Genomic DNA, 144,179 nt, shown 5'->3' on the forward strand with positions numbered 1-144,179 from the left:
TCTGTCGTAAATTGAAAGTATCTCAACTCAAGGGGGCATCTCTATCAGAATTGCACGCCCTATCATAAACTATAATTGACGGCGGAAGTTTTTGGATTACCGCCCTTAAGGTTACTGTTCTAAGTCCACCCCTGCTACTTACATAATACTGCTGAAGAGAGAATTCGATCTTATTTCTTGGTGTTAAAGTCCAAAAGTGCAAACCAAATCTGTCTTCGAACGTACGTATCTTGTTATTGATTTGATAAGGATTGTATTTTGGGCACTGATTTTTTTAAGCACCTTATCAAAAATGATCTTTTCGCGTTGTTTAATTTAGGCATTTCCGCTGATGATAATTTCAAACTTATCGCTAACAACACTGTGTTTGGTTCATATTCGCTTTAAAAAATTACTACAGGTGTACCAGAATCTGATAGCAAAAAGTGAGAAAAGAAATTGACTCTAGCAATACCGAGGTAATTAGAATAAAACATGCAAATACAAAAATTTATCCAATGATCAAGGATATTTTTTGAAATCTGCCATCAAAATTTGCCACCAGATCCTGACTAGTATAGTATTTTTGCTTCCAACAAGTCTTTTAAATTTTTGTGTTCGTCTGTTGGACAGAAATTTAAAAAATACTGAAAATACCTAAGTCCCAATGATTTCGAATCGCCGGGTTCAGAAAAAAATCGTCTGTGACAATTTTAACAGGTAGATAATATGAGATCAATGCGACAGTGGTTTTTTTTTAACCTGTCTATCAAAGTTCATTACAAGAGGCGTACCTTGGAGGTCGATAAAAAATTTAATAAGACATACCGATTCTCTAAGGAGCATATCCCACGCAACGGGCACAATACCAAAAAATAATTGATAGGAAAAAATTATAATCCATATCCCCCGAGGATTACACGACAAACGCATTTCGTCCTGGCCACACCGAGGAGTCCGTTAAAAAAATAAAATATTGACTGATCAAAATTCAAAAAAGGTATTCGACAAATTCAAAAAGCGTTCCATTTGACAAATTCAAAAGGTGTGATTCGATCGTTGCAAGTGCCGTCACCTGTAGTGATCTAGCGTGTGAATGCCATATTTATCGTCGATCGATGATTTGGCGTAATTTTCAATGAATATTTCGCTTTTGTTATATGGGCAACGCAAGATGTTATCGAAGTGGAACATTAAACATTTTATGATTTGTTTTCAAAAAGGCACCATTAAAAATGTTATTAGGAAAAAATAATAATTCCCGCGTAAAATGTATTCAATGAACATTACGCGTTGATCGTTGTCCAAATTGGACTCAATAAAATATTATGATGTCTGACTAATCAATCATCTACAAACGCTTAACGTAGCTTTAAATTTGCACCTGTCGATACATTCTGATAAATCTGGGCTAGATCTACTTATAGCTGATATAAAACCATTAACTAGCATATAAAGTGTATTACTTATTGGTTTCATATTACCAATGCGAGCGGTCCAGAGATATTTTAAAAGGATTATTCTTAGCGCTCGAAAAAAGTTGTATGTGGGATTAGCTGCCAGTGTCAAAGTGTTAAATATCGAACACGGCGTCTAATTTGACAAGCTGGGTCGAAAATATGGACATTAAAAAAATAAACATTTGACACGAGTGTCGTATTCCTATTTCAAAATTGACATTTCGAAACGAAGTTTCGCTTTGGTTGACAGGCTTAGCGTGTAGTTTTTCAACGAATATCTTGATCGAAATTTCATTATTATGAACTCGTTCAAACATTAGTGTCGTTGGAGTAAATGTAGAGTTATTTACATGTATTCTACAATGTTCAATTGTAGAATACATGTAAAAAATTATATATTATAATATATATATTTTTTTATATAAAACCGTTAGGTACTCAATAGTTCAATTCTTCGTAAAAGAACGAATCCAATACAATATTTTCAGACATATTAATAAACGAAGAGTTGACAAAGTCTTTCCAATTAAAACAATGTAAAAGATATTTTGATGTTGCTCTACAAAATAACTCCTAGAAGCTTGACACTCATATATAAATTATAATAAACGTGACGTCCAAAATATAATTGATCGTAAACTCTTTGTTACAGTTTAATCTTGCTGTGACTAATAACATCAAATAAGCACTACTGTATAGAAACCCATAGCACAGCCCTAAAATGCTACGTCACGCAAAAAAGCGTGCTCCCAAATTCCATAACATCTTGACATAGATTAAATCATAGACAATCTTGTCCACAAACAATGCCATTATTCCTGTAAAAATAAACAACGTTCGATATTCGAATTAAAAAAATAAAGTCCTCATAGACATGGCGGCGCGTTCGAAATTTGAATGTAGAGCATAGTAGGGCTGGCGAACATATTCTATTTTACTAGCTAAAAGCTGAGCTTTGTGAGGGCTCGCGTCGTTACACCTTGAGTCTTGACTGACTGGTGATAATATATAATCTACATATAAAATACCTTGACTGACTAATGATAACACATCTACATAATATAAATATAAATTATTATGTTAGAGCACAAATCAATAGGCATGATAGTTTTTCCGTAAAGTGTATTACAAAATGTAAACATTGTGGGATTATTATTCTGCTTAATTTATTATTATGATACCTTTATACTATACTATAAAAATAAAAGACTAGATCACAATTTGTTTAAGAGGTACGCTACGCTATTTCACAGACCTGGATGCGCAGGAGAACCCGTTTTATATACATTAGACACGTACGAAAATTTTGCTAAAGATGTTTTATTTCAGTGATGATTTGTGTGGTTTAAAGCACACAAATTTTTTGTCGGAGTTTAAAAAACAAAACAGACTTATGTAATCTTCAGATTGCGCGAGCAAAACAAAGGTAATGTATTGGTAAACTCTCATCATCGAATATTAAGAGCTATTTCTTCTTTATTTTCACATGCTGTAAATAAAATTATTAAAATCTCGTCTTGTGCCAGCCCTGACCATAGACAACACACAAAGAGCGCGCGTATTTTGATGTTTGACAACTGTCACGGCGGTATCCGATCTGTATCATTTTCCGAAACTGCTCTGCGTCATCAAAACGGACGGAGGTATGACGTCATCAATTTCCATTCCATTTTTAAGTCATGATGGACAATGATAACCAGTAGGGCGTAGGCAGTAACCGTAAATCGTAATCACCATAATTGCGAAGCTGTAACAATAATAATTTATATTTAACTCCAAGTTTCGGTGAAGGTAGCCGGTTTTATTGGACTCAGGAGTAATTTTATAGTGCCCAAGTGTGTGCGCAGTGCACAAGAACATTTATTCCTTTTACTCGTATAACCCAGTGGGACGGAAGATCGACACGACTGGCGACTGGCGAGTGGCGAGAGGTCAAGCTGCGAAGCTGTATAGGATACACAAACGACGTCGATTACAGACACTTAGCTTGCGTTAGAGCTGTTTTTCCATACAAACGTTGTCCCCTGTTTCCTCCCTAGTCCCTGGATAATGCCGGTATTAGAGTTATAATTTTTTTCCTGAATATTATCTATGGCCACTATTAGCATATCCCTATGTTTTCTTTTTTTTCATAATTTAATTAATATTAAAAAAGATATGAACGTTCAAGAACCCAAAAAATGGCCAGATTTTCCGCTGTGTTCAAACATCCTTTTAACAAATTTGGCTAGATTATTATATGAAAAAAATAAAAAATAGGAACATAGCTCAAGACGTATTGCTTTAATTTTTAAATGAAAAAAGTACTTAAATCGGTTAAGTTTTGGAGAAGAAATCAGGGGACAACGAATCGTTGATTTTCTGCAGTTGTCTCTATCACGCTCTGCGGGGGGAGGCTGGAGGTAAGGGAGACAGCAATAGATAGCTATTATAAGTACTTTTTTTTCATTTCTCTAGCCCTTGATGTATCCTCTTATGCTTGAATTTATTATGTTCATTTTTAATAATTCGCTTCGATGCGCTTCGACTCTGCACTAGTATAAATTGACCCTAAAGCCGGTCGCATACGCACGTTTTCCGTATTCGATATCCGAATATTTATACGTGGGATAGCCATGCTTCGGCACGAATGGGCCGGCTCGACCGGAGAAATACCACGTTCTCACAGAAAACCGGCGTGAAACAGTGCTTGCGCTGTGTTTCGCCGAGTGAGTGAGTTTACCGGAGGCCCAATCCCCTACCGTAATCCCTTCCCTTCCCTCCCCTATGCCCTTCCCTTCCCTAAACTCCCCTATTACCCTATTCCCTCTTAAAAGGACGGCAACGCACCTGCGGCTCTTCTGATGCTGCGAGTGTCCATGGGCGACGGAAGTTGCTTTCTATCAGGTGACCCGTTTGCTCGTTTGCCCCCTTATTTCATAAAAAAAAAAACTGATGGCAAATTTTGATGGCAGATTTTCAAAAAATATTTAGAGGAAGGTTATAGGAGGATATAAAATTGATCATTGTATAAATTTTTATATTTGCATGTTTCACACACAGAATAAGCCGCTATAAGGAAAAAAATATATATATATCCACAGCCGAATATATAACCTCCTCGTTTTTTGGAAGTCGGTTAAAAAGGATCAAAATGTTTATTCCAATCACCCCGGTGCGCGGTGTAGTCAATTTATTTTCTCACTTTTTGCCATCAGATTCTGGTAGACCTATACCTTATAGTTCTGTTATTTCGCATCGCTGTTGTGTCAGTTTTACACGAACGAAGACCAATTCGCGCCGAAGCATGCGTAATTAAGATACAAATTGAATTATGTCCATATCATACGGCTTCGGCGCGGCTTCAACCGGCGAGGTCACGATCGGCCTGGCGGTAATTCGATTATACGAGACGAAATACAGATTAAAAAATATAAAATAACTAGCTGACCCGCCAATTTTGCCATAATATAAATTATTTCTATTAACAAACAAAGTAGATAAAACCTGTTCTCAGGCCTAACGAATGTACATACAAACTGAAGTCTAGTTATAGCGGTTCTTGAGATACAGCCTGGCGACAGACAGACGGACAGACAGACAACGAAGTCTTAGTGATAGGGTCTCGTTTTTACCCTTTGGGTACCCAAAGGGTAAAAACTAGATTCAAATGATTTGAATCCAGTTTTTTAAGTTCCGTACCCAATCATTTGAATCAAATCGGCCCACCCGTTTGGATGCTACAGCCTACGATGCCATGGGCAGACACACAGATAGAGATTAAGGATAGTTTTCACAGAGCCAGTACTGGCTGCCAATAAGACTGGCAGCCAGTATTGGCTTAATATATTATGCCGCTTGTGAACAGTTTGGCCTGGCTTGAAGAACTGTTCACACGCGGCATATACCAAGCCAATACTGGCTGCCCGTCTTATTGGCAGCCAGTACTGGCTCTGTGAAAACTATACTATGGAGACACGTCAAACTTATAAGGGTCTTTCGCTGGTTCACACCAGATTTTCGAACCGCGGTCCGAAACAGCGAAGAATTGTTTTTGAATTGCCCGATGCTGGCGAAAAGGTGATGGTGTGTGTGTGGTGGGAATGGAAGGGCATTATTCATTATGAGCTGTTACCGCCAGGCAGGATCATCGATTCTGAACTGTTCTGCGAACAACTGATGAGATTAAAGCAAGAAGTTGAGAGAAAGCGGCCGGAATTAATCAACAGAAGGGCTGTGGTTTTTCACCATGATATTACGCTAGACCACACACATCTTTAGCCACTCATCAAAAGTTACGGGAGTTTGGCTGGGAGGTGTTAATGCATCCGCTGTATAGTCCTGTATGAGTCCCGACCTTGCACCTTCAGATTTCCACCTGTTTCGGTCGCTGCAGAATTCCTTAGGCAGTGTCAGGTTGACATTACAAGAGGACTGCCAAAACCACTTGTCGCAGTTTTTTCATCAGAAGACCCAACATTTTTATAGCAATGCAATGGGATCATGTCCCTACTATCATGTCCCTCATGTATTACCAACAAGATGGCAAAAAGTTATCGAACAAAATTGCACCTACTGTAGTCAATAATTGTACCTAAATAAACTCTAGGTAGATATACTTAGATACGTGGGAGAGCGATGCTTCGGCACGAATGGGCCGGCTCGACCGGAGAAATACCACGTTCTCACAGAAAACCGGCGTGAAACAGCGCTTGCGCTGTGTTTCGCCGAGTGAGTGAGTTTACCGGAGGCCCGATCCCCTATTCCCTTCCCTACCCTCCCCTATTCCCTTCCCTGCCCTACCCTCCCCTATTACCCTATTCCCTCTTAAAAGGCCGGCAACGCACCTGTAGCTCTTCTGATGCTGTGAGTGTCCATGGGCGACGGAAGTTGCTTTCCATCAGGTGACCCGTTTGCTCGTTTGCCCCCTTATTTCATTAAAAAAAAAAAAAAAGATACTTGAAAAAAACCTTTTGAATTTTTATATAAAATGCGAAGAAACTTTTTCCGAACTAGGTAAATAGACAAAATAGACACTATATTTAGTTTTATTATCGTTTGCCCGATCAAACGAGCAAATGAATCGTTTAATGCAGCGGTTGGCAACCTTTTGGCAGGCAAGGGCCACAAGGCCAGGTGGCAAAATAAACTAAAGGCGGGCCGCGGGCCCTAGAAGCTCAGTATACTTACCTACAAAATATAATGAAGGGAAATAAGTGTTTGTTATAAAATGACAAAACAGCTACATTCTTAAGAGGCAATTACTACTGGCAATATTAGAAAACATTGTTTTTGATATTATCTCATATACATTAGGTTGAGTTGCACCCCACCAACTAACTTTAACTATAACTTTAACTACAGTGCAAAATGTCAAATCTTTGGTTAAAGCATGTTAAAGTTAAATATCGCGTCCAAGGACGCCATATTTAACCTCGTATATCTGTAAAACATAGTAAATTTTCAGATATACGTATATCTGAAAATTTACTATGTTTTACAGTGTTATATTTTTCCTGACGATTTTTACGGATAATTCAATTTTTTATACCCTCAATCCCGTTACCTGTAGCTTCAATAAAAAAAATAAACGCAACAGACATCTGTGAATTTCTCAGGCCAAAAGTTAAGGTTAAAGTAAAGCTAAAGGACGCCATATTTAACTATAACCATAACTTTAACTTTAACCGCGCCTCTGGTGCAACCCAACCTTATTCATAAAACATTCACGGGCTGCAAGTAAGACGTTCGCGGGCCGATGCGGCCGCGCGCTGCCGACCGCTGAAAGCATTGCTGTCGCTAATGCGCATCCGCCACGCCGAAGGAGCCATACGTGCGTTGTTGTCAAGGTTTGCTGTTTGCAGTTTATAGCGGTCCAGAAAATTCTTTTTTTTTTTAATGAAATAAGGGTGCAAACGAGCAAATGGGTCACCTGATGGAAAGCAACTTCCGTCGCTCATGGACACTCGCTGCATCAGAAGAGCTGCAGGTGCGTTGCTGGCCTTTTAAGAGGGAATAGGGTAATAGGGGAGGGCAGAGATGGGAAGGGAAGGGAATAGGGGAGGGTAGGGGATTGGACCTCCGGTAGGTAAACTCACTCACTCGGCGAAACACAGCGCAAGGGCTGTTTCACGCCGGTTTTCTATGAGAACGAGGTATTTCTCCGGTCGAGCCAGCCCATTCGTGCCGAAGTATGGCTCTCCCACGTATTTCTTAAAAGGTACGGTTCCATGAGAATCTTTTGAGCGCACGTCAAGTAGTTTTAGTTTATGAGAACGAAATAGTATTTAGGTACTTAAATGTAATCTTTAGTTTTATTGACGGAAGCATCAATTTCTTATTTGCACTGATGTGGGTACGGAACCATATTTTTTTTAACAAAAGTATGTCTCTATTTCTGTTTTTTTTTTTTAACTTCATTGATCCAAAACCATTTATACAGCTAGCGACATCTAGACTCTAGTCAGTAGAAACAGAATCTATTCTGTTTTGGTGAGCAGAGCCATCTAGTTTATGCTTATGTTAACATGTTGTTTGTAGCGACATCTAGTGTGAAAATTATAAAATGTTTTTAATAGTTATAAATAATTTTTAATAGTTAGGTATAAAATTTCGATGCTTATTTTTATTTCACAATTAAAATTATTAATTTTAGCAATTAATTAAAAATAATCAAAACAACATTCATTACTTATTTAATATTTTGTTTACAGTTTATTACATTTGGCAACATAACTTTTAACTTCAAGAGCACAGATAGTTCAAGAGTCAAGACTTTACTTGCTGGTAACACAGTAAACAAAAATCAAACATGGCGCGCGTTACCAAGATTCCGCAAGTGTTCAATTTCTTATTTTTTACATTAATTTTTATTAGTTGTTCTACGAAATTAGCTAGTGCGAACATCGAATTAGATGAAGACAACTGGACCAAAATCCTCGATGGCGAATGGATGGTTGAATTGTAAGTATGAGACCGGTGTTTCGGCATCCACGGAAAACGTGCTAAAATTGCCAACCAAAACTATAATTTTCTTACTAATTGCTTATTCATCACTAATTTGATCTTGTTATCTTGTATTTTCGTGTATGACTCGTAAGATCGTGAATGTTTTGTTTATGCTTTTCCTAGAAAAGGTCATTAAACTCTAGAAGGTCGCCTAGGGTCCATAGAAGAACCGTTTTGGTATGACGCATACTTGCCATTGTTAAGGTCTTAATTTAATTAGTATTTACTTATCCCTTACAGTTCTTACAAGTTCTTACGTAGGTACTTAGCATAATATTATTCTAGTAAGATGTCATCAACCAAGGAACTTAGGACAATAGTAATATTTTAATTAGGTACCTACCATACTATCAATACAAGGATTTGGCAATCGCCCAAAAAGTATTGATTGGGTAATAAATTATTACAGACAACCTAATAAGTTCTTTAAAGATATTACTGATAGTTCAGTCTATACCATATTGTCTGTAGAAAATTCTATATTCATTATCTTGTCATTTTAGGGACTTCTACAGCAAAACTATTATTTTTCTTTAATTTAATATCCGTTATATGTATATTGTATTATATTATTATTGCATTTAATAACAAAATTGAGTACAAATATGCAAGTAATTTTGCTTATCTGTAAAACAATAGTGTTTACAGTTCTTCTTCTTCTTTAATGGCAGTTTTGTGGGTGTTTACAGTTTCTTTGGAATTTAAAAACAAATGGTATCTGATGTATTGTTTAAACAAGTATTGAAAACAAATTGCATTATGTTATTTACTAAACATTCCGCGCGGCTTCGTCCGATATTTCACAGAAAATCAGTCCACAAAAAAAAGCCTACGATCCTTCACGTGGTCTACTTCTTATCTGATCCAAGTAACAGAAAAAATGCTCTAGTAGTTCGTGAGATAAGCCCTCTCAAATTATTTCCCCCGTTTATTCTACATCTTCCTCTATTTCTTCGCTCTTATTAGTCTTAGGCCTTAGCGTGATAAAATATAGCCTTACTCGATAACTGGGCTACCGAACCCTGAAAGATTTTTTAAAATTGGACCAGTAGCTCCTGAGATAAGCGTGTTCAAACAAACTCTTCTGCCTTATAATATTAGTATAGATGTGCAACTAGGTGACTCCCCCAACTCTGCTTTGTGCTTTACATTTTAAAGAGATAAAAAGTATCCTATGTCCCTTCCCATACAAAGTATCTCCATACCCACCAAAATTGGTTCAGAGGTTTGGGCGTTAAGAAGTAACAGGCGGACACACTTTCGCATTTATAATATTAGTATGGATTGGGAAAAACCTAATTATTACTTGATGATTCAACATACTTTTCAAACTGAACTCTTCGCCCACATTTGAACGTTAGCTTCATATTATGTGCACTTGTTTAGGTTGTATTTTGTAAGGCGTAGTCTATAGAGGAAGTCGGCCCACATTATGCAAAATACTAACAGATTTGTGAGTTGACCTTGCACATATGACTAATGAAGACTACATGGCTATTAATAACATTTACTTATGTTAGCGGCTCTCAAACTTTTAATTAAAACCAGTCTACATGTGGTTGTATACCAAACACATAAAAATTGGTACAATTTCCTCTGTACGAATATGATTGGGCACCTCAAAGGAACATCTTTGCTCGGTTAGGCCTAAGCCCCACTGACATAATTTTATATGTTTTGTATATGTCTCAAAAATTCAATAGCCCTGCGCTGGATTATGAGCTATATGGTCTGCTACACTACACAACTGTCATATTAGTTGTTTCACAGATACACAACTGGCAAGTGGCAATAGCAATATTTAGCAGTGTTTTTCTTAAGGGGGCGACTAACCCATAATTTGCGATTTTATAATTCATTTTTATACTTGAGAATAAGCCCCGAATTGTTTAATTTTCTAAAATTAGATAATACATTATATTTCCAAGAATTTGATCTGAGCAAAAACATGATACCTTAAAATTTTCTCTTTAGAAAAAATCACAAAGATGCATCTAATTTTTACGAATTTTTCATATATTGCCATAACCGTGCATTGAACTAAGTTAATATTTTAACACATTGTATAAAATTATATCATTGAGAAACCGACCTAGCGGATTTTTAAAATATTGTATATTTATCGAGTTATTGAGAAACAACTAATTCAGCGATGAATCCGCGTCGTCCTTTTTCACCTGGCATATGAAACTTGAAAGACGGGAGTGAGTGTGAAGAGAGTTTCCTCATTTCAAATTCCAGCTACGCACCATGGTGTCCGGCCTGCAACGCGCTCTCACCGGCCTGGAGGGAGCTCTCCCAGCGGTCGAAAGCCCGCAGGATGCCCCTCAAGACGGCAGCGGTGGATGTCACTAAGTCACCGGGGCTGAGCGGACGGTTCATGGTCACGGCTCTGCCTACTATATTCCAGTGAGTATATTTTAGTAGCTGGTTTCACCCTAAGTTAAAACCTAGTAACTAGATAAGCTGCATGGTATTCCACGGAAACACTACTTTTTAGGGTTCCGTACCCAAATGGTAAAAAATGGACCATATTACTAAGACTTCTTTGTCTGTCCATCTATCTGTTTTTTTCCTTTGTAATGGTATGAAACACTTTGTGTGCGAGTCCAACTCAAACTTGGCCGATTATTATTTTTGGAGGCAATAGTAGACTATGCATATATCAAGATCCTACACTGTTATCATGCCAAATTATTTGATTAAAATTTGTTCAGTAGGTTGTGATGAAACAAACATTGTCTATTTGTTTGCTTACTACAGATTTTTATAAAAGTCTGTCTATAGTTATAATTAAACTTTTTAATTTTACGTCATACAAATTAGTCAACTGCTTCACTGCTTTTGTCTTGTCACATCCTCATCACACACCTTCCTTATAACATTTCAATCTATTTCCAGCGTCAAAGACAGCGAGTTCCGTCAATACAAGGGTCCTCGCGACGTTGACTCCATGCTGGAGTATGTTGAACGGTCTCGGTGGAAGCAGACGGAGGCCGTACCATCGTGGAAGGCCCCGCACTCTATCCAGATGGGACTGGTCGCTCAGTTCTTCAAACTCAGCCAGGCTTTACGAGTAAGTGCATGTTGATATCTAATTATATACTTCCTGTCACTTATAAACCTTCCCTGGACTTCTATGAATATTTTGAGACTAAAATTAGCCCAATCCATTCAGCCGTTTTCGAGTTTTAGCGCGACTAACACTATAGATTACTAGCTGTTGCCTGTGACTCTGTTCGCGTGGACTTCAGTTCATAGCGCGTGGTGTAAAATGTAGCCTATATTACTGCAAAGTTTCCACAAAATCCATGTAATAAACAAAATTGGTGTCAACTTTCAAAGTGATCTTAAAGCATTCCGCGACTATAAAAAAAAACTAATATTATAATTGACAACTAGGTGACTCCCGTAACTCCGTTGCGCCAAAATTCATTTATCGCGCGGGAACCGTACATTCTTCCGAGATGAAAAGTATCCTATGTCCTAGCCCCGGACTCAAAGTATATCTATAACATTACATCAAAATAGCTTCAGCAGTTTGGCGTGAACAGGTAACAGACAGAAAGACAGACATACTTTCGCAATAATAATAATCAGTGCGAGCTAAGCGAGCCCTAGTATATCCCACAACCTGTACATTTTGTGGTACACTTTACGGATAAACTTTTTAACGAACAACAGTGACTGTCTATTTACGTCAACAGAATACATATAGTGCCGAAACATTACGAACTATCTTTGTACGGCATGGTTATAGGGTTACAGGCGGCTTTTTATTTCAATAATTCCTGTTGATCCCGAGATTCCCAAGGGGTGCAAGTACACCACCTGGCATCCCCCTGCCGGCGCCCATGATCACGCCTATTGATTTGTGCTTTGACACAGTAATTTTTTATTGATATGTAGATGTGTTATCATCGTTCGGTCAAGGTTTGGTTACTATTAAAATATAAAAATACTGCCTTAAAGATTAAGCTCGTCTTTTAGCTGGTATTAGTATGAATCTAACCTAAGAATTCTCTCTTTACAGAGCGTACACAACATGCTAATGGAGACATACGGGCTGCCCACCTGGGGTTCCTACCTGCTGTTCGCTCTAGCGACCATCTTCATGGGAGCACTGCTCGGCTTGATGCTAGTCTGTGCGATCGACATGCTGTACCCACCGAGAAAAGTCCAAGTGAGCAAGGAGGAAGCTAAACTACGCGGCAAGGATGATGAGGTATGCTTGTAGCCATGTTTTTGACATGCTTTTATAAGCTTGGGCTGTACGTATGTAATGGAATCTTTGAGCATATTTTTTACCTATCTCCAGTAGTCTTTGCATATGTATTAGGAGCCAATGACAATCCAATAATTTGTTAAAATTTAAGAAAACAATGGTGTTTTTTTAGTTTTTTTTTAAACTACATATATTTATATACATATATTATTATAAATATTACCCTGACGGAAAAAGAGGGATGATAAAAGTTTGACGTGTCTGTCGATGACCTTATAGCATCTAAACGGCTGGTTTAAAAAATTTACTTTTCAGGAATTAATAAACGACGATATCGTTGACGACGCGGCCAGCAGCGATGCTGAGAAGCACTCTCCAAGTGATGTAAGCATTGACTATATACCTAACAGTTATTTAGTTCAAGAAAATTTAATTCAAGGGTTTTTTTATGAAATAAGGGGGCAAACGAGCAAACGGGTCACCTGATGGAAAGCAACTTCCGTCGTCCATGGACACTCGCAACATCAGAGGAGCTGCAGGTGCGTTGCCGGCCTTTTAAGAGGGTAATAGGGTAGGGAAGGGAATAGAGTAGGGTAGGGAAGGGAATAGGGGAGGGTAGGGGATTGGGCTTCCGGTAAACTCACACACTCGGCGAAACACAGCGCAAGCGCTGTTTCACGCCGGTTTTCTGTGAGAACGTGGTATTTCTCCGGTCGAGCCGGCCCATTCGTACCGAAGCATGGCTCTCCCACGTATAAAATACAAAATTACTTAGACTAGACGTATGCGAATTATAATTGCATAAGTTGATAAAAATGCTATGTAATTGCTTTATCGCGGCAGTCGCCGAGTGCCAGACGTGTTTTATTTGAAGTTTAAACACTAAAATGTGTATTTCTATTTTCAGACATCAGAAGATGATAAGGAGAAGGAATCCGGAGACAAGCCGAAAGCCGAGAAGACAGAAGTACGCAAGAGGCGGCCCCGGAAGGATGATTAAATACCTCTCTCTTGTGTGTCGGTTAAAATGTTTGACCAAACATAACTTCTCAATACTAAAACGTTTCTTAAATTAAGTATTACTAAACTCGCTGAGTGTCCCTGCATGTCATAATAGTATTACTGAACCGATTTTGATGAAACTTGCAGTATTCCCTAAGTTGAACAATACCTAGTAACAAAAAAGAATTACCAAAATCAGAATTGTAGTTCCGGAGATATGCGAACGCAAACCTAAAAACATACATACACTTTTGTTCAGACGCTGATAGACTAACAAATACGAAAACTGGGCAGTTCTGAAAACATTACATACATACGTGTTCGATTGATAACCTTTTTTTGAAGTCGGTTTATAAAAAAAACGAGGCGTATAAAACATAAGCGACCGTTGCTTCGTTGTGTTGCCGCAGCGGCGACACAATTTGCGTTGTCTTGTCGCAAAGCGTTTTTTTGAAACGAACGAAGGGTAAACGCTCTGCGTTGTTACAGTCTTGTATTTACGCGTCGCCGCAACGCAGATGTAGCAACGCGTTGTTACGACGCAACGTCGTTACAACTATCTAACATGATAATAATAATCTGTTTAACATTATACACGGGTAAACGCTTCGCCATTTTGAGCGTTTCCCTATCTATTTGGTATTTTTGGTCATTATGCATTTCGTTCATCTCTAAAAAGTAGGCCTAAGCTAGACATGGAAGAGATTTGAGTACGACTTAATTTAAGTTGCCTTTGAGTGTACCGTTAGTTTTCATAGTAATTTCACGTAACATTTAATTTAAAATTTATTTCTTCAATTTTCTAATTTTCTGTTTCTAAAACCATTTGCTTAAGGCATCCATTACACGGTAGGTTTTGCTGTCAGTTTTACCACAGTCATGGCTGTAACTGATGGATAACCTACCGTGTAAGAGCGTGACAGACGGTTGCATGAAGTTGAATGACGAAAATCTGGATATCTTGATGTTTGATTCATGCAACCATCAGTCACGAATTTTGAATGAGTTGACATCTGACAAAATAGGAAAAAAATTAGAACGTTGAAAATTTTGGCTTTGACTGACATAAAACTGAAGAGAATTGAGTGACCGTCTAATACCATTCGTCAGTCCATCAGTCACCATCAGTCAAACATAATGCATGATTGACGGAATGACTGTCGCTTGCATGAGCGTGTAATGGATGCCTAAGGTTTCTGACTATCTCAGATGAAGTATGTAATGTCATATTTAGTCAGTATAAAATTGAGTAAAATGTATTTTGAGTTTACATACTATGTAAGCTAGTTTAAGAAATTACAGAATACTTAATAATACTCAAAAATTTGAGATGTTATTTCAATGTACGTAAACAAAAAAAATATGAGATCTTGATAAATCAGTGGTACTCAATCTTTTTTATACGGCCCATAAACACGTTTTGGTCTTGGTGTCGCGGGCCGCAACCCATAAACCAACATTTTTTGCGGTTGAAAATATAACGTTCTTCTATACTTTATACTTTTACAACGACTTCGCTCTATTTTGCCGGTGGGTGTGAATCTCAAAATGATTTAACTTGGGTCACTGAAAAGTCCCGACGGGTCGCTGGTTGAGTATAGCTGATTTAAATGTACCATCGAGGAAATTGATTCCTAGACAGTTGACAGACCAACGTCATTTGGTCGGATCATGTTACAATGATATTCTATGTTACTAACGTAACTAGATTGGAAGTTTACGGTAGCAACGCGTTGCCACTTCGAAGATGCCTGCAGGCATATCTCACATACATAATGACATATCGAATATATGACTTGACATTGTCTTTTGAACAAAAAAGTGGTTACGCATTTCTGAGAATCTTTTGTAAGACATTGCTACTCTAGTATTTTAGAAACTCATTGTCATGTTAGCTGTGATCGGTCGGATGGGTTTGACTTAACGCGACCAAATTACTTAGGTCCTAGGAATCAACTTCTCTGATAGTATTATGACAAAACTTTATGCATACCATACAATAACACAGCTCAAAACATGCATTTATACTAAATACGTATTTCTCGTAAGTACCAATTTCACCCTGTTCTTTGGCATCTCTTTTTAAGAGTGAGACCAGACGCTACCATATGTGCAATGTGTGCAATGCACACGGACGCCATCCTCTAGGGGCGCCAAATTGCCATCTTTAAGGGCGCCAACACCAAGGTCCCAAAAAATTTGCCTAAAGGGGCGCCGAGACAGTAGTTAAAGATTAACTCCAACGTTGGTGAATTAGCACTTATTCTATTTCTATCTTTTATTATATTGTAAATCGTTATTTATACTACATCTTTACTCAATGTTAGAAGTTTCTACAATGGTAAGGGCCGGGACACAAAAACACAATACGACGTCGTGTCGTTCCACGACGCGGCGTCGTGTCATGATGCGACGTCGTGTCGTGGGAATCCACGACGAGCATCGTAAAAAACTACGACGCGACATCGTGACGTGCCACGATACGCGGCACGACGCGGACGTCGTGTCGTAGAAACTCACGATGCGTCATTTTGGAATTTCTACGTGAGTATCTACGACGCGACGTCGTGCCGTGTATCGTGGCACGTTACGACGTCGTATCGTGTTTTTGTGTCCCGGCCCTAAGACTTCTTCAATTTTCATTGAAGCTTCTTTTACGACCGCACTCAGATTCTTAAACGACTACTTAACTTTAATTTAATGTCATCATTAAATTATGACATTTATCAGAAAATATCATCGTTGCGCCTGCCAAATCCTGTATGTGTTTTTAGTCTTTCAGGGGTAGACAATAAACTATTTTATTGAATGATTGATGGATTTATCAATAAGTTAAAAGTCTAGAATAGAATAAGAATCATTTATCAAACTCAATCGTAACAAAAACACCACCATTATAAAATACAGACAAGAATAACAAAAAAAAAAAACTTAGAAATAAAAAATAAAATATTCTAAAGAAACAAAACATGTGTTGTGAAAAAAAAAGAATAATTTATATGTACAAAAATAGCCGTGCATTGCTACGAAAAAAAGAAAATGTGATCACTTTTTTTGACAGCCTAATCGTCATTCAATAGTATATTGTTTACCCCTGAAAATTTGACTTGAAACATACAGGATTTGGCAGGCGCAACGACGATATATGAAGTTTATGTACCTACTATTGCAAAAATTGATTTATAGGCAGTGGCGGACCTACTCAATTTGACCGTGTTATATCAAACTCAGTTGACATTTGACATTGAATTGACATAATCTGACCAAATGTGAGTCTTTCATCTGCCTATAAATTAATTTCTTCGACGGTACAAATCTTCCATTAAAGTTAAGTCATATTTAAACCCTTCTATCTTTTATTATTGAATATTTTACGCACCAAAACGTCCTAGGTTTAGTTCACACGAGTATTATTTTGTTCACATTCCTTGTGACTTATTGTAAATGAATGTTTCTTGCAATATTTTGTGCAAATATAATTATTGCGTCTACAATCTCCAATTTTCATATCCGTATCTTCTGTTCAGATATATTTTAAATCTAAATGTAAATTTGAGAATGGTAAAAATGATACCCAATGTCTCTATTTATATATATACTTAATTATTCATCGTGGAAATACAAATTACAATCATGGCATCTCAATTTGGTCGCCTTTCAATTTTAATTTATATTTCGATCAAAATTAATCTGGACGGAACGAAGGACGAATAGAAGGCTGGGGAATATATTATTTAACTTAACGAACCTCTAAATCATTGTTTTATTTATATTCATAATTTTAATATCAATATTCAATATTATGTCTATGATGTTGGAATCAACAAAAACAATTTTTGAAATATTAATAAATAGGTTTAACCTAAAGTCTTAAGAAATTCAATGTTAAACAATTTTAATTGTTCGAAAATGTAATTTTAATAAATGTTGTTTGTGTTTTTATAATATTATAATGTTTTTGCATGATATCGCCAATGGTATAAGTTTTAGTACAAAACTAAATGAGTTTTATTTGAAGTAAATTATAACTTTTATTTTCAAATTCAAAAACAGTAAGTTTCGATTTTTTTATGGTTTGTAAAGTAGTTTACAAAACTGCCTTGTAAAAAGACTTTCAATACTGTAACTAACTAGTGATATGCTTAATAAAATTATTTATAAAATGTGTTTTTCTTTTGAAACGCTTTTTTTAATGTAAGGTAAAAAACATTGAGGTATACTATTGGCCTTATATTTTGAGTTAATAATTTGTCAATTCACAAGAATTGACACAAAATATTGGGGGTAGTCACAAGAAAAATCTTAGAATGAGTAGGTCAAAAAAGTTATGCGCTCCTGGTACTTCATAGTTTAAAACAAATGGGCAATCCTATTAATTTTCCAGAATTGAAACAAAATATTGGGGTAGTCACAAGAAAAATCTTAGAATTAGTGGGTAGGCCGAAAAAATTGAACGCAAACACCTCTTCATACGTTATGCGCTCCTGGTACTTCAGCTTTAAAAAAAAAAAGTCGTGCGATTATTCAAATTTGTATTTATTTACATGAAACTTTAAGATAAATTGTAATATAAGTCAATAATTTAGATTTTACACAGTATAGGGAATATAAGGTTTAGTCTAATAGTAGTCAGTTAAAAACTGAAACGCCTCATACAAGCCTTGGGTATAAAGATGATCAAATAATATAAGAATAATTAAAATAATATAAATATAATATCTTAATTTTAAGAATATTAGAGATTTTTTATTATGCTATAAATAAAATTCAGGGTAAATTCCGGAACAGGGTAAGTCCAAAATAATCCAAATTAACGTTAAATTAAATTACCCAATTCCAAACACTAAGGGCCGGCCGCCCTTAGTGTTTGGAATTGCTCTACGGCCGCGATAATAGGTATTACAATAATGAAGATAAAGTTTAAAATCATATGAGTGCTCGCCTCACCGCTGCCATTCGGGTGTGTCGTGGCCCTAATGATAACTTTAATGAAGTGTCTGACAAAACGGTAATATGGAGTTTGTCAAAATTTTCATTGAATAAAAATTAAGTTAACATCAAATCTTTCTGAACGCGTCCGTTACCCTATACAGGGTAACTCTGGATAATAAAAGCTAACTTGAAACATCCGTACATCCCCTGTAAATGAATTTACCCTGAACACTTCATATACAAAGCAAAGAAATTCTAAAATTAGAATAAAACATACTGTATAATATTATCGAAGGATTACCAATAGTTTTAAAATTGCTCATTTATTTACAAAGTATTCATTTTTTTTGAGATCTAATTAATTCTAGATTTCTTTAAACCCGAGGCCAAAAATCAAATCCATCAAGCTGTTAACAATCTACAAATATAGGACTTGTGTTTTCTAAACTTTTTGATTACATTATGTCACAAAAAAATAGTGTTTGAAAAAAATCAACTTTGTTTTAAAGATTTTTTACATAAAAGGTTAGTTACAAGGACTTCATGTTTATAATATTACAAACACTTTAAAATACTTTTAATTGACTTTTAAAGTTTAGAAAAACAAAGTAACCTATATTTAAAAATCTATAGTACATAGATACGATTTAGCTTATGTCATTCGTTTATACTCCAACTTATAACATCTTATAGTAAACCTATAATAATTAAGTCCACCAAATCAAAAATTATAATTAACAGAGGCCGGCTAAACTACGCCTTACAAAGGAAGGTTTGTTCTTGTGTATGTATGGCCAGGTAATATGGCATAGCTACATACTTAAAAACCGGCCTAAGTTTTTGTTTGACAAAGTTCTGTCTACATATTTTGATTTCATCTAAAAATATAATTTTGTTTTGGTTAAACATACCTGCGTACAGTTTTTTAGTATTATAGGTTTACAAAGTGTTATAAAGATGGTATACTTGCATTTTGTTAAAATATTCATATTTATATTGTGCACTTTCGTTAAAAAACATAATTATTAGGGTGAACATGACTAGTGATTGAACAGTACTAGTCATTGGACAGAGCACAAAAACACTATATTTATTGAGGTTGTTTTAAAAACTACCAGTTTTTCTTAAAAATCAGGCGTTCTATTACTTAAAAAAACAGGCAGTTTTTAAAGCAACCTTAATAAATATTGTGTTTTTATGCTCTGTCCAATGACTAGTGCTGTCCAATGTACTAGTCATTTACCCTACGTACTGAAAATAAATTTAATATTATTACAAAAATTTTCGCATAGAAGAAGCTACAAAATATATTAAACTACGATGTTATTAATTTACGCCAAAATATTTTAAAGATAGTTTGCCCAAGAGAACAAAATACTTTCACATTGAAATGTACACAGTATAAATATAAAAGACTACACATTTCTAGATGGAACTTTGTAACAATATAACTTCTCAGAGCCGACTAAATAAATGCCATTTACATACATTTTAAAGTATACTGCAAGCATATGAGCGGAGAATCCAAATATTTTAATGATAACTAGCTGTCCCGGTGAACTTCGTGTCACTTTAAAACCTTCCCTGGACTTCTACGAATATTTTAAGACTAAAATTAGCCCAATCCGTTCAGCCGTTTTCGAGTTTTAGCGCGACTAACACATTTGAAAATCCATTGTTATATATAGGTATAGATAATTAACAACCTTTGTGTAAATAAGTTTTACATAAAGGAGTTACATTCTGTCAAAGAGCTCATATTTTTTTTACATTGACCATACTCAGAACAGAGTAGACAGAATGATAGAGTATGCCGACTTAGAGCTGATGTTGAAATTTTTAAATTTGACGTATTATGACGAAAATCGTCGCTAAGGTTGTTAACTTGTTACCTACGAATTTAAAACTATGACACATTCGCTGGACGTGTTCCTCTTTGGTCGTATTGTTTGTGTTTGCATGCGATTAAAATTGTCAGAATCCAATTTTGAAATCTTTATTTTATTTCAAAATAAATTACCTATATCAGCAAGCGCGAGGCAGATTCCGTTCATAATCCTAGTGAAACCCGACGAATTTGACAGATATTGAAACCTGTCCGTTTCTTTGCAGTCGAACTACTGGTAGTTATGTCTATTGTGCTCAGAAGAATTCAATAATTACCTAACTTTAATAAAATGTTTGTCAGAAAATGTATCCAGTTTGTGTCAAAATCCTCAATCGAAGTTAAGTATTAAAATCTCTCTCCGTGCGGCCGTAAGTTTACCATTAAAATATTTGAAACTTTTACTCGACTACAGAGCAATAATTTAGCATACATTTCATATAACTTTATATTATAATAAAACATAATATTATAGTTTATTCGCGTCATGAGCATATGTTGTCATTGTTACTTTACTAAAAAACTGTTAGTGACGAAATAGTAATTACAGTCAAAGCAAAAAATACGTTTTAAAATTGATATATTTTTACAATAATATTTTCAGAGGATTTGTAGACTTATTATTCCCCCTTTTGCGAAATAATATTTATTTATTGCTCTATTTCTAAACGTATATGGCGTAAAAGTACAAATAATTAAAAAAGGGGGAGCCAAGTCTCAAAAATCCCCCTTTACGATTTTCATATTTTTAACCCCCTTGCTAAAAATATTTTTCTCTTTTGTTTTTTAAAACAGATTTGTAAATCGAATTCTATTTTTTTAAGCAAGAGAGTACTTGAAGAAAATAACACCCCTTTTTTATGGGGGTTAAAAATACCAATAAGAAGTCAGTTCGATTCTTAAGCTAATCGTTCAGATCTTTGGATGTTAAAAAGCGGAAGGTACAAAATAATTATACGCTAAAATCTCAATTTGCTAAATTATACTTAAATTAATTACAAAAAAAAAACACAAAATCAAACAAGACTAGATTTTTAAAATTAACTTAAATTACAATAAAATTTTCACAATATCGTGAATTAATACTTACATCCCGAATATTTGGGATAATATCATTTTGGGGTTAAGGTTTTGAATTGTATGTTTAACCTAATAAAAAATCCATAAGACACTCAAATATTATGCCAATAAAATAAAGATACATTTCAGCTATGAATCGCTTTTACAAGCCCCTAAATACACAAAATTCAAGACTTTAACCCTCTTTTATCATATCGAAGCGAAAATTTCTTCATGGGAAGACGCTATACAATATCTACGTACGAATATTATATAAAATTACATCGTCGTAAACATACCAAATGTACGTAAAAAATTGGTCGAAATCTCTCGTAACTGGGCTCTTAGTCAAGTTGCATTCAATAATTTGGAAGTTTGATATCAATTATGCCTAACAAAACGCATCATGAGTAGATAACTTCTCTTTCAAAATTATTGCATGCAACTTGACTACATGCCCTGGATCAAAATGGCTACTAACCGAAAATCTAACGATGGCAGTGTAATTATATTTTATATACACGCTTTATGTGGGTTTAAGTTTATAAATTTTAACGTTCATGACTCTAGCTCTTTGTTATTAAAATCCCCCTTTGTGTTAACGAAATCCCCCTTTATTTTTATGAAATCCCCCTTTATGTTAACAAAATCCTCCTTTACGTTTACCAAAATCCCCCTTTACGTTATCAAACACCCCCATAAAAACCCCTAAAAATGGACTCCCAAGCCTCCATTGCTTTAGCGTAAGCATTTATACAGTATTTGCGTTAGCGATTCAAACTTTACAAAATATATGGGTGTAGTTCGTATCTTTTTTAAATATCAAAATAAGAGATTTTTGTACTAAAACGACTAATGAGATACAGTCAATAGAATACTTCATTCAGAGACAACTTATTCTAAATGTAAACAAAGATTATACCTATTGTTCTACCAATACAAATGTCACTTATTTACAAAATGACATTTTATTGGAGTTTCATCTTATTGTTTATATTCAGATTAAATTGTTTCAGAACAAAGTACTAAAAAAGATTAAATAGAAAGTTAACAATTCAAAAATAGTTACAAATTGAGATTAGAATGAGATTACAATACAAAGCTTGCAACATAAGCCGTTCTTACGCGAGCAATTCTTAGCAACAAACCAGAATCGAGCAACCAACGAGCGGAATAATCGCCTGATGAAAAGAAGTTAAACTTTCATATGGAACTTCAATACCTATACAGGGTTCGACCACATGTATGACGTCACAGTTGTGTACAATCGCTCGCGTAAGAGATAGTGTCTAAGCACACCATGCCGAATTTCCGCGGCGGAAGTTCGGCTTGATTCCGCCTGTAACGTATTTTAAATTACCGATGACGCCCCATGCCGAAATTACGCCGCGTTATATTGTATGCGTTTGACATTGCTGACGTAATCGTGCGGAATTTCCGCCGCGGAACTTCGGCATAGTGTGCTTAGACACGTAGGAAAAATACGAAAAACCCGCCCGTAATTGACCTAGAAGCCACATCGTGTTATTATCTCAAATGGAAGGTATTTTGGACTGAGAGATGACCGTGTTACTCCTGACTTTAATGAAGATTTGTTTGAAAGTAGTTTCAACAATTTTTGGAAGTCGGTTAAAAGTTGACTATACCTAGAATGACTCCGAGACTATATAGTTGTCGCCTGACTTGGATGAAAATTTGTTGAAAATAACTTCAACCATTTTTGGAAGTCAGTTAAAAGTTGATAATGACTTTTTTTTGTGATAAAAGTAACCTATGTGCGTCTAAGTTACTGTTGTAACAAACTTCATTAAAATCTGTTCAGTAGTTTTTTAAAGTGAAAGAAACTAAATTTTGACTTTCACATTTATAACATTAGCAAGGAATCATATTTTATATCTACCTGATATTTTAGTCATCTCTCATAGGACTCAAATATACATACATAATTATAATATTCATAAAGAGATTATAAATTTTCAAACGTGTGTAATACAAAGTTGAAATTAAGACCTCCATATTAATAAAAATACTTCAAAAGCGAACAACCATGTAAAATCTACATGTCTTTATCTGCCACGTTGGAAAAATGACATGACTGACAGAGAGACAACCTTGTAAAGTTATATGCTGTATCATAAAGTTAATATACCTAGCGGAATAGAGAAACAAAGGCCTGAGCAAGCGAGATGTCACTGCGTGGTAAAAAGAGACGTGTGATACATGACAGCAGCACTCTTTTTTTGACGTCCAGTCGGCACGTGCCGCACGTTGACAATTTAATCTCATAGAATTCATGTTCAATCATGCTTGTGTAAGTGTATACGTACACATATTTTTACACACAGATGTAAACCAATTTCGGTTTCGTTTGACAGCTCGAGATTGTTGCTCTATTCCGCTAGGTATATTAACTTTATGTGCTGTATACAGTATACCTTTATTAGTACGGAGTATAGTAAAAAAGTGATATAACCTCTTCATATCATAAATTTGTTACTCTATCTATTCAAACATTAAATGCGAAGTTTAATTCTAGTTAAAATCTCATACTTTCTCACTCGCACAATTGAAGATATGAGTGGAAGAAGCCGGTAACTAACATTTTACAACATAAGAACAGTTACTAATTTTTTCCATTCATAAATTGATCAAATCTTGTAACTTACCCACTCAATTAGCTAATATATCTAGCTATACTTACATATAATCCACATTTTTTATTTCAAATCATTTTCCCCGTCCTAAAGCTTCAATTTATGCAAAAAAAAAAAACTGAAGTTTTCAAATTTTTAGTTATCCGGTTCATGCACTCATGTATTCAATTGTATGCTGGGAGATTTTAACGAAAATCCCATTATTTCTCTCTAAACGTTAAGTTATTTCGTATTGTCAAACCTAGTCTAATAATTTCGAATATAAATTATTATACAAATGCGATATACGCAAGGTATACTTTATTTTATTCTTCTTACTAGATATTATACTAATGATCTCATTAAACGCGACTGTATAACCCAATGAAATGCCATGCTGTCATTTACACATGTATACAGGGTGTAACAAAACTAAGTAAAAGTAGCAGCACTAAAAGAGCAAATTTTTTTGTGTTCATACACATAGAATTAGAACGTAGTATTTTGATATCGTTGTTCATACAAAGTGTCCATGCAAGAGCGCTCCTGCGACGGAAATTTTCTCATACAAAAGAAAAAAAAAGTGACTCTTCCAGCGCTGCTAATTTCACAATGGACTCGATACGGGGGTTTCATACACACCCTAAAGTATTGTCACTTACTTTTGTTACACCTTGTATTTGTTAGAGCGTAAGAGTTTGGTTTCTATAAACCTGTAGTATGCCCTTAGATGTGGGCCACAGCCCACACTATTTATTGTGGTCATAGCGGTGGGCCACTCATGTTGACGATCTCCTAAATGTTCTAACAGAAGCACGCGTAGAACCGAGACAGATCCAGGTTCCAGTTCGCGCTTGACATTGTTCTGAAACAGTTAAACATATTATTAACACTATAAACGAAAACGTGGTTACCGTGGAGTCCATGTATCCAAATGGATGCATTGGCACTGGCACTGAATTCTATAGAAAAAATAATGAAAAAAGCATATAAAAATATCAATAATCTTTATAATCCATTATAAATAAATAATTGGAGTGGACTTGAGGGACTAGATTTTGCTTTTCTATGGTGGACTATGAAAGTATTAAGTTGGTTATTGGTACATATATCATAATTATGCCAACATTGTTCTAGGTTCCAAAGGGCCAGGCCACAACAATGCGTTGCGGCGTCGCATCGTAAAAATCTGCGTCGTCGCAGCACGCATCGTGAAAATTAACGATGCGTCAGCGACATTTCCGATGAAATTTTTGCGTTGTAACAACGCATCGCATTTCTGTGCGATTTTGTTTTTGCGATGCGACGCCGCAACGCAGTGTTGTGGCCTAGCCCGAACCGTGTCATTTCGATATAATCGAAATGACACAGTTTGGATTCGCCACCTACATTTTTTCACTTGTATATTGTATCTTCTCGAAAAAACTGTCACTCGCTATAATCGGAATCGTCATTTAAGTGATACTTTACAATATGGTTGTTTCAATTTTGACCATACTCAACGGCCTTTTAAATCTGAAATTCAAACTCCATCATTTTTGTCAGTCAATCAGAGTCACAAACTCATCATTTTACTCTTTCAAGCCTCTGGAACGAACTGTCACCAGCAGTATTTCCGGACTTATACGACCTAGAAACCTTCAAGAGGGCGTATTCCCTCTTAAAAGGCCGGCAACGCGCCTGCAGCTCTTCTGATGTTGCGAGTGTCCATGGGCGACGGTAGTTGCTTTCCATCACCCGTCTGCTCATTTGCCCCCTTATTTTATAAAAAAAATACCAAAAAAGGTCGCTAGTCGCGCTTAACCTCCAAAATGAATCATAGGCACAAAACCATCATCCTACTTCACCCAGGCTGGTCCATTCGCGCCGAAGCGTGTACTCACCTTCACGGATGCGGGTGTGGGGGCGAAGCGCCGGGGCTGCTGTCCCCCGACTGCTCGGGCTCCGCGCCGACCTGCGGACAGAGCTGCGCCACTTATTAATAGGCAAGAGACATAGAAATCATCTTCAAATTCATCTCAAAATCATCTCAATCATCTCAAAATTCAAATCAAATTCGAAAGTATGTCTGTTTGTTACCTCTTCATTACCTAATTTACATTCAAGGTTTGTAAATTACTTTAAGGTGAGGCCACGTTAAAAAACCGTGTTGGATATGTTTTAGATTGCTTGTTTTCTATGAGAGGCCGGCCCGGGCTCTCGTAGAAAACAAGCAATGGAACAGCAAAAAATGGAAAGGGCGTAAGCGACAAAATGCAATGCAATGCAAAACCTCCATTTATGCAGTACTGCATAAATGGAGGTTTTGTAGAAAAACGAACAAGACGGGGTAAATGATTGGATATAAAAAAAATGTGGATTTTAAGTATAGCCAGGCCTGTCCCACTCGCGAGAATAGGTATCGAACTGTAAGTACCACCCGCGGGTGGCCAATCAGTAGGGACTCACAAGCGAGCGGTGAGTGGTGACGCACGCGCAAGATTTTTCGTCGCGTATCTACTGTTTACTGATCATAGAGGAATTTTATTCATCATACTGATTTTTTTTTAAATTAAATAAGGGGGCAAACGAGCAAACGGGTCACCTGATGGTAAGCAACTACCGTCGCCCATGGACACTCGCAACATCAGAAGAGCTGCAGGTGCGTTGCCGGCCTTTTAAGAGGGAATACGCTCTTTTCTTGAAGGTTTGCAGGTCGTATCGGTCTGAAAATACTGCTGGTGACAGTTCATTCCAGAGTTTTACAGTGCGCGGCAGAAAGTTACGCGAAAAACGCACTGTGGAAGACTGCCACTCATCAAGGTGATGAGGATGGTATGTTTTTCGCGTGGGACGATAGCGAAAAGTTGCAGGTGGTATGATTCCGAACAATTACTTATACGTGGGAGAGCCATGCTTCGGCACGAATGGGCCGGCTCGACCGGAGAAATACCACGTTCTCACAGAAAACCGGCGTGAAACAGCGCTTCCGCTGTGTTTCGCCGAGTGAGTGAGTTTACCGGAGGCCCGATTCCCTTCCCTATCCTCCCCTATTACCCTATTCCCTCTAAAAGGCCGGCAACGCACCTGCAGCTCTTCTGATGCTGCGAGTGTCCATGGGCGACCGAAGTTGCTTTCCATCAGGTGACCCGTTTGCTCGTTTGCCCCCTTATTTCATAAAAAAAAAAAAAAAAAAAAAAAAACAATTCCTCAGAGCACTCCCCGTGATACAACCGATAGAGGATGCAGAGTGAAGCTACATCTCGGCGTAATTCCAGGGGGTCCAAGCTGTTTGAAACACTATGGCAGTCAACAATTCGAGCAGCCCTTCGTTGGATACGATCCAGAGGGAGCAGTTGGTATTTTGGCGCCCCTGCCCAGAGATGAGAACAATATTCCATATGAGGCCGAACCTGCGCCTTGTAGAGATTTAACCGCTGTGACAAAATCGTTTGTAAATCTTATAAAATGAACAATTAAGAAAGGCCAATGAAATATGTATTTGAATAAGGTATTTAAATACAAAAACTATACAATTTACAAACATAGCAAATAAACCAATTTCATACAAAGAAACGCTCAAACTACACAGAAATAAACACAAGTTACTATGTTTAAATTGTAAAAGTTTCCTGCACTATAATCGAATATATAAAACTACAATAAAATATAGGTTGGGTTACTAAAATTTTATATTACTATAAAAAGGTTTGCTATTCATACCAATAATAATTAAAAAAGAATATTTTGTTTTCTAAAAGGCGAAAACCTTGATTTCGTCAGAAAAGGTACGAGCTACGCGATAGACAGAGAGCGGACATGTAGGTGAATATAATTGTAGGCACCTAGCACTGCGCGGTCGGAATTTGAACTTAATATTATCGTAACATGAGTCGTTATTTCTTTAAACGGGTTTCGCTAGTGAGACTTCTGTTGGTACTACTAATATATATTATGTGGTATACCGTATAGCCAGATATATTTTCCATATGAGAAAGAGGTTTGTTCAAATTATAAGGGTAAAAATGAGTATGTTATATTGTGGCGGTACCCGCAATTAGCAACACATTCCTGCATCGCGCTATCGAAGTTTTCTGAGCGCGTCGGTATATACAGGATGTTACAAAAATTAGTGATAGTACTTTAGGGTGTGTACGTGTTGCTTGTAGAGAGTTCACAGTGAAAGTGGCAGCGCTGAAAGACGAATTTTTTTTTCACTTTTGTATGGGGAAACTCGTGACGCTCGGACTCTTGCCCATACAAAAGTGAAGAAAAATATTCGTCTTTCAGCGCTGCCACTTTCACAGTGAACTCTCTACAAGGTACTTGTACACACCCTAAAGTATTATCACTTATTTTTGTTACACACTGTATACGACAGCTGAGATGTATCACGTGGGCTCCGGCTTGATCGAGCATCACACCTCGCTCGGTCGGAAGATCTTCCTTTGTGGCAGCCACACATATCCCACAATATTATAAAACGTCTACATCACCAACTTATATCTTCATTAATGTAAACATAACCTTCAATATAACTCAAAATTATTTTTAAAAAATCTAACAAATAAACACCTCCACAAGCCGCCAGTACACATGTGAACTCACCTTAAGTACGTCGTGTAGGCTGCTCATGCTGCCCAGAGAGAGCGGGGTCATCGACCGCTCCAGTAGGGAACCACTGCCGGCCGATCCGCCGCCGATCGATCTAGACAAACAATCAATATCAATCAATCAATTGATACGTGGGCCGGCTCGACCGGAGAAATACCACGGGCTCACAGAAAACCGGCGTGAAACTGCGCTTGCGCTGTGTTTCGCCGTGTGAGTTTACCGGAGGCCCAATCCCCTACCCTCCCTTACCCTATTCCCTCTTAAAAGGCCGGCAACGCACCTGAAGCTCTTCTGATGCTGCGAGTGTCCATGGGCGACGGAAGTTGCTTTCCATCAGGTGACCCGTTTTCCCCCTTATTAAAAATACAGATAAACTGAGAAAGAATTGTAAATATGTCCCCTAACTCTTGATAAACTAAATTTTCTTTCTATAAGTACTTTTTGTTTCTCGTATTTGTTGTTAAAACGACATCAGAAAAACATTATTTTTAACGCGTCGTGTGGTCTGGCTCTTAGTAGCCATCGGTTATGGTACGAATTTGCAGGTGTTCTGCGACCGCACTTTAGTTTTCAATTACCTCTCTAGGGCGCGGTGGGGCGGCGAGGGCGCCTCCGGAAGCCCCTCCCGACCTCGGCCTCGCCACGACCCTGAAAAATATTTTTAAGATTAATTAAGCCTGAGCCCTACGAATAATAAAAACTAAGAAAGAGTAACTGTGTCAAAAAATTTGTTCACGAGTCTACAAAATGTGACCCGAATACATGCATACTTTATGCATGTATTCGGTACACAATTTTGTGTAAATATAGAAGTGACAATTCATGTCAACGGCTTTATTTTGTAAAGAGTGTTAGTGTTTCGTTGCTATTGTCATAGTCATATTTTAGTGTGCGAAAAGGAACCTAATTCAAAACGGTTGAAGTATGAGATTTACGTTTCCTTAGTTGCAAACACAAAATTTTGATGTCAATACGGATAAAGTGAGTAAGCTTAAAAAAATATATATTTCAAAATAAGGAGAACTGATATCCTTTCTTTATTAATTTAGTTTCTAAGTTAACAATTTTTGTTTGCAATTTTATTTTTATTACTTACTTACTATTATTTTTGTTACCAGATTTTTGTTTTCATTGTAAGGACTTAGCTAAGGATACGAAATAGTTTAGCTTATTTTTATTTTTAACTTGTGTCACTTTATATTATGTTCAAAAACGATGTTTCACATCTATTATTAGTAAGTAGGACAGAATGTGATATTTTATTGTAATTAGTTTAAGTATAAATGAATGTTCCTATAAACTGTTGATGTGCCAATAAATAAATAAATAAATAAATAAATTAGTTTTCATTATTCGTAGCTGTACTCACACTCTTTTTGTATTTCAATATAGACAAACCCTTTATACGTGGGAGAGCCATGCTTCGGCACGAATGGGCCGGCCCGACCAGAGAAATACCACGTTCTCACAGAAAACCGGCGTGAAACAGCGCTTACGCTGTGTTTCGCCGAGTGAGTGAGTTTACCGGAGGCCCGATCCCCTACCCTATTCCCTTCCCTACCCTCCCCTATTCCCTTCCCTTTCCTTTCCTTCCCATCCCTACCCTCCCCTATTACCCTATTCCCTCTTAAAAGGCCGGCAACGCACCTGCAGCTCTTACGATGCTGCGAGTGTCCATGGCCAACGGAAGTTGCTTTAAATCAGGTGACCCGTTTGCTCGTTTGCCCCCTTATTTCATTTAAAAAAAAAATCCTTACCGTTATAAGAGCCCGTCGGATGGTTGATAGTGAGCGGCGACGTCCGCTTACTGCTGTTCTGACTGCCGCTGTACTGCTGAAAATTATATGTGTATTATAGCACAATAGAAAAACTCTGTCGTTTTCTTTAAATCACAGAATATAACATGGCTTATTATTATTGGTAAAAAATGTATTATTATTGGAGGAAAATTGTACAGTAGAACTGGAGATTGCATTCTCAGTAACCAAATGATATGATATTATTTCGAGCGCAGATCATGAATGAATGTGATGGCCTACGACCAAAGCCACATTCAAGGCACGAGAATCGTGCACCTGGTCGTTCCCACCTGGACGTGGTCAGCACCTGTTCGCTCACACCTGGACGGGGTCAGCACCTGGATGGGGTCAACGTCTGGACGCGGTCAATACCTGGACAGGGTCAACACCTAGACGCAGTCAATAAATACCTGGACGGGGTCAGCACCTGGAGATGTTTAGCACCTGGACGGGGTCAACACCTGGTCGCTCACATCTGGACGTGGTTAGCACCTGGTCGCTTACACCTGGACGTAGTCAGCACCTGGTAGCTAAAACCTGGACGTGGTCAGCACCTGGTCGCTTACACCTGGACGTGGTTAGCACCTGGTCGTTCATACCTGGACGTGGTCAGCACATGGTTGTTAACATCTGGACGTAGTCAGCACCTGATCGCTCATACCTGGACGCGGTCACCACCTGGTCGCTCACACCTGGACGTGGTCAGCACCTGGGCGGGGTCAGTACCTGGTCGTCAGCGGTCTCGAGCGTGGTGGGCAGGTCGAGCAGGCGCTGCGAGCGGATGCCGTCGCCGGGGCCCATGTGCGACACGTGGGCGAAGTTCGTCGGCGCCGATATGAGACGCGAGCGACGTTCGGACCTGAAAATGAGAGATAAAAAATTAAGTTTTTCTTATAAAACTTAGAGCACCAATCTACTAGGTGGAACAAAATAAATTGACAATTCTCACTCACGTTCTCAATCACTTTGATTTTTTTAAATGAAATATGGGGGCAAACGAGCAAACGGGTCACCTGATGGAAAGCAACTTCCGTCGCCCATGGACACTCGCAGCATCAGAAGAGCTGCAGGTGCGTTGCCGGCCTTTTAAGAGGGAATAGGCTAGGGATGGGGAGGGAAGGGAATATTGGAGGGTAGGGAAGTCATTAGGGTAGGGGATTGGGCCTGCGGTAAACTCATTCACTCGGATTTCTGTGAGAACGTGGTATTTCTCCGGTCGAGCCGGCCCATTCGTGCCGAAGCATGGCTCTCCCACGTATAGATTAGAATTCTGTGGTACTATCCCTCAATATAGCTCGGTATACACTTACAGTCTATTATGCGCTTCTATCGCCTGGTGTTCTCTTACGGAGAAACGTCGTTTGTTCGTCCCGTACGTTGCCGGTTCGACGCTTAATGGTCCCTCTGAAATTGGTAAATAATAGATGATTGTATTACTCACATACGGTTTTGCTCGATCGAGCAATAGCGTCGAGCAAAACCCGCGGCTCGGACTTTCATCCACACATTCAGCATTGCCCGATAGTTTTACTCTAAGTCGATACATTTAATTCCATCAAGCTGGCTCGATGAGAGCCTTCGAGCTGTCAGTTTTGTCCAAACAGTAATTATTACTCGATTTGGAGTAAAACTATCGAGCAAAACCGTATGTGAGTACTTGGCATATCGCGTCTTCACTTCAACGCTTCCGTTGTCCAGTGGTTTAGAGCTGTTGGATCGTGAGTTCGAATTCCACGCTGGATAAATGTGTTTTCCAAGTTTGGTTAGGACAATGCAGGTCGATCACCTGATTGTCTGACAAGTAAGATGATCCATGCGTCGGACGGACACACAGAAATAGATCAAGATAGATACCGCATGTCGCTTCATTTGTGTAGTGTGTGTCATAATTCTCGGTAATTGCATATTGTAAAATCAGCTATGTACGTGGCGTGGCAAGTTAACTCCTGCGAGAGTCAGCCGTCTGCCCATCGCCTACATAACTTGTTGTGTAATAAAGTGATCCAGCGCATCCAGTATTTAATTTGAAGACCCCAGCCTTCGTACACTAAATTGGTGACCCCGACGTGAAAACGAGCGTGCCACTTTTCGACTACCTACTGTGACGTACCGGTGATAAGAAACGTCCATTATCAAGGCCAACGTTTCTATTTGAATTTCTACAGCTCAATACGGGACTCTAAGGTATTTAGGCATTTTTAAAATTCCGATTGACGTCCGATTCCGATAGCAGACTAAAGAAAAGACTTTCGATAGACGAGCATTGCTCGTCGTTTGGGAACGCGATATGGCACGCGAAGTACATACACATGCGGTATCTATCTTGCTCTATGCCTGTGGATGGGCATGTAAAAAGTCGGTCCTGCGCCGGATCTCTCGTCAGCCGTGTCGGTCGTCCGTCCCACTGGGTTATGAGAATAAAAGGAGAGGAGAGTGCTCTTATCAGTTGTGTACTGCGCACACACTTGGGCACTATAAAATTACTCCTGCCACTGTCACCGAAACCGGTGTGGGGGTATTATTATTATTATATAGCACATATAATAAGGGTCAGACTGACATGGTGCGAAGAGGAAATAGAAATAAATAAATAAATATGAACTTACGTGCACGCAGAGGCCGTAGATACACTAGCGCGGGGGCGGAGTCGCCGAACGGGAAGGCCCCGCCCCCTCCGCCCACGCTGACTAGCCACCCGCATTCGTCGAGAGGCCGGGCGTTCGCTGTAATGATTTATTTATTTATTATGTAACTAGCGACCCGCCTCGGCGTCGCACGGGTATAAAATATATAGCCACTGAAAAAATTATTAAAATCGATAGCCTATGACCCTTCACGTGGTCTACTACACTGACCGGCATATACATCCTTGAATTATGTCTATTTGTTAAAAATAATATAGAATACTTTAGCTTCAAATCGGAAACAAACAGAATCTTACGCAATAAATATAAAAACAACATATCACTTCCAAAAATTAATAATATGATTTTCTACAAAAGTGCTTATATTTCTGCTATACGAGTTTACAATCATTTACCTACAGAAATAAAAGAATTAAATGGACTTAAATTCAAAAATAAACTAAAAAAATGGTTAATTGCAAAAGTATTCTATAATTTGGACGAATTTTTTAACGAAAAATGACCTATATAGTGATAAATAATTATAAGACATATAATTTTAAAAAGAGGTAAATGACAAATATTATAATGTTTGATTTTTTAAAATACTATATAATTTATTGTAAATTTATGTTTATGAAATGACTTTTAACAATTATGTATTAGAGAAATTAATATTATGTATTTTAATAATTATAAATTTAAATGTAATATTATTGTAAAATGAAATTAATTGAATGTGTGCTCTATGTTTTCCATCTCATAGTAAATATTGCATGCCCGAACGGGTAAACTGTTGAAACCAACAAATCTATAATTCACCTTTGTAACACAGTTTTAAGCAATAAATATTTCTTTGTCTTTGTCTTTGTCTACTTCTTATCTGTGCCAAATAACATGAAAATTGCTCCAGTAGTTCGCGAGATAACCCTTTCAAATAATTTCCCCCATTTTTTTCACATTCTCCTATTAGTTTTAGCGTGATAAAATATAGCCCAAAGCCTTCCCCAATAAATGGGCTATCTAACACTGAAAGAATTTTTTTAAATCGGACCAGTACCTGTTCCTGAGATTAGCGCGTTCAAGTTAGCCCTTTCAAATAATTTTCCCAGTTTTTTCCACATTTTCCTCTATTTCTTCGCTCCTATTAGTCTTAGCGTGATAAAAAATAGCCTATAGCCTTCCTGACTTCCTAACACTGAAAGAATCATCAAAATCCGTTGCGTAGTTTTAAAGATTAAAGGGAACAAAGGGACATGAGTGAAAAAAGCGGATTTGTTTTATAATATGTATAGATACTCACGTAAATTGATAGTCTGCACCCAGTCTCCCGTCTCTATGTCGTACACGTCGATGTGCGACGACGTGAATATCAGCAGGTGAGTGTCGTTGACCGCTAAAATAAAAAGACGTGCTGGTTTAGATTAAACACTAATAAAACAGAATTTTTCGTGCACTTTTTCCACTATTTTTAACAGGTTTAGATTAAGCTCTATCTCCCTCTGCCTCCCCATGTCTCTTTCCCCCTCTCCTCCCGAGAAGGAGGACCTCCTTAAAATCTCGTTAGAGGAAGGGAGCCTCCCTCTCGACTTCTCTCCCTCTCTACCCCTCTCAACCTTCCCTTCCTCCCTCCCTGTCTTTTTCAATCTCCTTCTCTTCTTTACGGAAGGGGGAAGGAAGGGTGAAAGGGGAGGGTGATTACTCACCCTTCCTTCCCCCTTCCTCCCCACTCTCTCCCTCTACCATCCCCTCTCTCCCTTCCTCTATTTCTTACGAACTCACTCTCTGTCACCGTGATGCACCGGCTGCGCAGTAATACATGATCTTGTGGTCTCTAGCCCGCAGCCCGTTGCGGTTGACAATCGACATGCAGAGCGCGCGAGCTCTTTCCCCTTCATAATCTTTCCCTACCTATCTTTGCCCTACTCCTCTCTCTCCTTCATTCCCTCTTTCTTCTCTCTCTCTCTCTCTCACACTCACCGTGGTGCGCTAGCTGCGCCGTATACATGATCTCGTGGTCTCTCACCCGTAGTCCGTTGCGGTCGACGTACAGGGCGAGAGCGGAGAACACTAGTATCCACTCCCGCTTCTTTCACACACTCTGTCTCTCTCACACATCACGTTGTCTCACTCACCGTGATACGCCGGCTGCGCCGTATACATGATCTCGTGGTCTCTCGCCCGTAGCCCATTGCGGTCGACGTACAGGGCGAGAGCGGAGAACACTAGTATCCACTCGGCGCCCGCCTCCCGCGCGCAGAGCGGCCGCGCGCCGGAGTGCGTGAGGAACACGGACACTTGGTTGTCTGGATGGACGAGAGCTGGGGACAAAAATAGCAAAATATTATAACAAGTCAGTAGCCAAAGTATATTAATCAAGATGGCCGCGGTAACCTAGCAACAGCCGGCCTCGCTTCAATTGCACGCTGAGTACGGGTGCGTCCGCAAATCACGCATTGCGTCACTTTTCAGTGTCTATATAACAATATATCTATTTCTTTTACTCACAGACTGCGGGCCTCTCGACGTCGGTCCGGAGCGAGTGCGCGACAAGATGGCCGCGGTAACCTAGCAACAGCCGCCCGCGCGTCAGTTGCACGCTCAGTACGGGCGCGGCCGCACGCAGCTCGGCCACTCGACACCGCCGCGCCGCGGTCCGAGTTATCTCGTACACCAGTACCACCCATGTGTTCTGACAATAGATAGAGTATAAATATATACAAACAAGGTATGTTGCTTTTGTCTGTTGCTTTGGAAGTCATAACTCACAACAGATGTCACCTTGATAGCTTTCCAAATTAGCAGACAACAGCCACGTTACACGCTGTGTAAATATTTTTATGATAATATTTTAATAGATAACGCTCTCTCTCTCTCTCTTTCTTCCTCTCTTACTAACCTGTCGTTTGAACACCACAGCGAAACCATGCGCGGACGCGTGCAGCTCTCCCACCACGATGTCAACCGCGCCTTTTGCCTCCGCGAGCTTCACGCACTCTGCCTAATCCAACATTCCCTTTTTCACTCACACTAATAGCCTCTTTCTCTCACTCACCTGTCGCTTGCACACGACAGCGAAACCGTGCGCGGACGCGTGCAGCTCTCCCACCGCGATGTCAACCGCGCCTTTTGCCTCCGCGAGCTTCACGCACTCCGCCTCGGGACATTCCAACGCTCGGATCGGCACCAGTCGCACGTGGCGACCCCGCCCAGCTATCACCACTGGAAATAAATAATGTTAAATCAATAAATTTAAAAACAACTCACAATTCGAAACTCAGGATACTAAGTGTCAGGATCAGAATATTGAACTGATGCAATCACTGGAATCTGCTTAATACTTTTCATGAAATACATGAACCTAATTTTTCCAACACTGGACTGGCTGAAGATGAAGAAATATTACTAACTTTCGAACATGTCAGCTTTCAAACAAAAGAAAATAGATCAAAATCGGTTCATCCGTTCGGATGTTACAATGCCACGGATACAAACAGACACTTCAAACTTATAACAACCCCCTTTCTTTTCTCTCCCTCTCTTTTAGCCGAGGCCGAACTCGCCGCCCAGCACGGCTCGTGTACACGAGACAGGGACGGCAGATATTCATCTCTCTGTCACTCACCTAGCAGCTGCTCGTGCGGCACGTACAGCAGCCTGTGTACGGGCGCGAGCGCGCGGCGCGGCACTAGCTCCGCCCTCTCTAAGTCTACGAGCGCGAGGCCGAACTCCCCGCCCAGTACGGCGCGTGTACGCTCGACGACGCATGCGCACGTCGCGCCGCGCAGCGCCGCCCCGCCCGCCTCGGCCACGCCCACCGCGCTGTATACCTGAAATAACGAATGAGATTTACGTGTGACGTAGTTTTTATTGTGTATTGTCAATTTTATATTCGTAAGACAAAGGCATTATGTATTTACTCCAGTAGTATCGCCATTATATTTAAAACACCTAAACAAATGGACTGGATGACCTCTGTGGCTCAGTGGTGAGCGCGTCGGTAGCTCAAGCCGGGGGTCGCGGGTTCGAATCCCGCCGACGGAACAAAAAGTTTTCGATGTTCCCGGGTCTGGATGTGTATTAAATATGTGTATGATATAATAAAAATCTTAAATATATGTATAGTATAAAAGTATTAAATATATTTCCGTTGTCTGGTACCTGTAACACAAGTTCTTCAGGTACTTAGCACGGGGCCAGACTGACGTGGTGTGAAGCGTCCATAGATATTATATTATATTATTAAAAAAAATCCACATTACAAGTACTCTATTTCTACCTGTTTATCGGGTAGATTATTCCTCTTCAGTATCCTATGTAGTTCGCTGAGCGCGACCACCCATTTGGTCTTCTCCGATTCGGATTCAGCCAACATGAGCGTGTGGTACCGCTTACCACCTTCTAATTGTGACGTTGATATCTGAAAATTATAAAACGTTAATCATGATTGACTATGTAGTTTCATGTGTCTTAAATATTTGGAGAAGGGGGAGCGTTGCTGACAATGTAACGCGCCCCCCCCCCTTATATACTCACTCGGAATATACACGGTATGTCGCGTTTGCCGGCGTGTATGACATCGGAGTCTTGCACCTGAGTCAGACAGAGGGCAATATAACGTCTCCCCCCTCATATACTCACTCGGAATATGCACGGTATGTCGCGTTTACCGGCGTGTATGACGTCAGAACGCCGCTCACCTCGCACGCCTGACTGAACACAGACAGAGAGGCTCCCCCCTTGTCAATAGTGGACAATATAACGCCCCCCCCCCCAACCCCCCCTCATATATACTCACTCGGAATATACACGGTATGTCTCGTTTTCCGGCGTGTATGACGTCGGAGTCGCGGACGCCGCTCACACCGAACTCGGCGTCGCGCATGTCGAGGACTTGACTCACGCAGACGGAGGGGAGTGCGTTTCTGGAAGCATTAATAAGCATAATTGTAAATTTCAATGGTGGGATGATTCCTAAGCCTACAGATTAAAATACTTGGTCAATGACGTACCTGTCTTGTGATATATCGTAGAGGAACAGTTTGAAGTCGCACACGACGACGAATTGCCGCATCCAACCTTTCTTCACGCCGCCTGGTTTTGGAACCTGTGCGAAAATAATATTCAGTAAATGGCTTCGCAGTCACGATTGACAGTTTTGTGTTCGTAACCTTTAGCAATTTTATGCCGTATGTCAAACCAGTCCGCTAGAAATTTTTGGCAAACCTTGACACATTCTTATGACGCTTATATGCGTAAATATATCTGACAGTATTTTACATGGCATAACTTGACAGATCCCTCGTTAAAAAGTAGCCTGTTGCCGGATCAATGCCAACCTCTTTGTTATCACATAAAATGTCAAAATCAGTAGACGGTCATAATATTCTCTGTCATACCTTTCGTATGCCGAGCACTATGCTTTCACCGAGTCTAATATTTTGAACTTTACACTATATGACATGATTTTACGTAGCATATTGCCTAACATACCATGAGCCGTAAGCCGTACCCAGTACCCTCACCAGATTTATACCGACTATACAGCAAAACACATATCTATATTCCATTTTGATATGACACACATATTATGTTACGTGCCGTATGGCTAGACATGCGCGCGAAGCATCGCGTGTTAACCGATGTTGGCATATTTTTGACTCACCTTGACATATCCCTCGTAAGCCGTACCCCGTCCTCTCGCCGGGTCTATACCGAGCGGTTGTCGTGAACGTTCGGGCGGCAGCGGGCAGCCGGGCGGGACGCGCGCGCAGCATCGCGTATGCACCGATGTTGGCATATTTTTGACTCACCTTGACGTATCCCTCGTACGCCGTACCTAATCCTCTCTTATCACATCTACGATAAATTTGACATGCCACATTATACTTTAAATGGCATATCATCTGACATACCTTGACATATCCCTCGTAAGCCGTGCCCTGTCCTCTCGCCGGGTCTATGCCGAGCGGTCGTCGCGAACGCTCAGGCGGTAGCGGGCAGCGGGGCGGGACGCGTGCGCAGCACCGCGTATGCACCGCCAGACCGCACGTCTCGCAGACCACGCCCTGGCGGGTGAGACCGATCTGCGGGAAAGAGATGGATGATTAGATTTGTTATTGAAGTCAGATGACTAGAGTTCGAAATTAGATAAGTTGTGTGTGACTGTACTATACATCTGTATGAGGTAAATTAATGATTAGAGAGATAGAGATGTGCCAACGCTTTCAGACGGCGTGAGCCATATCTTTGGGAGAAAGATAAATGGTTAGAAGCAGAGCTTAGTTAGAGAACAACTTTTATCTCATTATGCCGGACGGGTTGATGTGAGGCAAACACACAGTTGGAGCAGACACACAAGTGGGACTGCTGAACGTCCTCACTAGAAACTGGTGCACTACCTGTTTGCCGGGGCCGGGGCTGTGAGGAGCGAGAGAGACACACAGTCGGAGCGAGACAGAGCTACACGACTCACCATGAGCGAGGTGCAGTGGTTACACTTGGTGGGGTTGCTGAACGTCCTCACTAGGAACTGGTGCACCACCTGTTTGCCGGGGCCGGGGGGAGCGAGACAGACACACAGTCGGAGCGAGACAGAGCTACACGACTCACCATGAGCGAGGTGCAGTGGTTACACTTGGTGGGGCTGCTGAACGTCCTCACTAGGAACTGGTGCACCTTCTGCTTGCCTGGCACCGCTGGTCCCAGGGTCGGATCTTGCATGGAATACTGGAAATTAAATAAATAAGTTATGTGCATGTTTGCAAGGGACTGTCTGGATCTTTAAGTCAATCTATACATTTATTTCTAGATTCTAGAAGTTTTATTAGCTGCAACAGAGACCAAATTTCGCAGCCATTGGTTCACGAGTTTGAATCGCTTATACCTTCGTTATTGTTTAAGATATAAACAAATGGGTTTTAGATTATTCCTTGTCACGATATCTAGCAACTGTAGGATGAAAATTTAGTATAATTTTTTGTAGCATGTATGTGTAGCATGCATGTATTTATTGTAGCATGTAGCATGCATGTAGCATGCATACAACATATTTTGAATTTGGTCCAGTTTACATAAACTGGACCAAATTCAAAATATGTTGTATGTTGCATTACAATTCATATTCACATGCAAACCATGGTGGTACCATTGTTTCTTATTAGCGTGATCACGTGACCTTACTCTGTATCAGTGAAGCTACCGTAGACATCTTATTAGCGTGATCACGTGACCTTATTCTATATCAGTGAACCTACCGTAGACATCTCGCTCGGTGAGCTCTTGCAGGAGACGGGCGACGCGGCGCGTTGGTCCATCTCATCCTGAGACTCGGCCGAACCGCTCAACACGGTGGATTGTTGAGAGCCGTACATTAGCTGGACAGATAGAGGAAGATAATTTATTGTATGGTGTAGACTGTATTGGACTATCAGAGAAGTTAATTCTTAGGCACCCATTACACGCTCATGCAAGCGACAGTCAATTCCGTCAATTATGAATTATGTTTGACTGATGGACTGACGAATGGTATTAGACGGTCACTCAATTCTCTTCAGTTTATGTCAGTCAAATTCAAAATTTTCAAAGGTATACGTTTATATTTTTTTTTCCTATTTGGTCAGATGTGACAACACTCACTCAAAATTCCTGACAACCTGAAAAGATATCCAGATTTTCATCAATCAACTTCATGCAACCGCCTGTCACACTCTTACACGGTAGGTTACCCATCAGTTACAGCCATGACTGTGGTAAAACTGACAGCAAAACCTAACGTGTAATGGATGCCATAGGCATCTGCCTATGGCATCCATTACACGTTAGGTTTCGCTTGCATGACGACTGACCCGCGTCACTTGGTCGAGTTATGCCAATTCAATGTAAGTCGTGACCTGTCGACTGGGTTTAACATAAAAGCGACCAAATTACGTAGGTCCACCAGCCTATGATTCGACTTCTCTGATAGTACTTACTATCAGAGAAGTCAATTCACAGGATGTGGACCTACGTAATTTGGTTGCGTTATGTCAAACCCAGCCCACAGATCGCTATCATTGAATTGACATAACCCGAACGACGCTGCAACTACATATGAATCCATTTCCTTGATAGTATGCGAAGATAAAAAATCTATAGTTGTTGGGCAAAGTTGTATGGGATAAGACAAGTGAAATTTTGGATAAAATCTAATAAGAATCTTAAAATAATGCAGTAAATGAAAACAAGTGTAGTTTATTAACTTTACAAACAAAATATTAGGAGCACATTAAATTAGTACATACAAGCTTAAGTTATGCGATGCTAGGAACAAAATAATATGTTAATATAATATTAATTGGTTGCATATTATGGTACTTTTTCACATATAATTTTATGAAGCAAGATCAATAATAACAATTGATTGAAGATAGGAAAGGTTAGATTTATATACACGAGCATAAAAAATATTCATACAAAAAAAAAAGAAAAGGGAGAAATATAATATATTGTAAATTCTAATAATTGGAAACACTTGGACTGAATTTTACATGCCAGATATTCACGTAAACAATAAAATATATCAATAATAATAAATGGCATATCGTGCGAAAATGTATCATAATATTTAAAAAAATATATTATTAAAAAAAAAAAACATTTAAAATACCTTTGCATTGCAACAATGCTGATTTCTGTAACGGTAATACGGCGACATCTGTGCGAGAAGCGATATATAAATACAACAAAAAAATTAATTGCAACTAAAGAAAAAAAGCGTTAAACACATTTTTTTATTATTATGCTACTAGTGAAAGAATATTTTCGTTATTTAGCACACAAAATATAATCATAGATACAACTAGCAAAATTATTTACTTTTTTGAGTTTTTTTAAAAGGGGATTTGATGAACAGTAAAAGGGGGAGTGGAGAAATATTTTAATAATGGGTCATAAGAAAGCTAAATTACAGCATTAGTAAACATTAGAATAACGTTTTAGTAACAGTCGTATTTATGATTAAGGCGACATTTAAACTAAACGAGAAAAATACATAGCATTGAATTATCCAACTGGATAATATTCTAATTTTATCAAAAGCTGTCTGCAAATAAGACAACTTTTTCGACAGAATTCAGCTCATTTTAAATTGATGATTATTTAAAAACATCTAATCTCTCAGACTCTAGTCTAAGAGAATGTTATCTCTATGAGAGAACCATAACTGCAAATTCCAAAAATATTAGAGTTACCAATACATAAAAAAAATTGCAAATGTAGCCTTTGTCTGGCAAGTATTATCAGATAAAGACAGCCACTTTAATACGTATTCTATATCATGTATAAAGCTAAATAGATCTGTGTAGATAGCAAGTATTTTTCTCGTTGAGTTAAATGTATTGATATTAGTCACAATGTGCGATGTAACCACAGACATAGATCAAGATAGATACCGCATGTGTATGTACTTCGCGTGCCAAATAGCGTTCCTAAACGACGAGCAATGCTCGTCTTTCGAAAGTCTGTTCTTTAGTCTGCTATCGGAATCGGACGTCAATCGGAATTATAAAAATGCCTAAATGCCTAAAAGTGCCGCATTGAGCTGTAGAAATTCAAATAGAAACGTTGGCTAGATAATGGACACGTTCCTTATCCTCGGTACGTCACAGTAGGTAGGAAAAACGTGGCACGCTCGTTTTCATACATGCGGTATCTATCTAGATCTGTGTCTGTGGATGTAACATATTTCATGTAAAAAAAAACGAAACATACCTTCTGTTCGTTATTTATCGTTGCAACATTATCGTAATGCCGCTCCGACGGTGCGTCTTTTAAGAACTGGTCCAGATAACTCATCTGTGACGGCGGGCGATCTAAAACTGAAAAAAAAGTTTTTTTTTTAAATAAATAATTTACAAAAAATTTACAACACATAAACCAAATCCCAACCAAAACCAACATTAACATGTATATAATATAACACGGTTACCGACAAATCAATATAAATATGTCATACATAAATATAATGTTGATAAAAGCAAAGCAACATTTGACAAATAAATAACTAGATATCACTTTAGTCCAGTCGCAGGACAAAGTTAAATGTTTATTGACCTATCAAATAGAATTTTCACTGGAATATAAATATTTTTTGCCATAAAAAGGAGCCTGCTTTCCCATCATGTCGTTAAAATCGGTCCAATAGTTTCAAATATTAAATTTCGAAGAGCAGAAAAATCCTTCTCAGTAAACGACATTGTCATTACTTAAATATGAAATAGCAGTAAAACTTTTCTATTTCTTACACAACAAAATATTATATTTTTGTATGACGTATTTACATCATATCATTGGGCATTACAAAATCAAGGTATAACATGCACAGGACAAAATAGTACTGTACAAAATGAACCCATGTACCATACAACATTCACACAAAGAAATGTATCTATTCCCATAAAAACTTAATGCCCAAATTTTGTATCTTGTAAATATTTGTTACGTTAAATCACGCACAAGTTTAAGATAATTTGGCATAAAAGACGGGACCGGTGCACGCAATTGATAGATTACTGATGCATCGTTATTGTTGGATCAGATGGGGATATTTTATTGGTAGTAGCCGATCACCATACTCCTGATCAGCTCCTCTGCTTTCGCAGAATAATCTAAAAGTTGTGCGCGGACTGTGCCTAGGGATAGACCAAATTATCGGGTCGGACTACGAAAAATTCTAAACCAAGTGAAATAAATGTAATTTCGTTGTAAGAATGTTGCGTAGGGCATATAAGTTATAACACTAGGGTACATGATTAGTCAATAGGGCATATACAAACAAGTGTTAAGAAAAAACCAGGTCGCTCAGCGTAAAAGGACGCAGTGAATGAGTTGTATGGCGTTTAAATAAAGAATGAGACGGAATATCTAGTTAATCATGTATAAGGTTTGGTAAAATCAGTTAAGGACATTCTGGAGATATTATGTAAAGACTAAAAAAAGTCATCTCATATATGAGCGACTTCGCTACACGCTATTATTTTTTTGTACGAGTATAATTTTTTTCCATAAATGTCTTTACATAAACTGTAGATAATATGCCCAGCAATACTTCAGTAATTTCCAAACCTTATACAGATTTTATTTGTCTCTACCCCTCCATTTAAACTGTCATTCACCACAAAAGCTCAAGCAAAAGCGAAGCTAAACAAAAATCGTTTCGGTACAAACGACAAAACCACCGATTCGGTGTCACCTCACATTTATATTGATGACGCCAAACCGTAGTTAAAAAGTTATTTTCTTTACACTTGCTCGTACTTACAATGAAACGATCAACTAAGTTATTCAACTAAAACGCAGCACAAAGACGGGAAAATCCAATAACACCTTCAACAATGCCTGTTGTTTTATTTAAAAAAAAACTATGACTCACTCTTATGGTTGAAAGATTGTCACACATTTTATATATACATAGCTATAGATTTTACTGTAAAAATATTTTAATAAAAATAAAACAACTGACATTATAACAATGGGACATACACAATCAGTTTCTACTACTAATGTTCGTACGTTGGACATGAGCGCGAGGCACTTGCAAAACATGTAAGTACGCAAAAGGGGATTCCATTACTCCCCCCTTTGACATAATAAGAAGGGAGCATTAATTTACATGTACAATTTGTATTTTAATGTAAAAATTGTTTACATTTTAACCAATCGGTGATATTAAGGTACCTTGAAAACTAATTTTAGCTATAAATATAATATTATATATAATAATATTAATAATAAATGTACAAAAAAACATAAAAAAAAACGTTTTAAGATGTATAAACCAGATAATGAACAAATAAACCGTCCATAGACGATATATAATTAGCGTACACATTCACGTACGATTACGCCTTTTGCGTACACGTTTTGCGGGCGCCCCGCTAATTTATAAATACACGAACCATTCTCTTCTTTTCCGCTCCAGTATGTCGACGATTTAGCCGATCCTTGCCTCGCTGCTTGCGCAATACTCACATATTTTAATAACAATATTTGTAAATTAATTATTTTTTAACCAAAAATATTTAGTCAAAAATATTTCACCTCGTATTGAGAGTAAATGGAGGTGATTTTTTCTTTACATTTAAAAGCCACATTGCTTTTTGATTTCTAATCAACTTAGCTTAAAAATTTAAAATTAAGTAAACAAAATGGCTATCACTTTAAAGAACAGACTTAAAGATAAGAAAAATAAGGACTTAAAACTAAAAATAACAAATTAAAATCAACAATTCAACAAACTTTTAATAGTAAATATACATCTGTACTGTACATAAAGTAACTTACAGTGACTTATAACGACTAAATGCACAGCAATACGCGATAAAATAAAACACAAACAAAATTAACTTAAAAACTGGGTGACAAGCTGCCAAAAAATAAAACTGACAATAATAATTTTTAACTGTAAATGTTTAAATAATTAAAAATGCAAACGTCACCTAGTCGACAAAAATTGCAGTGAAAAAGAAACAGTATTTTTTTTATTTTATGCATATAGTTGTTGATATAAATTTTGGGTATAATCAATAATAAATTAAATACTGTAACTATTTTATTTCATTTTAAAACCTAAACATAATCCAGTGTGAAGTTCATTATTTTTAATGATCGTTAAAACAATTTATTTAAACACTTTTAAATAATAACGACATTAAAATCACACAGCCAAAACATCTAACACACATCCAAAACGTAATTTTTTAAATGTTTTGACATTTTTTGCCGACCGAGGTGACGAAAAATAAATTAAAACTTAAAAATACTTAAACAAAATTACTCAAAATGCACTGAGATTCCATACTTTTCTAATCTTAACTAAATATACGTTATGCTGTTGCAAGTTATTTCAATAAAATAATAGTTTTAAAAAATTATATAAATAAAAATTATAGTGTCATAAAAAATAATATATAAATGACTAGTTCGAGTGGTAGAATCTTTGGTATCAATTGGGGGACTAGAGTATGAATAGACTAGAATCTAAATTTTTGATGAAAAACTATTGAAGAGAAAAGCTTCATTGCTCCGTTGCTTTGCCTCATCAGAACAGAATAAAATAATAAATAAGTTTATTTGTCTCACAAGTACATGGACATGTATGCCACAAATCTATGTCCGTTACACCCTAAAAATGTTGTGTATAACGCCAATATTATAACTTCACAAATCACAACGCAACGAGGCAATGTGGCTTTACTCTTAGGCATTCGAATTTCAAAAGTAAATAAAATGGCTACATTTTTTTCAGCCATACATCTGATGGTAAACAAGTATTGCAACACCCCATATACAAGACGTGACACCCAAAAACAGCGGCAAATACGGCTTCCACCACGATCGAACTGTCATTAAAAAAAACAGCATAACGCAACGCGTCAAACGCGCCACAGATTATAACAATTAAATGCATAATGGCCCCAATTTAAATTTCGAATTCACAGTCCACGAATCACAGTTTCAATTTCGAATTTCACGTTCCACATGTGAGGCATAAAGTTATTTTCGTTTTTTTCGTCGTGGACGACGTTGGACTTTGTGGTGTCCAATATTCCAGAGTTTGGATCCGTGATAACGTTGTTTATTGGATGGGGAAAGTGCAGTAACATGTAACGAAAACAAAAAGAAAAAGTGCACTAAATAAATATTATAGTGCTGAGTCGCTAGAAATAAAAATATAACATAAATAAAAATAATCTCAATTTGTTAATGACGTATTTGGTTAGTAAATATCTTATGCTATGTTATTTGAAGCGTTATTTGGTGTGGATCTGTGTATAATTTTGGGATTTTAAAAAATGTGACAATTCTTATTATTACAACCAATATATAGTTAGTAATAAGTAATAACATACTAATGTACGAAAAAATATGAAACGAATAGGTTTTTTATGTTGCGATGGCGGCAAGTGGCAACGAACAAAAATATAGATATTTCTTTTTTATTGTAATATGTATAAAACAAAAAAAAATAAACATGTAATGGTTTTTTCTTTTACGTAGCAACTGGTACGGTACGTAAAATTATAAAATTGAAAAAGTGTAAAAAGTGGGCATGCATGTCTGTATATATACGTGTATGAGTGTGTGTGCGTGCGTATACGTGTATACGTGCGTGCGTGCGTACTCACACGAGGGCGCGGCGTGTCGCGGCGTATCGAGCTGCTGCTGCATGTCCCTTAGCTGTTGCTCCTTACGTTTCATATCGTGAGCCAAGCTGTCGAGACGCTGTCGGGTTTCCACTAGCTCCCTATAAAACAACGATGTTGTTATACTGATTTAATACTGCTCTATACCATAGTAAACAGTACTTACGAGTAGGCCGACTAAGAAGGGTTCTCGAAATTTATACGTTTGACGTAGTATGTCATATAGGCCCGCGCGCCGTACTAATGCGTTACTAAGCATTGTATTATTTTTATTTTATTTATTAAGCATAAGATACACAAACATTATATTTAAACCGAATGGTAGCACCATTAAACCCGACAAGGGTTTGTCTCGGTGCCATATTTGCATTAAACTACCGACTATCTGACAGCCTAATTAAAAAAATCAATAAATTATTAGTTTAATACAAACTTGGAAGTTAGATGTCGAGCGCATACGCAAGCGAAGTACATAGAACGGGTGAAGTGAAAGGCGACACACCGCCGCGCACGGCCGCGGTGCATCGCTCACTACTGACTACACAGTACTGTATACACAATAAACAACTCGTCAACCGGTTCGCAGTAATGTTATACAGAATGATCTGAAAGGTAAGTATTTTTATACGATTCGAAAAGGTGATTCTTTATGATTTTATGTAGGGTCTTGACTGTAATTTTTTCCTTAACATCTGTTGGGATCTGATTTATTAGATGGGGTATTATATATCGTGACGTTCTCTGACCATAGAAGTTTGTAAATTTGGGCGGTATTAAAATTTTATTTGTGACTTTCCTGGTTAGCTTGTGAGAGTCACTGACATACTGAATTTCTTGCCTAAAATATTGTTCCTTTAGTATCTGATATTTAAAGTTAATGTGAACAGGTAGAATGTAAAACATGTTGAAAGTGACATAAGCGACCAACTCGCGTATATTCACCCGTTTGTTTGAATTCGAGGTACTCCTTAGTTCTGTCTGCTCTGTCTATACTAATAGAAAGTTTGAATAAAACGTGAATACAGTAATGTATTCACGGTATAATTAAACTATGTTCTGCCTGAAAGTGACATTCCTATCCACGGGGCACGAGACCGCGACCGACAAAAATTCAAACAAAATGCCAATTTATGAACTAGGGGGTAGCTTTCATTTTGGTTTACGCTAATTACAAATTAGTGGCGTTTTCGGCCGCTAGACCAATGTCGGTAGCAAATGAAACATACAGGCTAGTTCATAAAGTGGCATTTGGCCATAAAATATTGCAGTTGACCAACAAGGAAGGAACATTGTATTACTATAACGTTAGTACACACAGTAGAAAGATTTATAGATCTTTCTAGTTAGCTGACTAAACGGACAATATGTCCTTAATCCCTTTCCTGTAAATCGACGAAAGCTATAATTTTTGGCTACAATTTTAATGATATTGTTATTGCTTGTGTAAAATAAAAAATGTGTGTTATTTGCCTTCATAATCTTTCCACTCTTGGCCATTTTCAATCGCGCGAAAATATATACAAAAGACAAAGTGTAAAACAAAAAAAAAACATAGTGTATGAATGATTGTATGACATGATTTCTTTACAAAGAAATGTGTTTGAGTTTCTGTATCTCATTTTAACATAATGATAAGAAAAATATGAGATGTTTTCCTGCATACTCTTTGCTTTTCTTGCATTGATAATAAATGTACTATCAGAGAAGTTGATTCCTAGGCAGATGGCGGACCTAAGTAATTTGGTCGCGTTAAGTCAAACCCATCCGACCGATCACAGCTAACATTGCATTGACATGCCATTAATTGCCACATGACGTAAGTCCGTCAACTGCCTAGGAATCAATTTCCTCGATGGTACATTTAAACAATGAGATGGCATAAAACTCAAGAACAATTTCACAGCAAACATTCAACCAATTATGCATCTCATGGCACACGTAAGGTTGTTTTTCATTTGTTACCGCGAATTCAATAGCCGCTTCAATGCAACTTCAACGTCCGTCAAAGCGTCATCGATTTCCCTTCTCCTAGCATCTTTTGGACGGGCGCTAAATAAATATCTTCTTTGTAAGAGTCCATTGATAACATTTTATATGACACAAAGTTAAAATTTTAATACTATCGACAAGGCAGATTCATGAAATTCGTAATTTATCTAACAGTATTTCAAGATTTAAAGCTCAAATAATACGACTCCCCCGTCAAATTTCTCGACAATCATCCCTGACAGCCGAACTAAAATTTCCACTTTTCATTCATAAACCTTTATCAAATATTTCAACTCTATCTATTCTCCACCCTTTAGTGCGTACGGCTAAACTCTTCGCCCACCTACTTAGCCCGTTTGTTTCCTTACTCCCCTCTATTTCTCCACTCTGTCATACATTCCTCCACTCCCCCCTCCATTCCTTCACTCCCCCTCCATTCCCGCACTCCCCCTCACCTCTGGCTGTGCAGCAGCTCGGCGCGCGTGCGGCTCAGCTCCTCTCCCACTTGCTGTTTCGCCTGGATCTCGGAGTGCAGCGACGACTGTAGCGTGAGTATCTCCATCTTGTCGAGTTTCTGGCTGCGGCGGTTCCGCCAGCCCCCCGTGCCGGATGTAGGGGGGGAGGACGGGCCGGACGGACCGGAGGCGCGGGAGCCGGTAGCTGGAATAAACGGGAGTTAATAAAGTATCGGCTAATGCCATACCAAATTCCATTAAAATCGCTCCAACCGTTTAGACGCCAAGAAATAACAAACATATATACAAAGTTTCGTATTTATAATATTAGTGTGAATATACAGTTCTGTGCAAATGTAGATATTGAAACTTAAACACAGTCCTGATCAAGTTTATACGAAAGAAAGCTACTTACCATGTTTTAGGTAGTCTAATTCTTCTGTCATCTTAGTGGCGAGCGCTTGGAGGTACCCACGGGCTTCCTTCTCGTCAGCAACCCAACGGATTATGTCAGCAATCTACAAAATGTTTACATTAATAATAATAATGATGATAACTAAATGTTACCCGCAAATTCGTTATGCAGACCAGAACAATGAACCTCCGCTAAATCGTATTTATTTCCCCGGGGCTCAAATAATCCTAATACGAATTTTTCATGTAATCAATATGGTGTTTGTTTGTGTTAAATTATTTATTAATTGCAACATGGTGCCATAGATAAATGTCTCAATTGTCATCATTTGATCTGTCAACGTCAATGTCATTTTGTCATTGCCCTTGTCCTCTCTCTTTTGTATCTGCCATTCTGAATATATTTTTGTGCTCGTATGTTTTCTCGTTTTAATTTCCAAATCCAAACGCTATTAGTTAAAATAACAGTAATTTCCATTAGTTTGAAATGTGTTGAGGTACAGATCTTGCAATCAAGGAGCGCGCGGCGCCCTTAGTTGTGTGAGGGACCATATCTATACACGCGTACATGGCTCGCTCGCTACTGACTGCTCCGTCATACATAATGGACAAAACTTGTGTTAAAAATATACTGTAATTTAGTAACAAATACATAATTTTAAAATACATGGAGCCGATTCAAACAACATAGTCATCAACATAAGTTACTTCTCGCGAGTAGACTATAGTACGATTTGTAAGTAATAACATACCTGTGTCTCCCAATGCTGTATGGTATCTCGTTTGGCTCTCAACTCTTCTAGCTCCACCTCAAGTTGTCTTCTTTCGTTCTGCCAACGTCTGCCGTTCTCTGCCATCTAAAAACAGAAAAAAGGTTTTACAAAAACCATCCTTACAAATACAATAAATAATTGAATTTGATTATTTAGAAGTAAATTATATAGTTGAGTATTATTGGAACGAAGTTCCTTATCGGGCGTTGCGAAAGGGGACTAGACGGAAAAAGTTGTAACGACACTTTTCTACCGACACTTATTTAGTTTCTTTCAGAGGGCGTTGATATGGCGATGACGTCAACTGCCGGGAAATTTAAAATTCTACCATTCCTCTATGGCGGGTTTTTTTTTATAACTTCGTTCCATCCGGGTGTCTCTTGACACCTCTCAAGTTTTTTTTCTTCTTTTCGCTACGAATTATTTTGTGTAAAAGCATACAATATGTATATTATAAGCTATTAATAGCTATTAAAACTTACAGCATCCAAATCCTTCGCAAGTTTCCTATTCTCATTAATCAGCATCTGTTTGTCTTCTGTTTCGTTGAGTTGTTCCATGCGCCTATTTTCTAGTTTCTCTTTGGATGTTTGGAGCTGGAACACAATTAGGATTAGTCACTTGAGTTTAAACCTGACAAAAGGGATGACTAACTAATCAATTTTTATTATATTTTTTTATTATATCATACAAGTATTTAACACATATCCATGACCCAGGAACATTTAAAACTTTATGTTCCGTCAGCCTGATTTTCGAATCCGCAAAAGCCACGAGCTTTAGCCGCCACACTCTTACAAATTGAGTTATAGAGGTCGTCAACTATTAAAAATTGCGTTAAGTACGTTTGGGAGCGTTCAAGTACTATTCGTAGTAAGTACAAAGCTGCAGGATAATCAAGCAGAATAAACAGAAGTAACGAGTAGGCCGTTTAGGAGGTTAGGAGTTTATACGTGGGAGAGCCATGCTTCGGCACGAATGGGCCGGCTCGACCGGAGAAATACCACGTTTTCACAGAAAACCGGCGTGAAACAGCGCTTGCGCTGTGTTTCGCCGAGTGAGTGAGTTTACCGGAGGCCCAATCCCCTACCCTACCCTCCCCTATTCTCTTCCCACCCCTATTACCCTATTCCCTCTTAAAAGGCCGGCAACGCACCTGCAGCTCTTCTGATGCTGCGAGTGTCCATGGGCGACGGAAGTTGCTTTCCTGGTAACCCGTTTGCTCGTATGCCCCATTTTTTCATAAAAAAATAAATAAAAAAAAAGGCCGACTCAGAAGAGATCTCGAAAATTTGTTTGACGTATCATGTCATGTCAGCCAGCGCGCGCCGTAACAATGTGTTACTCTGTACTCAGCACTGCGAAACATGTCGATAATAACTAACCAACTAGCGTAGATTCGCTCGTTTGTTTGAAGTCCAGGTACTGGCCTTGTACCATGAAACTGTTTTGAGACTCAAACAATCGGACGAGAATGCCGCGTCCTACTGTAACAAACGTGAAATGACGTTGTTAGAGCAGGGACGCGGCATTCTCGTCCGATTATTTGAGTCTCAAAATATTTTCGTAGTAGCCCTACTGGTTAGTTCTGTCTATTGTGAATCAAGTCTGCTAAGCCTTCTTCTACCTCTCTAGTAAGATGCGCCGCTAACGCATCAGCCTCGTGTAACTGGTCTCGTAACGCTGCGGTTTCAGCCGCGTGCCGCGCCGCCGCAGCCGACAGGGATTCGCCGTACTGCACCTAAATTTAATCAAAATCGGTTCAGAGGTTACAAACAGACATAACATTATAGTATGGATAGTTAGTTTGTGTTTAAATGTTATGGTAACAAAGCATCGAAATAAGTCAATAATACAAAAAATCCTCCCCTGACAAACATCAACTCCTCCCTAAATAATTATCTCAAGTTTATCATGCCTTGCTTAGTTTAAAGCTTATTTCAATAAAAGAAAACTACTAAAATATTTAAAATGGTATGTACTTCCCACTAAAAATTACACAATGGCGACTACTCCCCCCTAATAACACAATGGTATCAACTCCCCCTATAATAATTACCTCGAGCGCGTCAATGTCCTGCTGTAGTTTGACGACGTCGGCCACTCCCCCCGAGCCGCCGTCCACGCGCTGCAAACGCAGCGATTCATCACGTAGCTTGCGTTCCTGCGTAATATAATAATATAGTTGTAGTAGAATGCAGCAATTCCTTTCCTTAATACATCCTGCCTATTAAATTCATAGGTAGATTGAAATCTATTTTTTTTTTATGAAACGCTAACATAATTATGTAATTACAATCTGGCAAGAAAGACTATAGACGCTGATCAAAATTTCTAAACGTAATCTTCTTCGAATAGTTGTCTTTACACCTCCCATTTTCACTCTTACTTAATTTAAAATAATGTTCAGTGTCTACTCTTTTTTAACAATATTAATAAGTATGGTTAACACTTTCAGTACACAACTAGAGGAACAGTTATGTTGCACTACATTAGTATAATATAGTGCAACGTAATCCCCATTTCATTTCCACACTCCCCTTTTACTTTTTTTCTTGACTCCCCCATCTTATATTCCAATTTTAATGCAAACCAAAAACTCGACCAAACTAACGTGTCTAACCCTCTTTTAAGTTAGTCCCCCTTACCTTAGCAGCATCCTGCAGTGCTGCATCCAAACGTGCCTCGGTCTCGCGCCTTCCCTTATCTGCACGTCTCACGTCTTGTCTTAGAGCATCGATCTTCTGCATAGCCACTTCAAGTTCTTCCTCTTTATCGCGGACCTGTAGAAGAAAGAGAGATTTAAAATGAAGAAGAAAGCCATATGTGTACTAAGAAGTGATGTTTTGAAGTTAAAGTACCTATACAGAATCATGGAATAAAACGACACATCGTAGTCTTCTGTCTTACGTCTACTACTCCGCTATCTTATTGTCATATCATATTTTAGATGCAATTGTAGCCACAAAAGATTCATTTGGGTCGCATTGGCGTTGATGTTCCAAAGGCATGGCTTCAGACACAACAAACACGCACTTTTACACTTCACACGAACATTGAACACATTATAACCGCCAAGCCAAGCACTCACCTGCCGCGACAGCTTCTGTTTCTGCTGCCTGAGCTCTGATAGCTTATCGGTGACTTCGTTGTACTCGGTCATAGCGAGTTTTCGCTGCGACAGCGCGTCTTTAAGCTCTTTGTCCTGCACACACAAGCTTTTAGTAGGGGGGAGTGATGTTAGGGGGGAGTGCAGAAAACGAGGATTAAAATAAACTCAGACACAAAAATCGCAATTTGCTGTAGTCTAGATTATCTATAAAATTGTGTTGTTATCTCTTTCGTTCTTGGTATATGTGAAAGAGAAGGCATTTTTTTAACACTGGATTAGTATACTTCAGATTTCTACACGTGTACCCACTTGTAGAAATATGAAGTATACTAATCCAGAAGTATACTAATCCAGTAGAGAGTAAAATTCGTTGTTTAATTGGAAGAAAAATTATTAAAATGCATTATGATAATTACATTCAAGTAGATTTTTCAAATTCACAAAAGTGAAAAGAGTAAATGAAGAAATTGAATAAACCAATAATACACTAAAAATGTGAATGATAGTCACTTTTAACAAAAAAAACATTATAAAACAGAAAATTAAAACAGTGGCAGCCTGCTTCCTTAAATTTTTCACATGATATATTTTACAGATTAACCACAAGACAGTAAAATAAGAGGGGGGAGCGGCGGCTCAAATCCCAATCCCCCAATATTTTACCTGTAACCGTAGTTTCTCCTGCGCGTCGGCTTTCTCCTTGATCAGTTCTTCCTTCTCAGCCGCAAGAGAGTTCGCTAGAACCTCGAGCTCACGTAGACGCGCCGTTACGTCTGGATTCCCTGACACCTCCTGTTTAAATAAAAATAGCGTTATTATATAAATTATAGCAAACAGATAACCTGATAGAAAGCAACTACCATTGGCCATAGACACCCGCAGCATCAAGATTCTCTACAAGTTGCTTTTTAAGAGGGTATATGTTTTTGGTAGTCAGCCCCGGATTTATAAATAGGCCGTTATATGCAACGGGCCTCGGGGCGGCAGCGTCCTACACAGCGTTCATAGATGCCCTAGTTTTCGTATGTGGGGCGGTGGAAAAAAAGTGGCCTACCCTTATAAAAAATATAAATTCCGCACTGCTCGCAAGTTTGGAGGTTTGGAAGCCTATTAGTTTTAGAAACACCGCTGGTGATAATTCCAGAGTTTTACATATTTTATTTTCATTCATATCATTTCAATTGAAAGGAAGTATCGTAAAGTATTTCATGAAAATAAAGTAGATGCCAGGAACATTTAGTAACATACAAGAACGTCTCCTTCAAAGTATTTACCTGTAACGCCGTAGTATCAACGCGTTTAGTTTGTGCCTCCAATTCAGAATTCTTCTTCTTTAACGCGGCGATTTCTTCCTTCAACTGTGTTACCTCGTCTGAGAGTTCTGTTAAAAAAAAAACATTACTTCAAAATACCAGCTTTTAGTAAAGTACAAAATGTACAGATGGCCATGTTGTTTGCAATAATAATTGATAAAAAACATCCCTCGTGTAAGAAATTTGAAGTGTCTTGTATGTAATGCCAGTTTCAAAATCATACAGTAGCGTAACTCAACCGTATCCTTGTACTTTAACCACATCAATGCAATCACCATCACTCAATCAATGCAATGACAGGTCAACTCAGGAGGAGGATAGGTCGATTTTGATCTAGTTTTTGAAGTGATAAAAAGTGTTATCAGGGCGAGCGAAGCGAGCCCTAGTATATCCCATAACCAGTACATTTTGTGGTACACTTTACGGAAAAACTATCACGCCTATTGATTGTGCTTTAACATAGTAATTTTTATTGATATGTACATGTGTTTAAACTGTAAATCACAAGTCAGTCAAGGTTTTTTATATTATGCAGATGTATTATCAGTTAAGCCAGTCAAGGTGTGACGACGCGAGCCCTCACAAAGCTCGGCTTTTAGCTAGTTATAAATATTGGACTATTATGTAGCATTATTATATTTTACCTGCAGGTGTGTTAGCGCGTAGCTCCGCTATGGTTTGAGCGAGCAAGGCGTTTTCTCTCTCCAAGGCTTTTAACGCCGCGCGATCTCCCGCGTTTGATGGTGCCTATGAAAAAAAATAAACTACTTAACAATATGAATAAGGACGACCCCTCCTATTCTGGTATTTCAATAATCATACAGCTTCTACGTTTCGATGCGGTGTCTGTATAATAAAAAAAAATAGCGTTATTATAAAATATTATAAAGCCTCTCCCAAATCTCTCCCCCTCCCCCCCAATCTCGTGACCCCACCCATCTCGTGACCCCACCCATCTCATTAACTCCTCCCCCAAATCCCTCCCCACTCATATGTCGAGGACTCCTCCCCCAAATCACGTGACCTCCACTTGCAAATCTCGTGCCTCTCCCCCACTCAAATTTCACTCCCCCCTTACATTTCAGGCTTCAGCTATCATCATCACCTGTGCAGTAGCGTTCTTGGCGGGGCTTAGCGGCGCCGGCGCGCCTAAGTCACAAAGCCGCGAGCCGCCCGTGAAAGTAAAACCAACGAACGGCAGATGCAGACCGGAGAAGGCAGGCGACGCGCGTGGCGGCGGCACCGCTTCCGACAACCTGTACATCAATAGTAACATTATAAATGCGAAAGTGTGTGTGTGTGTGTGTGTGTCTGTCTGTTTTAATACCTGTCTAAGCCTGAATCACTGAATCAACTTTGATGATAATGTTAAATTAATAAATTTAAAAACCACCCCCAATTTAAAACTTGAATGAGTGTTAGGAATCGCTGGAAATTGTTTACAACCTCTCACGAAATAGATAAAACCGCTTCGTTCCTTTCCATTTCCGCTCTCGTTTGGAGGCTACGATGTTACGGACACACATGCAAACACAGACAGACAAACTTATAATACCCTTATTTTTGTGGGCACAATTAAAACCTAACTCCATTTGTAATATCTATTACAAATGGAGTTAGGTTTTAATTGTGTATGTATTTTTAATGACAAATTTATAATAAGAATCACGCACCACGTGTGACTTTCCGCTTATCGTCATTATATCATTATACGTGGGAGAGCCATGCTTCGGCACGAATGGGCCGGCTCGGCCGGAGAAATACCACGGGCTCACAGAAAACCGGCGTGAAACAGCGCTTGCGCTGTGTTTCGCCGAGTGAATGAGTTTACCGGAGGCCCAATACCCTACCCTTTTCCCTTCCCTCTCCTATTTCCTTCCCGAACCTCCCCTATTACCCTATTCCCGCTTAAGGCCGGCAACGCATCTGCAGCTTTTCTGATGCTGCGAGTGTCCATGGGCGACGGAAGTTGCTTTCCATCAGGTGACCCGTTTACCGCCTATTTCATAAAAAAAAAACATTATCATCACTCACCGTATATCCGTATCATCGACGTCGAAGTTGGATGTGTCAGTCGGGCTGGACACGTCGGGGATGAATGGCGCTCGCGTCTCGCGTACCGCCTCCCACTCCAAACCGGAGAACCAGGGGTGATTCTGAAATATCACATTTGGTAGAAGTTATAGGGTATTTTGGATAGGTTATTTAGGTTTTTTGGAACGAAGTTCCTTATCGCGCGTTGCGAAAGGGGGCTAAACGGAAAAAATTAAGAACAAAAGTTGTAACGACACTTTTGCTATAGTTGTAAGCCGTACGGCGTGCGCGTGTTTGTCTGTCTGTCTGTCTCTCTCTGTCTCTTTCTCTCTCTCTCTCTCAGCCCAGATTCAATGAAACAGGCTACAGTCACAGAAATCAACGCAGAAAGCTATAAAATGATATTATTTACCTTAAAATCTTGTAATCCATTTCTGCCCAGTCTGTTCTCTGGCGCGCAAATCAATCGCCGTATGAGGTCTTTCGCTTCTTCTGATATCTGTAACATATTATTTTGATTCGTGTAAATTTACGAATAGGTATACGCACGATTTTGCGATGTACGCAAGTTTGTACGCAATTTGCGTATGTATTTGCGTACAGTACACACTACACACCTGTTTAATCTCGTACGCTGTAGACTAAAAACGCAACTTGTTGGTTAATAGCTATGTCCATCATATGTGTTATACTTTCACATGTTATTTTTAATGACAAAGTGAAAGTATAACAAAGTGAAAGTTTTGGATACGGTCAGAGGGCATGCGTCGCGGGCATGCCTCGCGTTCGCTGTTGACTGCGCTATAACGCATGCCCTTGACGAACAGAAAAAGGCACAGTGTGGACAAAGCTATTGGTTCATATGTTTTACCTTCGGATTTACCACCCCTATATTTAGTTTACGTAATTTGCGAACACATTTACGTGCCCCGTGGCGCAAATTATTTATTACAATTAGCATACAATATAACGTAAGCTTTTGCGTATGTACGCAACTTTTTACGCTGTTTACGTACACATTTGCGTATAACACGTACCTGCGGCGCCAAATCGTCGGGCGGCGGGCACGTAAAACTGCGTGCGTGGTTCATTATCTTGCCGTACGTTTCAACGAGCGACTCCGCGTAGAACGGCGTTTCGCCGAATAGCATTTCGAACATGCACACACCTGAAAGCATAGATACAATCGTAACTTCATCCACCAACCAACTTCATCCACATATCTGGCAAAAGATCCTTGTCTTTTGCCAGATATGTGGATGAAGTTGGTAACAAACAAATTGAAAATTGATTTTTTTTTTGCATAAATGGTAGCTTTAGGACCTGGAAAATGATTTGAAATCAAAATAAAGTGGAATTTATGTATACGACGAGTCACAAGACTTAATTTTGAAAAACGAAAGTTCTATGAAGTTTTCAGCTAAATTTTACTATTTTGTGTACATTAAAATACTAGAATAAATACATAAATACCTAGCGACCACCAATCACACTCCGGTCCGTAGCGCCCCTGGCCGTCTTCCATTGCCTAAAAAAGATAAATAATAAAATATATATTACTAGCTGTCCCGGCAAACGTCTCTTTGCCATATAAAGTATTTCGCCCGTATTATTTTATTAAAGTGACTAAATAAATATGTCACCATGGCAACGTCCATCGCTATCCCGTCGCACAAACAATGGTCGCCGTCAGTCTCGAGTTGTAATAATTTACTATTATTTATTCAACAAATGCACTTATCAATATAAAAAGTACCCAGTAGCCGATTCTCAGACCCACTGAATATGCATATAAAATTTGGTTAAAATCAGTAAAGCCGTTTCGGAGGAGTACGCGGCCTAATATTGTGACACGAGAATTTTATATATAAGATTAATTTGGTATAGCTCACATTTCTCTTATTTTGATTTTGTTTTATTAATTTTCTGTCAGTTTCACATCTTTTTCAATAAAGACAAAAACCATATCGTTTCTTCAATAAAGCTTAAAGATGACTAGGGGTTCATATTCCTTATTATTTATTTACTTTATGACTTACCCGTAATATTTCAGGCGAAATATAATCTGGTGTACCGACCGCCACATTACTTTGAACCTGAAATAAAGTTTAAACAGTTCTTACATTATATTACTACATATTTAATTTAGATCCAAACATCTGTTCTAATATAAACTAATATAAAAAATGAAAAGTTTTTTATTGAGTGTGAACAACATTCATTTAGGTTTTGAAATTACGAATTTGATTTAACTTGGCCCAGACAGAGTAGACCAAGGGGAAGAATATATGATACTAATTTTTTTTTTAATCTATGGACGCTTCACACCACGTCAGTCTGGCCCCGTGGTAAGTACCTGAAGGACTTGTGTTACAGGTACCAGACAACGGAAATATATTTAATACTTTTATACTATACATATATTTAAGATTTTTATTATATGATACACATATTTAATACACATCCATGACCCAGGAACTTTTGAAAACTTTTTGTTCCGTCGGCGGGATTCGAACCCGCGACCCGCGGCTTGAGCTGCCAACGCGCTCACCACTGAGCCACAGAGGTCGTCTATATAGCTAGAAAGTAAAAGCCTCACGCAACTTCTATATCAGTGGTTCTTAAACTTTTAGTCATAAGGGACCATTTTACCAAATGTTTGTCTAGCCGGGGACCACCCAGTTGGTTTACCTAAATTAAGGGTTGTTTGATAAAGAAAACAAGCACAACTTTATCATTAGCACTCATTTTTTTATTTGGCAAAAATCTAAAAGTTACAGATTTTTATTACCGCATAGTGCATACTCTCTACTAACTTCTGAATTCTCACATATTATTAGGATGGCTTTACGGACCACTTGGAATGTCTCCAGGGACCACCAGTGGTCCGCGGAACACCGGTTATGAACCTCTGTTCAAGCCATAAAACTTATTATTATTACCTCGATCGTGGGAATCGCAGACACAATAGATATTCAATTGTTATGTTTGGTTAAATATCAAAATGTAACGTAGATAGAGAAATTTTACCAACCTTGCCATCATCGCCCAGTCGCAGACATGAACCAAAGTCAGCGAGACGTATATGACCGCTGGCGTCTAGCAATACATTGTCCGGCTTAATGTCCCTGAAATTAAAACAATATCTAAGTGTCATACATGACAGGGCGATAACACGATAGGGCGCATGTATGGGTACCCTGTGTAGAGTTCACTGTGTAAGTGGCAGCGCTGAACGCTCAAAATTTTTTTGTGATTTGTACGGGCAAGAGCCCAAGTGTCATGAATTTGCCCATTAAAACTTTTAAAAAAAGTTGTTCTTTCAGCGCTGCTACTTGTTGACAGTGGTCTCTATACAACTTATAAGAGACACATATCACCACATCATCACCACCTGTGCACATATCGCAGCTCGTGCATGCTGTGTATGGCGAGCACCATCTCCGCTATGTAGAAGCGCGCCATGTCCTCCGGCAGCCGGTCATCATCATCACCTACCTGTGCACATATCGCAGCTCGTGCACGCTGTGTATGGCGAGCACCATCTCAGCTATGTAGAAGCGCGCCATGTCTTCGGGGAGGCGGTCCTCGAACTTGGAGAGGAGAGTCAGCAGATCACCGCCGCAATAGTAGTCCATCACCAGGTACTGTAACAGTAAATAGTGACTTAACGGCAGCACTAACAGACATAATATAACGATTACTTTAATTTAAAGAGTTTTACAAATAATGTTACATTAGGAATCTAAAAACAAGCTTAGAAACTTATATAAGTTCCCTAGGCATCGAAAAGCAAAATATTGGTCAAATCAAATCACTAGATGTTGCTCACAGCTCACAAGCTTTCATAAAATAACACACAGATAGACAGATAGACACGTCAAACTTATAACGTAATACCACGTTCTCACAGAAAACCGGCGTGAAACAGCGCTTGCGCTGTGTTTAGCCGGGTGAGTGAGTTTACCGGAGGCCCAATCCCCTACCCTATTCCCTTCCCTACCCTCCCCTATCACCCTATTCCCTCTTAAAAGGCCGGCAACGCACCTGCAGCTCTTCTGATGCTGCGAGTGTCCATGGGCAACGGAAGTTGCTTTCCATCAGGTGACCCGTTTGGTCGTTTGCCCCCTTATTTCATGAAAAAAAAATGTCCTTTAAATTGGATGTACGATTTAAAAATATACGACAGCTGAAATCAATCAAGTGGGCTTCGGTCTAACCGAGCATACCACCTCACTCGGTCGGATGATCTCCCTTTGCGGCCACCACACATACAGTCTACTTACCAAAATTATTACCCTCCTACTTACCAAATTATGTTCGTCTTGGAAGGCGTAGTGTAAGTTCGTTATCCACCGCCGATCTCCGAAAACGAGTACATCTCTCTCCTCTTGAAAACACGCCGTGTCCGCACGCTGGGAAACAAATAAGTAGTTAAAAAATAAAGTTTTTGAAAAAAAAAACGAGTGTTTATTACAGGGAATTAAAATGAAAAATTAATGTTCAACGGTCTTATAAAGACGAATCAAACGAGCCCAAACTCGATGGGGTTATGTGATTTTACAACGGAGATCCTATGCCCATCTTCCAACTCCATCATTAGATAACGTCATCATAAAATTGTATTGGCGCGCGATTTGCATATTCGTGCTTTCAGAAAAACCGGTTCAAAGGTTTGGGCATAAAGAGTTAACAGACAGACACACTGAAAGACAGACAGAAAGTATGGATGCGGCCACAACGCGCACATTATTATAAGCCTTGAGACATTTCGTGCAAATCAATCTTAGAATTTCCTCCCTCGTATCATAACTTATGGCCTGTATTCACTTTGCTTGTGATAAGTGCAGGTGTTTAGTAATCAGGGAAAAGTGTGAACAGCGAATGAAGTGCAAGTCCTTTACTTTATCCTAATCACTAATCAAACTGAATACAGGCCCTTAGACCATAATATTACTGTCCCTACCTTGAGCATCTCCCACTTGTTGAGTATCTTCATCGCGTAGACTCGCTCGCCGGTCGTGGCCGATATAGTCCCACCTGGCGCGCTGATGCCGTTGTCGCTGCCCTGAAATGTGCAAGATGTGCTCATTTATAATCTATAACTGTTATAATGTATAGCTGATCAGGTGAAACTTTGTTTTGTCGTATACGGTATTTTATTGTATGGCACCAGTAGGCACCAGTAGCACCAACGTCCTGAAAGCATTTGTTTCAAATCTATTCAGAAATAAAATTATTTTTTTATTGTAGATTCGGGGAAAGGTGAAATATTTCTAAAATAGTACATAATATTATGTACTTGCAAACTCGTATTTATACATCTCACAGATCCTGCCGTCACGTGGGAGATCTATGCTTTGGCACGAATGGACCGGCTCGACCGGAGAAATACCACGTTCTCACAGAAAACCGGCGTGAAACTGCGCTTGCGCTGTATTTCGCCGAGTGAGTGAGTTTACCGGAGGCTCAATCCGGCAATCCCCTACCCTATTCCCTTCCCTACCCTCTCCTATTTCTTTCCCTACCCTCCCCTATTACCCTATTCCCTCTTAAAAGGCCGGCAACGCACCTGCAGCTCTTCTGATGCTGCGAGTGTCCATGGGCGACGGAAGTTACTTTCCATCAGGTGAGCCGTTTGCTCGTTGTATATTATTTCTCTCCTGATTACATCCCTGTCAAAACTACATCCCTGACAAACCCATGAGTCTTGACTCTTACATAACTACGACTAGAGGCGTGCTGTGTAGCTAAGGTAGACCTTGGCTACGTAGCACTGCCCCGCCACAACTACGCCTCTAAAGGAGTGAGCACACTGAGACGGGCCGTGCCGGGGCTCAGCGTGCCGGGGCGCATCGCAAAAATCCTCCTTCATACAATTTGTATGGAAGCGGATGCGTGTATCGCTGCAAACTGTGCCGGGGCGCATCGGCGCGGATTTTCGCCCGACAAGGCCCGCTGCGCCCCGGCAACGGTGGCGGCGCGCGGATATGATGCGATGCGGCCCGGCAAGCCTCGTCTCGAAATCCGTCAATGCGTTGCGCGCCGACCCGCCCCAGCACAGTGAGCGTTAAAATCTGTCAATGCGATGCGACCCGATCCGGCAATAGTGTGCTATAGCGTATTTTGCGCTGCGCTGCGCCCCGACCCGCCCCAGCACGCGCCCACAAAGTGTGCGCGAACCTTAACAAAACTACATCCCCACAAAAATCTTAACAAAACTACCCTGTCTTAACCATGCCTCCGCCACAACAACGCCTCTATGTAACTACGCCTCTCGCACGACGCACACTTCGCCGAAGGCACCTGTTTATCACTGCACCTTCAAAAAACTAGGCCTCAAATAAACGATGCCTCTGTCGTAACCCTGCCTTTAATATAATTCACTCCTAACCCACCGTCCACACCTCTATATCAACTACACCTCTGCCACAGCCCACAACTACTCCTCTAACCAAACTACGCCTCACCTGAAGGAAGGACGCTCGCACGACGCACACTTCACCGAAGGCGCCTCTTCCGATCACCTTCACCAGCTCGAAATCATCGCGAGAAAGACGTAGACGCTTCAGAGCAGTCGCCACGGGCTTCACTGTGAACAGAAAAGATAATAAACATTGTTTTGCCAATATACGATGTGGAATACTCAGGCGCGGTCCGAAGGGGGGGGGGGGGGGGGGGGGGTACCCTAATACCCTATTCCCACTTAAAAGGCCGGCAACGCACCTGCAGCTCTGCTGATGCTGCGAGTGTCCATGGGCGACGGAAGTTGCATTCCATCAGGTGACCCGTTTGCTCGTTTGTCCCCTTCTTTCATAAAAAAAAAAAGCTGATGCGATGTCAGAAAATTCAATGGGCGTGATTATGGAGTGACATGAATTTTCAACACAATCGGTCTAAAATTTTATATAGAGGATGTAACAAAACAAAGAAATAATACTTCATGGTGTGTAGGTACTAATCAGGGCCCCGCTACCATATGTGCAATGAGTGCAACGCACACGGGCGCCATCCTCCAGGGGCGCCAAATCGCCATCTATAGGGGCGCCAAAACCAAGGACCCAAAAAATTTGCCTAAAGGGGCGCCAAAATCTTTTTTTGCACACAGGCGCCAGTAGCCCTTACGGGGGCCCTGGTACTAAAGTATTTTCAGTTTGTTTTGACTACTGAAAGAGTTACTTTAGACTTCTAAGTTTGTATGAGAAAGGCCCCAAACAACATCACACATTTTCCCATGTAACAAAATTTTTACAGTGAACTCTATAAAAGGGACATTATGTCCACAACCTAAAGCAGGGGTCACCAAATGGCGGACCGCGGTCCGCATCCGGACTCCCCATTGTGTGCGGACCACCGACCAAGCATTTTCGAAGATAGCTTTCACCAATTTCAAATTCCAAACTTCAGACAGATAATTAGTAACAAAAATTTACATTTTCTCGTTGATTGACCTTTTTGATTTCCGTTATTGGTTTAAAAAATATTTTTTTATAAAATGTGTGGACCGCAAAGGTCATTTCATTTCTTAAAATGGACCCCGAGCGAAACTAATTGGTGACCCCTAACCTAAAGCATTATCACCTTGTATTTTGACCCCTGTATAAAAATAAAAGATTTTCTTATTCTAACTATGATTTTAACCCATCAAGCCTTAAGCGGCACCCGGCTGCCGCATAACAATTGAAAATCTATTGTATCTGCGATTCCGACGATCGAGGTATTAACTCACCATACTGTATAAAGTCAGCTATAGCCTTCTCCCGTCTCAGGCTGCTGTTGCAGCACTCGTCGTATAACACCAGCAGCATGTCAATGAGGGTCTCCACGCTGAGGCCATGTGTTGGACCCTGGAGGCGCCGGGAGACGAACATGGTCTCTATCTGCTTGAGCCTCTTTATGCCTAAAACTGAAAGGTTTATCATCTATATATCCATAATAATATTATAAAGCTGCATAGTTTGTTATTTTGGACAGTGACGGATTAAGATTACTTGATCGCTTTTAAAGATGAATGAGTTTACCGGAGGCCCAATTCCCTACCCTTTCCTATTCTCTTCCTTACCTCCCCTACCATGTAATCCTATACCCTCTTAAAAGATAGGCAACGCACCTGCAGCTCTTCTGATGTTTCGTGTGTCTATGGGCGACGGAAGTTGCTTTTCATTAGGTGACCCGTTTGCTTGTTTGCCCCCTTATTTCATAAAAAAAATGGCCTAAGCAATCCATGCCTGCATCCCTATCTGTACGTTAACTTGAATCGGTTTTTGATTTCACACGCACGTACACAAACACCGTGCCGAAGTCTGCCGAACTGAAACGACGTTAGACGAGTGTTAGATTTATTTCCGTTACGGAATTTCTTGATTCGGTTGCCACCGCGATAAAAACTAAAAGCTATGCAATAGCTTAAAAAGCTTGAAAGCTATTCTATAGTGTTGCAAATTTATATGGACTTCCATCTTTGCCAATCATGGCAACACATCATTACCCAACAATCAACATACATTTATATGAACTCCAAACAAACACACATGACATAACTGACAAAAGTTGTACAGGAAACCATGAGGATATCCATGTCCATAGCAGTAACAATACATATGAGTCACCTATGATAATGAGCCGTACCTTTTAATTGGTATGAAGGATAATTAGTATAGCTATGATTCTGGCCTATTTATGAGATCTAAAACACATACTACTATATTATAAATGCGAAAGTGTGCCTGTCTCTCTGTTACCTCTTCACACCCAAACCCCTGAACCAATTTTGTTGAAATTTGGTATGAAGATACTTTGAGTCCCGAGAAAGGACATAGGATACTTTTTATCCCCGAAAAATGTACGGTTCCCGCGCAATAGCTTGGCGCAACGGAGTTATCCTGGCCTACTTATGAGATTTTAAACTAATACCATCTCGTACTATCTCACTAAAATTAGAATTACATGTTGTAAAAGACACATGACATAGAAAGAAGGCGGACTTTGAATAATCATCATCATCATCATATATTAGCCTATAGTCATCCACTGCTGGACATAGGCCTCTCTCAATGAACGTCAATATAACTGATCGCCTGCTACTCACATCCAACACGGGCCCGCAACTAAACGAAGATTGTCGTCCTACCTAGTTGGAGGTCGACCTACACCCCAATTTCCCAGTCTTGGTCTTGGAATAGTAAATAATAAATATGCCACATTTTAGAGAGTATATTATAACACTACTATGCTACTTAGTTTTGACGCAACTTTGCTTGCATCCTTAAATATCTAAGTTCCGTAACAACAAAATATATTATATTAATATTAGCAGAAAACTTTGCCATTTTATTTAAATGCCAAAGTTTCCTGCTAATGTGTGTGTGTAATATGGCCATAAGAAAAAACCAAATATTAGGGTTTGTCTGTGGCTCTTTTACATTCCTGTATATGTATATAGTATCCTATGTCCATTCTCATTATGTCTCTTAACTGTGTCAAATTTGGCCAGTAATTAGAGGGCCTATTAAATGAAAACAAAACTTTCCTCTTTTGATCATGCATTTGTTTAAAAATATAATTTTAAATTACTACCAAACTACGAATAATAAAAACTAAGGAAGAGGAACTGTGTCAAAAATTTTGTCCGCGAGTCTACAAAATGTGACCCAAATACATGCATACTTTATGCATGTGTTTGGTACACAATTTTGTGTTTTTATACAAGTGACAGTAATTATTGTCAACGGCTTTATTTCATTTTGAATGTTAGTGTTTTGTAGCTATTGGTATATTTTAGTGTGCGAAAAAGAACCAAAGGCAAAGCGGTTGAAGTATGGGAGTTACGTTTCCTTAGTTTTTATTATTCGTAGCTACCAAATAAACATTTGTATTTGTTTTGCAGTTTTTATGTTGTAGTTTTTGATAGAAAGGAATTTGTTGAGTTTATCTATTAACTTAGATATAAGCTTTATCATTTCATTTTATAGCCTTTATGACAAAAGAAAAAAAAATAAACAAAGTTTAAATTTAGAAGCATACTGATGGTGTTATTTTGTGTGGTAATTAAGAGACAATATTAATTGCTACCATTGCAGAGTGTTCTAAAATGAACAATTTTTTGCCCGTTAACTGTGAGAATGGGAGCTTATGAGCTATGAAAACAATAATAGAGGTTGATAAATATTTCGCAATTAGGAACAACAAAATACATGAGTAGAAAGTAAACCTAATACCTTGTTTAAACTTTGCATATTCTCATAGCACTATTGTACTTCTATTTATGAATGAACAGAGTATACTATTGCGGTCGTCTATAACAGCTTATGTCACAAATGTCCATACTAATATTATAAATGCAAAAAAGTATCTGTCTATCTGTTGCCTCTTCACGCCCAAGCCACTGAACCGATTTTGTTGAAATTTAGCATGGAGATACTTTGAGTCCTGAGAAAGGACATAGGATACTTTGTATCTCAGAAAAATGTAAGGTTTAATTTTGTCATCTAGTTATTAATAAGAAAATTACAAAGTAGTTTACCTGGTACATTATTTGTTGGGACTAATGCCCAGTCAGGTGAGGAGTCTTCTTCGTCAGACATGTTGGCTTTTGTCACACCCAACAACAGAAACAAACACTAGGAAACATATCCTCTCAACACACAATCATTATAATAAAAAACACTATCACTATGAAATACACTCTTTTATCAATGTCCAGTGCCCGTGTTCCATTTTCAAATCTGAAAAAAGAAAGATAAACTTTTTAAATGTTTACACTCATGGTGCAAAAGGCAATATCACAAAAATAGTATTCAGAAGTAAATATTTGAGTGGGTGGTTTTCTGGCAGACTAAAATAGTATCATACAATTTATAATATTGTATCAATAATATTGTATTCGGTTGAACGGCTACCAAAAAACCGTAGCGAGCTATTGAGTCATGGTAGAAGGAAATGAAAATACGATTTTCACTATTGTCTAATATTGTATAGTGTTTTATGCTTTCTATTCATTCAATGCAAGGTTGCGGGTGTCAGTTTGAATAGGAGTGCTTTCGCAATGCTCGGATTGAAACTTTAATAAGACAGCTAGCGTTTTATTTAGAAAAAAACTACATCGAAAGCCGATGACATTAATACGTTTCCGTGTGCCTATAAATAAACGGAATATGTACTCCGTATTGTGTATATCGAGTAAACAATGGAGCGACGGACACAATACTTTAGAATTTAATTAAGATATTGTATAGTAATCGAAAGATCTTAACCTAAATTTGTTCAATCGATTGTTATGCAAAGACACTACCGCATAAATTCCACAGTCGCAATGCTTACCTTGATTTTACGCTTGTTTTATGCACTAGGATGCTTTCCTTTTTTAAAACTATTGTTGGTGTGTGTATTATTTTCTGCGAAGGGACATTATTTTCGTAGTTTTCAAGCAGACATTTTCTTGAATCCCAGGGGGAGCGCCCTGCGCGAGCGGAGCGGTAGACATTTACAGTGTTGCCATAATCCAGATAGGTACCTATTGAAATAAAAATATAGGTACATAAAAATGTGTTTCTAAAATTCATTTGTCTGTATGTAAATATCAGAATAAAAAATGTTTTGGTTCTTGTTACTAATACTTCAAAGATTTTTTGTATTTAATTTGTTAAATTATGAGAAAAATCTACGCTTTTTATACTGCTTTAGGTCGTGTTTGCTACTTCAAAACAACATTGAAATGTTCTTTGGTAATTGGTCCTTCTATTAATCTGAGTATTAAAAGCAAGATTTGTTCAACTGCCTAGATTAAATCTAGGCTTAGACATATTAGTTTACTAATCTTTTTATATCTAACTTAATTTTCTCATATTTTTTAGAAAAAGGTATATCGTGAAATCTAAAAAATCAAATAGCTAGATAAATACGGAGCGTTTGAACTTTATGTAATTGGTAAATAATTATTCTTGAAATAATAGAAGAACTTTCCAAATCTTAATTTCACACCTCAATCGAAAACGTTTTGAATAAACTAGCCATCATCCTTGGCATGATCGTATTGATCCTATGATGTTTCTGTTTCTACCATGGAATTAATATGTACTACGTTGTACGTAGTACATATTAATTCCATGGTTTCTACTGTGTACGATCGTTGGCATTTTTGCTAAATTCAGAAGTCGTCTGACTGGCAACGTCTCGCCTGCTCGTTAACCGGATGTGCCTAACATTTTTGCTACATTTTTACAATGTTTTATTTAGAGCCCATAGCATAAATAAATTATTAATTCAAAATTAGTAAATAATTATTTTATGAGTAAAATGACAAAGTTTTGTATTTTATTCGTATTTAAATACATAAACGATCACAACATTCCTTAATAAAAAGTACGTCAATTGACAGAGCGTCATTGTACGTAATGGAGTCCATGTTATAAAGAAAAAGTTGTAATCGTGAAAATACGTAATTGTGATAAAAATATCAATGAAATCTCAGTGCTAGTATAAATATTTGAGTTCATATGAATGATCTAATTTATATAATATGGATGCCAACGTTTACGTTACGCTTACAAACAACCTCGTTTTCTCAATGGTATGTGTGCCATCAAAATATTTTGGAAAGTGTTTTTCTTCGATATTTATGCCTTATCGTGTGTTTCTCGTGATCAATACAACGTAATCTTGAAAATTTGGCAAAAAGTATTTAGTTAAATATGTTTAAAATGAAGTTTATAACAGTATCTTTCTACTCTGCGTAACTTAGTAGCTGCAAGAAAAGGTCACTCAATTATGTTCTTTTTACTTACAGATTTCGACTAACCTTGTGCGTAAATCGTGTTTCGTGCCACAAACTTCTGCGATCTGAGCTGCGACGAGAACATTTATGGTTTTACGGGGCCTTAACCAAAAGACAGATGAAGGTATGGCTTCGGACCAGCCTGTTAAAAAGAAGCAGAGGATAGACGGTCCGGATATTGACGAGGGAAGCGACAAGTCCGCTGATGATATACTCACGGACATATACGACACGGAGATACCTCCAGCGGACAACTCAGGTGATTTTATCACCAGGAATGGTGAATCTCCCGACAGCGGAACCGTGAGTGAGGATGCTGTGGACTGTTCAGCCATCCTGAGGCTGTCTACAGAAGCAAACGCGAATATAACACCGTCATGCTCAAATAACACCCTCAATTGGACTTCCGCTGATGACAAACTTCTCGCAGAGCTCACTGTGGTACAAAATGCACTCGTCGGACAATGTTTATGTGGCTTAAACAACAATGCCCTATCGGAGCTGTTTGATAGAAGGTTACACATTGCAGCATGGCCAATAACTTGTTCATTAACTTACCTCTCTACTATGCAGTTGATGTTCGATGTATATTTGAAGCAAAACAACAATGGGACCATATGCTCAAAGCTCATGTATACCTGTGACATGTTTGTACGAAACCGGCACGACTGGATTACAGAAGTAGTGGAGTTGTCGGACCACAAAAGTAAGTTCTTAACATTTGTAGCGTCTAGAGTTCTAGCGAGCTTTCTCATTGTATCTAAAGACACAGTAGACGAAAACTGGCTACAGCAAATCACCGAGAATGTCTACCTATTTGATAGAATAAACAGAGTAACCGTGCAGAAGATTAATTTTAGTCTCGATATCATTAAGAGGATAGTCGAATGGAAAGACGTGGAGCAGCATCCTTTAGACGAGAGTAGAGGTAGCATGGTGCAGGAGGATAATCCGTTTAGAATTAGTTCTAGCTACAATACAAGCACAACTTCTCAAGTGCCATCTAGTTCTAACGATGCAAACTTGCATAGAACTTTTTCCAATCTGCAAACACAAAGCTCTCCGTCTACATCAACCGATGAAACACCAGAGAGGCCGTTCAAACTTAATGAACCGGTGCTCAAGTTGACACCACCTCAAACGAATGGAGACGAACCAGTGTCACCGGAACCTCCACCGAGGATGGAAAGGGTTAACGTCAATGGATGCGTTACTGTTGTTTTGACGGACTCTGAGTCATTTGATACGTCCCACATCAAATGTCTAATGATAAAAACATTGGAGCACCACTGGCCTGTTTTAGTTAAAAATATGAAGCTGCTTCTTCTAAGGTACCTGAATTTATCTAATGCTGAAAACTGCATATTAACTTTCTTCTCTCTGTGGGAGAATATTATAAGTGTTAAGGCAAACCTCTCTGTCATCGACACAAAACCGTTTTACGCTGATCTGCAAAGTTTTGTTGATTTACTAAGAAATACGAATCTGCCGAGCCTAATATATAGCCATTTACTCAGTCTTTTCAACGAAGTCCTGTGTTATGGTTCCACATTGGCTCTGCAGGATATTCTACCAGAAGAGATTTGCTGCTTAGCCCACTCCATAGTTAGATACGTAAAGGATTTTAGACTACTCAATGACGTCAGAGTACAGAGTAATAGAAGTGGCTTTGGTTTCCTAGGCAACGAATGCAGAGTCATCAATAACTTTACATTGGGTTCAGAAGTAACGCCTTTATCTACATCTATACAGCTGGTCGATCAAAGTTATGGCGACGGAGATGATTCCCAATCTAAGAGTGAAGTGGACAAAACCATGCTGCAAAGAATGTCTCTTCTAGTTCTCAAATCAGTAGCCGTAACGGTTAAAGAGATGAGATGCGATTCATCGGACAGCTCAATAGATTCCTCTGATTATAATGCGATACAGGACATGCAAATCGTTGAACGATCAATACGTGATGTATTGAAGAAGTTGGACGCTTTCATAAGAAACAGACTAGAGTTCCATCCGGAAACACCATTTACGAAAATGCTCATACATCTCTTTAGCGAACAAGACGATTATTTGATTGAATCTATGGTGTGTACGTTGGACATAACAGTGGGTATTGTTTATAGGAATTCAATGTATCCAGATCTGATCCCTATGCTGAATCCTATCATGTCGTTTATAGAATTCCTAAAGGTCGTATCACATGACAGCGATGTGCTACTAGATTATCTGGTGAGCAACGAAACATGCTTTCTGTTGTATCTGTTGAGGTTCTTAAAATATGTGCGTAGAAATTGGCCAAAATTCCTAGAGACGTGCCAACATATAGATTCTGGTACGAGAGGCCTCGATGATACAATGAGAGTACTGATACGTTTGCGTTTACAAATAAGTAGATTAGTTTCAAAGTCACTGTTCCCGTACAATATCAGTCCAGTGTTGAGGCTACTGGAGGTTTGCGAGAGTTTGTACGAAGGTAACGAATTTAGCTGAGAATGCAATACAGGCTGTTGCAAATAAGTTGCATTTTTTTTTCAACCAATTCATAACTTTTAATTTAATGCATTGTGTATTTTTTTGTAACATTCTATTTATAATTTTAAATATTTTATGAACTCAATGTACAATAATTACAATTAATTTATTGTTTATGTAGAATCAAAGTTGTAAATGCCATACAGGTTATATTTTGTAAATGTAGATCATTTCCATATATGTTAAAGTAAACAGAAAATTAACGTTAAAGTAAAAAAAATATATATTTTACATCCGTTTCAAACATTCACAATAAATAAACCAACAATAAAAAAAGATCGAATGTTTTTTGTTTTGCTAAACAACATAAGACTGGCAATATTGTAACATTCCAAATTTAAATAGAAAATTCAAATATAAAGCGTAGTAGTATCTAGTGTGTACTTTAATTAATTTTATTGTTATAAGTTAATACACATAAGTCTTCCGTATTTAATAATTTTACACATTGCTCCATATTTTTTTTTTGTTGGAAAAATATAATAATTATTTAAACAATAGGTGTGCTTTATATAATGTTTGACACATTTTTCAAAATGAAATAATAATAATTTGAATAGACAATATATTTTTTTATATATCAGCAATGTGTATTATTATTTTTATGATAATGTTGTGCCTTATCATTGTCTTAGGGAGGTGCTTTATTCATAAATAGAATATGTAACATAGTAACTCATAATAGCATTATTTCGATCTATAGAAAGTTAACTTAGTTAATTATAATTCTAATTTATTGCAAGTCGGTTGTATTATATTTAGTTTGTAATGCATATGTAATGCGGGTTTAAAATAATATTTTTACTAAATTATTTCTCAACATCACGATGTAAATATTGCCATCATTTACCATAAAATAAGTGAAGTACTTACCAAAAATCTTAAGCGTAGTGAAGTTAGATAATTTGAGAGATATCTGTAAAATATTTCACTTCACACTATTGACTTTTGGTACGTACAGTAAAATGTAATCAGTATTATACACCTTTAATTTATGCATATTATAATTTTAACACCTCTATAATTTGGTTCAGAACATTAATTGCTTACAAACTTTACTGTTATAGACAATTTTGAGATGAAATCAACGATTATGAATTTTTCAATTTATGCAATATTGTATTCCTTTCTTTCTAAACAACAGACTGGTATAATAGATTTTTCATATGTTTATATAGTTTTAGATTGTTTAGTTGCTTTGAATCTCTTAAAAAATAATTGGAGTATATAATATCTTAGGTAACATGGAGGTAAAATAAACGCCAATGAACAATTAATGTTGTTAGAGGAGCCATAAAATGTAGTAAAATCTTGCCAATATTATATCTATTTTCTTTGGATGTACGATTCAAAAGTGACAAAATATAGAGACATCCATTTTTGGGAGGTTGCAATATTTTTTGTTTCAATTAACTGATTTATAAATCCACTGGTATAAAAATAATTCCTGACATTACTGAGTCGGCCATAATAAAGAAGAAAAAGATTTTTTTTTCAGAAGTGTGATCAACTGATCACTTCTGAAAAAAATAATCTTAAAATTTGAATAAAAAGAACACCCTGTATATTTGGTCACTTATGAACTTCAACGAAATTTTTTAAAATAGTTTAATTATTACTAAAATTATTGTTAATCAATTAGTTGTTAATTTAACAAGAATAAAACAAAATATTTTTGTACATGCTAAAATATCTTTTATTTCAAGGTTACGGTTTTATCTCGGAAGTACTACATATTTTTTACATACTCTTATATTATGTTAGGATATGTACTGTTTTTTTTAGTGAAAACACTACCGATAAATATCGGTGGTGTTTACACAAAAAAACAGTATCCTAAGGGCGTTCGCTGCGTTAAGCGTGCGCCCGGCCACCCGCGGGCCGCGAGGCGTGCTTGTTTCATCATACCTCATGTCATCCCATAGAGGCTCTATGGGATGACATGAAACAAGTACCCCTCTATGATAGAGCAGCGCTGCGTGAGGCGGTTCAGCTGTCACACGCCGCGCGTGCAGCGGTGCCCGCCCCGCGGGCGACGGGTCAACAATCTAGACGTGACAAATGGGCTGATTGGCTGACGCCTTTGTACACGTCGGCGTCGTCGTCTGCTGGCTAGGTAATATATCATTAAAAATCCATAGGTATCGACGACACCCGCGCGATTGATATTTTACTGGCTGGTGCGAGAGACGGGCGTAATTGGTGGACAGGTGACCGTCGAGACCGCCCGCGACGGTCAGGCTGAGAGAGCTGTAGTCTGTCAAGAAAGTGAAGACGCGCGCGAAAATTTTCTAAACGTAATCACGCTTAAAAGGTGTTTTTTTTATTGTATTCTCACAGAGAACGCTTATTACATTTTAAATATCGTCACCTTGCACATTTTTATTTAGAATTAATAAAGTTCACATTTAAAAATTTTCGCGCGCGTCGTTACTTTCTTGTCAAAATATATGTAACAAAATTAACCTACAGGCTTGGCTTGGGTAAAAAAATTTCCTTTTTTGGGAAAAGGATATATTGAACAATAATAAGACAATTCACATAAAAATATTTTTAATAAACAAATACATTTTTCATACCTCTTACTCTATATTACATCCATAACCTACTCAATCACAAATCATACAGTCTGTAATAAAAAACTTAAACCCTAAAATAACGAAAAAAAAACTTAACAGCCAAGCGTTTATAAACCGACAACGATCTTGTCACTTGTGGCACTTGGATGACATTGTCAAGAGGGCGTGATTCGTAACTGTCAATTTACAAGATGGCGGCATTTCCAGTTTTGTCAATTTTGACCATGCACCACTGACCTCTGTGCCATGCACCGAAAGATTGTAGTAGGTGATTTTTGGAAATCTTGGGTCAAATGTCTCAATATTGAAAAAGTTCTTTGCTCCGTCTAAAGAGTCAGGCTTGCGAGCGAAAAATTTAATACTTTTCACAGCATTAGTTTATCTAGATATATATTCTTTAGTTTTATCCTTGAATTTCTTTACTTCTACCCTCAAATTCTGCTTCTATAGTATGACTGCCAGTTTTAGCATAATTTTATGTTTAAGAGAAATTCAACCCAACAATTTCACAAACTAAAATAAGCTGTACATAATGACGGTAAACCAAGTATACCCAAACATCCAAAAACAATTTCGTGTCATAAAGTTGTAAAACCAGGGACTTGTTTGATAAGACCGCATAAACTATAATCAGTAAATTGTAGCCTATGTATTTTTAACCGACTTAAAAAAGGAGGTTATCAATTCGACCCGTATGTATGTAATATTTCCAGAACTGCCTAGTTTGCGATCTAAATTTCCAAAGTGTATATATGTATTTAACTATGTTTTTATGTTTGTGTTCACATATCTCCGGAACTACAAATCCGATTGATCTTTTTTGAGATCTTTTTTGTTGTTGTTCAAGGTATTGTTCAACTTAGACAATATTGCAAGTTCAACCAAAATCGGTTCAGTATATTCGTAGTTAATAAATAATAACGTTTTGAAGTCGGTTATATCTTTTTGAAATACTATTATGTACACATAGGTACAAATAATGTTTTGGCGCGTCAATTACATCTACCAACGCCATGCTTATACTATACAGGGTGGAGCCACATACTGAGACTATAATATTGTTATTATTTTATATGGGGTACTAAGTCAAGTGAAAAATCCCTGTGGATTTGACGACACACACATAAATAGAACGACTAACTTACTCGTAAGTATATATTAATTTCAGTGCGTATATTGTCGGTTGGGTTAGGTTAAGGAGCGAAGCCGCATTGGGTAATTGCGGCTTGAAATAACGCACCTGCCTTGCGGCGACGCGCGTCAACACAATATAAGAAAACAACGGCGCAGTGCGTTATTCATTCTCCCACTTCATCTCCTCTCCGTCGTTGCTTCGAAAAGCTTGTACGACGCAGCGCATCAATGTGATGCATTAACTCGTCGCATCTAACATAAATTAAATCGTAAACATAAGGGAGTCGACGCTGTGATGCACCGCAACGTATAGGAGTAGGAGGCTTCGCTCTAAGGGTAGGAGATTTTACAGGAATTCAGTAAAAAACTAAACACAGAACTCTGGGCTAATACAAAATAGTTGAAAATCCAAGTTGACTCAAATGACAATGTCAGAAATTTGGCCTTTCAGACCTATTGTATAATTTCGAGTTTTTTGGATGGAAAAAAATCCTTAGCCATTTCGCCCAACCGACCTTTTCAATAGTCTGGATCCGATTATTGCTTTTCGTTACTACAGGCCTCGCTAAGGTTTCCTATTGCGTTCAGAATCATTCTACCTCTGACTCCTCTGAGACTTTGGGTCCAACGAAATGGGAGCCACACATAGAATCGTCGAGGTAAAATAATACTAAACAGTCATCCGGAACATGTAAAATAAAGAATGAACTTCGTTGAACGATGGCGCTTTAAGTATCTTTTTTCTATGGCAATTTTAAGTTGGCGTCTTCTGACTTACAATTATGACTTGCGGGTTGCGCGTGGATGACATTAACACGCGAAACAGCTGTCACTTAATATTATAGCGCTAACGGCAACATGCAAAACTATATTTAGATGACATTGTCATGAGCGACATTGTCATTCGAAAACATCCTTTTATCCTCATAGGATTGTATGTCACGTGGTTTTATAGCATTTAGTCACTGACTGTGTTGAGATCTCTGTTTTACATGTTCGCTGGACTTCTAAAATTAGGTCGCCATTTCATGGCTTACATTTTCTTGTCATCTAGTCAAATCGGTTTTATTTACATTTCAAGCTAAATAGAAAGACAGTTTTGTATTTCTATAGACTATTTACAGAACACGAAGAAATTCTAACTACGTTACTTGTCTCTTTCATTCACACACAATCGTATCACCTGTATAAACGAGATAGATGAATATTCGTACGCGAGTGAAAGAGACAAGCGATAGATCGATAGCCTATTTTATATTAAGTGTTCGAAAATGGAGCTATGACAAAATATTTTTGGAGGTACTGCAATTTGATTAACATTTAAACACTACACGAACATTTCATAATAACATTTAATTTCTACACAGTTTTACTTTAATATTTTATAGCATCCAGTCTATCGAAACTAACATTAAACCTACATCTTTTTACCTAATTTTTAAACTGTTAACATTGCTTCTCCTAAATAGAATCACATGTACGCCCAATGTTAGGGCATAAGCCTCTATGTATACTTCATTATTTCAAATCAAACGCTTTTATCTTAATATTACTTTTCATATAAAGTGCATTTTCCAACCTTGCGTCTGAAAAATATAGTGCAACAAACATTAATCAGTGTTGCCAACTTATAAATATCAAAAATCGTTGACGTCTTCTGAATCAACGATTAAAAAAAAACTTAAAACTACCTTCCTCGGCAGTAAAATCATAAATTAGGTAACAAGTGTAGGAAACCTAACTTAGCACTTTAGAACAAAACAACTTACAAGTATTCAGGTATCGTAGTCTTCGTCGATTTGCAGGTTCCCCGCGTTCAAATGATCCAAATCAACCGGCGCGGGAAACTTAACTTCCGGCTTCTTCTCCTTCTTCGAGTTTTGTCTCTGGATTTTTTTCTTAACGGCGATATTTGCCACCGGATCGAGCACTTTGATTTCCGGTTTCTCCAGATCCTTGGTGAAGTCTATATTTAAAACTGGCGTGATGGGTTGGTTCCTTACGTCTAGGAATATATCTTGCTTTGGCACTTTGACTGGCTCCATGGGAGTCAAGGTATGGGTTGATGTGGATGGTTGCGGGGAGTAAATTGGATTGACTTTGATGACGCTCCTGTGGTCATCAAGTAGGGTTTCCTGGTAAAAGTTAGCCGTGACAACGGGTTTGTCTTGTTTGACTGTTAGATCTATAGCTATTCCGGGACTTGGGACTAGGGTATTTGGTTTCTCTTCGCTCGTCATCCGTTGGATAATTTTTTCTCTGAGCGCTGGCAACACTTGTTGTACTTTGACATCTGAGCTACTCGAACTGTTCGAGTCTTCTCTGACTACCCTCCGAGGTACAGTTGTGTCGGAAAATCTGAAAAAAAAAGTTTTATGTATTTAATGCAACAATTTGTTATTAAAAAAAAACGCGTGTGATTTATTAGTTTTTTTTTTACTAATATTATTTTATGACCTTGTTTCTAAAATGTATCATTGAAGAGTTTTTGTGAAATATTTTTACGTGGGCGGAGTTTATTTGTGAATCACTGGAATTTGTATACGGGGGAACACAGGAAGTTGTGTCTATAGATAAATTATTAGCTCTCCAGTGACCTATGTAGGATGTAACATAAAGTGATAATACTTAACGGTGTGTATGTTCCTTGCTTGTGTGAAAATAATATAATAGCTCCCACACCGGTTTCGGTGACGGTGGCCGGTTTCATTGAAACCAGGCCAGCTACGCAGGAGTAATTTTATAGTGCCCAAGTGTGAGCGCAGTACACAAGAGCACTCACTATTCCTTTACTGTTATAAGTTATATCCCAGTGGGACGGAAGACCGACACGACCGGCGAGAGATCAGGCGCAGGACCGACTTTTTACATGCCCATCCGACGCATGGATCATCTTACTTGTCAGACAATCCGGTGATCAGCCGTTGGAAATATGTTATTTCCAAGTTTGGTTAGGACAATGCATGTCCTAACCAAACTTGGAAATAACATATTTCCAACGCGGGAATCGAACCCACGACCTCCGAGTCAAGAGCCGCGCTTATGTCTTTTAGTGCTGCTACTTTCACAGTGAAAATAGTAAGCATTAATGCGATATAAAGGTACGTTCTCATTATGCCGAACCGCATCGGGGAGCGCAAACAAACGCTTCAAATCTTAAATACAATTTGTATGAACGTTTATCACACACAGTTTTGAGCTACAGCGGCTTGCAATATTGCGACTTGCGAGGCAGATTGGTGTGCTAGCTCAGTGCCGAATTTATATTTTTTATGAGTAGGACACACTGTCAGCCCCATGAAGCTAATATAGAGAGGAGGTGTCGTAATCGAATTTCCTTAAGAAACGACGCGTGACAATTTGCGGGGTGAGGGGGTGTCAAGCTCCGCCCACTTTTCAATCTTTCATCTATCGGCTAAAAGCAAAACTACTAGCTTAGGTCGATGTTGATGTTACTACGTAGTTCAGCTATCTAACACTAGATGTCAAAATTCTTGAATATTATGGGACATACTCAGAACTTTAAAAAATATATATTATTAATTATTATAATAAGTGCAATTAATAAAGTAAGGGTTAGTATTTTTACCGATTTTTTAATGTAAAATAAGGGGATATACGAGTAAACGAGTCACCTGATAAACTCAAACTTTTTTATTCAGAATAAATTTTTGCAAATGTTCTCTGAACGTCTACATGATGCCTACCACCGGTGATAGAAAGCAACTTCCGTCGCCCATGGACACTCGCAACATCAGCAGAGCTACAGGTGCATTGCTTTTTAAGAGGTAATAGGGGGGGGGGGGGGGGAGAGAGGCGGCCTATGGACTATCAATCAATTTCTTCGATGGTAAGTACATGAAAGATGATAATCCACGCTCGATCAGAATGGGATCGCAATGATAGTTTTGTTTGCTAAAAAAGTAGCGTTAGCAAAATTTTCTGATAGCATTAATTGATAGGTAAGTAATCGACCAATTCTGTACATTAACGGCCATTCCCAATATTTGATCTATCTCTGGTTTTGCCCTATTAGAGATAGGAATGGCTCACATTAGACATTAGAGACATATAGTTTATGTCAATTGTGAGCTATTCCTATCTCTAGTAGGGAAAAACCAGAGATAGATCAAATATTGGGAACGTAAGACTGGGTTGCACCAACTAACTTTCACTTTAAGTGTAACTTTAACTACAATGCAAAATGTCAAATCTTTGGTTAAAGTTTAAAAATTGACGCCATCAAGACGCCATATTTAACCATGACCATAGAGCTCGACAAGGTATTAAATGCGCGTGACGAAAAAAGGAACTAACGCTGTCATCATACATAAAACGCAATTTTTGACAGTTCTCCTTTACCAGCAGCGCCCCCGCCCACGTTCATTTATAACCTTGTTGGACCAGCTGTCACCTGTCAATTTCTCCGGTCAAAGTTAAGGTTAAGGTTAAAGTTAAATTTACCTTAACTATAACCATAACTTTAACTTTAACCACGCCTCTGGTGCAACCCAACCTTAAGGTTATTACCTTGTTTTTGGTCAACCCCATGGCAGCTTCAACTCTTTCAGTTAAGTACTTTATTTTTTATTTTTGAGCGAATCCAAAATTTTCATGAAAAAGATTTGTGGTAATGTGGTTTTATCAATGAATGTGATTCAGCTATTATTTTATTAATCAATTACTATAATAATATCACATATTACCTATTATTATCACAAAAAAATAAAACAAAAACTTAAAAGAAATGTCCGCAAATAAAAACGTTTTTGTTTGTCGACCCTAAGGCTGGCCCAATATCAGCCGCGCGCGTCAACAATCAACATTAGCAAACAAAGTGTCATTGCGATACTTAATAAAAATACAACCTCCTCGTTTGTTGGAAATCGGTTAATAATTTAATTCTAAATACGGCCCTGGATATTTGTTACGTTCATAGTAGTTATCCAAGATGACGACAGATGGCGCTTTATAAGTAATATGATAATAAAAGCTATATAAGTACGGTTTTAGCTATTAAATGTGTTTAAGACAAAGTGTATCACGGTTTTAAGTATTCAAGTATGATTACTGCAATAAACTTATGCAAAATTATAAGCATTTACGTCTGTATTATCTTTCAAAGGTCTGGCCATCTAGTGTCAAGTAGTATAATTAACGCTGAAAGCTAAAATGTTCTAGAACTTTTATATGTAAATTACATTTAAAATTATTTACAAATGAAATATGATGGTATTTATATTATCAGAACGTCTGTCTGAGTGTTTTCGACATTATAAAACACAATACTTCATCCTTTCCTTGTTAAAAACGCAAAAAAACACTAATTTATTGGGAGTCTTGTTACGTGTGCACCTGACAAACGCTGAAAGTATACTGACTTAAGCCCCGCCCACAATGATGACGTCAGGACCTAGTTGAAAATCACAGTGCACAGTTGCTTAGGCCATCTCCTCTCTATAATAGCTTCATGGTCAGCCCCCTATGGCCGCGGCCTTTATGGTCTATTTATAAATCCGGGGCTGTGCTAGCTTATATCTGGCAATAATAATAATATATTAATAATATCTATGGACGCTTCAAACCACGTCAGTCTGGCCCTGTGGTAAGTACCTGAAAGACTTGTGTTACAGGTACCAGACAACGGAAATATATTTAATACTTTTATACTATACATATATTTAAGATTTTTATTATATGATACACATATTTTATACACATCCATGACCCAGGAACTTTGAAAACTTTTTGTTCCGTCGGCGGGATTCGAACCCGCGACCCCCGGCTTGAGCTACCAACGCGTTCACCACTGAGCCACAGAGGTTTTTTGATTTCACTCGTCACTCCCCCACCACGTCTTCCCCCACCACGATACAACTCGACTAGGCGATGTCACTGGGACATTACCTATCAACTGCGACATCAGCAGCGTGCATGATGTGACCCAGGGAGGCGAGTCGAGCTGCCCTCGTGCGAGTACACCGGCACAGTAGCTGCCTACTTCAGCCGCTCGTACTTTGTAACCTACCCTTAATGCAAATTTACATTGAGTCAGTAACTGACGTCAGTACACTGACTGCTGACTTGGCACTGCCATAGTGTAAAGGTAGATTTACATCGAGTCAGTAACTGACGTCAGTCCACTGACAGCAGCTGACTTGGCACTGCCATAGTGTAAAGGTAGATTTACATTGAGTCAGTAACTGACGTCAGTCCACTGACAGCAGCTGACTTGGCACTGCCATAAAAGTGTAAAGTTGACTTACATTGAGTCAGCGGTTTACGTTTAAATAACTGTTCACATCTTTCGCCTTAACTCTGACGCTGGCAACTCCTAAATGGGGAGGCTTACGCCAAAAGAAGAAGAAGAAGAGTCAGTGGTTGTCGTCAGTGTTCTGTGCTGACTTGAAATCAATTTACAATTGGCAGTGCTAAGAGCCAGTCCACATGGCACGTTGCGTCGACTTAGCGTTGCCGTTGCGTTGTTTCACATACAATACAAATAACCAAGGTGTTCACACGGCGCGCTGCGTCGTCGCAACGCATACATGAGGGACAGCAGCCCCCGAGACGAAGCGGGAGAAGGTGATGACGTTTAGGTCTAAGTCAGCACTGACGGCAGTAGACTAACGTCAGTTACTGACTCAATGTGAATCTGCCTTTATGTGTTAACGTAACTCACCTAGACGAATTTGGTGAACTCTCCCCGCTCAACATTTCTCTCTCCTCCCCCGCTGTGACGTCTGGTATATTTTTAACCTGAAACATACAAAATATAATTAAGTAAATGTGACTTCGGAAATAGCCCTAAGCTTGGGAAGACATTTTTTTGTGGGCAGTAGTAATGTCTAGTTGATAAACTGAAAAGAAATGCATAAAACTGCGGCCCGCTCCGCTGCGATTCATTATTATGTGTTCTGTACTACAAATTCATTCATGCTACAAAAAAATAGGTCAGTGAAGAATTGATGATGTAATCACAATATATTAAACATTTAGGTATGAGAACCTTTTCGTCTAAGCCCTCCAGACATAATAAAAGGTTTATAAATTTAAATCAAATACAAGCAAGTATTTAAGATGTAAGTTGATAAAGTGGGTAAGTAAGAATTTTTTTGCGTACATGGAGACTTTCGAACCGGGAAAATGATTTAAAATAAAAATCACTGGATCAACAAAAAAGGATATCATCTCAAAGGAAAATAAATGAACTAATAATAATATTTTAAAATGATAAAAGTGATAAAATTTATAAAAAAATTGTACATAAGTAATTAAGAATTAAAATTCCCTATGTCAAAAACTACTGAACCGATTTTGATGAAACTTGTATTGTAGTACTCCCTAAGTTGAACAATACCTAGTAAAACAAAAAAAGAATCACTTTAATCGGACTTTCGGTTCCGGAGATATTCGAACACAACAATAAAAACATACATACATACACTTTTATTGGCGCATTTGTTCAGACGCTAATATAGACTAACATTCATAAAAACTGGACAGTTCTGATATTACATACATAGGCAAATTGATAGCCTCCTTAATCCTCGTTTAAAAATGAGCAATTGCTTGTAGTAAAAAAGTTGTAAAATGTCAGTTACCCACTTCATCCACTCACGTCTTCATTTATGGAATAAACTAGACCAGCCTTTACCAAAGTGGGCGATAACATCCCCTTGTGGGCGCTGAATGCTGATGGTCTAAAGGAGGTGTGGGACCCAGAAAAAAAGGGAGGGTGATTTGTAATTTTGATTTTATCTGGATGCATATTAAATTGAAATAATGGGGGGCGCTAAAACATAATTTGTTCTCAAAGTGGGCAGTACACAAAATAGGATTGGGAACCCCTGAACTAGACAAACATACAGAATAAAGACAGACACACTTTCACATTTACAATATTAGTATGTGTGAACTATAAACCACTCACCAGATCCCTCAGAAAGTCAAACCTGGACTCGGCCAGGATGCACTGTTTCACGTGGCTGGGGCTAAGCGTCTTGGCGTTCCGTTGTGCAGTGACCTGCATTGCCTTGCCGAGGAGGGATTCCACAAAGAGCTCCAGGGTCCGAGGTGTTGGTATGAGTTAAGGTAGTTAGGGTGACGTTAGAAAAGTGTAATAATATAAAAAAAAATTAGTTTAAAAAAGTCAAGTGCCTTTATTTGCCATTATTGATTACGAGCAAAAAATCATATTTATTGTATAGGAGTAACTTTAATGTTCATTTTATTTTGTTTTTAGTATTTGTGGATATAGCGGCAATAGAAATACACAATCTGTGAAAAAATTCAGAAGTCTAGCTATAGCGGTTCTTGAGATACAGACTGTAGACAGACAGACGGACAGACATTGAAGTCTTAATAATGGGATCCCTTTTCTACCCTTTGTGTAAGGAACACTAAAAAGAAGTTACTCTTGCAGTAGTAACACACTCATACACATCCTTAAGCATTATCATTTACTTTCAATCCTGTAGATCTGAGGTATGAGTTGACAATAAATTATTATTGAAATGAGGAAAATCATTGTAAAAATGATGATTATGTTTGTGCTAATGTGCATGTATAGGTATATAAATATATACCTACTTTATCTCATACTATATATTTAGAAAATAATAATAATCTATGGACATAATAATAATATCTATGGACACTTCACACCACATCAGTCTGGCCCCATGGTAAGTACCTGAAGGACTTGTGTTACGGGTACCAGACAAAGGAAATATATTTAATACTTTTATGCTATTATACATATATTTAAGATTTTTATTATGTGATACACATATTTAATACACATCCATGACCCAGGAACTTACAAAACTTTTTGTTCCGTCGGCGGGATTCGAACCCGTGACCCCCCGCTTGATCTACCAGCAGCCCACCAACTGAGCCACAGAGGTCGTCTAAAATCTAAATATAATATCTATGGACGCCTCACACCATGTCAGTCTAACAACAGAAATATATTTAATACTTTTATAATATACTTATTTAAGATTTTATTATATGATACACATATTTAATCCACATCTTTAACCCAGGAAAATGTTAAACTTTTTTTCCGTTAGCAGAATTGTGATACTATAACTCTAACTCTAATTCTTACCAACATCAATTTATATGAATTATGACAAACATTCATTGATAAAACCGGTTTTCTATTATGTTAATGATGCTGAACTGTTGTTTGTATTAAGTATTTGCACAAATGAAGCAAAAAAAAAAAAACAATAGGATATCAAAATTTTCAATGTTTTGAATTTAGTCTTACTTATTGGATGTGAATTGTAATTTTTCGTTATGTTTCATCATGAAGTATTATAAAAAAATGATTTATATTTACATTATTACTATGCATTGAATAAAATCTAGCTCTACCAAGATATTATATGAAAATGAATGTCATAGTTTTTGTATTGAATTTTTGAAGTACAAAAATGGTTATACAATTCAGTGTTTATTAAAAAGGATATAGATAACAATCGGCACGGCTTGTGCCATTTTCCCCACCTCTTCGTCTTGCTGCATAATTTTCTTAATTCGTCCCTAGGAGCAAACAATAATATGATATCACCAATCACAAATATTATTTACAAACTCACTTTCTTCAAATACCGCCGAATTCGGCGGTTTTTTAACTTACCGCTGGAAACCTAGCATTATATTTTCTTTTTTTCGACGGCATTGTACACTTTTGGACACTAGAACAATTATTTTAGATTAAATTTAGCCCACTTTGATATAACACTACGATCTTCTCGCGCATTTTTGAGGTTAGAAAAGGGAGACGTTCGCAACCCACTTCATTTATATACGCATCTGTCATAAGTTCCACCCCTTTTCCCACTTGAAGCGTCAAGCGACGACGTCGCGCAACTTGTCATTTGTCAAGCGTACATACAGATAAAAAATAGTATTTGGTGACGAAATGTAATTTTTACAAGGTCTTTGGATTTTTATCAATATATTTATATCGTTTTCGAATTTCGGCAGGGTGGGCCGACCATAGACATAATATATACGACAGAATACGGAATCAGTCGAAGTTTAAATTAAGAACAAAAACTAATACGTATTGCACTATATGGCTGCGTTCCAGAAGACGTTAATTTTGACCAAAGCGCTCAAAACGTCCCCTTCTGCCGTTCCCTTTGGCGACCGCGGTCGTTTTGGTCATAGATAATACAGATATATATATGTTTTGGTCGCGATTATGACGCTCAAAACGACCCTCGATGAAGATGGGTCAAAAGTGGGCGTTCCAGTTTTTTTTTTTTAACGTAACTATATCTCGAAAGCCATGTTTGGAAAGTTTTGAGGAGAGAGTAGAGACAAAAAAACTTCATATTATTTCATTATGTACAAATAATATTCTGATTGAGATATATTAAATAACATTTAAGTAATAAATATTTTGATTGGAAAAGAAATTGTTTTAAAAGAAAGGTCAAATGGTTTCTTATAAAATATAATACTAATTTTCATCTCTTCTGTTAAACCTGTTGACTTAGCATTACGCGGTATTGTTACTTATACTTGACAATAATCATTATGCAAAGTATGTGGTTTTGTTATTGAAATATGACTAACGTGAAAACTGAAATGTAATAAAAGCAGATAAAAGTTTAACTATATTAAAATATGATTACTTAAGTAAAAAAATGTAATACTAAAACGAAACAAATTTATAATATTATTATGTATTTTATTTGTAAAATGAATGTAATTATAAACAATTACTTTTATTTACGACTTCAAGAAAAGGATCGTAATTTCTGTTAATATGTATATAAAAAATATTATGTTCTTTTTTTAAACTTTTCACTTGGGTTTGTATCACTGACGCTCACATGCTCGTGGAACGGGAAAAACTACGGTCTTGAGCGTTAGCGTTTTAACGTCATCTGGAACGCGGGGATTATGGTACTACGTATATATTATGTTCTTAGGCTGGTTTTACCATAGACTTATTTATATACTGCATTTTAAGTTTATGAGTTTTACAGTGACGCGTGCCGTCCGCGCGGGCGTTACGCTTACCAACCGTGCTGGCAGACGCGCAGCCTTTATTTAAACCTCGGATGTTTCGGTATCCTGACTCCTGTCGGCCCACCCCGCCCACCCTGCCCCGGCCCCCGGGGCAGTTCAGATGTCGAAAACTCTAATAGCGTTACTGAATACTGCGTTACCTCAACTGTGCCTCGACCTGCAGCCTGCAGGGTCCATACCAGCAGGATCTTCCAAACTAAATTATGGAAAATGAACACTCGAATATGTAACTTAGGAGTTAGGACTTAGAAGCGTTACACATTAAAATGCTAGTTTTAAGTTTCTAGATACAGATAAATTTTTTTACCGCTCTACCAAAAATGCTCTTGTGTAATACATGGGCAATGATCATTGACATAAGAAACTAATATTATTATCATTGGACATTGAGTGAGTTTTAATTTAAATTTTAACCTGACCGTGCATGGTACATCATATGTGGTAAATACCCTTCTTTCGCACCGAAGAAAGAAGAAAAAGAAGATTCTAATGGCCACTGATGCTTACGTCAATGTCAAAATTCATATGTTGCAAAATGGCGTCATTGTCGAGGTGTGATTTTGTTTATTTTATCGTATTTATAACCAATATTTCTGTTTCTAGATGCAGTAACAATATTTTTTACTTCACAATTCAAAAATTAGGAGCTATAAGCCGTCAGTGCTGTGTAGTGTGCTTTGTTGATGGTGCATTTGCAATCCGTGAATACATCGTTATTTCTGCGCTTTAGAGATTTTGCAGGCTTATTAACTGCTCTTTATACATTAAATAAGCTTATTCTTTCAGTTTGTTGCCTGCTCCAGTGCAGCAGGTATGGGATCGCGATGACGAACGGAAGGCCCAGAGGATCGGCAGTGCGTTGGTAGTGTCACAGACTAGCGTCCCCCCTTATGGGCAAAGAAAGGGATGGGTTCCGAGAACAGAAGAAGATTTTGGAGGTAAATAAGTGTCCAGAAAGTACGAGTTACTGTGTTTCTCGATGATTATATGTAATGAAAATATTTCTGCATATAAAAGAAGCCACTGCCTTATTATAAACAATGCAGGATCAACATATCCATGTTGTACTATTGTCTTTTCAACAGCTTCTTAAAAGTACAAGATGGAGACAGTAAAATGGATAAAGTCCTTTTTTTTATCTGTTTATTATTTACATACCTTGATCGTGGGAATCGCAGACACAATATATTTTCAACTGTCATGCGACAGCCGGGTGCTGCTTGCGGATTGATGGGTAAAGGCTTCGTATTTTGTGTATATGACATTCCACTGAACATCATGACATTTTTATTGTTCAGATGGTGGAGCGTTCCCCGAGATCCACGTCGCTCAGTACCCCCTCGGCATGGGCGCTCGAGGGAAGGAGAGTATGTCCAACGCCCTGGCCGTACAGCTAGACGAGTCCGGTCGTGTGAAGTACTCGGCTATTGCGCGACAGGGACACAGTGCAGACAAAGTAAGATTTAAAATTATAATGTAGTGGGCTTCAAACCAAAAGGGCGTTAAAAAAAAAAAAAAAAAATTGATGTAACTACATATGTTTAATATTGGGAGTTTTGGAATAGTTAAAATAGAAAAGATCATTTCACGTACGTGAGGAAGTACGTTCATAGACACATGCAAATTTTCAGTTGTAGACATGAATTAATTCATCAAACCCCATACGCTCACCGGTGAACGAAACACAATAGAATATCTATTGTAAAATAAAAACTTAGGGTTTTTGCTTCTTGAAAAGTAGGGCCATTGCTTATAGGGTCATTGGCCTCTGGTTTGAATCCCACAATGTGCTTTAGCTCTAGAAAATTTTTGTGACAATAGTGGTTTTAAAAATGTTGGTCATTTCAAGAGGTCTACATTGACAAATCACATCAAGATTGGTTTAGGATATTTTGCCTATAACATTTGAGTAAAGCTGTTAAAAATGGCCATTTGTTATTGAGAATGAAGGTCTATTACCAAAATCTCAACTCCCAAAATCCAAAATATAACTTATGTTTATGACAAATTTTTCTAAGTCGTAGGTCACATGCTAAATTTTATTATCAGTTCAGTTCATTAATCTGGTGAGGTTGACACAAAATTGAATGTCTAACCAGTTGATTGACAGACTGATCATTTCTTTATTATGTACATACTTTTTAGCCATTATTCTGTCATCAATCTAGCATCAGTCTGAGATTGACGATAATTTTATTTGATAATAAACTGAACATGTAACATACGTCTAAAAAACTTAAGTGCTCCCTAAACGGTTATTCAGCATTACATGCATTTAGGTGACGGTATTAATAATAACTGTTGCATTACATACCGATCGCGAACGTTACGAAACGATTATGCGTGCATGTAATGCACATATTGCAGGACAAAAAATTAAAGAACTTGTCAATGTATAGCACATAGTTTGCATGTCATTTGCATCAATCACTACAATAAACGATCATGCGTGCATTACAGCACGTAACGCATATAATGCTGAATTCTGAAAAAAAAAAGTCTAGGGAGTGCTTTAGAACTCAGTGTTTATGTAGCAGTACAGTTTTTCTACTGTCTAATTAGACATTTACTTCCAGATAATCTACTCCAAACTGACAGATCTGCTGCCCGCGGAAGTCTTAGCGGAAGACGATCCAACAATGCAGAAACCATCAGAAGATGACATCCAGGATATCACTGAAAAGACTAAACTGGCTTTAGAGAAATTGACAAATGCCAAGATATCAGCGGCGTTGCCCGTTAAGGCTGCACCAAAAGCTGTGAGTTGAGTTTTACAGATTAATAATAACTAGAGATCGCCCAGTGGTCGAAATTCGACCTTAGTTTCAACGACATTAGGACTACTACCTAAATTTTGTAAAAAATATTGACTTTGACTTGTTGACTTGCCTGATCTCAGACTGGCCGTGTAAGTATTGTCTAATAGTATCTTACATTCAATAAAAAAAACTATAATCCATTTTCAATTTGTCAACTTGTTGTCAACAGACTTCAACCATAAATAAAAGAGTATAATTCGTATGTATAGGCTTGTCACTCAAAAATCTGTCATTTCTCATGTGTGTGTGTTGTAGTGTGTGTAATGTTTTATTTGTTAAAAAAATTTATGATAAAAGCATCATTTCAAAATAATATTAGTTTGGTGCACTCCTTCACCATATAAACTATAACTGTGCAAAGTTTCATGCACATACGTTTCCCCATTTTTCGTAAAAAGGGTTACAAAGTTTTTCGTTCGCGTATTAATATTATGATATACTTAATTGCATTCCATAAAATTATACAGATCACAAAAAAATTTGCTCTTTCAGCACTACTACTTTTACAGAGAACTCTCTACAAGGAACACAATATACACACCCTAAAGTATTATCACTTAGTTGTGTATAACAGGAAAAATACAACACAATAATTCTGACAGCATACAGTAGTTTCCCATCCATCTCTAAATAGTATAAAACAAAGTCGCTTTCCGCTGTCTGTATGTATGTGTGTATGTATGCTTAGATCTTTAAAACTACTCAACGGATTTTGATGCGGTTTTTTTTAATAGATTGAGTGTTTCAAGAGGAAGGTTTATATGTATAACATATGCATAATATGGTAGAGAAACACTGATAATTTTAGAGGTTTCTAAGGTTATGTCGTAAATAAATTCATTTTTTTGCGTTTATATTGCAAACGCTGGCTAAACCCTACGAGATAGATCAAAATAATGTACTACAGTATTGTACACCTTAATAAGGTAAACAAAAAAGTCCGCGATGGTATATGTCTATTTCTTAGGGATAACTCACAATAGCCATTTTTGTTCTTTACTTTTTACGAAAAATAATGGCTTATTTACGAAGCGATTTTAACAATTTACAACATTAACCCTTATCCAAATAAACATGTTTGGAAGCTAAGACATTAAATGTAGATTATAATTGTCTTTTACACTATACAATTTCGATCAATACTTTAGAAGTTTTCAAACGTATAAACTTACGCGGAATCAAAAAATATGTCGCGCGGCGGCGGCCGAGGGACATAGCGGTTACGGCGGAACCGGCCGGGGGCTCTCATAAGCTTCGGGCTTATGTTATTGTAGTACATAGTGTATTTCGTCATTGTGTGGTTGTGCAGACGGTAACGCAGAGGAGCAACCACAGCGCTTTCTTTCAGATATTCATTGTTTCTGGTTCTTTGGTTTCTGAATTGTCGATAAAAATATATTTGACTTGGTTAGAAAAACGGACTTTTGTTTTTGCTTTGCGATTGGGTTATTTGTTGCTTTGTGGGTATTACTATACGATCATGCCTGGAAGACGTCGTCGTTCGAACATAGGTCGTAGTACAGTGAATGCCAAAAGAGCACGTTCAGCAAGAGATGAAGAATCGTCAACGGAACGTGAGACCCGCCTCAGCCAGAATAGTGATAGAAATCGGATACAGAGAGAAAGAGAATCGTCTGTAGAGCGTGAGGCTCGCCTCAGTCGGAAAAATGATAGAATTCGGATACAGAGAGAAAGAGAATCGTCTGTAGAGCGTGAGGCTCGCCTCAGCCAGAATAGTGATATAAATTGAATACAGAGAGAAAGAGAATCGTCTGTAGAGCGTGAGGCTCGCCTCAGCCAGAATAGTGATAGAAATCGAATACAGAGAGAAAGAGAATCATCTGTAGAGCGTGAGGCTCGCCTCAGCCAGGATAGGGATAGGCATCGAATACAGAGAGCAAGAAAATCATCCGCACAGACACATACGAGTAGCAACACCGAACAAAACGAACAACCAAACAGCCACAGACCCGAGAGAGTAACTAATTCATGGGTAAATAAAGAAAATTCTGCCAATTTTTGCGAAACTTTTATCGTTTACGCAGCACTATAGGAAAAATCACCCGATTTTGAAACATTCTTCATTGGTGCTCCGCTTCTATTGGTCTTAGCGTGATAATATATTATTATAGGCTACATCCTACTAATATTATAAAGGCGAAAGTTTGTTTGGATGTATGGATGTGTGGATGTATGGATGTTTGTTACTCTTTCACGCAAAAACTACTGAACGGATTTTAATGAAACTTTACAATAATATAGCTTATACATCAGAATAACACATAGGCTACAATTTTAACCGACTTTCAAAATGGGGGAGGTGTTATGTTCGTTTTCTTATATTCAACGATTACTCCGCCGTATGTTACCCGATTTTTATATTCACAAAAGTGGTGATCTGATGAAGGATCCATAAGTAATCGAGGGAACTCCTCAAAACTTATAGGGAAACGTGTGGTGACTTCGGTTTCGTGAGAAGTATTCTAAGCATATGCTACCAACAAGTAAGATTTTGCACCGAGATATACCTGGTATACCGTGGTTCGGAAGGTGCTGAGAGAACTCCTGATTCTTTATAGATACAAGTTTGGGAGTTTCGGCGTTGTTTTAAGAACAGGAACCATATGCTACTATGCAAATTACATTCATCATCATCATCATCATCATCACTGCCATATTATACCATTTCATAGTCTTTTAGATCGAGACTCGAGTTTGTCAAGCGATAATTAAAAAAAAATCTTTATTTTATTTCCAAAAATAGATTGACGACCTCTGTGGCTCAGTGGTGAGCGCGTTGGTAGCTCAAGCCGGAGGTTGCGGGTTCAAATCCCGCCGACGGAACAAAAAGTTTTCAAAGTTCCTGGGTCATGGATGTGTATTAAATATGTGTATCATATAATAAAAATCTTAAATATATGTATAGTATAAAAGTATTAAATATATTTCCGTTGTCTGGTACCTGTAACACAAGTCCATCAGGTACTTACCACGGGGCCAGACTGACGTGGTGTGAAGCGTCCATAGATAAAAAAAATCTATACCTACCTAATATAATAACATTGAAGCGTATGTTTGCTTGAACGCGTCAATCTCAGGAACTACAGGTCCGATTTAAAAACTTATCTCAGTGTTAGATTGATCATTTATCGAGTAAGACTATAGGCTATATTATATAATATATTATCACGCTAAGACTAATACGACCGAAGAAACTCAGGAAAATGCGGGAAAAACGGGGAAAATATTTTTTATGGGAAAATGTACGGTTTCTGTAAAATTCCTAATTTACGCGGGCGAAGCCGCGCGGGACATCTAGTAGTTTTATAAAACTAGGCCAGTGTGCAACACCTATTTTTAGGCCCACTTGCGCAGATCTGGGTTAAAGTTAACCCCGGATTAAACATTATGTCTTTCGTAAAATATATGAAGAATGTAAGAGATAACACACTATTTAACTTAAACCTGGAATCTGCGCAAGTGGACCTTAAAGTGCTTTTAACCAAGTGGGACAGGGACCAACTTGACTTGCAAAAAATCAATAACAGGATTGATGCATGGATCTTCTTGTTTGTCGGACCATCAGTCTGATTGGTCCCTGCCAAATTAGACCACCAAGGTTTTACTATGAAAATAGTTAAGTAACTGGCTTCGAGGCGGCGAGATCTCGAATCCCTTTTTTTATGAAATAAAGGTGCAAACAAGCTAACGGGTCACCTGATGGAAAGCAACTTCCGTCGCCCATGGACACTCGCAGCATCAGAAGAGCTGCAGGTGCGTTGCCGGCCTTTTAGGAGGGAATAGGGTAATAGGGGAGGGTAGGGATGGGAAGGGAATAGGGGAGGGTAGGGAAGGGAATAGGGTAAGGGATTGGGCCTCCGGTAAACTCACTCTCTCGGCGAAACACAGCGCAAGCGCTGTTTCACACCGGTTTTCTGTGAGAACGTGGTATTTCTCCGGTCGAGCCGGCCCATTCGTGCCGAAGCATGGCTGTCCCTCTCGTCTCTCATCTCGCGTTTGTGCGATTTCCTTTGATTATTTTGACATTTCTATTTTGGGGTACAATCTCGTTAATCTCGCGAGATCTCGCCTTTTGTAGACCGAGATTAATCTCGTTAAACAGGCCGAGATATTGTAAAAACGAGATTGCATTCCCTATTTTATTTATGTGATTTGCTTTGTAACTCCATCTTCTCACGTACAAGCAGTGCCGGTTTTCGCACTACCAGTGCCCTGAGCGAGATTTCATCAGCGCTCAGGGAGCTGGTATGTAGAGCATAAAACGGCGCCCCTTTTAATCCGGCGCCCTGGGCGGTCGTCTAGTGTCAGCCCCCCCTAACGCCGCTACTGCGTACAAGAGAAGAACACATCACTATATGTTTCGCTGATAGTACATTATGTTGTAGGCGCCAGCACAATACATCAGGTACACGCCGGCCCAGCAGGGCGGGGCTTTCAACTCGGGGGCCAAGCAGAGAGTGATCAGGTGAGGTTTTGTTTATTACCTAAGTCCTAGACCAGCCGAGCTAGCACGGCCACCAGTAGAAATGCGAAAGTATAGTGGAGATAAACTGAAGGTGAAGTTCCGATCCTTTTTCGTTCCGAAAAATTCAATTAAAATGCCATATATATATATATATATATATATATATATATATATATATATATATATATATATATATATATATATATATATATATATATTTATATATTTAATAAGTTTTAGGATTCATTGCTGAGGTAGTGCTCGTTTCGACAGCGAAGGAAGGGCTGTCACGAATGGTGTGGGGAAGGGAATTCCATAATCTAACTGCATGAACAGTAAAGGAATAGGAGAAGAAATTAGAGCGATCGGAGGGGAGGGAAAGATTCGTTCTCACGTTGGATTTTTTTTTCAAGATTACCGCAACTCCGTTGCTCCGAAATTCATTGATTGCTCGAAAACTTTATTTATTTTCGCATAATATTGATAATATTTTATTCCCACGTCTGACAAAGTCTCATTCCAGGATGGTGGAAGCCCAATCCGACCCGATGGAGCCCCCCCGATTCCAGATCAACCGGAAGATCCCCCGCGCGGCCCCCTCTCCCCCCGCGCCCGTGCTGCACTCCCCCCCGCGCCGCGTGTCCGTCCGCCAGCAGAGGGACTGGAAGGTTCCGCCGTGCGTGTCGCACTGGAAGAACGCCAAGGGTGAGTGTGTACTAGTGTAGTGACGTCACTCCCACCCTTTTTTATCGATTTAGGGGGCAAACGAACAAACAGCATCATAAAGCAAAGCAACTACCGTTGCGGGTCGCCCATGGACACTCGCAACATCAGAAGAGTTGCACGCCAATAACCTTAAGAGAGCGAATACACTCTCTTCTTGAAGGGGAGACTTCAACAGGAGAGTATACACTCTCACACATCTCAGATTCGTATTGGTCCGAAAATACTGCTGGCGAAAGTTCATTCCACCGCTGCACCGTACTGTGTAGCCCCCTTATTATGGAACTTTGATGACCATAATTATTGATAAAGTTTATTTTATATGAGTGATCACAATTTTTAATGTTTAAGCTTTTTAAAAAGTTCTTCTTCTTCTTAAAAATGGCCTTGTAATGTTTGGACGTTTATACTTATTTGACTTTTAAAAAGTTCAAACGTCATAATTATTATGACCATAAGTAATCAATATTTTGACGTTTCTACTTTTTAAATTTTCAGGTTACACGATACCACTGGACAAGCGTCTCGCGGCGGACGGCCGTGGTCTTCAGCAAGTCCATATCAATGAGAACTTCTCCAAGTTGGCCGAAGCTCTCTACATAGCTGACAGGAAGGCCAGGGAGGCGGTGGAGGCGAGAGCTCAGCTCGAGAGGAGATTGGCGCAGAGAGAGAAGGAGAAGAAGGAGGAGCATTTGAGGATGCTGGCGCAGAGGGCGAGAGACCATAGGGCTGGTGAGTTGTGATGACCAGGGTACTTAGTCAAAAATTTGATAGTTTGATGTCAAAAATTTACGATTTGACTTAACGCATCGCTAGAACCACGAGAATTAAGAATGCGCTATGACATTCCATACATTTTTAACCGACTTGGAATAAAAAGGAGGGTATCAATATCGACCCGTATGTATGTAATATTTCCAGAACTACCCAGTTTTCGAATGTGTTAGTGATAAGGCCTTCACTTATAATTTGAACCAACCCTTCAACTTACTTTACTATCCAGCTAATACAATCCACGTTTTTTTATTTAAAATCATTTCAAAATTTTGGTCAAAAAAATGTCAATTTTTAAATTGTTAGTTTTCCACGTCTTCAAATATTCTACTTTAAGAATAAAATATTTAGATAAGCATTTTTACTAGAGTAAGCTAATCAGCCCCCACCCACCAGGTATACGTGGTCCCGAGGAGGAACCGGAACCGGCGGAGGAGACGGCAGAGGGCGCCGCGGAGAGAGACAAGCTGCGCCAGGAGAGACACAGGGAGAGGCAGAGAGATAGAAACATAGCGCGCGCCGCGCCCGACAAGAGGTCAGAGAGATGTGACTATGAGTACACACACACACACACATACACATACGGCGGAGAGAGACAAGCTGCGCCAAGAGAGACACAGGGAGAGGCTGAGTGACAGGAACTGAGAGAAAGAGAAGAGAGATGAAATCCAAAATTCTACAGCATTGAGCAGATTGATGATGATGAACTATTCCTAACAACACTCCCGATTAAGTCAGCTTTCAAAAAAAAAAAAAACATCGAAATCGGTCCAGGCGTTTGTCAACATAGATACCGCATGTAGGTATACACTTCGCGGGACATGCGGTATCTATCTTGAACTATGTCTGTGCTTATTGCTATAGTTGTATAGTCTTTCTCTCTCTTTTTTTGTTGAGTGCAAGTTTTTTGTACTACATAAGGTACAGGTACATATAAGAAATAACTTCGTTCCATCCGAGTGTCCCTTGACACCTCTCAAGTTTTTAAATTTCTTTTTTTTCAGATCCAAACTAGCCAAAGACCGCGAGCGCGACATATCAGAACAGATCGCTCTCGGTCTGCCGGCGAAGAACAATGCAGGGGCGGAGAGCATGTTCGACCAGCGACTGTTTAATAACAGCAAAGGCATGGATAGCGGTGAGTGTTGGGGAAAACCCCCGGAATATCTATACTATAAATGCAAAAGTGTGTCTTTCTGTCTGTTACCTCTCCACTTCTTCTTTCTTAATTTGACCCACTTCCCGGTCTTCGATTAAGATGAAATTTTGCACACGCTCTGAGTTCTGATGACAATACATGACTAGCTAAGAAATGTCATTACAAATCCAATATGGCGGCCTCCCCAAGATGGCGGGCAGGTTATTTGAAATGCACCCCATTATAAGGATATCAAATGAAAGGGTTTGCTGTCAGGAATACGTAAAAAATAATCACGTGACTTAAATCCAACATGGCAGATATCCAAGATAGCCGATCTCTAGCGTGTTTTTTAGTATTTTAATCTATTACATTATTTTTAAAGATTTATTTATATTTTCTAGGTTACGGTGACGACGAGGCTTACACTGTATACGACAAACCCTGGCGCAACCAAGACTCAGTGGGCGCCCACATATACCGACCCACGCGGTCCAAGGATGCGGACAACTATGGAGGGGATTTGGAGACCATAGCTAATACTAGACGGTAAGAGATATTAATTTATAATGGATGATGATTGCGGGCGGGAACCGTACATTTTTCGGGGATAAAAAGTATCGTATGTCCTTTCCCGGGACTCAAAGTATCAAGCTAAGATCAAGGCTCTTAGGTGACTTTGGCTGCCTGCACAATGGACGGATCAATAGTGTACTTTCGGAGCCGTTGTCCCCAGAGGCAATAAAATTATATAGTTATTTGGATCTGTCTCTTATGTAGGGTACACTGTATTCACCTATGAGGCTGACATTAACACTGAGTGTTAAAAGCATCTGTAAAATAAAAAGATAAAAAAAAAAAAGTATCAAACAATCAGGACTCAGTGGGAGCCTGTATCTAGTGACCCACTCGTGCCAAGATATAATTATATAGGAGAATTGGTCTCCAAATCGCTAATACTAGACGGTGAGCAAAATTATGCATTTTACATACTAGACGTTCTTCGTATTAATTTCGTGGGAACCGTACATTTTTCCGCAAATGGTAGCCTTCTTTTCTTACGCACGTACGTACGTAAACTTTCACTTTTGCGTACGTATAATGTTCGTATGAAACTATAAATTAGGTATGTGGAAATGTGCGTGGCGGCCGCAAAGGAAGATCTTCCGACCGAGCGAGGTGGTATGCCCAGTCAGGCCGGAGCCCCCGTGATACATCTCAGCTGTCGTATATATACCGACGCGCTCAGAAAACTTCGATAGCGCGATGCAGGAAGGTTTTGCTAATTGCGGGTACCACCACAGATAGTAATTTTGATTGTGGTGATATTCCAGTTTCGTGGCTGACAAGGAGTTTGCGGGCACGAGCAGCAGCAACACGCGCGCCGGGCCCGTGCAGTTCGAACGGGACGCCCCTAAAGAGGATCAGGTATTTAGAATAGAATAGAATAATTATTTATTTGCAGCTTACTTACTATTACAGATACAATAAAAATAACTTAAATTATGATAATATTACAACAAAATATATATTTTGTTTTATATTAAACTACGCTATACTAACGGACGTTGTCGTAATTTATCTTTTTTTTTTTAATTACGAAGAAATTATTGTAGTAACGGGCACGTTCTAAAAGCGTTAATTTTGAAAATCCGCTATACAATAATTAGCTAAGTATTTTACAATGAATGAAACTAACCATACTCTTATTACTAGTTATTTCAAAGAGAGTGCTGCCTAATGGCGTCACAAATCCATTACTCGATATGTGTTGCGACCAGCAAGGCTAGCATAACAACAGTAGACATGGGAAAGTAGACAAAATGGCGGATTTCCATTGTCTAACTGTCAGATTGTCTTGTCTAACTGTCACTTTGTCTATTCTTCCGTAGAAAGAAACCTTTTCTGTGGTGACCATGCTAGGCCTGCTGAGGTTGCGACTTACAGTTCCCGCATGTTCTCTATAGTATTTGACACTATTATTAGAGCGGCGCAGATAATTTTAGTATTTTATCACGGCGTTCTACCTATTTGCTAATTATTTCAAAAATAATCATTCGAAATGGATGCCTCACTTTTAATGATTTTTTTATGAGCAAACGGGTCACCTGATGGAAAGCAACTTCCGTCAGCCAGTGACACTCGCAGCATCAGAAGAGCTGCAGGCGCGTTGCCGGCCTTTTAAGAGGGAATAGGGTAATAAGGGAGGGTAGGGAAGGGAATAGGGCAACACAGCGCAAGCGCTGTTTCACGCCGATTTTCTGTGAGCCCGTAGTATTTCTCCGGTCGAGCCGGCCCATTCGTGCCGAAGCATGGCTCTCCCACGTTAACCTCACGTTTCTGATAATGATGGACGATCCACTCAAGGGTCATGGCGGCACTTGGGGAAACCCTGCTATATACTTCTATCTCTTTTCCAGTCCCGAGGCCGCGCCGCTGACGCCGAATTCGATCCCTTCGGTCTCGATCGGTTCTTGAGCGAGGCGAAACGCGCGGACAAGGGCAAGAGACACGAGCCGCCCGCGAAGCGCCGACGCGACTGAGCCGGCAGCAGGAACTATGCCGGTACACGTTGATATTTATAGATATAAATTAATATTAGATGACGCCCGCAACTCTCTTGCGCCAAAAGTCGTTTATAGCGTGGGAACCGTACATTTTATGGGATAAAAAGTATCCTTAGACGTTCTTTCCCGGGGCCCAAAGTATCTCCAATCAAAATTTCAGCAAAATCAGTACAGTGGTTTGGGCGTGAAGAGATAACTAACAGTCAGACGGATGGACACACTTTCGCATTATAATAATAATAATATCTATGGACGCTTCCCACCACGTCAGTCTGGCCCCATGGTAAGTACCTGAAGGACTTGTGTTACGGCCTACGGAAATATATTAAATACTTTTATACTATACAGATTTTTATAATATGATACACATATTTAATACACATCCATGACCCAGGAACTTTTATGTTCCGTCGGCGGGATTCGTACCCGCGTCCCCCGGCTTGAGCCACCAACAGCCCATCAACTGAACCACAGAGGTCGTCAAATTAATAAAATCATTCATTCATTAAAGTATGGAATAGATTGCTATAGTGCATAGTACAAACACAAAATGCCCGTCAGAAACAAAATAAAACTTCAATCATCATGTTCATACTTTTTTACCTCATACTTTTTGTAAGATATTATTTTATAAAATGTATGAGGTGTAAGTTATCACCAGAGATCGGAATTGGGTGTGTGAAAATACCTAAAGTTTGCAGCGGGACATAATATGGAGCTGTTACAACCACTTAAGTTAAACCGGTTTTGGATTTTACCGGTTCAGTTTTGTATTTTTTTTAACATGTTCCTTACCTTTGAAACACCGAACTATAAACATTTACAAGCTGCTTATACAGTTCTAAATTAATTTTTTAGTCTCAATTTTTCTTTGTCGGCCAAACACAGAATTTTACATGTCTGCAAAATGCTAATGTGGTTTTAATCTTTTTTTGACCTGTATCTTAAGTTAAAAAGTTTTGCTACAGATTGATGCAAGGAAAACGAACATTTTCGCGCATGTAAGCGCAGTGTTCAATTTAATGGCGTCGCTCCGTTTTTACTTGCCCTGCTTACTTGACCTCAACGGAGTTAAATTTTAACACTGTCATAGAATACATTAGGTATTCTATGACTTAAGATACAGGTCAAAAAAAGATTAAAACCACATTAGCATTTTGCAGACATGTAAAATTCTGTGTTTGGCCGACAAAGAAAAATTGAGACTAGAAAATTAATTTAGAACTGTATAAGCAGCTTGTAAATGTTTATAGTTCGGTGTTTCAAAGGTAAGGAACATGTTAAAAAAAATACAAAACTGAACCGGTAAAATCCAAAACCGGTTTAACTTAAGTGGTTGTAACAGCTCCATATTATGTCCCGCTGCAAACTTTAGGTATTTTCACACACCCAATTCCGATCTCTGGTTATCACCCTCAATTAATAAGTTAAACAACATAATATTATAAATAGCTTTAAAATACAGATTTGTTGTTATCCAATGGTCTGCCCTAAATAAGCATTAAATTTCATAAAAGTTTTGGTGAAGTTTAATTTTTTTTTGTTACAGATTGGTGCATTGGTCCGGTTACTATCACATGCCTTGTATAGTTTGTAATTATTTAGTTGTATGAATAATAATATTATGACGTATATTCGTCTTTCACTATAGTAAAAATTGTGTTCCGTACAATTTCGTATAGACAAGAGAATGGAACGGTAGGTTTCAAAATTTGTTCGATGTCGGATAGTAACGGCCGTTCCATCAATCTATCTCTGGTTTGAAATACAACCGATCGCAGCTAACATTGAATTGACATAAAATATATGTCTCTAATGTCTAATGTGAGCTATACCTATCTCTAGTAGGGCAAAACCAGAGATAGATCAAATACTGGGAACGGCCGTAAGTTATATTTAAGGTAAAGCAAGCGACCGCAACTGACAAAAATTCATTTTTTAATATCTTTACTGTCCCCTTTCGAGGCGAGGCGATTACGCTACGGTTCCGCTATAGTGTGCGTTGCAGTAGGGAGTTTCATACAAACAATATTGAACGGCTCGAGGCGATACGGTGCCGATCCCTTTCCGAGTTGATATGTGTTAACCTTTAGAGTTGAGTAAATCTATTCCTACTCCCTTACTAGTAAAAGTACTATCAGAGAAGTTGATTCATAGGAAGATGGAGGACCTACGTAATTTGGTCGCGTTATGTCAAAATAAAGCATGCCCTTGACGAACAGAAAAATTCACAGTGTGGACGTCACTCAATTCTTTTCAGTTTTATGTCAGTCAAAGCCAAATTTTTCAAAGGTATATGTTTCTAATTTTTTCCTATTTTGTCAGATGTGACAACACTCGCTCAAAATTCGTGACTGATGCTTGCATGAAGCAAAAATCGAGATATCCAGATTTTCGTCAGTCAACTTCATGCAACCGTCTGTCACGCTTTACACGGTAGGTTATCCATCAGTTGCAGCCATGACTGTGGTAAAACTGACAGCAAACCCTACCGTGTAATGGATGCCTAACAGCAATAAAAATGATTAATTGCGTGCGTTTTGTGTCTTAAAGGGCCCATTCACGGCAGGACTGCCGCGCAGTCCTGTCGTGCATGGGCCCTTTTAACCTGCTTAAGAAAAAAGTTTTAAAATTTAGAAATATTTTTTCCACATACCTACTAGAATAATAATTATTTCTCTTTTGTTACTGATATTTTTGCATAGCATGTTAATCTTTAATAAACCAAAAAATGTATATTTTGTGAGCTTTTGTGCCTAATAAAGACATAATAATATTACATTTTTCGCTGGTAATACTAAAAATTCCTGTAATATTTTTGGTCTATGCATATTAGGTTATTACTAAAGAGTAACTATAATTTTTAAAGGCAATTTTTTGCAACAATAATGAACTTTAATGAGTAAATTCTTACTTTAGTTACAAAAGTTTTGTCACATTTTGTACAGCTCGACAAGGCTTTAAATGAACGTGGGTGACATTGACGGGAGCGCTGCTGGTAAAGGAGAACTGTCAGACACATGTCAAAAATGACGTTTTTGTATGATAGAAGCGTTTAGTTCCTTTTCTCACCACGTTCATATAAAGCCTTGTCGAACTGTAGAGGTAAAATTCTTCTATAGTATGGAGGGTAGATAGAGGAGAACTATCTTATATGGGGGATATTTGAAAAGTGTCCAGCTGTGCGCAATAAATAACAGTTGAAAAATCCTCCAAGAGTGGCGCTAGCTGCAGCAAAGGGTATGGAATGATTGTAGCCGTTGGTGACAAAATATAAATTGAAGTACATTCAAATATTACCTAAAATAGCTGACAAAATATAAATTGTAGTAAGTATATTAAAATATAACCTAAAATAGCTGAATTAAAAGCTGCTAAATGATTTAAAATTTACCCTGTTGCTACTGTAGCGCCACCCTAATTTAACGCATTTCAGCGGATACTTTTTACATACAGAGATAGTTCTCCATCTACGCTCCATATTCTATAGTTATGAATAATTGTAAAATGCAAATTGGATTGAATAATGTTAATGAATTGAATTCGGGGGGTGATTTATATTATTATTGTTAATTTTAGCATTACTAAGGAGGCCATGCATATTTGGGCGGGGTTGTAAATTTTTTGGTTTACATATTTTAAGTCACAGTCACTGAAACGGAGCAAAGAGAATATAATCACTACGGAGTACATTCAACAATGAAGCATTCTTGCTTATGGTCAAGAATATGGCTTTATCTTAAACGATGGAAAATAAATATTGAAGTTAAGGACCGGACGCTATAACATTTTTTCCCAAATATCAGCGATTTTCAGGTACCGTTTTAAAGAATTAAGAGTCAAACTGCGAGGATATTTTGGTTTCAAATGAAAGATAAAATACATTCATCTCCACGTCTACACCATAAAATTTTTATAGCCGCATACAAAATTTTCACATAAATACGTTTGTTTTAACCATCACAATGATCGCAAAAGATAAAAAAAATGGGATTTTATTAGGTACCATTATAGCTAAATACACTGAACTACGGAAAATAAATATACAAAAAAAATGTTGCTTATGTAGCCACCTGTACGAATAGCTAAATATTTTATATGAAAATAAATAACATTTCCATTTATAAGAAAAACAAGAAACGCTCTCAAATTTCTTCATACATTTTCGCCCTATCAAGAACGGGGCGAGCGTCGTAACCACCACTGTACAAGGCGCGCTGATATTGAATGTTATTTTAATGTCCTTAACGTTGATATTCGTACTGACCTGCTAATTTTTGTGATAGCGTCCTTTAATCATGAGACAAGTCTATGCTACCTACGTCAACTTATGTATGCCGGCCTTTTTGTCTTAAAAGCGTTAGGCATCACCCTCGCATTCTGCAGGCAGCGGGGCGGGAGCGGCGGCGCGGGATGCCGTCTAGTTCGCCGCACCGCTAACATCGAGGCCAGTTCATATAAATCTATACATTGGAACGCGTCGCTCTCGCACCGCCGCCGCCCCGCTGGCCGCTGATTTCGTGTCCGTGGCCATAGCGAGTTACGTGTAAGGAAAACTATAAGCAATTTTGTAATAAATGTACAAAATACAAATAGACTGCCGTTTTTATTGGTATTTTATTTATTTCGAAGTGGATGGTATAAAATGTACAAAAAAAGTGTACAAGATGTTAGTGTAAACACCGCTATCCTTGAAACCATCAAATGAGCCCGTCAAAATGAACAACTTTTTCTATGAGAACAATGCTGGGAACTCAAAAAATGCCGTCTTCATACCCATGAGGATGCCCGGATCGGCAATTTGTATGGGTATGAAGACGGATTTTTTTGAGTTCCCAGCATTATTCTCATAGAAAAAGTTGTTCATTTTGACGGTTTCATTTGATGGTTTCAAGGATAACGGTGTTTACACTAACACACTGTATATTATGATAAATCCATACATGTCCATCATACTAATATTATAAATGCGAGTGTGCCTGTCTTACCTCTTCACGCCCAAACCGCTGAACCGATTTTGTTGAAATTTGGTATAGAGATACTTTGAGTCCCGGGAAAGGACATGTATACAGGGTGTAACAAAAATAAGTGATAATACTTTAGGGTGTGTACGTGTTCCTTGTAGAGAGCTCACTGTGAAAGTAGCAGCGCTGAAAGACCAAAATTTTTTTCACTTTTGTATGGGGAAACTCGTGACGCTCGGACCCTTGCCCATACAAAAGTGAAAAATTTTCGTCTTTCAGAACTGCTACTTTCACGGTGAACTCTCTACAAGGAACACGTACACCCCCTAAAGTATTATCACTTATTTTTGTTACACCCTGTATACTTACATTTAATTCCGGAAAAATATACGGTTCCCTTGCGATTAACGGGTATCAACTAGAAATAAAGATAAAAGGACCTATGATGACATAGACAGACATCACATTTACGCCCATGGACATACACAGGATTCGTATAACTGAGAGTTGTTGAGCGAGTTCCTACCGTTCATTGTAAGAGGGAGGTTCTAAAATGAAAATCGACATTTCTATAAGATATTTATTGTTATAACAATACTTTTGTAACATTAATGCATTTCTGGAATAGCGCATACTGTGCATACAGTGGACATACAAAACGGAAATCCATGACCAACGGGCAACGAATAAATGCAACCAAAAACAGAATACTCAGGTGAAACCATTCTAAATCACACATTATCCCACCGTAGGCGTGGATTTTAGAATGATTTTAGTGCATTTAGTCATGGATTGTATAAGGCCTTTATTGTACAAGCATTCCAAAACCGTGCGTTGTTTTCTCGCGTGCATAGATGGCGCTATTCATGTTGTTTTGCGTGTCGATAGATGGCGCTTTTACAGGGTACTTATTGCAATCGATCGTTTTAACAAGTCCATCGTGGGTATCGCAGATACAATAGATTTTCAATTGTTATGCTGGCAGCCGGCTGCCGCTTGGGGCTTGATAGGTTAACAGCGAAAAAAATGTTTGGAATTTGACAGGTCATCGCAAACATGTCACTATACCATACATTCTAACTTAGGGTCAATTCAGACCGCAACGCGACGCGTAGATGCATTTCTAAATTACTGAATTGGCAGACTTCTTGCAAATCTGTCAAATCCATACAAATTTAGAAATGCATCTACGCGTCGCGATGCGGTCTGAATTGACCTTATGCAGAGTAAACAACTAACGAGTAGGCCGACTCAGATGAGATCTCGTTTATACGTTTGACGTAGTATGTCGTATCGACCGGCGCGCGCCGTACATACGTTACCCAGCATTGTGAAACATGTTGAAAGTCAACTCGCGTATATTCGCCCGTTTGTTTGATGTCGAGGTACTCCTTAGTTCTGTCTACTCTGCCCTATGGCGCCATCTATCACGCATCCGCCATCTTAGATTTACTTGTGCTTGAGTACGGTGTTTTTGAGTTTGTCGATGTTGGCTCCGGAGAATTCCTCCAACATTTTGGAGTTCTTAACAAACACGAAGGTCGGCATGGCGTTGATGTTGTATTCGGTCGCGATGTCTTCGCACTCGTCCACGTCAACCTGAAAGAAAAAAAATCGAAATTTGACAAAACCACAGACTTTTTTTTTAATTCGTCCCGGTCGGGACAGGCAAAGGGAGCGTTGCCCATACAGCCACAAAACCACAGACTACTAATAAAAATAAAAAACAATTTGAAATTAGAACGTTGAAATAATTCCAGGAAAATACAAATTCGAAATTTGAATTAAGTAATTGAAAGAACAACAGACTACTAAAAAAATAAATAAGAAATTTAAAAAAACCCCCACCAAAAAACTTTAAAAAGTAATGAAATAATATTTACTGCCTTTAAGTTCAAATAATTCCTAACTTGTGTAAAGTCATATTTTAGTCCATAATTGTTGTCACGGTGTGTCGGGGGACCGCCAAGTAAACTACAACCTACAACCGCCAAGTCGCTGATTATCTCGCTGTAAGTTCGCTGTGAACTGATCCTTAAACTATAATGTTATGTGAAATCTCAAATCAAACATCTACATTAGCGGTCCCCCGACACACCTTGACAACAATTATGGACTACAATATTACTTTACACAAGTTAGGAATTATTTGAACTTAAAGGCAGTAAATATTATTTCATTACTTTTTAAAGTGTTTTGGCGGGGGTTTTTTTAAATTTCTTAATTTAATTTTGTTTCATGCTTTTTAAACTAGTGTTGGTTATAGTGCAGAAAAATTCCTATCAACATAATCATATTCTCATGATTACCATCTATCAATGTCCTTTTCGATGAGGCCGTTAATATGAGCCCAAACATGAAACCTCCACTTTAGGTTCATACGAAGCTCGGTTCCTATACAATCCAGGTGATGCTGCAGCAGCAGTATGTAAATATTTACTGTCTATCTACTTCTTACTGGTTGTCGCAATTAAAATGAGCCCAAACACGAAACCTCTGCTCTAAGTTGGCAAGGAGTTGGATATCCTATTGATTACCAGGTGATGCTGCAGCACCAGGTCAACTTTCCATTAATATGTGCATACGTATATTGTATATTCACAAATGCCACGAACTAGAATGAAATATAAAACCCATCAAACGAATACAAAGTTGCAAACGGCCTTTCATGAACCAGATAAACCCTGATTGTCCAGCACTGAGCAGGCTGATGATGATGAATTATAGCTAAGAACACTCTCGATCATGTCAGATTTCAAACAAAAAAAAAAACTAGATCAAAATCGGTCCATCCGTTTGGATGCTACGATGCCACGGACAGATACACACACAGACAAACAGACAGACAGACAGACAGACACGTCAAACTTATAACACCCCTCTTTTTGTCGGGGGTTAAAAACAATTTGAAATTAGAACATTGAATGCACGAAAAAGTTAGTTCGAAGGTTCGAAATTTGAATTTTCAACCGCAAGGTCTTACTAATAAAAGGTAAAAAGCATATCCTCAAAATCTGTTTAGCTTTAAAATAATATAAAATACAAACTAGCAAGTGATAAAATTATAAACTAACAAGCATCAACATAAAATATGCAATTATTTTTAATTTTATAGAACGACAGAATATTAATTTGTTATGACCTTGATATAAATATTAATAACACAATTTTTATTATGCCTATTATTATTTGCAGTAAGTACTCATTTGTTACCATGTTCTAGAGATGGAAATCCGTTGAGTTCCGGGAAAGGACATAGGATACTTTTTATCCCGGAAAAAATGCACGATTCCCGCGCAAAACACAAATTTTGGCGCAAACATTGTTGTAACTGTACTTTTAATTATGACATCACTGTTTGCACGTAGTATAATATAATAAGTATAGATTACAAAATAGTACGACACCACTTCCTTAAAAAATATTATCATATCAGTGATAATTGATAAACAACGACCATATTTCTAGCAGACAATGACTTGGTATAAATTATTCTATTATTATATTTTTTATGAATATAGGCCGCTTTAATTATGCCGCCCCTATGGACGAACCCTGCTTTGCTTAAAATTTGGAGTGGAGTGGAGAGGCCCTGGTAAGGACATAGAATACTTTTTATCCCGAAAAAATGTACGGTTATCGCGCGATATACGAATTTGGGCGCAAGAGTTGCTAGTGCCATCTAGTTTTATATATTAGAAATAGATATCCAAAAAATACTGGATAGTCTTCGCGGTACGTACCTTGAGCACGACCAGACTGTCAGCCATCTCCGCAGCCAGCTCCTCCAGTTTGGGCCCGATCATCTTGCAGGGTCCACACCAGGTGGCCATGAAGTCGATCACCACGAGCTTGTCTCCGGCCTCGGTGAGACGGGTCTTCAGGTCATCGGAGTCCTTGATGTGGATTGCCATTGTGCTGGAACGAGATGATTGGAAATTATTATTATGATTTTTTTATCTTAATAGCCTTACTAATATTATAAATGCGAATGTATGTCTGTTTGTCTCTTAAATGTGTGAACATATTTATATTTAATTTGGTATAGAGATACTTTGGGAGATAGGAAAGGTCAAAGGATAGCAAATCTATCCTATTATCTATACTTAATATTATAAAGCAGAAGAGTTTGTTTGAACGCGCTAATCTCAGGAACTACTGGTCCGATATGAAAAATTCTTTCAGTGTCAGATAGCCCATTTATCGAGGAAGGCTATAGGCTATATTTTATCACGCTAATACTAATAGGAGCGAAGAAATAGAGGAAAATGTGGAAAAAACGGGGGAAACTATTTAAAAGGTCTTATCTCACAAACTACTGGAGTAATTTTTATGTCATTTGGCATTGGCTGGTAGACTAAAAGTAAAGAGCTAAAAGTAATTAAATCCACAGAACCCTCGTGCACTTCTATCTTTAATTAATAAAAAATCTGTGCTTAATTTTACATTCCTACGTAGCCCTCAATTTTTTGTTTGTGTAATTAATAAGATAAAGATTTACCTAAAAGGGTCCCACTCAGTATAAGTCTCAAACATACTATGTTATTCACCATTACATATTCTATGTAACATATAAATACTATCACAAAAATGTAAATAGAACTCGCTATCTAAACCACAATTTGTTATCTCGGGCTTGGCAAATAATATAATGATAAACTGATAAATTGGTGCATTATTTTTAGTTTACACACATTTTAGTTATATCCGCACTGATATTATAAATATTTAAGACGATACACCAGGGGCTAGAGAAATGATAAAAAAGTATGTGTAATATCTATAGCTGTCCCCCTTACCTCAGGCCTATACCGCAGAACGCAATAGAGACAACTGCAGAAAATTAACGATTCGTTGTCCCCTGATTCCTTTTCCAAAACTTAACCGATTTAAGTGCTTTTTTCAGAATACAGAAATGAATTGCAAGCAGAATTGCATTTAGCGATTTTAGAAAAATGAATCATATTTATGATTCATATCATGATTCTTCAAAGCAACCATTTTAGCCCCGCCGGAGGCCCAATCCCCTATCCTATTCCCTTCCCTACCCTCCCCTGTTAGCCTATTCCCTCTTAAAAGGCCGGCAACGCACCAGCAGCTCTTCTGATGCTGCGAGTGTTCATGGGCGACGGAAGTTGCTTTCCATCAGATGGCCCGTTTGCTCGTTTGCCCCCTCATTTCATAAAAAAAACTGAGTTTCTGTTGTTGTTTTTAACCTTTGGGCAGGGAACCCTAATAATCATCAAATCTCTCCGCGCACAGCCTTGAGTGTTATTTTATGACAGAGTTATTACTTATTGGTATTTATTATCGGTATGTGGTTATTGTGGCATTGAAAACCCAGTGAGTTGTGACAAGATATGTATTAAGTGTACTTGTCACTCGGTATATTATTACCTTATGTACTTTGCTTAAGAATTTTTTACTTCAAAAATTAATAATAAATTAATTAGTTGGGTTAGCTCACTTAGCCGTTGCTAGTATGCTCAGTCAAAATACATTTTGACTGAGCATACTCATAATCCATACTCATATTATAAATGCGAAAGTGTGTCTGTCTGTTTGTCTGTTACCTCTTCACGCTCGAACCGCTGAACCGATTTTGCTGAAATTTTGCATGGAGATACTTTGAGCCCCGAGAAAGGACATAGGATAGTTTTTATAACGGAAAAATGTACGGTTCCCGCTCGATAAACGAATTTTGACGCAACGGAGTTGCGGGTGTCATCTAGTAGGGAATATTAGGCAAACGTCGGAGCAGACTAGGGCGCTGTTTGTTTACTGTATACAGCATGACTGGTAAGACATGATCAATACTTAAGTAGAGTACTCGGTACTCGATTCTTCTTATAATCATGTAATAAAATTACGTACTTAATTTTTGACCAAATTTCCCTTTAAATAAATGAATCATGGACACTTATTAAATTACTATGCGGCCGGCGCGGCGGCGTACGCCCCGTGCACGGTGTCCATGCGTTGGGTAAATAATTATTTAACTTTAAGCTACATTTACTCAGTGATCAATTGATGTTATATTTTGTATTTTTTTTTTTCAACTAATATAATAGCCAAATATCACGTCCTCGAGTATTGAACATGTCTCACCCGTCATGCTGTATATGCTGGACGCTGGTGCTGCCGGTCGCGACATATTGCGGATAATTTTATTTTTATTCATTTACAATTATAGGAAACATTTGTTTTTGTAGATGGAATATAATTTATTAAGTACATTTTGATTTTTTTTTTGTTTTCTTATAAAAAAAATCCGTAGCAAGGAATATGAGAACTGTCAGCGATAACATCATCTTAAACTTACTTATTACTTATTAGTAGTCGTTTTTGAAGTGACCGAATGAATTTTTAAACAGAAATAGTCCATAGTTAATAGAATCAGGCGTTACTTTAAATCCATAGCATATATGTTAATACCAAATTTTAATACAAATATACCAAATTTTCAGAAAGTTCTCATCCCTCAAATCAAAACTCGGCTGCGGTTGGCTTACAGGAAATAATAGATGGGGTTTCCCAACCACTGATGACGCCATCTTGCAAAACGACCGGACTAATGACGTTCTAAAGTGGCGGTTATGAAATTATCATACTCTAGAAATAGTTTTATGAATCAGATTGCTAAAATCGAATAGGCGATAGGTCAAAATTATTCACAATAGGTATAAATTCCTATGATCCTATCGTTATTAATGTAGTAAAAAGTTTGAGATTTGGTGAAAAGTGGCAATATTATGTAGGTACCTATATTTATAATATTACTAGCTGTCCCGGTAATTTCGCCCGTATTAAAGCTTGAGTTAAGACTTATCAACTTTTGGCAGTTCTCAAAACGATAAGAAAAATAACTTTTTGTTAGAACGTCGGAAGCTAAGCTTTGACCCTGATAGTTTGAATCAAGAACCTGTTCTTTAACCACCAAGTCATTAGGTCATTTTAGAATAATATTAGGCTGCCTTCACATTAACTCGCGACTTAATTCGATGCGCTTCGACTCTGCGCTAGTATAAATTGACCCTAAGCTTCGACCTACGTCTTAAAGGTCACATGATTCATAGAAATTGCAACATAATGACTAAGATTAAAGATAACTTGTATTCTAATTGTCAAAAAAAAAACAAACAAACCATAGTCTTCTACTAATATAAACGTCTAGTCTGTCTGTAAATCTTCAAGCAACCGATCAACCAATTTGGCTGAAATAGAGATATCATATCAGTTCCAGAAAAGGAATGTAAAATACTTTTTGTCAAGAAAAATGCACGGTTCCCGCGCGACACAAACTGAGTCAACATAGTGGAACAACTAGTACAAGAATAATCTTTACTACATAACATAAACTTCCGATTTTTCTGACATTTTTGCGACGACTAGGTATAACTTTTAACTTATTTTATACCAAAAACTCCACTCTACATAATATAAAGTAATAACTTTCGGCCAAATCAACTTAGGGTCAATTGCTCAAGGGCGCAGAGTCGAAGCGCATCGAAGAGAATTATTAAAAACTGAACATAACAAATTCAACCTTAACTCCAAAGCGTTAACGCACTCTATTACTTCTGAGAATTTAAAAAGGCGCGCGCATCCGCGCGAATTCGCGTGAATGCGCCCGACCAACGCTGATTGGCCTCGCAGAAGACAATTCTGTGAGTTACGCTCTGGAGTTAAGGTTGAATTTTCTGTGTTCAGTTTTTGGGAATTCGCTTCGACTCTGCCCTATTATAAATTGACCCTTAGGCCCAATTCACACCGGATCGGCAGCGGTCGGCAGCGGCGCGAAGAGCACTTTTAGTGTGAAATAATTTTAAACTTTATTTACATACTTACAACTACTAGTATCGCTTGAAAACTTCAAAAGTGCTCGAGGAGCCGCGGGTGACCGCGCGCGGGACCGTCGCGCGTCGGCGGAAAGTGCTCGCGGCTTCCCGACCGCGCGCGTCGTCGCGAATTATTACTCCCATATTATTACACGTAGATGAGTCTTTTTACATTTTATTATGTAATAACAACTAGGAAAACATATTTCAGCCCAAAAAAAGACATCTGGAAATTCAAGTTCCTATGTCTATGAAACTCGATTTTCGATCCACTGTGCGGCGCTCTGAAGGTAGCGCGTGGCCGCCCGCGGCGACGCGAGCCGCCTCTGCCGGCCTCTTCGCGCCGCTGCCGATCCGGTGTGAATTGGCCCTTATACACTCACAGATGCACATCATCCACACAGAGACATTTAAATATAACTTAACTTTAATAATTAAATGAAGAGTTTGACACTGTACGTAGGGTAGTTCATGTCCAATACTTCATTAAATTATGGTTAAGTAAACTTTTAATGGCTGAGTAGTTTCCACAATAAAACATCTACATTCTAACAGTGTTTCCCAATCTTTTTCAGCCACGGACCCCTAGAAATCAAGCAGTTTTCACGGACCCCCATAAACAGCAAAAAAAAAAACGGATTTTGCATTTGTGTATGGCACAGAGGTGACACCGCGGACCATGAGGGTTCTATATACTCGCGGTCTCCCAGGGGCCCGCAGACTAAAGGTTGGGAAACACTGTACACAAATCAAACACACACAAACACTTATTAATAATAACCGCTTTTTACAAGTCAGTCATCAGTCATCACTCACCTAATATTATAATCAGTCTTTTATCGACTAGCCGTACGTTCCGAACGACAGTCAATCGAATACTAACCATTAGCACATATAAACATAATATACTATATAGGTGACGTCATACTATGATTCGTCAATGACATAGCGTTTTCCAGTCATAGCCAATAGTCATACATAATAATTGTGGCTATCACGACATTGTTTAAACGTCCGAGATTAGTAATATGTTAAGTATGTGTTAAAATATCTGGGAATGCCGTCAGAATTTCAAACGAAAGAGCAGTGCAGGCATACATTTGCGGCGCGCGGTTGAAAAAGCGGGGAATATCGATTCCTTTCCTACGCTGCGCCGGCAGTTAGGACTCAAAACATCTAGATATTTATTGTAATCCGTTCGGACGTTAACAGTATTATACTTCAATGTCCAAATATTCCCTACCCAGCCCCACTCTATTCCCTTCCCCACCCTCCCCTACCCTATTACCCTATCCCCTTCTTTTATAGATAAAAAGACATACAATATTAGATTGATAATAATGTTTGTATGGATAGATAATATGGGTATATTTTGTAGTTCACTTTCGCTTTTGGCATCAAAATCAATCTAACTAGTTTGGCAGCCCAGCAGAATAACCATGCATTTCATTACTTTACAACAAACTTATTTTTTCTGCTGCCCACTTTGAGAACAAACAATGTTTTAGCGCCCCCTTTGTTTCAATTGAAAAAGCATCCAGATGAATTAAATCAACCCCAAGCCTTTACACAAAACCCATTTTTTTACTGGGTCCCACCCCACAAGGGGGCGTTATCGCCCACTTTGGGAAAGGCTGCTTTACAATACATATTATATTTTATATGTATAGATTGCTTTTGTCTTTGCAATAACAAAGAGGAACATTTTATATTTGTTTAATGTGGTGAATAAATAATGATTTCACAATAATATGTAATGTTTAATAGTTTTTGTAATTACCATGATAATTTTCCTTTTCATGGAAATACCAAATGGCTTCACTCACACTTAATTTATGCTCTGATTGCTTTAACATTATTTCAAATTAATAATAACTAATATTATTATATTTTGTTTAAAATACTTGTTAGTGATGATGTTTGTGGTATTTTTTTCTGTATTATAAAAAGTTTAAGCTACATACAATAATCTTTGAAGAACTGCAGAGGCATTGTTTTTTTTTGAGATGGATAATGTGCAAGAAACCCACTTTGTGAATCCCTATTAAGCTCACTGTACACATTGGGCTAACCCATAGAGTTGATGTTCCTAATCTTTTGCAGCCTGTGGCGCACTTACAAGTCAATGTTTTGTCAAGGCGACCTACGCTACCTAGCTATTACAAAAATATACATAAATAGACACCTTAAATAATTATAGTTAGGTAGAGTAAGTAAATAATAAACAAATATTTAATCATCTACCTGCTTTGCATAATAATTCATATTATAATTTTATTCTATAATATTTGTGGTTATGGATATTGGATAGTGATGGAGGATCGACTCACGAGTCACGGTACCCCTCTTGCCTTTTCTCGGCGCCGCGGCGCACAGTTTGGGAACCCGTGGCATAGAGTATGTGATGTCGTTTTCAACTTATAGCCAAGCTGTAGGCCTGTACACATCGGCCAATATGCTGGCTCAATGCAAGCACTGTGCAGCCAGCTTTAGCAATGTTTTAGAATCGAATCATATTTGTTTCTATTACTCGACCATTCCTACTAGACGACTGTCAAATCATGCTCTCTCGCACTTATGCATTGCTAGCAACGTGCATAAGTGCGAGAGAGCAAGCTTTGACATTCGTCTAGTTGGCTAATGGCTTGGACCTTGGTCGAGTAATAGTTGTCAAATTGCTAAACCTAATGCATGCTGTACAATCTAGTCAGAAGTCAGGACAATAAAGAAGTAAGCATTTCAAATAATCCATACTAATATTATAAATTTGTAAATGTGTATGTCTGTTACCTCTTCATGTTCAAACCGCTGAACCAATTTTGCTGAAATTTGGAAAGATCCAGGAAAGAACAAAGGATCATTTTTATCCCGGAAAAATGTACGGTTCCCGCGCGATTAGCTAATTTTAGTGCAACGGAGTTGCGGACGACATCTAGCTTCTTATTAAGTATTAATCTTGCTTCAGGTAATAAGTTTGAAAGTAAAATTAAGGGATGTCTAAGTACTACCCAGTCAGGATATCTGTAGACTTCATTTGATGACGTCATCGTGGCCGTGTTATCGGTCGAGACCGCAGATATTTTGATCGGGTTATATAGAAGGAATACAATTTAATATAGGGCTACCTAAAGTTAAACATTGAAATCATAATTTTAGAGGGCGATATCTACGATATATACATAAGGTTTATGACTCTAGTAGAAGTAAAATAATATATTTTTGAAGATAAAAGCAATGTATCACCATTAAACTTAGTATTTCAACATTCTATGGCATGTTTTTCAACATAACCTCATTCGTATACAGAATAAATTACCGATTGCGTCATTGCGAGGCAAATTGCAATGGAACTTAAGTTATAAGTACCGCACAATGTACAATAGTTAAGAAGTAATAAGAAAATCAATGCAATTATAAAAAACAAGGTCAAATAGGAATTAGCTTCATCTACGCCTCATTGGGATTGAATGTGAAAAAACACAGTAAATGTATAGTTTAATGATAAATTGGACTTACCTGAATGTATTACAAGTACCACCGACTAACTCCGGAAGAAAACGCGGCGGAATACAATTATTTCACACAGAAAATGTGTTGAAATTTTTGCGATTGAAGCAGGAAAATGACAGTTGTCTCTTGTCAAATGTCAACAGTCAACACACTGTCAATTGCTAATCACAGACAAAAAATTTGGAATAGACTATAGAACTGACGAATGTCAACTTGACAGCGAATTTTACTTTTTAGGTAATTATTATAAATGCAAAGAACATTGTTTTGCATTCACATTATTATTATTTTAATGAACAAAAAATAAATGCGATTCCTGATTCCTGAATCCTGAGAGTTTTTTTTTTAAATTAAATAAGGGGGCAAACGAGCAAACGGGTCGCTTGATAGTAAGCAACTACCGTCGCCAATGGACACTCGCAACATCAGAAGAGCTGCAGGTGCGTAGGGAATACGCTCTTTTCTTGAAGGTTTTCAGGTCGTATCGGTTCGGAAATACTGCTGGTGACAGTTCGTTCCCGAGTTTTACAGTGCGCGGCAGAAAGTTACGCGAAAAACGCACTGTGGAAGACTGCCACTCATCAAGGTGATGAGGATGGTATGTTTTTCGCGTGGGACGATAGCGAAAAGTTGCAGGTGGTATGATTCCGAACAATTCCTCAGAGCACTCCCCGTGATACAACCGATAGAGGATACAGAGTGAAGCTACATCTCGGCGTAATTCCATGGGGTCCAAGCTGTTTGAAACACTATAGCAGTCAACAATTCGAGCGGCCCTTCGTTGGATACGATCCAGAGGGAGCAGTTGGTATTTTGGCGCCCCTGCCCAAAGATGAGAACAATATTCCATATGAGACCGAACCTGCGCCTTGTAGAGTTGTAGGCGTTGGAGTTGAGACCATATTACCTTTTAAGATCTATGCAAAATATTTTTAAGCGTATTGCTTTTGTTTTTCTGAAGGCGCAGTTTTTTAAATATTATTCTGAGGCTTGCTTGGATGCTTAATAATTCTTGGCTTGGTTTTAAGCACATTAATATGATACATAGATAGTACATAAATAAAGATCACCAAACGAGCAGGTGATTTTGATGGTGAGCGACTAGTCAGCTAGAGCGGTTTAGAGTCAAACATTAGCTAAAAGCGGTAAGGCCGTGCAGGTAAAAGTCGGTTGGATAATATAGGTACTTTTTAAATATTCATAATTTTCTTGTACGCGACGACCTTCACCTAGGCATATTAGTCCTATTTACTCAGATTGACATAATTTCAGCAGTTAATATAATTGAGCATAGTTCTTCCTATGTATAAAATATAGACATTGTGTTACCATACACTTGAAGAAAACTTACCACAGTCATTTATTTATAGATTTTCCTGTCCGCTTTGAAATGTTGGCTTGCAGTGGAATGAAGCTCACCGGAAGACGATACTTAGTTAATTTCATATTTATTAGCAGAAGCATCAAGCAGGTAGAGTTACATTGAGTTTTTATTGCCATCAGCAACATATATTGTTTTATAAAATTTAATGCAGAGAGCTCGAGACGCTAGTCTTTATCTTTACCTATTTATGGAGAAAATTGCTTTAGAATGGCAACCCTAATAGCTACTTTTAGCTAACTGCAGTGCGCATGCATACGTAATGCCATTCTCTAGCGAGCAGTGTTTGTTTTAATAACTAGATAAACACACTACTTATTAACTAGATAAATATAGCACAAATAATATAAACTAGAACGGAAAGACTAGAATTTCAGTCTATACAGTGCCTTTTTTTCGGAGTGGTTTAAAAAATTAAAAATGACCATAGATATATCCACGATCGGGTCTGAAAAAATCAAGAATTTGCACACTGGAGAGGTATGTTCCTTTTTCAAAATAATCCATAGATAGATGTTATCTTTTATCTGATATAAATGCCTAGGAAGTTGTTTTTGCTGATTCGATACGAGTAAGGTCGCAAATACTTATTGGGTAGATTCTCAAATACTTATTGGGTAGATTCTTTCTAACTTCTTTAAAAAATTAATTTAATATTGTCCCAGGTCTTGCGTTCTCTTTCACTATTTCGTCCCTTTAAATCAAACGAGGATTTTTTGTCCAAGGTACAGTACGTAAAAGAAAAACTCTATTTACTTATCTAGCAATTTTTAAATCACTTTACCTTATCAAAAGTATCCTAGTGCCACTGTTATGTTAATTTTTTCAGACGGTAGAAATAGGCAGCCTATGGAAGAACCAAAATGTCGTCATTATTTTCTTTCGCCGATGGGGCTGCGTGTTTTGTAGGCTTTGGGCTAAAGAGGTAACTATTATGTACAATGTACGGTTACTACACTAATACCTATACCACAGACTGAACCTGTATGTTTTGCCTTTCCCACTTCTTAACTTATGCCCTTTTCCGGTACTCAAAGTAAGTATATCCAATCATACGTTTTGGTACCAAACATTTTCAGCCGTTCAGCGGTTTGAGTGTGAACAGGTAAGAAAGAGACAGACACACTTTCTTTATAATAAGTGTACTAGTTTTGTCCGTAACTTTAAAACTGGATAATGCATTCAAACGGGAACCGTACATTTTTGCGCGACTACAACCATTGACTACGTCACTTGTCGGCATATTATCCTGATACGAATTTTCACTCAAATTGGTTCAGCAGTTTAAACTTTAATTGTGAACCAGGGCCGGTTTTAGCATTACTGGCGCCCTGGGCGAGATTTCTTCGGCGCCCAGGGTGCTGTTAGTGTTGAAAAATTTGGCGCCCCTTTTGTTTACATATATAGCGCCCCTTTTTATCCAGCGCCCTGGGCGGTCGCCCCCTTAAAACGACGCTACTGGTGTGAACAATATAATATGTACATTATTATACAGACACATTTGCATTTTTTATTATAAGTAGGTACTTAGTATGGATAGAAAATAATAAATTTATTTTTCAGTTAGGCGAGATTTCGCATGTTCTCAAAGAACATAACATCAAACTGATTGGTATCGGAGTAGAAGAAGAAAATTCTGAGGATTTCATCCAAGGGAACTTCTTTGATGGAGGTGAGCGGGCTTTGAGCGCGGCGAATCAAGACATTCCGTAACGAAAAACCTAACGGACAGACAGATAGACAGACGGACAAACAACGAAGTCTTAGTAATAGGGTTCCGTTTTTACCCTTTGGGTACGGAACCCTTAAAATCGGTCCAGTAATTTTTGCGTGATGCGGAGACAAACATTTTTACAGTCAATATAAAGCGATTAAGGTGACGCCTTGATAATTTGGCTGTTGCGACTAGCGATATCGATTTTTCTCAGCAATGACTAAAGCTAAGAAATTCAAGTTCATTGTCCGTATTCATCACGTCTTTGTCTTTGAATTACCCATAGCGTAACACGATTGGTCAACTTTTATAACACAGAATAATCAATCAAAAGGACCTCTGTAAAAAAAGGCATTCCTATTTTACCAACAAAGGAGAGTGATTTAAGCTTCCAAAATTTGTACATTTATTGGTTCAAGCATACACTTTAATTTACCCATAGCTTATATGAAATGTATTTATGGTTTTTAAATTACGCGACGAAAACCATTTTGTCGCTTACGCCCTTTCCATTTTTTGCTGTTCCATTGCTTGTTTTCTATGAGAGGCCGGGCCGGCCACGCATAGAAAACAAGCAAACTAAAATATATTCAACACGGTTTATTACTTTAACGCGGCGTCACCGTCAGGGGTTACCAACAGTGGCGAAGGGTGAATATTTTCGGAAGGGAAACCGGAGTTTAAAATCTGCTTACTAAAATTCTCAGCACGTTTATAATTAATGGTCATATTTGGAGTGGCGCGGCCTAATTGTATAACATGTTTTTTGTTTACAAAACTTAGTTTTTAGGACGAAGTTTCCTCCGACAGCAAATAATCTATGAGACAACATTTCTAACGAACGATTACGTCAGTAACACATTTGAATTCACCACACTTTAACACCAAAACAAAAATAAAATTCGACAAAACAACAACAAGTTGTTTAAAATTCGCACGATAGTGGCGGATACGCCATAATCATAATATTAATACGCGAACGAAAAACTTTGTAACCCTTTTTAAGAAAAATGGGGAAACGTAGGTGCTTTAAATTTTGCACAGTTATAGTTTATGTGGTGAAGGAGTGCATCGAACTAATATTATTTTGAAATTATGCTTTTATCATACATTTTTTTAACAAATAAAACATTACACACACTACAACACACACACACATGAGAATTGACAGATTTTTGAGTGACAAGCCTATACATACGAATTATACTTTTTATTTATGGTTGAAGTCTGTTGACAACAAGGTGACAAATTGAAAATGGATTATAGTTTTTTTTATTGAATCTAAGATACTATTAGACAATGCTTACACGGCCAGTCTGAGATCCGCTGAGTCCTAGAGACAAGAGTTGAAAAAAAAGATGAAGTCAATATTTTTTACAAAATATAGGTAGTAGTCCTAATGTCGTTGTAACTAAGGTCGAATTTCGACTATTGGGCGATCTCTAGAATTATGTAAAACCAGGAAAATAAAAAATGTATTACGCGCCTGTCATGATATGATACATCATACAGCTAATAGTTTATTAATTTTGTCGTATTACAAAAAATCCTACCAAATAGAATGTATTACACGCCAGCAAAAGTTTTATGCCGCTACATTAATTCAATTCGAAATCATAACAATAATTTTACTTCATGAATGATCGTTCTCAAATCTCAATGCGTTGCATTGTTATAATAATTATTAACCTTTCTCTACAGGGTGTAACAAAAACAAGTGATAATACTTTAGGGTGTGTACGTGTTCCTTGTAGAGAGTTCACTGTGAAAGTAGCAGCGCTGAAAGACCAAAATTTTTTTTCACTTTTGTATGGGGAAACTCGTGACGCTCGGGCTCTTGCCCATACAAAAGTGAAAAAAAATATTCGTCTTTCAGAGCTGCTACTTTCACAGTGAACTCTCTACAAGGAACATGTACACACCCTAAAGTATTATCACTAGTTTTTGTTACACACTGTTTAACAAGCAGTCGCGCGTCGGCATCGAGTTATTTCCAAGCAAAGAAGGGGCATTATTGTATGGAAGCCGTACCCATGTAGCACAACCACACAAATCGTCGACCTCTGTGGCTTAGTTGCTGGCGCGTCGGTAGCGCAAGCCGGGGGTCGCGGGTTCGAATCCCGCCGACGGAACAAAACGTTTTCAATGTTCCTGGGTCTTGGATTCTTTGATGTGTATTATACAGGGTGTAACTAAAACAAGTGATAATACTTTAGGGTGTGTACGTGTTCCTTGTAGAGAGTTCACTGTGAAAGTAGCAGCGCTGAAAGACCAACATTTTTTTTCACTTTTGTATGGGGAAACTCGTGACGCTCGAGCCCTTGCCCATACAAAAGTGAAAAAAAATGTTCGTCTTTCAGAGCTGCTACTTTCACAGTAAACTCTCTACAAGGAACACGTACACACCCTAAAGTATTATCACTAGTTTTTGTTACACACTGTATATATAATATAAGTAATAAAAATCTTAAATGTATACTTAATATAAAAGTATTGAATATATTTCCGTTGTCTGGTACACGTCCTTCAGGTACTTACCACGGGGCCAAACTGACGTGGTGTGAAGCGTCCATAGATATTATTATTATTATTATATCAAATGAAAGGGCTTCAAAAGCTGAACATTTTATTGTATGACGTAAAATTTCTAAACCATGGGCAGAGTAGACAGAATGATATGTCTATTGTGCCATGGGAGAGAAAAGTTAAAGAGGGTAGAAGGTAAAAAAAACCGGCCAAGTGCGAGTCGGACTCGCGCACCGAGGGTTCCGTACAAAAAGTAATAAGTTTATATTTATTAAAAAATATATATTTTGTAATGTAACTAAAAATTTAAGGTTTTCGGAATTTTTCCTTTATGTGTGCTATAAAACGTTGCTTCATGCCAAATTTCAAGATTCTAGGTCGACTGGAAGTACCCTTTAGGTTTTGATTCCCTTGCGAGTACTTGCGAGTTTCAAAATATGCAGCTTAAATTGCTGTTTCTTTTGATTGCGTTGACATAGAAGTTTGATTTTGTTACAGCTTAAAGGTATTATAGACCTGAGTATTTGGTATGAATTTCAATTTAATACCTCTACGCGTTTATGAGGAAATGGGTAGTAAGTTTAAAATTATTAAAAAAAAAAAATTATGTGATGTAACTAAAAATTTATGGTTTTCGTAATTTTTCCTTTATCTATGCTATAAGACGTTGCTTCGTACCAAATTTCAAGATTCTGAGTTCACGGGAAGCACCCTGTAGGTTTTGATTCCCTTGCAAGTGTCGAAAATTTGCGGCATAAACGGCTGTATCTTTTGATTGCGTTGGCTTAGAAGTTTGATTTTTTCACAGCTTCAAGGGACAGTAGACCTGAGTAATTGATATAAATTTCAGCTTCATACCTCCACGCGTTCCTGAGAAAAAGGGTCTTGACAGACGGACAGACGGACAACAAAGTGATCCTATAAGGGTTCCGTTTTTTCCTTTTGAGGTACGGAACCCTAAAAATCACAGAAACACGTTCTTTCTAAGACGTTCAGAAGAGTATTTAATATTTATGATACCTATTTTGAATAAAAAGATATTTTATTTATAATATGTTTATATATTTACAAATCGTCACTCTGTATTATTGCATCGATTTATAGTGTTGCTGATGAGGCACGCGCCGCGGCGCACACTTTGGGAACCCCTGGATTGAGTCGTGAATTTTGAATAATTGAATAGCCATACGTGGGAGAGCCATGCTTCGGCACGAATGGGCCGGCTCGACCGGATAAATACCACGTTCTCACAGAAAACCGGCGTGAAATAGCGCTTGCGCTGTGTTTCGCCGAGTGAGTGAGTTTACCGGAGGCCCAATCCCCTAACCCCTACCCTATTCCCGTCCCTACCGTCAACTTTTCCCTTCCCTTCCCTACCCTCCCCTATTACCCTATTCCCTCTTAAAAGGCCGGCAACGCACTTGCAGCTCTTCTGATGCTGCGAGTGTCCATGGGCGACTTAAGTTGCTTTCCATCAGGTGACCCGTTTGCTCGTTTGCCCCCTTATTTCATGAAAAAAAAAAAAAAAAAAGGTAGAAAAGTGCGTGACGATCACAGTACAAAGATTTATATAGATCCTTAGATCAAGTTAATCAAGTCTTACATAACTATTGCGTAGTTGGTTTGATTACAAGTATGTTCTAGAATCTAGACTCTAGTATTATTATGTAGTACACATCATAGTCTTACGGTACTAACTATAAGCATTATAAAGTATAATATTACTATAGGTAGGTTTTAAAGTAGAAACATCTTTAGCAGTGTTTTCTTTTGGGATGGGTAAATAATGTTAAAGTAGCGACTAGCGCCTTCAAAAAAACATGTAAACTGGGCCTCTATCATGAGCTCTTAAATCCATTCACGTTACTTTACGTCCTTATACAGTCAGTATAAGGACGTAAAGAGAATGGATTTAAGAGCTCATGATAGAGGCCCTGATCGAAAATTCGTAAGAGAGAGAGAGAGAGAGTAATGTCCTTAAAATAAAAATGTGTAAGATGTGAAAATGTAGGTACACCTGCCGCGGCTGTTTCGTCTACTAGACACTTCTGCCTTCTGCCACAGAATTGATAATAGTACAAGTACTTCTGCGGAGTTTCATTCCTGTTAATTTCTCAAATGTTAATAGCAAACGAGTAATTCTATTGCCTGATTTAAAGCGATTACGGTCACTTTTGATCCATAGATCATTATATCTAAACGCCTTCGTGGTCCAGTGGCTTAGACCGTGACTCTGGATTCGGAGGTCGTGGGTTCGATTCGATGTCAAATTCCTGAGTCTGACAATGATCCATGCGTCGGATGGGCATGTAAAAAGTCCGATCTCTCGCCAGTCGTGTCATCCATTCCACTGTGTTAAGAGAGTGTGTGGTACTGCGCACACACTTGGGCACTAGAAAAATATAATAGATATCATCTTTTTCAGATCTATACTGCGTAGAAGATCTGTCTACTTACAAGAAGTTGGGTTTCAAGAGGTTCAACACGGTAACAATATTAACCTCGTTGTTTTGGAAGCAGTCGCGTAAGGCGATGAGCAAGAGTTCTAGCATGGGTAAGTCGAAATTTCATCAGAATCGGTCGAGTAAAATTGAGTAAAGCAAAAAGTTGTAATGCGGCTATCAGAATTATTGATTTATTGGCAGATGGTGAACCTTCGTAATTTGGTTGGGTTATAAATCTAACGCCTACATAGCCCGACTAAATAACGTAGGTGCCATCTAGTTGTATGAAAATTTATTCGATGTTACCATCAGAGATTTAAAGAAAAATATTATGTAATAAATCTACGAATAATAAAAACTAAGGAAAAGTAACTCCGTCAAAAAACATGCTCCACAATTATTATACTTGTCAAAAAAGTGTACTTAGGTACACATTTCAATACATTTGCAATATTTAGGTGACCTTGAGCGGTACTAGGCTGACCGCTGACGTTACATGACAGATCAAAAGGAACCAAAGAAGAAGGGGCATTTTTGTATGGGACCCGTACCCAAGCTGTAGCACGTTGAGACATACATCAAATGAAAGGGCTTGAAAAGTTGTACATTTTCCTGTATGACATAAAACCTCTAAACCATGGGAGAAAAAAGTTAACGAGGGTAGAAGGTAAGAAAAAATCACAAAAAAACACCGTGTATTATTGCATCAATTTATAGTGTTGCTGGTAAGGAATCATTTCTAGAAAGTAATCGTCTATGACAAACTTGAGGAAAGTGTTGTATTTTAGTATATTCTTTTATATTTTAAAGAAATGTATGAGAAAATAATAAAACCTTAAAAATCTAACCTTTCCTGGATTTTAGCGTAAATAATCACTTTGGAGAAATGTTTTATAATTAGCATTACTAGCGAATGGCGCAATAATACAGGATCTTTTATTTTTTTCCGAAAATGAACAAATAACATCCTGTATTATTAAATTAATCTGTAGTGTTTTTACTAAGGAATAATCTCTCAAAAGCACTTATATATGGCAAACCAAGGAAAGTGTTGTATTTCAATATATTGCTTCATATTTAAAAGAAATATATGAGAAAACAATAAAATGCTGAATGTCGAACCTTTGCCTGATTTTTAGGTTAATTATCACTTTGGATAAATTGTTTATAATTAGCAATACCATGCATGGTGCAATAATAAAGGATGTTTTTTTTTATTTCTTAGGAAAAAATAAAACACCTTGTATTATTGCACCATTCGCTAGTATTGCTTATATGTTATAAACAATTTCTCCAAGGTACATATACGGTAAAATCCAGGAAAGGTTAGATTTTTAAGGTTTTATTGTTTTCCCATACATTTCTTTAAAATATGAAAGAAGAATATACTAAAATATAACACTTTCCTTAAGTTTGTCATATACGATTACTTTCTAGAAATGATTCCTTACCAGCAACACTATAAATTGATGCAATAATATAAGGTGTTTTTTTGTGATTTTTTCTTACTTTCATTATCTTTTTTTCCCATGGTTTAGAGATTTTTCGTCATACAATAAAATGTTCAACTTTTCAAGCCCTTTAATTTGGTATATGTCTCAACGTGCTACATTGGTGGGTACGAAGTGCCCCTCCTTCTTTAAAACCGTAATAGTATGGGAGTTACGATTCCTTAGTTTTTATTATTCGTACTAATACATTATATTATTTAGCTATAGTCAAAGCCGTGAGTCGAGTCACACAAAGCATAAAGTTTTGTTTGACATACAAACATTTTGTAAAGTTGTCTTGTTTCATCATTGTTGACAACATTATTTGGTCTGGTAATACGAGTATGTCCGTCAATATTAGTTGTAACCTCAGCCGGGAGTCACATAACCTGACCAAATAACATAAGTCGTCTGGTGGTCGTCTAACTAAGCCGGCCCCTTCAATTGATCGTCTTCAATTGTATTGTGCAATGGCACGCTTCAATTTTATTGAATTATACTATTGCTCAATAAAATTGCTCGTCTAGGGGGCCGCTAACAAACATCCTTACATCATCAGATCTGGGTGGTGATCTCAAAGGAGACTGGGTGCAAACTGGTGGGGCACTTCTCGTGAAAGAGGGGGGGAAGGACGTCCACCATTTCATCCAAACCGGTCCAGCCGATCACATGGATAACGTCGATATATTGAAGGTAAGGACGGGATCAATATTATGTCTCCGATATTGGTGCCCCATTGGGGCCATTGTCTAGAATTTGTCTTACATTATATTATAAAGGTGCCGGTTGACAGCGGATGACATGAAGGAACTGCAGACGACGTGTCGTCGCGACACTACTGGTTTGTACCTACTTTGTGTGTATTTCTATGAAACACCCTGCGCAGCCAGCGACACGAAGTATAGCGACACATTCATAGAAATGACGTGTCGCTACGACACGTCACACGTCGTCTGCTGCAACTTCATGTAGCCGGCTTCCAACTTGTACCTTTATGTTTTAAAATTGCCTAATACTTTTAGCATATATGATGTTAATATTATTAGGGAAAAGGCCGAAAAAATAGAAAATAAAAAACATAATACTTTGCTTAAAATGACGCAGAGCCAAATGCTCTATGTTATGCTGTATAGGCTATAAAATATTACATGCTACAAAAAAAAAATATTGAGTATTTGTTTTTTGTTTCCATTTAAATTGAAATTAATTGAAACAAAGTATACAAGGTGTAACAAAATTAAATTACAATACTTTAGGGTGTGTATGTCCCTTGGTTAGTTGGCTGTGAAAGTAGCAGCGCTGAAAGAGTTACTTTATTATTTTTTGAAAAATGAAAATTAATAACGTTGGGGCGTTTCGTAAAGCTAAGAAATTATAGTTCATTGTCAGTATTCAATATGCATCATGTCTTTGTCTTTGCACACCCATAGCATAACACGATTGGTTAACTTTTATAACACAGAATAATCAATCAAAAAGATCTCTGTAAAAAAAGGGCTCCCTATTTTGCCAACAGAGGAGAGTGATTTAAGCTTCCAAAATTTGTACATAAATTGGTTAAAAAAGCATACATTTTAATCCGCCCATAGCATAAATGAAATGTATTTATGGTTTTTAAATTATGCGACAAAAACCATTTTGTCGCTTACGCCCTTTCCATTTTTTGCTGTTCCACTGCTTGTTTTCTATAAGAGGCCGGCCCGGCCTCTTATTGACAACAAGCAATCTAAAACATATCCAACACGGTTTTTTACTTTAACGCGGCGTCACCTCATCAAAATAATATTATTATGTTCATTTTGTTTCATTTGTGGCAGTCAGGACACCGACTTCTTCTGTAGACAGAAGAATTTCATCTTCTTTTTCTACTTCTTTACCACTCAATTCTTCTGTTCCAGCATTTCGGTCTGGAAGACGAGTATGTTCCAGAGACGATGGCCAACCAATCCAGGGACGATGTACAGTGTTCCCGTAACTAAAAACCATTAGGTAAGTCCATACTAATATTATAAAGACGAAAGTATGTCTGTTACCTCTTCACGCCCAAACCGCTGATCTATGCGCCAAAATTCGTGAACCGTACATTTTTCCGGCATTAGTATGCTATGGCCTTTCCAAGTATCTATCTATCGACTGGTCTAAATAGCCGTTCAATCAAACAGCTCTAGCCCTTTGAACAACGCCATTCAATCACACGGCTATACGTCGTTTAGCCGACTTGTTGACTACAACGTTCAACACTAAAGCTAGACGACGCTTAGCCAACTGGTTCGTTTTTGTTTTGGCGGGGCCCCGAGCCCCCCTTTTATTTGACGGCGGTCGCCGGCTGCTGCCGCAGCACGCTCGCTGCGCTCGCTCGGCTCCCTCTGCGTTGTGGTCTAAGTTCTAACCTAACCTAACCAACTTTTGGACTTTCTGGATTGTGTTTATTTTTGTTTTGACGGGGGGCTATGCCCCCGAACCCCCCTTTCGGGGGAGGCTGCGTCCATCCATTTCATAATCCCGTAATTTCTCCTCGAATATTTGTTGAAATTTTAATTCACTCGTATGTGCCTCCACAATTTTTGTCTCTTTGCGAAAAACAACCACAAACACTAACAAACACCGGCTAGTTGACGCCATATTGTAAATAAAACGCACCTAGCGCCGCAGCGGTGCGCGCTGAACTACTTCAATTAGACGGCGGCTTTTGAATCAGCTGTAGTGTTGAACGTTTTGAGCGACTAAAATATTCAATATAAAAGCTAGACGTGTGATTGAATGGCGTTGTTCAGTCAAAGGGCTAGCTGTTTGATTGAACGGCTATTTAAACCAGTCGGCTGGCCTGCGACATATATAAAACTCAAAGGTGACTGACTGACATGGTGATCTATCAACGCACAGCCAAAACCACTGGACGGATCGGGCTGAAATTTGGCATGTAGATTGTAGGTAGATTGTAGGTAGATTGTAGGTAGATATTATGACGTAGGAATCCGCTACGAAAGGATTTTGATCAATTCTACCCCCAAGGGGTCAAAATAGGGGATGAAAGTTCGTATATAATTTAATACTTGCTAACGCGAGCGAAGCCGCGGGCAAAAGCTCGTCTTCATATAAATTATACCAAATTTTAGCAAAATTAGCTCGGCCTTTTGGGCGTAAAGAGGTAACAGACTGACAGACAGATAGACAAACAGACAGACAGTCACACTTTCGCATATGTATGATATTGGTATGAATTGTAGTAATTATTATGGGACTTTCTTTTCAGATTTAGAACACAGGCAGTTAATAACGTTACAGCCTACATGGAAGAGTAAAATTATTTTTACAGTGGTAAATTAGGTAAAATAAAAAATATATTGAAAATAAACACCAGTTTTATTTTGGGTACAGCATTTTACTGTAGAGATCTCCTTAAAAATATTAAATTTTAAATAAGAAAATATACATCTAATCAAATAAAAAAAATAATTAAGTTTAAAGTAAGAAGTTTAAAAACGGGACCTTAATTTCTAAATTAAAGAAGGGTATAGAATAGTTAAATTACAAATTTAACGATTAATTAAAATAATAAAGTAATAATTAATAGTAATTAATTGTTTGTGAGAATGTAATAAATAAGCATAAAACAATCAACTATTATTGCAACTTTTATTATCGACTTTTATGACTCTATAACTTTATATTCAGAGCAATTAAGGTATAAAAAATTAAAGAAAAAACTTTAGACTAGACTAACTGTCCCGGCAAATGTTGTTTTGCCATAAAATGATTTTCCCTGTTTTCCTGCTTTTCTCTTGAAGTTTTTTCTGATTTTTTTTCTATAGACCTCACGGAGCTCGAGACCTTTCCAACGAATGCAAAACCGTGGAAATCGATTCGTGCGTTCTGGAGTTATAGCGTCAGGAAGGAAAACCCGACTTATTTTTATATATTAGATTATTATAATCATATCATGCAAGACAAGTCAATGCCGGCAATCTTAAAAATATTAAATTAAATCGCACCTAATTTAACAAACATTCACATAAAAAAAATACGTACATCAAAAGTATACATCTAAATTCTAATACGGAATATTCCGCGAAGGTCGGAACAGAGGGCGCTAGTTATAGCTCATGCATCACTGACCTCTATAATACACTGGTCCCGTGACTAGGGTTGCCAACTCTCGAAAGGACCAACCCGGGAGAATTGTAGGGGGGGGGGGGGGGGGATTGAGAAATTGAGAAAGAACATAGTCTCAGGACAATTTCTCTATTTCAATTTCGCAAGGTAGTCGTTAATCCAAGCGAATTTCTTCGAACAAATTTAAATAGGATTGTCCAATCCAACTTCATCTTACAATTTTTCACTAAGTCAGTTATAAATTATGCAATAATTATCAGTTTTTGAAAAACCGGAGAAATTATCGTTCTCCGGGAGGACAGTAGTTTCACGTAGGACTCAGTAGATGCCGTCATGTCTGGTAAAATTCCTTTTAGAGGTAGCTTCCCTTTACCCTCTGCTTCTATAAACTCCTTCAACGCTGAACACATTATCCAAAATGGAGAACTGTCTTTCTTTAAATTTATTGCTGAACTGTAAATCAGATCTTGAATTTTGACAGGCAAGAAAGTGGGGACTAAAGAAGTATTCACAGCTCTTTTTGCTTCCTGCATTATTACCGGAGCCTCCCGGGCAATCCGGGAGGGTTGGGAACCCTACCCGTGACCCGTCACCAGTATCCAATGCTTTAACGTCTTCATTTCTTCGATAATACATAATAATTGTTATTTTACAAAATTGTTGTTTAATAGTAATTAAGTATAATAAAGTATTTTTGTTCTTCTGTTGTTTTTTTTATAAAAACTGTTGATTTTATTGATTACACTCCGGACAAGCCTTCGTGGCTTATAGAGTATACATAATTATTATGTATATTTTAAACTATTTGTGTAATTATATACTTAAATATTTTATTTATATAAAATTATTTTCATATACTTTTGAACATACGGGTCGAATTGATAACCTCATTTTTTTGATATTGTAAAATTCTATAACGTGATAAAAATCTATAACATAAAATTATGGTCGACTATTGGTCGATAGCTGCTGTAGTCTAATTTTATATTTTTATCGATATACGCCCATCCCTACACGCACACTACGGCAATTACACACAAGCATAAAATGGCCACGCGCTGGCGAGCTAAGATGCCATCTACCTATATCCTTAATCTATGCACTGGACAGGCGATCGCTATCAATAAAATGTTTCTATTTGAAAGTCGCCATATTGGCGCTGATTGCTATGTGAATGCAGTAGTGAGTGTACTTGGAACTACTATTTTGCAAATGGCGGTTGTAATTTTCTATGTAATAAGTTCACAGTACGCTCACCGCGGCGCTTCAAATCGGCTCAAAAAATAGCTGTCATTTTGTACGGCATAGCCTGTCCAGTGTATTACAGAGGTCAGTGTCATGCATGATGCAGTAAATAATCCGACCACAACCCGACATGTTGCACACGTCATATCAGATGACAGAAACGTTGTCAAACGCCGAACAAAACTTTTTGTTTCCTATTTGTGCTGGTGCCGCCTCTAGCGTGAAAACATTGCAGTAATACCAGTAATATTATATTCTACTAAACGTTTCTTTGCCATATAGTATTTCGCCCGTATTATTTTATTGAAGTGACTAAATAAGTATGTCACCATGGCAACGTCCATCTCTATCCCGTCCCACAAACAATGGTCACCGTCAGTCTCGAGTTGTAATCATTTACTATTATTTATTCAACAAATGCACTTATTAATATAAAAGTACCCAGTAGCCGATTCTCAGACCCACTGAATATGCATATAAAATTTGCTTAAAATCGGTAAAGCCGTTTCGGAGGAGTACGGTAACTAACATTGTGACACGAGAATTTTATATAAGTATAAGATTAATAAAAACTATTTATATTAAGTCTTTATACAGTTAAGTTATTAAATATATCACAACAGTTAGATTATGCCTAATTTTCGAATTTTTTTGAAATTGGGTTTATCTGTGGCACTATCTATTGGTCAGTTTTTAACGCTAGCCAATCAAAACTTTATTAAATAGACAGACTCCTTTCAAAATACCTCAGAAACTTGGCCATTCTTCACTCAAAGTTAAGTATTATTTTTGTTTTATATCTTTCCTATTTTTATATTTTTATCACATTATTATTACAACTTGCAACTTTTCCAAACCTAACTTCTTTAACATTGATATCAAGTTTATCAACTTACGCTACTGTATTCATTTCATTGGTATCATGTGCTATTATTTTAACATCTTTACCATTATTATCATTTTCTGCTAAACTATTAACAAAAGAGAATAATTTACTTCTTCCCCGATTTTTTGTGTTCACAGTACATCTGTTCAGCGTGGGAGAGAGATAGTAGATGCTTTTGTCCTTCTCATCGTAGTAAATTATGTGATTATCACTATCAAATACAAATTCAACAACGGTACCCCTAAAAGCACCATATTCTAACAATCTACCAGTTCTATAATCAATTTTGTATATACCCTTAGTATAAGTTTGGGCGAAATAAGCTTCACCATTTATATCTGTAGCCATAACATATATTTCGTTTTCGAATACACTAGCAGTTTTCGTTCCGTTCCTCAAAACATATACTGTATCGTTGGCCATAAAATATATATCATTGTTTTTATCGACAATAAAATCATCTATTTCATAATTTGTACCGGGTACTACCGATGTTTTTCTATTCGTATAAGTATAGATACCCTGTCCTTTGAATTCATTGTAATACAACCTATCTGTGTATTGTAAATGCCATATTGTCTTGTCTTTTAGTGCGTACAATTCAGTGGTATTTTTCTCTGGATTGTACCTGTAGATCCCCGTCATTCCAGACGCGTATAGATCTCTTGTATTCTGATCTACAGCGTGGCCGAACGTGAATCCTAGATCGGGAACAACTTGAAATCGAACAGCATCCAGATCAAAAGCTCCTGTATAGTCTTTTCTCTGCTTGTTTTGGTAGTGGAAGTACACGATGTCAGAAGTTCTGTCTATAGCCAATTGGCCGGAAAATTTGGCCGTTCTGAGTATGAGATCGCGGCTGTAACATGTTCTGTTGATGCAGGCGTGACAGGTGACTCGTCGAGCGCTTGTGTAAGTCGCTAGCAGAACCAGAAGTGTGGACCTGAAGAATATGAGAAAGGTTGTTATGGACCTGTCTTTACTTGAAAATCCGTTTGTTTGGTACCTTTTGCTGAAAGGTATGGTGATACTTTGAGTTCTGGATAAGGACATAGGTTTTTTTTAATGAAATAAGGGGGCAAACGAGCAAACGGGTCACCTGATGGTAAGCAACTTCCGTCGCCCATGGACACTCGCAGCATCAGAAGAGCTGCAGGTGCGTTGCCGGCCTTTTAAGAAGGAATAGTCGAGGGTAGAGAAGGGAAGGGAATAGGGGAGGGTAGGGAAGGGAATAGGGTAGGAGGGTAGGGAAGGGAATAGGGTAGGGGATTGGGCCTCCGATAAACTCACTCACTCGGCGAAACAAAGCGCCGGTTTTCTGCGAGAACGTGGTATTTCTCCGGTCGAGCCGGCCCATTCGTGCCGAAGCATGGCTCTCCCACGTGTTAGGTTACTTTTTATCCCGGAAAATGTACAGTTTCCGTGCGATAAACGAATTTCTATGCAACGGAGTTGAGGGCCTCATCTAGCATCGCAATTCTCATACAAACGTAATACCAAAATCATTTCCCATACGAGAATATTTACCATAATTTGAGTTACTGTTCAGCTTAAGATAGTAATTACCTAGGTTCCTGTACAAAGATTCACTGCAAAATATTTACATAAGTACCAAAAATATGAACGATTAAGTACAATATTTACATATTAAATTTTAAGCGTTCATACTTTCGGTATGTAAATAATTTACAATTTGTACGTTTGTATGAGAATTTCGATGGCACCCATAATAGTAATATTAGTAATAGTATATACAGGGTGTAACAAAAATAAGTGATAATACTTTAGGGTGTGTACGTGTTCCTTGTAGAGAGTTCACTGTGAAAGTAGCAGCGCTGAAAGACCAAAATAATTTTTCACTTTTGTATGGGCAAGGGTCCGAGCGTCACGATTCTCCCCATACAAAAGTGGAAAAATTTTTTGGTCTATCAGCGCTGCTACTTTCATAGTCAACTCTCTACAAGGAACACGTACACACCCTAAAGTATTATCACTTATTTTTGTTACACCCTGTATAATATTGACTATATTACTTAGTTAAGAGTCCGGGTGCCATCGAATAGTGCCTGTGAGAAAAAAATATGTAATGTCACGATGACATGTATTAGTTGTATAATTTATACTAACACATACACTAATTAATACAGTGAATGCTACAATTATATTATTACTAGCTGTCCCGGCAAACGTTTCTTTGCTTATAAAGTATTTCGCCCGTATTATTTTATTGAAGTGACTAAATAAGTATGTAACCATGGCAACGTCCATCGCTATCCCGTCGCACAAACAATGGTCGCCGTCAGTCTCGAGTTGTAATAATTTACTATTTATTCAACAAATACACTTATCAATATAAAAAGTACTCGGTAGCCGATTCTCAGACCCACTGAATATGCATATAAAATTTGGTTAAAATCAGTAAAGCCGTTTCGGAGGAGTACGCGTCCTAACATTGTGACACGAGAATTTTATATATAACATAGAACACTCATATTATCATATTAGAAGACATTGTGATATAGACAATCATTTACGGTTCATACAAGGATCATATTGACGATCCATAGTTAAAATTATAAATGCGAAGGTGTTTAAGTTACCTCAACAGTCTACACGCTACTGAACCGATTTTGGAGAGGACAAAGAATAATTTTTGGAGGGAACAATTAGTGCCAAAATAAAATTTTATAAATTCTACAAAAAATGAACCCTTTTAATGAAATTAAATGACGTCCGTAACTCCTTTGCGCTAAAATTAGTTTATCAAGCGAAAACCGTACATTTTTTTGGAATAAAAACTATCCTATTTTCTTTCCCCAGGAGTCTATATAAAATTTTAGCAATATCGGTTTAGCGGTTTCTTCGTGAAGGGGTAACAGACATACAACCGTAACAAAATAACGTAGGATCTATCCTACGTTCTTTTAATGGTAGATCTTACCTTATAAGGATCATATTAACACTATAACACTATACAGTATACACTGAGTAGCCACTATTATACAATTTCTTTGTATATTATACACAGACTCGACACAGCTCGTGCACACTTGTTAATGAACTGAATTTAATAATAAAGATAAATATAATCTTGACCCAATAGGGGTCAAACAAACATTACTATCAATATATATTCCGTAATAAAAGGTATTTTATGTCTCTTTCAAGTGAAGGTAGAGTGAAGGAGATAGAAGGATAATAAGGGTTTTAGAAGGCGCAGGACGAGAATCGTACTGAGTTCGTGGGTACGAGAATTTGGCACCTATATTCGAAATGATGAACCGAGGCAGAGAAATAAAGATATTTTGTATAAAGTTTTGTGCCTCGATTCGCCGTTTGGACTCTAATAGGTAAGATGTGATGATGAGAGTATACAGGGTGCAATTAAACCTTCCTTCCAAATTTTGATATATTGATCCTTGTTAAAAATAAAAATACACGTATTTTTTCTTTTATAATCACTCAGTACTAAAATGTTGTCGCGATTCACCCCCGCTCATTCCCCCGCGCCGCGAGTGACCGTTCTGCAAAGATTTTAAATGGGATAAAATATGTAAGTAATTAGGAAAAAAATAACATCCAATTTTTTTTTGGCTAAATGGACTCTCCTAATGATACCTAAGCCCTGGGAAAAATTTGGCAGGAAGGTGTTATTGCATCCTGTATACCTAATGGCTAATGCAGTTCTTTAACGGCCGTTCCCAATTATTATTTTATCTATCTCTGGTTTTGCCCTACTAGAGATAGGAATAGCTCACAGACTTACTTATAAAATTTGTACATTAGATATTAGATACATAATATATTTTATGTCAATTCAATGTTAGCTGCGATCGGTTGTTTGTCAAACCAGAGATAGATTGAATATTGGGAACGGCCGTAAGGCTGTCACATGACATGATCTAAATCCATACTAATATTATAAATGCGAGAGTATGTATGTCTGTCATTCTGTCTGTTTGTCTGTTACCTTTCGACGCATAAGAGGCTGAAGCGATTTTTTTATGAAATAAGGGGGCAAACGAGCAAACGGGTCACCTGATGGAAAGCAACTTCCGTCGCCCATGGACACTCGCAGCATCAGAAGAGCTGCAGGTGCGTTGCCGGCCTTTTAAGAGGGAATAGGGGAGGGTAGGGAAGGGAATAGGGGAGGGTAGGGAAGGAATTAGGGGAGGGTAGGGAAGGGAAAAGGGTAGGGGATTGGGCCTCCGGTAAACTCACTCACTCGGCGAAACACAGCGCAAGCGCTGTTTCACGCCGGTTCTCTGTGAGCCCGTGGTATTTCTTCGGTCGAGCCGGCCCATTCGTGCCGACGCATGGCTCTCCCACGCTGAAAGTTGAAACTTGGTATAGTTATACTTTGAGTCTCGGGAAAAGACATAGGTTACTTTTTGTCCACAAAAATGTCCCATGTGAATTGTGATACATGAATTTCTATGTAACGGAGCGGGCATCAACTAGTTCTGATGCACATTTGTTGCTATATGCAATTATATGCATATTCATCCATAGCAAGCCTCTAGAAAACCGATATTTATGATTGCGATCTTAAAGTCGTAGTACACTACCCTAACCAGTAGGGCCAGACGACAATAATGCGCTGCGGCGCCGCATCGTAAGGGTCAATTTATCTAGTGCAGATTCGAAGCGAATTCCCAAAAACTGAACACAAAGTGCGTTCACGCTTTGGAGTTAAGGTTGAATTTGTTATAATATTCAGTTTTAATAATTCGCTTCGATGCGCTTCGACTCTGCGCTAGTATAAATTAACCCTAAAAATCTACGACGTCGCAGAACGCACCGTGGAAATTTCCGATGCGTCAGCGACATTCCCGATGAAATTTTTGCGTTGTAACAACGCATCGCATTTCTGTGCGATGTCACAATAGACATAACGACCAGTAGTTCGACTGCAAAGAGACGGACAGGTTTCAATATCTGTCAAATTCGTCGGGTTTCACTAGGATTATGAACGGAATGTGCCTCGCGCTGGCTGATATAATTTATTTTTAAATATTTAAAATAAAGATTTCAAAATTGGATTCTGACAATTTTAATCACATGTGCCAAAACACAAACAACAATACGCCCAAGAGGAACACGTCCAGCGAATATGTCATATTTTTAAATTCGTAGGTAACAAGTTAACAACCCTAGCGACGATTTTCGTCATAATACGTCAAATTTAAAAATTTCAACATCAGTTCTAAGTCGGTATACTCTATCATTCTGTCTACTTTGGCGATGTTGTTTTTGCGATACGACGCCGCAACGCAGTGTTGTGACCATAAAGTTAATATACCTAGCGGAATAGAGCAACAATCTCGAGCTGTCAAACGAAACCGAAATTGGTTTTATCTGTGTGTAAAAATATGTGTACGTATACACTTACACAAGCATGATAGAACATGATTTCTATGAGATTAAATTGACAACGTGCGGCACGTGCCGACTGGACGTCAAAAAAGAGTGCTGCTGTATCACACGTCTCTTTTTACCACGCAGTGTTACTGACAGTGACATCTCTCTTGCTCAGGCCTTTGTTTCTCTATTCCGCTAGGTATATTAACTTTATGAGTCACTTATGACCCTTTCAAACCCATCTGACAGATTTTCAATCTGCCGAATTTAACAGCAAGTGACAGCAATAGATAGCAACAGATAGCAATAGCCGAGGTAAACGGCCAGCGGTATTGACCGCGGCTGGATCGGAATATCTAATGTCGACCTAGAAGTCGCGGTGCGAGTGTGAAGTTTGGGCGTTTTGTAAAGTGTCTGGGTCTACCAATTTCAAGAGTCAAGACACAGACAACTAGGTAACTCGAATGTAAAAAAAACTTAAGAGGTGTTCAGGGACACCCGAATGGAATGGAACGAAGTTATTTCTTATGTTCAAAAAACCTGTATGACATATTATACACTCAAAAAAATTATTAAAAAAACGCCATCTACAGACGCCCAGGAATACTAACAACGTGGTAACAATACTAACAATTTTATACGTAGGAGAGCCATGCTTCGGCACGAATGGGCCAGCTCGACCGGAGAAATACCACGTTCTCACAGAAAACCGACGTGAAACAGCGCTAGCGCTGTGTTTCGCCGAGTGAGTGAGTTTACCGGAGGCCCAATTCCCTTCCCTACTTTCCCCTATTCCCTTCCCATCCCTACCCTCCCCTATTACCCTATTCCCTCTTAAAAGGCCAGCAACGCACCTGCAGCTCTTCTGATGCTGCGAGTGTCCATGGGCGACGGAAGTTGCTTTCCATCAGGTGACCCGTTTGCTCGTTTGGCCTCTTATTTCATAAAAAAAAAACAACGCGTCGCTTTCAACTTTCAAAAAGTCTAGTAGACGCACAGGAATGCTATCAACGCCCTCTGCCCCTACCATGCTAGGTACTAATAAAAAAGTCTCGTTACACCTTTTTCAGTCTAGCCCAAGGCGCAACGCGCGATAAGGAACTACGTTCCAAAAATCCTTGCTAGAATTTGTTGTGTAAAGTCAGTAAGCAAGCCTACAAGCGAGTTTAATTTTGCGTTACAAAAATAGAGAAATTAATGCATAGGCATATCAGCAAGTCTAATATGACCAGCGTGGGTGCTTCAAAATCTGTTTTGAAATTATGAAACAACGTTTCCATAAGAGTGACACAAGAAGTACTGCGGGGCTAAAATGGTCGCATTTAGCAATTATTCCTCTCAATAAATTCAGCAAATGAATTGTCAAAACTGTCAAACTAACAAATGTCAAATTAGTACGAATTTGATTACCACAGATCGACGGCTTTCTATGAACGTGAGCGGGGGCGCTGCACGTAAAGGAGAACTGTCATAAAATGACGTTTTTGTATAATGGCAGCGTTAGTTCCTTTTTTCGCCACGTTCATATAAAGTCTTGTCGATCTGTAGACATGAATTGCAAGCAGAGTGACCATTTTGCAATTTTAAGAAAATGAATCAAATTGTGATTCTACAAAGCGACCATTTTAGCCCCGCTAATAAAATGACAACAAGGTAAAGTATTGGAAGTTACTCTAAAGCAAAATCTCTCAAAACATAGTACTATCAGAGAAATTGAGTTATAGGCAGATGGACAGCCTACGTATTTTGGTCGCGTTATGACCATAAAGTTAGTATACCTAGCGGAATAGAGAAACAAAGGCCTGAGAAAGCGATATTATGTCACTATAAGTAACACTGCGTGGTAAAAAGAGACGTGTGATACATTACAGCAGAACTCTTTTTTTGACGTCCAGTTGGCACTTATCGGCACGTTGACAATTTAATCTCTAAGATAGATGCTTGTGTAAGTGTCAACAAATTTTTATACACAGACGTAAATCAATTTCGGTTTCGTTTGACAGCTCGAGATTGTTGCTCTATTCGGCTAGGTATATTAACTTTATGGTTGTGACATGCCCAGCCGACAGATCACGGCTAACATTGAATTGACATAGCCCGACCAAATGACGTAGGTTTGCCATTTGCATAGTCATCTGCCTATGAATGAATTTCTTGGATGCTATAACTCACGTAATGTTGCTATTTTAGATAAGCCAGGCACGATTAACATTGACTAGATATTACCCAAACAAAGACATAGGTTTGTTACCTATTAATCTTTTTTTTAAATAAGTACCTTCCCAAAACTAGGTTGAATTTTTATCCCAAACGTTCAACCTGGCATTTCTAACATCGCCAGTCTCTCACACTTTAGCTACAACATACGTATGCGGTATGATCTCATATGTCCCCTGTCTCATTGGTCGTATGTTACGATAGCGTCCCCTATATGTAAAATATTGGCGATCTGTAAAATTGCTCAGCAATTTTTAAAAGGAAAATGAAATTTTACGATAGAGAATTTTATTTGAGATCTAAGAAGATGAATATAATGACGATAGCAGTGATAGTGTTGATGATGATGATAATTTGGTCATTATTATTATTTAATTTATGTTTATCTTTAAATTTATATTTAGATTGGAACAGAGCTAAGGTTCACTCGGCGAAATATGGCGGTAGCGGTCATTGACTCCCTGGCAAAAACTTGTTATTTTCTATATAAACCGCGATTGACAATGAAGTGTCAGATGTTGTCAATCGCGACTTTGTAAAGAAAATGACAAGTTTTTGACAGGGAGTCAATGACCGCTACCGCCAAGTTTCGCCGAGTGAACCTTAGAAAGAATATTGGCCTATACAACGAAACACCCTTTTTTTATTTTTTGTAAGGAGGGGAAATGCATTACGCATCCCCCGCCCTCTCGGGGGAAAGGACAGGGGTATGTCGGACTCCCTCCGCAGAGGTTTAATACAACGAAACACCTAGATTTTTTTACCGGTGCGGGCGCGGCGCCTAATATTTAAAAAATGTCCAAAAGACAGCAATTGCATTTTGATACGAAAGTAAATCGTACTGTATAAACTTACCCTGTAGGCTGTAATTCCTTTACAATTTAAACGATTTTAATAACGTTTGGCATAGTTCCTCTGTAGCACAGTTGAGCTGTTGGTAGCTCAAGCCGGAGGTCGCGGGTTCGAATCCCGCTAACGGAACAAAAAGTTTTTCAAAAAGTTCCTGGGTCTTGAATGTGTATTAAATATAATATTGTATATCGCTCCGTGGTCTTGTGGTAAGCCGTAAGAGCGCGGCTTTCGACTCGGAGGTCGTGGGTTCGATTCCCGCGTTGGAAACATGTTATTTCCAAGTTTGGTTAGGACAATGCAAGCTGATCCTGATTGTCGTAGGAAGTAAGATGATCCATGCGTCGGATGGGTCGGTCCTGCGCCTGATCTCGTGGGTTATGGGCACGGAGCTAATACTAAGCTCCGTGGTTATGAGAGTGAAGGAATAGAGAGTGCTCTTGTGTACTGCGCACACACTTGAGCACTATAAAATTACTCCTGCGTACCTGGCCCGGTTTCAATGAAACTGGCCACCGTCACCGAAATCGGTGTGGGGTACTATTATGTCCTTTTTGGGACCGGGGCCCGGGAGAGACGGGAAAGAACGAAGAGTAATTTTTGATGCAGAAAAATTTACGGTTCCCAAACGAATTCCGGTGTACATTGCAGGCGTCACTCATTGGCTAAAATCTAAATAATTACCAAAAAACGTCACGTCTTCAATTTTCAAACAAAACGAATATTAGGCCAATCGAAGGTTTTTTGAAGAATCACGTCTTGAAATCACCAACTCCGATGTCACGGGATTACCAACCTTACGCCTCGGTGATAAGGACGCCAGAGGACTGTTTGTCTCGAAGGTTCCTCAAAGGCCGGAGCGTTGGTCGGAATTATAATAGGGTGTGATATAGTCTATATAATGACGCTGGTGACGGCTCCGATAAGCGAAAGTCGACGAAAATGAAGGTGAATACACGTGTTTTGGAGTTTTTTTTGTGGATTTTTTAGTTTTTTTTGGCAAAGAAAGAAAAAAATTGTTTCAAAATTAATCTAGAAATGCCTCGAAAACAATTCGCGAAAAATTCATAAATTAATAAAGTGATAATTTTGAAATTTTTAAGTTTGTGCCTTTTGCCTGCCGGAGCAATTTTTCCGTCAAAATGTGACTTTGTACTATCGGACATAATATACCAGCTTGACCGGAGAAATACTACAGTCTCACAGAAAACCGGCGTGGAAGTGTGAATGCAACGGGAGATACCACAGGACCATAATATACTTAATTTTGAACAATACTCAGTATGGGATATATAATGCTATCAATTTAAAAGATACGTGTATGGATCGCGAGACGAAGTAATACAATGGCTCATTAATTTGGTCGAGTTTTTGATTTGGATTTAGATCCAAAACGAATTAAGGGAATATACCTGCACAAATCAGCAAGGCAATTGGTACAATTGTTCGTCAAACACCACACTCTCTCACTCACCACTTCCTGATAAGTGCCGGATATGCTATCCACAACTTTTCTTACAGATACTCCATCTGTCAGATAAATAGTGGATAGCCTACCTGGCACTTATCAGGAAGTGGTGAAACAGCTTTGGTGCGTTTACGCCACCTGGGTTAGACTAAGTTCTAGGTGTAATAAATGGCATATTGAACCCCTCGGTTGCAGGTGCTGATTCTTCTGTCGTTGGTGTGTGGAGTGATGCTGGAGGCTCCGTATCCAGCTAGCGGCTGGAGACCAGATGGGCCTGCTTTTGATCCAACAAGAGGACAACAGGTATGAGGATTTCAGCTTATGACCTAACTGCTAAGTTGTCTTCATTCTTCTATGATGTGAGTAAAAGATGAAATGAACATCATGTCCCCAGCGGGGCTAAAATGGTCATATTTAGCAATTCCTCTCAATCAATTCAGTAAATGAATTGTCAAAACTGTCAAACTGACAAATGTCAAATCAGTACAAAAATACAGAAATGAATTGCAAGCAGAGTTGCATTTTGCGATTTTAGAAAAATGAATAATATTATGATTCATATATCTAACCTAATCTAACCTAATCTAACCTAACCTGCGCAATTCTATTACTTAATACGTTATTACAATAATTCTTGTTCTGTTTTTCTAATTTTTTTCTAAAATTCTAAATAATTGTGACCATTGTCTACTCGTATCGCTGCTTTGTTTTTATTAGCATTTTTCTATCTGTGGAAACTTTTAATTGGCCTTCTTGTATTGTATATTTAGATTCTATGTGTATGTTAGCTGTAAGTTTTCCAAAAATCAATAAAATAAAAATAAAATAAAATAAAATATCATGATTCTTCAAAGCGACCATTTTAGCCCCGCTGTTTCCATCCATACTAATATTAAAAATGCGAAAGTGTGTCTGTCTGTCCGTCTGTTACCTCTTCTCGCTTAAACTGCTGAACCGATTTTGCTGAAATTTGGTAATTTTTATCCTGGACGTAGGGTACTTTTTATCCTGGAAAAATGTACGATTCCCGTGCGATTAACGAATTTTGGCGCAACAGAGTTGCAGGAGTCTTCTTGTGCGATTTTGAAATTATATGTCAATCTGTTCTTTCTAGACGCCTGAAACCTGACCCTGAAACTATTTTGATAGGCATGGCGAATGACTTGTGAGTCCGGAAAATGTAGTAGGCTAGGTTTTATAAGAGCAAAATAGGTCATAGATTTGTTGTGAAGTATAAAGTGATGATAATATATAATTATAATTTATAACACTATATTTCAAACTTTGTAAAAAATCAGATACGTACTCGTAATACTTATATTTTAAACTTTGCACTTTCTAAGAATCTCCTTGCTAGACTAACTAGATCCTAATTTTTTTCACATCAAGAGATAAAAACTAAATTTCGTATACAGGCCCCTCAACAGCCCTACCCTTTCGATCCTCGCAACCCGAACAACCTGGATGGAGTGGATGTATCAGTCCAGGGTCTGCCCACCGCTGAGCAGCAGATCTTCCAACTATCGCCCATCAACGGCCAACAGTATTCCGGCCCGAGTGTTAATGCTGATGTGGCCAAGTTGAATCCACAGCTGCAGCAGGCACAGGTGAGTAACAAATAGACGTAGACAATAATATAGTGTATTAATTTAAGATATTTGAAAAGAACCCTCGATAAAAAAAAAAACTCGTCAGCTTCAAAAAAAAATACATAATGGGTTAACCCACGTTTGAATACTATTTATAGTGCATAGAAATTAATCAGCTTTAATTTTAATTTATGATTTTCACTGTATGTTTTCCGTGCAAATAAAAATAAAAATAAAAAATAATAAAAATAAAATTCTACGATCTCACAGTCCACAGACATACATACACACACACACACAAACAGATAGACTAGAAAACATGTAAAAAATAATTCATCTAAATAATGCCTGTAATGAATTTAATAGAGTCTAATATTATCATCCTTTCAGTATCAACAACAACTGCAAATAGCGCGAGAGTTTGCGAGACAGAGAGAATTAGAAGCAGCTGCTCGTCAAGCTAACCGACAGACGTACCAAGCTCCTGGAACATTCGGACAGACCACAACAGCCAAACCGTCCAGGAATCCGGAAGAAACGACCGTACCGTTTGA

General features: G+C 38.1%; 9 protein-coding genes and 1 long non-coding RNA gene across 21 annotated transcripts in view; 6 read left to right on the plus strand and 4 right to left on the minus strand.

The window, feature by feature from the left end:
- Positions 1–8,219: 8,219 nt before the first annotated feature.
- On the plus strand, positions 8,220–22,860 carry LOC121738036 (thioredoxin-related transmembrane protein 1-like). 2 transcript variants are annotated; one of them, XM_042129850.1, is made up of 7 exons: positions 8,220–8,381; positions 10,668–10,835; positions 11,328–11,502; positions 12,460–12,651; positions 12,967–13,035; positions 13,559–13,695; positions 22,814–22,860. In XM_042129850.1, exons 1-6 carry the CDS (start codon positions 8,230–8,232, stop codon positions 13,649–13,651), a joined length of 849 nt encoding a protein of 282 aa, XP_041985784.1. In that variant the 5' UTR covers positions 8,220–8,229; the 3' UTR covers positions 13,652–13,695; positions 22,814–22,860. The 2 variants fall into 2 exon arrangements, with proteins under 2 accessions (XP_041985784.1, XP_041985783.1); XM_042129849.1 differs by lacking the exon at positions 22,814–22,860 and having other exon boundaries at positions 13,559–13,821.
- A 1,786-nt stretch (positions 22,861–24,646) lies between these two features.
- LOC121738017 (serine/threonine-protein kinase Genghis Khan) lies at positions 24,647–68,909 on the minus strand. Of its 6 annotated transcripts, XM_042129819.1 has the most exons (49): positions 68,771–68,909; positions 67,974–68,175; positions 65,181–65,357; positions 63,922–64,043; positions 62,418–62,519; positions 61,762–61,866; positions 60,950–61,098; positions 60,486–60,579; positions 59,491–59,547; positions 58,925–58,979; positions 58,489–58,619; positions 57,864–57,950; positions 57,452–57,573; positions 56,523–56,673; positions 56,062–56,164; positions 55,379–55,485; positions 54,768–54,896; positions 54,084–54,197; positions 53,641–53,775; positions 53,052–53,156; positions 52,620–52,733; positions 51,475–51,588; positions 50,972–51,076; positions 50,221–50,323; positions 49,806–50,010; positions 49,324–49,410; positions 47,344–47,462; positions 45,115–45,168; positions 42,929–43,035; positions 41,826–41,873; positions 40,435–40,554; positions 39,791–39,907; positions 39,094–39,264; positions 38,191–38,285; positions 37,977–38,103; positions 37,458–37,598; positions 36,804–37,008; positions 36,234–36,400; positions 35,687–35,870; positions 35,314–35,499; positions 34,482–34,574; positions 33,161–33,277; positions 31,865–31,958; positions 31,281–31,413; positions 30,513–30,588; positions 29,334–29,403; positions 28,750–28,849; positions 26,046–26,116; positions 24,647–25,027 (listed from the first exon to the last, which is right to left on the minus strand). In XM_042129819.1, the coding sequence occupies exons 2-48, from the start codon at positions 68,032–68,034 to the stop codon at positions 26,048–26,050; spliced, it is 5,427 nt and encodes a 1,808-aa protein (XP_041985753.1). In that variant the 5' UTR covers positions 68,035–68,175; positions 68,771–68,909; the 3' UTR covers positions 24,647–25,027; positions 26,046–26,047. The 6 variants fall into 6 exon arrangements, with proteins under 6 accessions (XP_041985753.1, XP_041985759.1, XP_041985757.1 ...); XM_042129825.1 differs by lacking the exon at positions 49,324–49,410; XM_042129823.1 differs by lacking the exon at positions 49,324–49,410 and having other exon boundaries at positions 26,046–26,128.
- Positions 32,728–50,810, plus strand: LOC121738018. The gene is made up of 3 exons (XR_006037216.1): positions 32,728–32,738; positions 42,678–42,680; positions 50,717–50,810. It is a non-coding gene; the product is annotated as an uncharacterized LOC121738018 (long non-coding RNA).
- A 926-nt stretch (positions 68,910–69,835) lies between the features above and the next one.
- Positions 69,836–72,782, plus strand: LOC121738065 (protein lines). Its single transcript, XM_042129891.1, has 2 exons — positions 69,836–70,019; positions 70,236–72,782. The coding sequence occupies exon 2, from the start codon at positions 70,311–70,313 to the stop codon at positions 72,708–72,710; it is 2,400 nt and encodes a 799-aa protein (XP_041985825.1). The 5' UTR covers positions 69,836–70,019; positions 70,236–70,310; the 3' UTR covers positions 72,711–72,782.
- Positions 72,783–76,273: 3,491 nt separating this feature from the next.
- On the minus strand, positions 76,274–86,277 carry LOC121738066. The gene is made up of 5 exons (XM_042129892.1): positions 86,118–86,277; positions 85,948–86,020; positions 84,399–84,541; positions 83,148–83,224; positions 76,274–78,823 (listed from the first exon to the last, which is right to left on the minus strand). Exons 1-5 carry the CDS (start codon positions 86,157–86,159, stop codon positions 78,241–78,243), a joined length of 918 nt encoding a protein of 305 aa, XP_041985826.1. The 5' UTR covers positions 86,160–86,277; the 3' UTR covers positions 76,274–78,240.
- A 1,739-nt stretch (positions 86,278–88,016) lies between these two features.
- LOC121738091 (puff-specific protein Bx42) lies at positions 88,017–101,662 on the plus strand. Its single transcript, XM_042129927.1, has 13 exons — positions 88,017–88,075; positions 88,310–88,461; positions 88,822–88,979; positions 90,100–90,282; positions 94,749–94,828; positions 95,352–95,533; positions 96,050–96,283; positions 96,722–96,860; positions 97,330–97,463; positions 97,868–98,012; positions 98,798–98,891; positions 99,884–100,028; positions 101,580–101,662. The coding sequence occupies exons 1-12, from the start codon at positions 88,023–88,025 to the stop codon at positions 100,004–100,006; spliced, it is 1,677 nt and encodes a 558-aa protein (XP_041985861.1). The 5' UTR covers positions 88,017–88,022; the 3' UTR covers positions 100,007–100,028; positions 101,580–101,662.
- Positions 101,663–106,354: 4,692 nt separating this feature from the next.
- LOC121738026 (thioredoxin-2) lies at positions 106,355–116,477 on the minus strand. 3 transcript variants are annotated; one of them, XM_042129837.1, is made up of 3 exons: positions 116,349–116,477; positions 108,738–108,912; positions 106,355–106,593 (listed from the first exon to the last, which is right to left on the minus strand). In XM_042129837.1, the coding sequence occupies exons 2-3, from the start codon at positions 108,906–108,908 to the stop codon at positions 106,444–106,446; spliced, it is 321 nt and encodes a 106-aa protein (XP_041985771.1). In that variant the 5' UTR covers positions 108,909–108,912; positions 116,349–116,477; the 3' UTR covers positions 106,355–106,443. The 3 variants fall into 3 exon arrangements, with proteins under 3 accessions (XP_041985771.1, XP_041985772.1, XP_041985774.1); XM_042129838.1 differs by lacking the exon at positions 116,349–116,477 and adding an exon at positions 113,649–113,694; XM_042129840.1 differs by lacking the exon at positions 116,349–116,477 and adding an exon at positions 109,101–109,106.
- A 1,492-nt stretch (positions 116,478–117,969) lies between these two features.
- Positions 117,970–129,224, plus strand: LOC121738025 (prostamide/prostaglandin F synthase-like). Of its 3 annotated transcripts, none has more exons than XM_042129834.1 (8): positions 117,970–118,203; positions 118,389–118,448; positions 118,553–118,648; positions 119,287–119,395; positions 124,389–124,517; positions 126,457–126,590; positions 127,796–127,886; positions 129,151–129,224. In XM_042129834.1, the coding sequence occupies exons 1-7, from the start codon at positions 118,144–118,146 to the stop codon at positions 127,874–127,876; spliced, it is 669 nt and encodes a 222-aa protein (XP_041985768.1). In that variant the 5' UTR covers positions 117,970–118,143; the 3' UTR covers positions 127,877–127,886; positions 129,151–129,224. The 3 variants fall into 3 exon arrangements, with proteins under 3 accessions (XP_041985768.1, XP_041985769.1, XP_041985770.1); XM_042129835.1 differs by having other exon boundaries at positions 129,155–129,176; XM_042129836.1 differs by lacking the exon at positions 118,389–118,448 and having other exon boundaries at positions 117,971–118,203; positions 129,151–129,221.
- Positions 129,225–131,809: 2,585 nt separating this feature from the next.
- Positions 131,810–135,186, minus strand: LOC121738024 (ommochrome-binding protein-like). Its single transcript, XM_042129833.1, has 2 exons — positions 135,083–135,186; positions 131,810–133,084 (listed from the first exon to the last, which is right to left on the minus strand). The coding sequence occupies exons 1-2, from the start codon at positions 135,094–135,096 to the stop codon at positions 132,148–132,150; spliced, it is 951 nt and encodes a 316-aa protein (XP_041985767.1). The 5' UTR covers positions 135,097–135,186; the 3' UTR covers positions 131,810–132,147.
- A 6,305-nt stretch (positions 135,187–141,491) lies between these two features.
- LOC121738023 (mediator of RNA polymerase II transcription subunit 15-like) overlaps positions 141,492–144,179 on the plus strand; it is a 5,710-nt gene continuing 3,022 nt past the window's right edge. Inside the window, exons 1-4 of one of the 2 annotated variants that reach the window (XM_042129832.1) lie at positions 141,492–141,516; positions 142,232–142,339; positions 143,464–143,643; positions 144,016–144,179. The exon at positions 144,016–144,179 is cut by the window's right edge and continues 987 nt beyond it. In XM_042129832.1, the coding sequence (XP_041985766.1) occupies positions 141,511–141,516; positions 142,232–142,339; positions 143,464–143,643; positions 144,016–144,179 (458 nt within the window). In that variant the 5' untranslated portion in view covers positions 141,492–141,510. Of the gene's footprint in view, positions 141,517–142,231; positions 142,340–143,451; positions 143,644–144,015 lie in introns of both variants that reach the window. The other variant, XM_042129831.1, reaches the window with a different exon arrangement.

The sequence above is a fragment of the Aricia agestis genome, chromosome 22 (assembly GCF_905147365.1).
Source record: "Aricia agestis chromosome 22, ilAriAges1.1, whole genome shotgun sequence".
NCBI lineage: Eukaryota > Metazoa > Arthropoda > Insecta > Lepidoptera > Lycaenidae > Aricia > Aricia agestis.

Bases quoted from the DNA above. Each gene is read 5' to 3' on its own strand.
- LOC121738036 (XM_042129850.1), top strand. From the start codon at position 8,230: ATGGCGCGCGTTACCAAGATTCCGCAAGTGTTCAATTTCTTATTTTTT. The intron at 8,382-10,667 runs GTAAGTATGAGA...TTCAAATTCCAG, and splicing joins GGCGAATGGATGGTTGAATT to CTACGCACCATGGTGTCCGG. The intron at 11,503-12,459 runs GTAAGTGCATGT...CTCTCTTTACAG, and splicing joins AACTCAGCCAGGCTTTACGA to AGCGTACACAACATGCTAAT.
- LOC121738017 (XM_042129819.1), bottom strand. From the start codon at position 68,034: ATGTCTGACGAAGAAGACTCCTCACCTGACTGGGCATTAGTCCCAACA. The intron at 45,169-47,343 runs GTGAGTACGCAC...TTGCGCAAGCAG, and splicing joins GCGACACGCCGCGCCCTCGT to CGAGGCAAGGATCGGCTAAA. The intron at 38,104-38,190 runs GTACGTCATTGA...TAATGCTTCCAG, and splicing joins TACGATATATCACAAGACAG to AAACGCACTCCCCTCCGTCT.
- LOC121738065 (XM_042129891.1), top strand. From the start codon at position 70,311: ATGGTTTTACGGGGCCTTAACCAAAAGACAGATGAAGGTATGGCTTCG.
- LOC121738066 (XM_042129892.1), bottom strand. From the start codon at position 86,159: ATGCCGTCGAAAAAAAGAAAATATAATGCTAGGTTTCCAGCG. The intron at 83,225-84,398 runs GTGAGTGGTTTA...TGTATGTTTCAG, and splicing joins TTGACTTTCTGAGGGATCTG to GTTAAAAATATACCAGACGT. The intron at 78,824-83,147 runs GTGAGTTACGTT...TTTTTTTTTCAG, and splicing joins AGTTCACCAAATTCGTCTAG to ATTTTCCGACACAACTGTAC.
- LOC121738091 (XM_042129927.1), top strand. From the start codon at position 88,023: ATGCTTACGTCAATGTCAAAATTCATATGTTGCAAAATGGCGTCATTG. The intron at 95,534-96,049 runs GTGAGTGTGTAC...TTAAATTTTCAG, and splicing joins GCACTGGAAGAACGCCAAGG to GTTACACGATACCACTGGAC. The intron at 96,284-96,721 runs GTGAGTTGTGAT...CCCACCCACCAG, and splicing joins GGCGAGAGACCATAGGGCTG to GTATACGTGGTCCCGAGGAG.
- LOC121738026 (XM_042129837.1), bottom strand. From the start codon at position 108,908: ATGGCAATCCACATCAAGGACTCCGATGACCTGAAGACCCGTCTCACC. The intron at 106,594-108,737 runs GTACGTACCGCG...TTTTTCTTTCAG, and splicing joins ACAGTCTGGTCGTGCTCAAG to GTTGACGTGGACGAGTGCGA.
- LOC121738025 (XM_042129834.1), top strand. From the start codon at position 118,144: ATGACCATAGATATATCCACGATCGGGTCTGAAAAAATCAAGAATTTG. The intron at 119,396-124,388 runs GTGAGCGGGCTT...CATCTTTTTCAG, and splicing joins AGGGAACTTCTTTGATGGAG to ATCTATACTGCGTAGAAGAT. The intron at 126,591-127,795 runs GTAAGGACGGGA...CTTCTGTTCCAG, and splicing joins ATAACGTCGATATATTGAAG to CATTTCGGTCTGGAAGACGA.